Source organism: Myodes glareolus, chromosome 6, assembly GCF_982192425.1.
Source record: "Myodes glareolus chromosome 6, mMyoGla1.1, whole genome shotgun sequence".
In the NCBI taxonomy this organism is placed as follows: domain Eukaryota; kingdom Metazoa; phylum Chordata; class Mammalia; order Rodentia; family Cricetidae; genus Myodes; species Myodes glareolus.
Genome location: NC_142031.1, coordinates 24,185,160 through 24,329,338, shown reverse-complemented (window position 1 = coordinate 24,329,338; position 144,179 = coordinate 24,185,160). Strand labels below are relative to the sequence as shown.

Genomic DNA, 144,179 nt, shown 5'->3' with positions numbered 1-144,179 from the left:
TTTGTATGGCACCAGTAGAAAATTGAGAATAGAGACTGTGGATATAGAGAAAATGGCTCTTTAGTATTTACCAATTGTGCTTTTATAGACATCGGGCAAGTGAAAATGAGGTTTGATCAGTGTTTGCCAGATGCTCCTCAAAGCAGAAGGCAGTGGCGTGAAGCAGCTCAGGATGCGAAGGGCCAGCTGTCTTGGGAAGCTGTGACTGACTAATGATGGGACCCCCAACTTCCTCCTATAAAATGGAAGCCGCATGACACAAATGAATGACTCACAAGTGGCGAGAGGCAAGAGGGGGCTCATTATTAGGAAGTGCTGGACAAACCAAGATGACTTTTAATGCATTACTTAATATTCTAGGTGCGGGAGTAAACACTGAGCGGGTATTCCTCAGACACCAAGAGAGTGCTTGCTTTTCCAATTCCACTGATCACCGCCATTTCTATTCACTAACATATTTCTGGTGGAAACTGCAAGCTGAGGTTTCAGATTGCTTTGGAGGCAAATCTAGGAAGAGAAGAGCAACCTCCTGAAGAAATCTGCCTCAGCTTCCTCCTCTGAGCCATGGTCTAGCTTAAGCATGGTGGGAATAGATCTAGCTCAGGCACAGAGGGAATGTGGTCTAGCTCAGACACAAGGAGGATGTGGTCTATCTCAGGCCCAGTGGGAGTGTTGTCTAGCTCAGGCACAGTGGGAATGTGGTCTAGCTCAGGCACAGTGGGAATGTGGTCTAACTCAGGCACAGTGGGAATGTGGTCTATCTCAGGTCCAGTGGGAGTGTGGTCTAGCTCAGGCACAGTGGGAATGTGGTCTAGCTCAGGCACAGTGGGAATGTGGTCTAGCTCAGGCATAGGGAGGATGTGGTCTATCTCAGGCCCAGTGGGAGTGTGGTCTAGCTCAGGCATAGGGAGGATGTGGTTTATCTCAGGCCCAGTGGGAGTGTGGTCTAGCTCAGGCCAAGTGGGAATGTGGTCTAGCTCAGGCACAGTGAGAATGTGGTCTAGCTCAGACACAGGGAGGATGTGATCTATCTCAGGCCCAGTGGGAGTGTGGTCTAGCTCAGGCACGGTATAAATGTATTATTCCACTCTTATTTCTTGCTTCTCCTATGGCAGAGCAGATGGTAAGGGTGAGAATGTGAACAAGCTTACCATTACTGGAGATCCGTGGGTGAGGATCAGACTTGGGGACACTCAGGTACCTGCCCCTTGCACTTGTCAGTCTAGAGGAAGACTCATACAGCAGAGGACATGTGTCCCCCCACCACCACCACCAGGCTTTCCCTGCTAACTGCTGTCATCCATGTACAAATCTTTTGTGTTTTCCCAGTGATATGACCTAAGGGGTGGAGGCCAAGAAGACTCCAAACCTAATTTGTCTTTGAACGGGTGTCACACACAAGGTGGAAAAACATGGCTTCAGTCCTCAGCTTAGCTCCATCCTCTGTACTGCCTAGGAAGTCAGAGCTATCCATACTTGGTGCTTTGATTTCTTCTGGTGCAAAACCAGCATCGGATCCACGTGTGCGCTGTGAGTGTCATCGTGACAGGCACACAGTCTTCAGAGCAACTGGTGTGTGAAATATGTCAAAGACCCAATTTCCTTGCTCTGAAATGTGACTCCTCCATGGATCTCTTGTCACATATGCAAAGAATTGTGGGTGGTTTATTTAGTTAAGGCTTGGTTTTGTGTGTTGTTGTTGTTTTTGTTTGTTTGTTGTTCTAAGCCCGTCTTGAACTTACCATTGTAGCCCTGGTTGGCCTTGTAATAGTCACATTTAAATTTTAAAAAATTGTAAACTATTAGTTTCTTTTGAGACAATGTTTTACTATGTAGCCAAGGTTGGGCTCGAACTCACAATCCTCCTGTCTCAACCTCTTGAATGTGAGCTTAATTTTAAAAAGCACATCTTTTTTGACTTAAGTTGATACATAGAAATCTGGTTATATTTAATGTACATAATCTAAGTGTTTACATGTTACACATCCACTGAGGCCCACCTCAGTCAAGATGGTGAGCATGTCCAACCCCCAAAGCCTCTGTCATGGGAGAACATTTTCTCTGCTCTTCTCTCCTGGAGGAGCAATGCACCTGAGCTCCCATTTTGGGGTTTCCCTGACAGCAAGTGCACAGGTGACTCCTAGTGGGATAAACTCTCAGAGAGAGACCTGAAGGAGCCAAGGTCTCGAGGTGGAGGCCAAAGATGGGGACATGGAAGTAAGGTAAGAGGTCTTTCTTTCCAGGAATCAGAAGGACGTCCTCAAGGGTACAGAATACAGAGGAGGGCGTGTAACTTTTGATTTTGTTTCTTCAAGAGGGAAAGCTATTATCCAAATAGGAAAACATATTCATTCAGCTGGTCAATAAATACCCACTGAGTAAATGCAGAATTCTGTGTGCTGTAGAGAATGAACAGTAACCAAAGCTTGACCAGGATGTAAGCCCTGGTTTCTGTTGCTCTGGCCACACCAGTGACTTCAGGGTCATCCCACTGCCACTGTGTCAGTGTCCCCATTGCCCTGTGAAGATAATTTTAGTTAGCACCCACAGGAAGCCATGAAATGTGTGAAGTAACTACGTGTTTTATTTATGTAAATCAAAAAAGTCCAATCAACTATCAGCTTAAGGACAAACCTCCCAGCCTTTAGAGTGTAACATAAAGCCATCTGCTGAAGAAGGATGCTGAGCATAGAGTGGGTCAGAGAATCTACTGAGGTCATGAGTCAGGGAATGGTTGCCAAGGACAACAGAGGACCCTCAGTTGCAGGCCACTGGCATCTTGGTGTCACGGTTCTTAGATAATCTGATGTCAAGTGTCTTAGTCCTTGTAGAGACAAATTGTCTGAGGTAGGCACGCAGGAGCTCTTGGATCTCTGCGAAATTCTCACCCAGAAAGATAATATCAGGCGTGGCAGAGCGACACGCACCTGCAGTGCTAGAGAACAAAGATGAGAGGACTTCTGCAAGCTACAGGCCAGCCTGCTCTACACGGCGAGCCACAGGCCAGCCTGCTCTACACGGCGAGCTACAGGCCAGCCTGCTCTACACAGGGAGCTACAAGCCAGCCTGCTCTACACAGGGAGCTACAGGCCAGCCTTCTCTACACGGCGAGCTACAGGCCAGCCTGCTCTACACAGGGGGCTACAGGCCAGCCTGCTCTACACAGGGAGCTACAGGCCAGCCTTCTCTACACGGCGAGCTACAGGCCAGCCTGCTCTACACAGGGAGCTACAGGCCAGCCTGCTCTACACACCAAGTTACAGGCCAGCCTGCTCTACACAGGGGGCTACAGGCCAGCCTGCTCTACACGGCGAGCTACAGGCCAGCCTGTTCTACACAGGGAGCTACAGGCCAGCCTGCTCTACACAGTGAGTTATAGCCAACCAGGGCCACACAAGACCTTGTCAACAAACAAACAGTATGAAAGCGTTTGGAGACATGCTTCTGATACTAACAAACTATTTCATACAGATCTCAGGTTCGTGTGTGTCCAACTCCATGCTGGCTGCTAGTGAATAGCACTAAGGCAGGCCGTCTATTCCCCCCCCCACACACACACACCTTCGCCCCACCAGGCGCATCCTCTCTCACTCACTCAGGGAGGACCACAGGCTCCAGGACCAGTTTAGCAAGGTTCTGTTGACCTTGTTGAACCTTATTACGTAGGGTAGGGTCGGGGTCAGCAAACTTCCTCTCAAAGGCCAGATAGTCCATATCTAATTCCGCCTCTGCAGGGCAAAATTAGCCAGAGACAGCACAGCAATACCCGAGACGGGCTGTGCTCTGGTGAAGCTTTGTTTTCAAAAAGCACGTGACAGTCCCAGTTTGGCCTGTGGGTGTAAAAACCCTGATCTGTGGAGACCTTCCATGAAGACCAGTGGCCAGCCAACTACATGGAGATCCCTGCCCATTACAAACAGAAGCCTTGAAGTCTTTAGTTATGAGCTAGTTCAGAACACTCTCCACGATCCCTTGCAGGGCTTGTTACTGGTTGGACAAAGAGAGGGCTTGTCTGCAGCACCAAAGTTCTTTCCAGTTCTGTCCCCAGGAGGCAGCTCAGTCCGGGCACTACCCAATTAAGCACCTGCTTTATTATGCAACATACCTGGCGAGTCTGATTTCTCATGAATATTTTTTTCCTTTTTAGGTCTGTTTTCTCAACCTGTCAGCTTTAATGGGCTCCGGAAATACCCCCTTCTCTTCAACGTGTCCATCCCGCACCACGAAGAGGTCATCATGGCTGAACTCAGGTTATACACGCTGGTGCAAAGGGATCGTATGATGTATGACGGTGTGGACCGTAAGATCACCATTTTCGAAGTCCTCGAGAGTGTTGAGGGGAACGAGGATGAAAGGAGCATGGTGGTCTTAGTGTCAACCGAGATCTACGGGATCAACAGTGAATGGGAGGCGTTCGACGTCACGGACGCCACCAGGCGTTGGCAAAAGTCAGGCCCGTCGACCCATCAGCTGGAGATCCACATCGAGAGCCGACAAAACCAAGCTGAGGACACGGGAAGGGGACAACTGGAAATCGACGTCAGTGCCCAGAATAAGCACGACCCTTTGCTCGTTGTGTTTTCCGATGACCAAAGCAACGACAGGGAGAAGAAAGACGAGCTGGACACGATGATCTCTCACGAGCAGGATCTGGACCTGGACACGGATGGCTTCTCCAGGGGCCCTGACGAAGAGGCCTTGCTGCAGATGAGGTCGAACATGATCGACGACTCTACCGCTCGCATCAGAAGGAACGCCAAGGGCAACTACTGCAAGAAGACCTCACTCTACATCGATTTCAAGGAGATTGGCTGGGATTCCTGGATCATCGCGCCGCCTGGGTATGAAGCCTATGAGTGCCGCGGCGTCTGTAACTACCCCCTGGCCGAGCACCTCACACCCACAAAACATGCGATTATCCAGGCCTTAGTCCACCTCAAGAATTCCCAGAAAGCGTCCAAAGCCTGTTGTGTGCCCACGAAGCTGGATCCCATCTCCATCCTCTATTTAGATAAAGGTGTCGTCACCTACAAATTTAAATATGAAGGAATGGCTGTGTCTGAATGTGGCTGTAGATAGAAGAGGAGTCTCATGGCTTATTTAATAACTGTAGATGTGTATATTTTGTGTTCTATTTAAATGAAACTATTTAATGAAGGTGTACAGATAATAGAGGTTGCCACCCTAGGGAAGCGGACAGGTCAGTGTGCTGTAGAAAATCTGTATTTTGCTATACCATCCAGTCCCTTCCATTTATCTTCTCCGGACTCTCATTTCCCAGTGACACCATCTCTAACAACAAAATGCAGGCCCGTACCACGTACCCTCTTTGTCAGTTTGGAAAGCACAGCCCCTAAAGGGAAAGAGTGTCAGCGCACAGATATTTGTGCAGGTTTGTGCAGGTGCACACGGACTTAAGAAAATCTTTTTGTCCAACAGAGGCAGATGAGACTCATACCTGTGAGAGACTTCCTCCAGAATGTCTGTATTATAGGATATGGGATTGAGGGTAAGAGAGTTCCTATCAGGAGTTTAGCCGTCTAGAGAAGCATATTTTCCAACTGTTCTGGGAGTGTGGATGCAGTTCCTTTCCATTGCAGCTGCCATGGCTCAGAGCAGCAGACCTGAGGAACAGTCTGCAGGCTCAAGAGGTGGGTGGGGTTGCCAGATACACAGAACAAATGGCCTTGACAGGCGACACCCTTGCAAAGAATGGGCCCCTGGGCTGTGCTCTCCAGAGGGCGGGGCCTAGGCCGGAAGGCTGGGGGTGGGGGGACTTCAGGACTGACTCCCCTTCAGTCAACAGGAGGCAAAGCTACTGCTGCAGAGGTCCACAGAGGTGGGGGAGGGACAAAGGGAAAAGGGCACAGGTGTCCTCAGGCATGATGGTAAAAATCGTCAAAATTCTAATGGGATAACTAAATCATTTTGGACAAAATAAAATGAGCCAAGACTAAAAGAACTCTCAGAAGGGAGCTATTTTGTGGACTTTGAAAACATCTTCATCTCGTGCCTGGCACCCTCTGCTTTCTCTGTCATCTTCTTCCTTTTGTTTAACTTCCCGCCCATCCTGCCTCTTGTTTTCTCGTGTTTCTCTCCCTTCACCACCCACGACAAGGGCTGGGAGGAGGCATCTGAAAATATTTCACTCAGTTAGGGATTTGAGTTCAAGACTTCTGGAAATTTCCCTTGATTGGATTGTAGCTATATCCTTTATGCTATGTTTTTCATGAAGAACCCAAGCCCATGAATTAGTAGACTCAGAAGAAGGTGGCTCAAATCCTGAGCTTCAACTCTGAAATCTTGGAAGGAAGTCTGTAGCATTCCCATTCTTCCCACTCTGCCCTCCTTCTGGTTTGAAATCACTGTTTACCATCCGGAGAGTTGAAAGGACACGGAGACTCTGGCTCTGGTTCTACAGCTCCCTGCTAGGGTCCCAGATTCTGTTCAGGAGGAGCTAGAGCAGGCAGGTGCAGTCACCCCAGCATCAGCAGACAGGCAACACAATGTTGCACAAGAGAATCAGAAATGTGTCTTTCAGTACATCACCCACCTCTACCCTATTGGTTATAGATACTAATTTCGGGCCAGCTATCAGCTTCCTTTCCATAAGCTTCTTAGAGTTATATGTTCAGATTGTTCTCTCAAGGACAGGTATTTTCTGAATTTGAACTTCAACTCCATATATCTAGTCGATCAAAAGGCAAATCTCAGAGAGGTTGTTGCCCTGGAAGAGGAATATTTTGGTCATAAGTGGGAACACAGTGAGGGACATTGTGTTGGCTGAGATGGATGTTCAATTAAGAAGTATACATGTTAGCCTCTTTCTCACATAGTGTGTCTGAGCACACGCATAAGTCTGTATACATGGTAGCTGGCATTGGCTAGCCATGTCAGCATCCTCTGAGGAAATGATACAGCCTTCATACTCTATGGTACACCACACATACTCAAACTCCACGGTACTACCGGTCCTTCTTTCTCAAGGACACTGTAATAGACATATAATAAAATCTCAGCTTGGCAGGAATAGTTTCTTCTAAGTTCTAGTCGTGGCTCCACAACCAGCCCAGGGCAGGCAGAAGCTCAGCTTTGTAATTTCCATAGTTTAGACGTGTCATGTGATGTCAAACGACTCGGAAACTCCGGGAAAAGATGACAGCCACATCTGTGGAAGTGCAGGCTTTCTGGCCACAGAACTCCACTGACATTAACATCTGATATCAGAGGTGTCAGCTCTTGTATCCGCCATGTCCACGGCTGCTCGCCCAGTCAGCTCCTGAAGAGACTTAACTGAGCTGTTGAAGAGAGGTGACAGCTGAGGCTGCCTGTGTATCCCACAGGCTGCCCCGCTGACTGGAGAGCAGACACCAGCTGGGGCTTTGCATGGTGGTCTTCCTGTGGCAAGGCGTGCAGATAGTCACATAGCGGATATTCAAGTGTGGCTGTTTTCATTATTGTCATGATTTTTGCTGCCTTATCAAAAGCGAAATGACAAAAGCCATATATAGAAGCATTCTTCTCCCTTCTGACAGCTGCCTGCAGCCCGTCTCATTCACTGCCTTACTCTGAAGCCACAGAATGGGTGGGTCCTCAGGAAATTAAAACTTAGAGATACATTTCTGTGATGACAGATCTTCCACTATGGCCAGCCCAAACCAGACTTGCTTTATTTTTATTACTTCTGCTTGATGGCAAAAGCTGACAAACCTCACAACTCTTGAGGGAAACGCTAGCAGGGCGCTCGGGCAGCCCGCCCCCAGCATGGGCGTGTCAGAGTTTCTAGGCTTCTTACTATTTATTGATTAATATATTTATTTTTGTAATATAGTGTAGAATATGAAATATTTTATTTTTATGTGTGTGACTCCCTGTTGGACAGAATAGCCTCCTCTGCAGTCCACGGTGTACTCTTTCTGAGGGTGTCGCTCAATTAGAATACACACACGTATGTCTGCCTCTGCTTTTGGCCTCAAGCTGTTATTTTTAGGGATACGGCCATAGCTTTGCGTTTTTGTGTCTTGTGGGAAAACTGTGAGCCCCTCTCTGCATCCGCCAACTTGTAAATAGCAGCGTTTATACTGAAGTACAGGCGTTTCTGAACGTCAACAAATGGTGTACCCATCCCCTAAGTCAACCTGATCACATCATCCTGAGAGAGAAACATGGTCAGCCATAAGCAAATGATTGCTCTCCATTCACTGAAGTGGCATTTGATTGGACCCCCTAAAATGGGGCCTCTTTTTCTGAAAATGTTCATCGTCTTCCTGATCTGGTAACTCAGACACCCAGTTGTACCAAGAAAGTTAAGGGTACTAACATAGTTCCTCGGAGTCCACCTCCAGGCGTGCTACCCTTTTCCAGTGTGAGACTTTAAGTCTGAGAATTTCATGATGAATACTGTAAAAAATAATCGCTAGAATTTTTATCATCTTTTTTTTATAATTTATATTCTTCCAGTGAATGATATATTCATATGAAGGAATTTATATCTCAAATTTTTACCAAGTTAGTAAAGTGTAGCAGTGTTCAGGCAAAATCCTTTGCCATTTATTGGCAGTGCAGTGTGTCTCCCCCTCAGTGAGCCCCACGCCATCCCACTTACCCCTCCACAAGTTCATGTGTGGTGGAAAAGGAACACTGGCTTTCTGTATGTGTTTTCTTGTTTCCAAAGACATCTGATTTTACAAATTTAGTGAAAGGGAGAGCAATCCCTGTACCATACCAACACAAAAAAGAACATTTCCACACACAGAAACGTAGCTATATGGAAATACCACGTGGAGATGATCATTTGTGGTAATCTGTTCATTTCTGTCACACATGCACACTGGTGTTTGTGAGTTACTAACCTAATTGCAGTGGGGGGTTGATGTTAGTTCTTACCCTGCAGGTTCAGAGGCATCCAGGAAATTAGTTGATACCTGGACACGCCAAATCAGCTAAGCACAGCCAAGTTCTTTGGTAAAGCAAGTTCATCATTCATGTCTAGATCTTCTAGAAGTTAGACCGAAAGGAAGATGGAAAATAGATATTTTACACTCTGTTCATTAAACAAGCGTGTACATTAAAGTCATCGTGTTAAATAAAATGGAAAAGTTATTTTGACAATAATCTTTGGCAGTTTATTTTTTTGAAGGTGCGATCTCTCCCTCTTTTCTACTCTCATCTTTTACTATTTCCACATCACAGTGCTTTCAGATGGAATAAAACTTCTTGCTTAATCAGCAGAAAATGATTTAAAGAGACAATAAAAAAGCTGCACTGAGTTTCTGCTTTTATATATTCTTCTCATCCTATCTGATTTTTGTAAACCCCAGAAACACTAGCAACAGGTAAGGAAAATGAATTGGCTCCTCTTTGCTCATAACTGGAAAACATTTCTTTAAATCCTGATTTATTACATTAAAGAACAATCAATTTGGAAAATATTCAGGCTACATTTGGTTGCTTCTTCATTACTGCACGTCACATGACCCCAATTTTAAAGGGGGGTGCTTAAAGCTGCCTAATGGGTCCTATTCTTTAGAAAGGCATCAAAATACACCCCAATTCTCTGCAGATATTAGCTATAAGACAAGGGTATCCTGACTTCTTAGGGACCTCTCCTGTGCTCGGTTTAGCAGATAGTTTGGGTGACTATGTGGGAAAGTCACCGGGAAAGCACAGAGAATCTTTAGAGCCCCAGGAGATGCACAGCAAACATCTAGACATGTGAGCCATGTGGCTCCCTACTATGCACGGGAGCAGGAGAACAGACAGGGCATGCTCTGGGAGGAAGTTCATTCTCACGGCATGCAGGGCTGCAAGGGCAGGGAGACAGTCTGTGGGAGAACTGGAGAAGACAGTTCCTCCCGTAAGACCTTCTGCCTCTCTCGAGTGGGCTCAACACCTTGGCTGGCAGGATTCATCTGGCCCTTGCTTGTCCTTGGATGAGCTCTGACAAGGGGAGACAGAGTTCAGTCCTGGAGAAGAGAGAGCAGAGTCTCCTCAAGGACATCAGCCAGGCCTAGACTAAGGGGTTAGGGAAGCCATTCTCCTGTCACAGCTTTGAGTCCTTAAGCAACCTATCCATTCTTCGGTAAATAATGCCTTTTATAGATGCCGCTCATGACATGGGGCCTGGAGCTTTTCTCCACATGTGACCTGACCTGTGATTGGCTACTTAATTCTGGGTGTCTTTTTCTTTTTCTTTTACTGAGGCAACTGGGATGCACTGAGTTGAACAAAGAGGCAAGTCATTTTAGGAGGAAGTTTATAATGAAGTGTGAGAAAGTTATGTTCAGGGCTGTGTGTGTGTGTGTGGTGTGTGTGTATTTAACATGTTACAATTCTAAGAATGAGCTTGTATGAACTGATCTTGGTGGTGTCGAGAGAATAAGACGTGGGACCCCGGCATGTGACTCTGGTCACATGGACAAGGGCCTACTTTTGCACTGAAGTGGCTCTTTGTAAATGAGGGGTATATTTGGAGGTGAGAGCTTGTTAACTTGGCGGTTATAAATGGATTATGTGATTATCTTGGACTCTCGCTCCTCAGCTGTTGGCTTAAAGAAATTGCTCCTGCCTCTCTTGCCCTTCCTCAGTCCATCCACACAGCCCTCCAGTGTCTCATCCACCCCGAGGAAGCTGGGAAATGCACAGACACACAGTCCGTTTTCACTTTGGGATGAGATTCTTCGAGTCTGACAACAGTTTAGACCACTTAGCTGACGTGAAGGCTTTCTGAGAGGAGGCAGAAACAGGGCTGTCGCATGCATCAAGAAAGACTTGGCAGAGCCGTTTCACATGCAGGATGCTGGCTGGTTTCCTTGCTGGCCAGGGATGGTTTCAACAAGCCTAACCTCTAATTAGAATCCTTACCTAAACGTATAACAATCTGATTAATTATGAGGAAATATCAGAGGAGCCATGTGAAGAACATTATGCAAAAACGCAAAACAGACATTCTGTTTAAAGATAAAAGTTAAATAAAAAAAAAAGAAAGAAAAAGAAAAGGTAAACCAGGACTGAGGCGCTGTGAGGGGTTAGAAGAGATTAAAGTGCTCTGGCGGTACCAAGCGTGCTGCTGGAGTGGAACCCAGAACTTTCTGAAAGGGCAGAAAGGACATTTTCTTGTTGTTAGTTCTCTGCTACTTGGTGATATGCCCGACTTCATCAATTACACCCTCTCAATGGACGCTTATCTTTACAAATCTCCAATGCGATTGCACTTTCTCGAAGTGAGGAGGAGCTGTGCAGCAGGCAGGACTAGGGTCTCTTTGTTTACTGTGATGTGTAATGTATGCACGTGGGATCTCTGCCCTGTGGGCAAACTCGCTGGAAGAGTGGGACAGGGAAGCGTGGAAAACCTGATGTCTAAAGTGAGCCAGAAGACATTTTCCTGATATAGCCAAGTTCAACCCTCTATTCCCCGAAAGGAAGCATGCTTTTTAGGCAAGAGACCATCTGTTCCAAGTGTTTAGAGAACACTCTCCAATCCCTGGGAATTTAAACTTCCTTACACCCAGTTCAGTGTTTGATAAGGAAAGGGCGCTAACAGGATGGGAACGGAGTTACTATATTAAGAAATCCAGGCGGAACAGAAACCAGCCCCCGAAGTTATTTTGTTTATGCTCCATCTGTTTTAATTAACATAATATTTACGAGAGGCTGGTTTCTGCTTTGTTTTTTGCTGCAACCATCATATGTTTTATTATTTCCTTCTTTCTTTTTTGAAGTTTTGCAAAAATGCAATCGCAAAGCGTGTGAGGTTGAGACACGGATTCAAAGCACAGCGGTCTAGCTCCCAGGGCCCCTCTCAGCACAGCGTAAGGTCAGACATCAGTGCTCAGGCTGGTCAGTGAAACGTCAACCTAAGATAAATAATACGATTTTACTATAAACATTTCTCAACTATTGTACAAGGCGTACTTATTCTAAAAGTCGTCAGGGTTTACCTCAAGTTCAGATTTAATTGCACGTTTTTATTTGTGGAATCTGGCAGCCCGTCCGTGATGGCTAAGAAGGTTACAGGGGTGGAAGAGGTTTGCCTGCTCACTTCTGAAGGGGCGCTTCAGAGGACTCGCAGTCAGGGCTCGTGGCTGAAGAAGAGATCCTGCTTGATCCCCACACCGCAAACCACAGGAGTTCCTCACACCTTGTCAGGTTCTCTCAGGTCGTCGGTCCAAACCTCTGCCTCCTTAGTGAAAGCTTTGGAAACTCGTAGGCCCGTGACCTGAGAGGTGATTGTTGACCTCTGAAATAGCAGCCCTGATTCTTGCGTACTGATGTCCAATCTTGCCTGTAAGAGTCCCTCATTGTTGCTACCATTGCAGTGTGACCGGCCACACCCAGGAAGCGCTTTAGATGATGATTGTTACTCCTGCTCTTAGTTCTTGGGCTGATTCAGTTTTGAGGGGACTTCTCGAAGATGTCCTTGGTCCGATGGTGACAGGGATACCGTCAAGGCACCTGGGATAGAGCCTTGTAGGTTTCCATTTTCTCTCCCCACGTTCTCCCCACAAGGCCACCTTGGGGCAGCTGAAAGGTTCCCCAAGTGCATGTTCTGCCTCAAAAGTGCAGTGCCCCCTTTTCAAGGTTCTTTGGGGCAAATGTGAGTCCTTGAGCCAATGCAGACTCATGGGAGCGATGGCAGCTCTGCCCCCTTCTGGCAGGCACACTGGTCACATTGTGAGTTCCTTGCTATGACTGAGCTTAAAGAGAGACCGAAGGTCTCTCCATTTTTCCACCAGTCCAGGTCACAGACTTCATCTAAACCCAGATCTCCTGGTTTGATCTTCAACTTAAATCCTTCAGGTCTCTTCTCTTTTCGAACACAGGGACCTCTCCTTAAAGCAACTCTCATTATATTTACCCTACCCAGCCCCATTATAGCAGTCAACTAAGTGAATTCAGATTCGTTAGATGGGAATTAACAGTTACTAAAGCCAACTTTTATAGAATATTTGTAGGTGTGGAGAATATTTTCTAATAGCATAACAGTTTTCCTAAAGTCAAATCATTGCTGGTTTTTAAATACTTGGAAACTGAAAATACCTTAACAGTACATTCAAGCCAGAGATATAGAGCCCTTCAGGTGCCCCCACCACCTTTTTTTGTATATTTTAAATCCATATTTATCATTCTTCCTTTTGGACTGCATGGTAACACCAATAATAAGCATAACTTATGTGAAGTTACCTTGACAATCAACAGAAGTATTATCCTAACACTAAATTTCCCAGCATCTGAGGACTCAGCATCATGCAAACAGTCAATAGCTAGGTAGGAGAAAGGATAGGTGGGGCTGGCAGGCAGAAAGAACAAATAGAAGGAGAAAAAGAGAAGAGGAGGAGGGCAAAGAGGAGAGGAGGACATTAGGGGTCAGCTACCCAGCTACGCAACCAGCCACGGAGTAAGAAGTAAAGAACCGTATACAGAATAGAGAAACGTAAAAGCCCAGAAGCAAAAGGAAGATGGGCTAATTTAAGTTAAGGAAAACTCACTAGAAACAAGTCAGGCTAAGGCCGGGCATTCATAAGCAAGAATAATAATCTGTGTGATTTTTGAAAGCTGGGTGGTAAGCACCGAAGAACAAAGAGGGAGAAATAAAACCAACTACAAGATACCTTATTTTCTGAGGAGGCATAAAACAAAGAACTCCAGAACTTTCGTGAGCATGCTTCAACAAATACCAGGTATTAACAAATAAATCCAGCCAAATATTGTTCTGTTTTAAGTAGGAGTCACATAGTGTGGTTGAATGCCATTTGCTTGAGGAGATGCAAAGCGAAAAGCAAAGTGCTTTTGAGACAGCCCAGGACGTGGTGTTGAAAATCTGTGTGCAGAGAAAGCAAAGACTGAAGGCTGTGTGTCCCCCGGTTCGTACAGTAACCAAGTCCCATGATCTGTCACCTTTGGTTTGTTGTGGTTCGCCATGACAACTTCTTATCTCTGATAGATGCTTTGGGATCCAGCGCTGACACTTGAGGAAGTGGCGCTACTTGACCAACCTGACGAATGAAGACTGGATATGAAAAGTCAGCCGCGGAGTAACAGAATTCTGTAGGGCAGATACCGTGTGTGCTTTGTAACCAGAGTTTCCAAGGCCATCCAAGTGATACCAAAATAAGGCATTGATGGAAATCTGATTACTCCAAAGTTCCAATATTACCAATTAGAGGCAATTAATCAGCCACCTACAGTGGTATGTAGTTAATCAGTGACCTGCAGCTGACCCAAATGCATCAAAGTTCTCACTTTGAATATGACACAGAATCTTAAAATCAGAGGTTGGAGGGTGGAACTCGAGGCCACTGGCTAACTCCTGCTCCCCAGTGACTCGCTCCGACCAACATGAGGTCCTCGTGCCGAACCGGACATGTCTCTGCTGCTCTGAGACTGCATGCCTGTCTTCCTTCCAGCTTTTGCTCCTTCTTGGACCATCAAAGGATCCAGGAATCTGTGGATTGTCAGAAGAGGCAACCCCAGGAGCCAAGCAGCCAGAAGCAGTGAAGAAGCCTGCTCTCCAGAGGCGGTAGGCCTGTGGAGAGCACAGGTGTGAAACTCAGCCAAACACCAAGATCTAAAGGAGAAACAGAGGATTTAAAAATTGAGACATTTTTAATCCGATTTCAGGAAGTAGAATTCTACAATGAACAGGAGCACACATCTGAGAGTTCAGTTCAAATTTCTAGTCTTCCTTTCCCTCCTGGCCTGGGGTGAGCTCTGGGAGAGCCCGCACCCTCCTGACTTACCACAGCCGTTCACGCTACCTCTTAGCCATCTATCAAACTGCATGGTTTCTTCTTTCCCCAGGTTTTAAACTATGATAAAGCACACCTGACTGAATTTGCTATCCTAATCAATTGTAGGTGTGCGGCCAATGATGCTAAATACAGGCATAGAGGGAAACCATCACCACTGTCCTCAATGTCTTCACTGATCTTGTGAGACAAATTATATACTCATTAGGTGATAGCTCTTCAGTTTCTGTTTTACCCCACCCCTGTAACCCACCATTCTGCTTCCTGACACTGAAGTTTGATTATTCTGCTCTCTCTCTCTCTCTCTCTCTCTCTCTCTCTCTCTGTGTGTGTGTGTGTGTGTGTACATGTGTGTGCTTGCATATGGAGGCCAAAGATAGAGGTTGGGTGTCTCCCCTTGATTGCACCTAATAGCGCCACTCCGTACATGCCTATGGGGCCATTTTCATTCAAACCACTGCAAGCTATAATGGCGTTTGCTTGTTTTTTTCATTTCTGTCAACAGTGCACAAGATTCTCTCTGTAAATATATAAAAATATATTCTTTTATTTTTAAGATCATAATAACCCTAGTAATCTAAAGAAAAATCTCACTGTTTTGATATGTATTTCGTCTAGTTCCTTTCACTTTCTTGCAAACAGTGTAACTTCATTCTTCTCTGAGGCTGAGGGTCTTAGCTAGGGTCACCATTGCTGTGATGAAACACCATGACCAAGACACCCTGGTGAGGAAAGGGATTATTTCAACTCTTACTTCCCAATGACAGCCCATCACTGAGGGAAGTCAAGGCAGGAATTCAAACAGAGCAGGAACCTGGAGGCAGGAGCTGATGCAGATGCCATGGAGGAATGTTGTTTACTGGCTTGTACCTCGTGGCTTGTTCAGCCTGCTTTCTTATGGAACCCAGGCCCACCAGCCCAGGGATGGCACCACCTACCATATCCTGGGCCCATCCCTATCTGACACTAATTAAGAAACTGCCTTCAGTTGGATCTTTTTCTTTCTTTTAAAATTTAACTTCTTTATTGATTCTTTGGGAGTTTCACATCATGCACCCCCATTCTTCTCACCTCCCAGTCCCTCCATATCCTCTCCTCATCCCTTTTGTGCCCCCCACGACAAAACAAAACAAAGCAAGCAGCAAACTTTTCACTGTAACACAGGCAACATCCTGGCTCTGGGCAGAAGGAATGGTCACTCAGGTGGGGATGATTCTGGCAGCTGTGACTGCCAGACACCACCAAGGCCTCGGGTTGTGACCCCAATTCTAGACCTCTATGTGACTTTTGGTGGCGATGCATAACCTGGACTTCAGCACAGACCCCAGCCATGGTGGGACCATGGAACTCAGCAGCAGCTGGGTCTGGATGTCACCACTGCCCAGCAGCAATGTGGCCCTCGACCACATGGTCCTCGGCTGTAGCTCTGGCTCCAAAGTCACCATGACATTGAGTAGCAGCGCGGGCCACTCAGATCTGGATGTATCCTGGTCCTCCGACACCAACCTGAGGTGGTTGATATGATCCTGGGCATCTTCATGGCACTCAGTGGCAATAGGAGCCACATACAACTATCCAGACCCTCAGCACGCTGGGGCCATGGGCCGGGACATGTCCCTTGGCCACAACCTGGGCCTGGATGACACCGTGGCCCTGGGTGGGAGCATAGACCGCCCATATCTTCCAGTTGGATCTCATGGAGGCACTTTCTCAATTGAGGATCCCTCCCTTCAGATAACTCTAGCTTGTATCAGGTGGAAAGACAAGCCAGCACACAAGGAAAACGCGTTTGTTGGCTGATTTACTCAGGTGATCTGTGTGGCTGTGATGTGCCCCTCCCACTGCTGTGGCTGGGATGCGCCCTCCCACTGCTATGCTTCATAACTCTCTTTGACTCTTAGGTGACAATAGGCTGAGTGGATTTTTCCAGACACCCCACCCCATTCTCAGCATTTTATCTGTGCTTCGCCTCTGTGTGCTACCTCTAGTATCCTTGAACTTGTGAGAACCTTGGCTCCCTACCACTCCTACCATTAATGTGAGTGGGGTTTTCTTTAGCCAGGCACACCACTTCAGTGGTTTTTGTTTTGTGGTTTGTTGTTGTTGTTGTTGTTTTGGTTTGGTTTCGTTTGGTTTGGTTTTTTTTTTTTTTTAACTTACTTTGTGTATGGAATTATCTGGGGAAGAATTTCTTTCTCTTTTTAATTTTTTTTATTTTTTAAAATTAAAATACAATTACATCATTTCCCCCATCCCTCCTCCCTCTAACCCTTCTATCTTCCCCTCGCTTTGCTCTGAGGGACAATGTTCAAAGTAGATTCCTGGTCACACAAGGAACATCTCTCTTAATCAAGTACATAAGATGGGGCAGGAAGTCCTTAAACACTTTCTTCTCAGGGTTCTTTTAACCCTTTAAAAATTCAATTACTCATCTTAAAGAGTTCACATTTATGAGGATTATTTCCTTTGATATTTATTATTTCCAGGAGCTAAAAAATTATAAATACACTTCTTAATCCATATTAACAAATTAATTGCATATATATAAGTAAATAACTCAGTTTGGAAACATACAATATGCAAAACAAAGTTGCCAGAAAGACAAGATTGACTTTGCTTCACAATTTTGCAAATCTGGAAAATGTCTGGCTGGGAGGCAGCTCGGCCTTCCTCCCTGCTGCGGCGCCCCACACGCCGCAGTCAGTTATTTTGAATTGCAGTATATGAAGAAAATTTGGCTCCATATAAATTTCCAACTGACAAAGGGAGCTATCTTAGTGGCCTGCTTAGTAATGTGTTCTTCTTCAATGGCAGAATGAAGCTTAGTGAAGGGCAGCTCCTCAAATGCTGGCTGAAAGGCAGTCTTGGCGTCTGTTACGATAAAACCCACCCATCTTCTCGCGCTATTTTACTCAGGTGTAATTTCAAAACAGAAAATATTTGACACTTGCAAAACAGCCTACCTATGGGCAGTCTAAATGTTTCACGCTGTCAGCGTCACATGTCACGTGACGTCTGTGGGAGAATGAACGTGGTAGACGCAAATATCGTCCTAGCGTTGAAACGAAATGAAGTGTGAATCTGTGGACCTTCCTGTACAACAGGAAGACAGTTTGGTGCGCTGCAGGCTGCACACTGATGAGCTAAGCCATTTTGCGGAGATCTGACACCTTTCTGTAGTCTGGTTTTCAACCCTTCAGTGGAAGTTTTATAAAGACTACATAAAAACTTTATAAAGTTTTATGAATCTATGTTTGCCTAGAGGAGCAGGGTTGGCATTTGACAAAGATGTAGCAAGGAACGGTCCCTCAGGTTGTGTGGTTTTCAATTTCCTCAGTCTCCTTCAACATTCATTCATCCACCCACCCCATCTACCGTGGGACAAACCCTGAACCCTTGAGGGAAACTCCGAAGTTTCCCTGTGACCTCGCTGACACACGTTTATATTACTTCTTACTTCTGAAGCCATTGCCATTAAAATGGGGAAAATGACAATTTCTCACACTGTAGAGCATATTTTGAGTTTCTTCTGTTTTCTCTGTGTGGTTATCTGTTTAGGTGTTGCTAATATCCCTAAGTATATTTGATGTGGACAAACATTTGTGACCTCACAGAAAACAGCAAAATTAGAAGAACCAGAAGTGGGGATGGGAAGGAAAATGAGAGAAGGCCTCAGGTTTCCTGGCCACAGTTTTACAAACCTAGGATTCTTGAAACTTTTAGCAATTGACAGCATTTACTCAAAGCCTTATGAGGCTCACCTTGCTGGAGGGGTGAAGAGGAAGAGTCCTCACCAGTCCCTAAGCTTCAGGAAACATACGAATGGCCGCACTGCTTTGCCTCACTCTGGCCTGTCTCCCGTTCTGAGGTATGAGACTGAGTGAAGGGGCCTGGCCGTTCTGCTTGTCAAAAGAATACAAGTGTCGGCCTCACGGGCAATTGTGAGGATTAATGGTGATAATCCTCTATGGAAGCGTGTGCCAGTAGTGAGGGGGCACGGCAGCACCTCACAGCAGTGCCGGCGCTGAAGCCTGTTCCTCTGGAGGCTCTGGCCTCCTCTGATTTAGGCCCACTCTTCCCTGGGACATGTTTTGAATTTTGTTTTATTTCGGGGGGGAGGTGCAGTGGTTGAGGGCAGATGTGAAGGGATGGGGAATGAATGGGATCATTATATATGATTGAAAACCACACAGAACAAATCAATTTTGTTAACAAAAATGCTTTGTTGCAAATATGAACTGATTACTGTTGTTTCCTTCAGAAAGGTGTTACCTGAATCCAAGCTTTTCTTTTGAAAAGTGAAAATGGTTCTGACCGTTGTCAGTGGACAGTTGTCTTCTTTCTCACGGCACCTGGCGTGTTGGTGAGTGTTTGTGTTTTTGTGGATTACAGACACATATGGGGCCCCAAGAAGGAATGCGTATACAGTATCTCAAGCATGGGACTTTGACAGATTTAGTACCCCTTCACACAAATGTCCAAAGCACTAGCACCTTTTATATATGCTATAGGGTTGCTGTTTACCTGGGGAGAGGGTCCTGGGTCTCTCAGTCTGCACCAACCAGCAGCACTTCAATTCACATCTTAAACTAGAAAGATCATTGCTTAACTTTCTGATCATTATAATATTGTATTTGTGTTAATAAAATGACAATGTTACATAAAACACAACTTCCTTAATTCTAAGATATAGTTTTTAGTCTTTTCCCCACAGGAAAGGGCTTAGTTAGAAACTGACTTTATGATATATTTATTTATCTGTATTTGATAAGGTCTCACATAGAGTCGGTTGAACTCAAACTCACTATATATCTGAAGATGACCTTGAACTCCTGAACTCTGACCTCCACCTCCCAGGTGCTGAGATTTTAAGTATTTGACACTGCATCTGTCTCACGCAGTGTCGAGGACGGAACCCAAGGCTTCATGAGTACTATGCAAGTATTGTACTCACCTGAACTAGTGACAGCCCCTGTTTGATTGTTGATTTTAATGCGATGAGATTTATCAGACAATTTTGGGGTGTGGGGTTCAGCAGAGTTCTCAGGGAGCTCCTGGACACTTCCAGTGACATTGGAGACATTTTCCAGCTCCTCAGAGTAGGCACCCTGGAGAGGAGGGGACTGGTCTGAAATGGTCTCCTTTGGCAGTGAAAATCCCAAAGAGAGAGACCTAAGTGAAATTTCTGCCATTTTCATCCTTCCAGGGTCTGCGGGGCCACTTCTTGTTACTCTGTGAGATGTGGACAGCTGTCATTTACTGTATGTTCCTGTCACCACAGTGCTTGTGTCAAACATATAGAACCGAACAACCACATTGTCCTGCTAAACCATGAGTCAAATGGATCTTTCCTTCCCCCTAACCCCATTGTTTATTATCTTAGTCTCAGCTGTGCAAAAGCAGCCATATCTGTGAGAGATGTCCCAAGTAAGCGTTAGACAAAACGTGGGCGTGGGTCTCAGCAGAGCGACGCTACCCCTAAAACCTCTGCTTCCTTCTTATCGGTCCAGAAAGTTTGGTTCATAGCCCCATTCTGTTCCTTTTAGAACCACCCCTAGATGTCCAGAGACACTTAACTCTCAAATCATGGAAGGAGAGAGTGATGGGGAGACAGGAAACACAGCAGCACCTCTGGGTCCTGTGCAGACGTGTGACTTGGCTTCCAGCGAACTCAAATTCAGAGAGAAAATCGGGACTGTTGTGGCTAGTCCTTCAGCACCGCACAGAGGGGGAAGTGACGTCATGGCGAGGCTTCAGTGGTCTCCGTGAGTCTGTGCACACATTCACAGTGGGCTCATTGGTCCGTGTTTCTCACTCCTCTTCCTCAGCTGTCTTGGCACGTGATGTTCTTTCCTTAGGATTCCACTATGACCAGTTTAAGTGGGTTCTGGGTGTTGGCCAGGGGATTTGGGGATATTTTCTTGCCCTGTGTGAATGCAGATTTAAGTATCTGTGCTAGATGTGGCTTCAAAACCCATCTAGTTTCAGCCTCAAGAGGCTGAATGGCTCCCAGAAACCTGGTAGCACTTTCACGGTGCGCTGGCTGGGAACGGCCAAAGCCCCAACTATTGAAGTCAGAGCCCACATGTTCTCTGGGAAGCCAGTTACAAGACTGACTTGGCGCATTCACTTAGACCTTCAGATCTGCCCCAAGGTCGATACTGAGGACCGTTATCAAATACCACTGCATGTCCAGCACAGTGTCTGGTGCAGTAGGAGCCAATAACTTTTGTTCAATGGAGAAATGGATAAATATTAAAGAATAAAATTTGATATTTCTTCAAAAACGTTATCTTACAAGACTCTGCGACTGTTAGGATTACATCAGTGAGAGCGTCTGGGTATAATTGCGCCAGTGCTAGTGAGTGGCCTCAAAGAAGCTGGTGGTCTTAGCTTAAGGCGTCTCGTTGGAAAAATTGTGCCCATTTCCAGTGTCCAGTATACTTTGAAATTGGGTGAGTGAGAGACTTGAATCACCTGGTCCTCTCTCTGAGGCATGATTCTTTCCCTCCCCTATTGTAGGAATTCTAGACCTGAACAGTCTTCCGTTTCCACAGGGACAGAGTCTCTGAACCCCAGACCGGCTCCAATCTTCAGTCACATATTCCTCTGCACCTGCCCAGTGTAACACTGTCCACACTAGACCCAGGCCTGTCTTCCCAAGCACACACCAAGTTTCTTGTGCTGCCTATCAATGGTCCTATTGCAACGCCGAGTCTTTCACACGCTGTTTCCCTCAAACAACTTCATTGCCCAAGGTAACCGGAATGACCGGAGATGCCTCCATAGCTGGTCATACTGATCAACTGGGTCTGTCACTGGAAGCAGCCCCTCTCTTCATACCAAACTCTGGACGGCATTTCCTGCCTGCCTGCCTTCAAGACTCTTGTCGGCCAGGGAGTCTTCCGACCCAGCGGGACTTACTGTGACTCAGGGCCTCTGCCCCTCTCTTTCCTAGAGTTTCCAGATTTCCTTGATGGCAGCGGAAGGAAGGTAAGAGGAAGCCAGGGAAGCAGGCGGTGAAATAGAGATCTGGTCTGAAGCAGTACACACGCCTGAGGTCCGGAAAGAATGCACTCAAGAAATACATTCGGAAACAAAGCTGGCTGGCGTCTTGATAAAGTGGATTTCGTGGGAGCAAAGGTCAGGGTGTGAGGGGTTCCTGGTGGCTCTGAATGGTGAGTCTATTGGCCAGGACTGAGGAACGAACGGTGACACACTGTCAGGTTGTGGATCTGAAATTTCCCCTCCAGGGCAGGGTTGTAAATGTTTGTCCCGTAGCTGGTGGCATTCTTTTGGCAGAATTTCCTTTACTTCCTGCCTCCTTTTCTCTTCCCAACTGCTAAGTGGAGACCCAAGTAGGTGCTCTATACTCCAGTGTCTGTAGAATATGACCTGGGGACTGTCCACCGTCCCTCCAGTGCACCGCCGACCATCTGTCCAGACTATTTCATTAAAGGTATTGCAAATCCTTAGGTTTTCAGCCATGGGGCCCTTGTCCATTTGCAGATTCTCAGGAAGAATAAGATCCCCTTTTCTGCATTGTATGGAGTGTGGCTCACATGTCCCAGAGAGAACACAAAGGGTTACACAGTGGCCAGGCTGCCACAGCAAGGGGTGATGAGACAGAATAAAAATGATTAAGATAAAAATAAAACATAGTATCTAACACTTACTAAGTTCTTAGTAAGTGCCAGGCAGCGCTCCAAGGGTGACACCTTGCCTAATCCTCATGACAGCTTTTATGAAGTGGGTAAAACAGATCCCTTGTTTATTCCTGCTTCCCTGCTAAGAGATCTCAATTTAGTTCATGCCCATGGCATGGCAAAGGAACCGAGGGCAAATACACAAACCTACCGACTCTGAGATGGAGGCCCAAAGAAGGGTTTTGAGACCAATGCCAGAGAATTAGGAAACTGAAGCTAAGAAAGACTGAGGGTGTGGATGGGGGTGTAGCTGAAAGTTGAGGATGTAGCTGAGGGCATAGCTGAAGGTGTAGCTGAGGGAGTAGCTGAGGAAGTAGCTGAGGGAGTAGCTGAGAGTGTAGTTGAGGGAGTAGTTGAGGGTGTAGTTGAGGGAATAGCTGAGCATGTAGCAGAGGGTGTAGCTGAGGGCATAGCTGAGGGAGTAGCTGAGGGAGTAGCTGGGGGAGTAGCTGAAGGAGTAGCTGAGGGTGTAGCTGAGGGAGTATCAGAGGGTGTAGCTGAGGGAGTAGCTGAGGGCGTAGCTGAGGCAGTAGCTGAGGGAGTAGCTGAAGGTGTAGCTGAGGGAGTAGCTGAGGGTGCAGCTAAATTGATGGAGTACTTACTCAGCATGCAGGAATTCCCGAGTTCAGTCCCCAGCGCCATGTTAAACCAGATGTGGAGGTGCACTCCTATATAACAGACTCCAGAGGTGGAGACTAGAGAATCAGGAGATAGATCAAGGTCAGTCTTGGATACGTGAGATCCTGTCTTTAAAAAGTTATTTCTTGGGGCTGCCCCTAAGTATGGAAGCAGAGACTTCTGTCTTATAAAAATGGATGTGTCTCTTCACAGTGTCTCCAATATGGCGCAGACTTTAGGTGGTCAACGCCTGTCCCGGGCACAGTAAGTCAGGGAACAGGCGCTTCTGTTGAACAGACGCCCGTCCAGAGTGACGGCCTGTCCTCTGGGATCCTTGCCCTGACACTGTAACTCTTCTACCCACGGCAGTGTGGAGTGAAATCAAAGCATGGAACCGTGGAGTCAAAGAAAGAAGCGGATGAGAAATGGTGGCACCAGCAAGGAGTGCAAGGTTAGCTTAAGGAATTCCTAATAGGGAGACACATTGGTCCACACTTGTGCTAGATGTAAGGGCATGTGCCTGTTCAAGGCTGTGGAGTGAGCTCAGGACAGTTAGTGTCTACCTCTCCCACCTGGAGGTCAAATCAGTCCTTATTACAGCCTCCTGTGACCTGGTCCCATATGGCTGGACCAGAGGTGTCTCCTGAACTGATCGATGGCTCCGCTTGGTGCACCTCATCCTCTCTGCTCGGAGCCCAGTTCCTCTGAGATGGTCCATCACTTTCTACGTACAGTATTGGCTCTCCAGCATCACCCTTTCCCAGCAGCTCCCACACCAGCACCAGGGGATCCTTTCCATGTCTGTGACGTCATCCTGTACGCGTCTCTGCACAGCTGATCCGGAAGCATCTACACTCCAAAGCTGAGGCCTCAGTAACTCCGTAGCTGGTCGAAAAGACACAAAGAAATTGAAAGAAAAACCATGCTTTTAGAATCCCACCAGCAAATTATCACAATTGCTAAGGGACTGTGAGCCCTTGCTGCGTTCTGTGTGGTTTCCCAGACCTGGACATTAGACTAAGCATTGCTACTCCTGTTTTCTGTCCGTCTTGTTTTGTGTGTGGTGTTTGCTGTGACCGGAAGGAAGGCAAATAATCTCATACCCAAGCTACAAGAACCTACAGCTGGCAGGCTGTTCTGGGATTCTGTGGGTGGAAGGGTCACTGTATTTCTCTCAGAAGTGTAGAATACAGAGCTGGGGAGATGGCTTGGTGGGTACAAGTGCTGGCCATGAGTACACGATGACCTGAATTTGCTCTCCTGATCCCACTGTGGGAGGAATGAACTGACAACTGGAAGCTTACCTTTGACCTCCACATGCGCTCACATTTATGTTCACGCACACAAACACATAATACTAACAAAGTAAAAATTTAAAAACGTCGTGTAAACTAGCACTGTGCCCCTGTGAGTTTGCAGTGGCACACAGTTTGGAACTCTCCAGAACCATTAATTTCCATGTGTCCAGTATTCTCCAAATAGTGTCTATTGTGTCTAATGCAATGACACGGGCAGACACAGTCTGTGTCTCATAGGTCTTAGAGGTGAGCAGATGAGACCAACATTATTAATCAGATAATCTTACTATTAAACATCTGCATCCCTGCTCTTCACACCTATGATGTTTAGGGAAGGAAAGGTGAGTGGTGGCTTCAGGAACCTCGTGCCAAGCCAGCGGGCAGGGCACAGGACTTCCAGAACTCACACTACAGGGGAGTTGTCACTGGCCTTTTTACCTCTGATCCAGAAGGACCAGATATCCTGACTCTGGGCTCCAGGCTGTAGCCGGAGTGTGCGCCATGGGCCCAGGGCTCCCTCTAGTGGCAGCAGTAGTTCTTAACTTACTCAACTCTATGGGGATAACTGTCAATATTGGTCCTGTCTGTGGACTTTTTCGTGGAGCCATGGCTCCCCTGAGGCCTTTATGAAAATCTCTTCATTGTTGATCTCCAAAGACTCAGGTCTAGGACAGAAGTTCAAAGTCATTTGATCCTTTTTTTTTTTTTTTACAACCTTTACATATGCACATGGACCTACCTTCCTTTCCCCTGTTTGGGGTCCCAAGCCACACCAACCCTGTTTGGGTTCCACCACTCTTTGTGAGCAGGCACATGTGAGAAAGGCTAGGAGCCATGAAGTGATGGATATCAATAGAGATTGCACTACTATTTCCTGGCTTCCCAGACCCAAATAATCTCACAGAAACGATATCAATTGCAATACTGTTTGGCCAATTGCTTAGGCGTATTCCTAGCTACCTCTTACATCTTAATTGAACCATTTTTATTATTTTATATTTTACCGCAAGGCTCATGGTATGTTACCTCTTGCTTCTTGGGTGGCTACATGGTGTCTGCCTGACTCTGCCTTCTTTTCTCCTCTATCTATCTATCTATCTATCTATCTATCTATCTATCTATCTATTGGATTTCCTGCCTTGCTCTGTTCTGCCCTGCCATAGGCCAAAACAGTTTCTTTATTAACCAATGGTAATAAAACATTCACAGCATATAGAGGGGAATTCCACATCAAAAGGGATCACAAGGAGTGCTTTCTGCCCTCCTCTCAGGATGGTATTTTCTTTGTTCTGTTTCTCTTTGCCTCATGAAGGGACGGAGGAGACTGCTGAGCCTTTCTTGGGTGTGAGCTACAAGATCCACTCTGGAGCCAAGTGCAAAGGTCCTGTGCCCGCTGAGGCCCATGACAGACCCTTTGAGAACAAAACCACAGTTCAGAGCAGAAACTTTCTAGAAATATAGAATGTGCAAGCGACCACCTCCCCTTAGACCTGTCATGGCAACGACTGTGTCAACAAGGGGGCAGACCTTCAGGGTTTCTGGGTCACACTATCACACAAAACTATAAAATGTTATTAGATAGTATTTAAAATAATTGTATAATAAAATATATAAAAAGTAGGTAATAAAACAGTAAAAAGCCAACTTCTCTGACTACAATCCAGGGTCCTTCTTATGCTATCTATGGGTAGGTTGGAAGGCTTGGGAGTTTCTGACCAGAAAGAATCCAGTGCCGGATTTAGAAGTGTGTGTGTGTGTGTGTGTGTGTGTGTGTGTGTGTGTGTGCCTGTGTGTGTGTGTGCCTGTGTGTGTGTGTGTGGTACTTACATCCTGGGGTAAAACATAGAAAGCAAGCAAACGGAAAGTCCATAACTGCAGGCATTCAGATATGAAGGCATTTGCTGACTTCTGTGGAGATGAGGAACAGTGGGCCAGCTAACCAGACGCGCTATCAAAGGTGCTAGGTGAGCCCTCCAGCAGTTCTCGGCCCTCCTCACGCTGCACTGCCACCCTTTAGCACATGTGTCAAATTTCCTCATGTGGTGACCCCAACCACAACATTATTTTCATTGCTACACCTTAACTGTAATTTTGCTACTGTTATGAATTCTAACAAGGGGGTCACGACCCACAGGTTGAAAAAACCTCTCTAGGATGAATCGTGCTTCCTTAAAATCTACATGAAGAGCCCCCACCTTCCAATAACTCAGAATGTGACTGTATTTGGAACTGGAGACATAAGGTGACTATAATAAAATGAGGTCAAGACATGGAATTAGCCCAGATGCGCCTGGTTCCGTCCTACAGGGTGAGATCAGGACACAGAGAGACACACGGAAGGGTGACACAAACATGTACGGGGACACAGAAGGAAACACCGCCTCTCAGTCACGGAGGCCTCAGGAGAAATCATGTCCTCCCACACCCTATTCACCAGGCTTCTAGGCTCCAGCACTGTAACTAAAGGAATTTCTGTGACTCAAGTCTCCCCGGCTATGGGTCTTTGCTATGGCTCCCAGAAAACAGCCACCCCGTGCTTCAAGCTTTCCTGACAGTCTTAATGATGGTGATAACAGAATTCAAAGCAGTACCAAGTGGAGCAAAACAGGGATTCCAATTCAGACGACCCTCACTGTGGAGTGAATTCTCACTGTGTGCAAATGACAAATACTACTTTTTACCACCCTGGCTGTTTCAGATCAATGGCTTTCAAAGGCTGTTAAAGAACCCAAACATTATCACTGTATCAAGGACCCACATTGTAAACCCCAAGGAACCAGGAGGGATTTCTGCCCTCCTGGGAGATTACCACATGGTGGTAGGCCTCACTTTAAAGGGAATTCTTCATTCCAGGGGCCTTGAATGCAGCCCATCTTGGCTGTTCTGCTCACGGCTGAGCTCACATAGCCCTCTTCCTGCTGAGGCAGAACGAGAAAAGGCCTGACTTCCAACTGTGTCTGTCTTTGAAAAGATAGTAGTTTTGTGTAATGTTTTCCTCTTTTGGCTTTTTGGGGTGGCTCACCATCCAGCCCCTAAATAAATCACACATGAAGGCTTAATTCATATGATTCTTAATCATAAATGCCCAGCCTTAGTTTGGCTTGTTTTTTGCCAGTTTTTCTTAGTTTAAATTCTCCTGACCACCTTTGCCTCTGGGCTTTCCCCTTACTACTGTGTATCTTACTTTCACTCCTGCTCTGTGCTGACTGCCCAGCCGACTGGCTGACCAGACCCTGGCATCCTTCTTTGTTCTCTCCCTTGCTCCTCCTATTTATCCTCTCTGCCTGCCAGCCCCGCCTGTCCTTGCTCTTGCCTCGCTATTGGCCGTTCAGCTCTTTCTTAGACCATCGGTTGTTTTAGACAGGCAAAGCATCACAGCTTCATAGAGTTAAACAAATGCAACATAAACAAAGGCAGTACGATGATCTTTACATCATTAAACAAATGTTCCACAGCATAAACAAAAGTAACACACCTTAAAATAGTATTTCCCAACAAAGCAGGCCTTTTCAGGGCACCTGGGCTCACCCAACTTTTTTCCTCTAGAAGACCATTAGCAAGCTACAACCTTCCTTCAGAGCCTGGGAGAGAAACAGCTTTTAAGAAAAAACAAGGTCTTTTGTCCTTGACAGAAAAATCAACAGTGAAGTACACAAGAAACAGAGGACAAGCCAGGATCGTGGTGACCTACCACCTTGCTCACAGTGAGAACGGGGTGTTGCTGCTTCTGTTCAGTGGCCAATCAGGAGTGTTGAGCAGCCAGACCACATGAATTAGGTTTAGAGCTCCAAGTCAGGGCAGTGGTTGGGCTCTGACTTCCGTAGACTAGACTCTATATCAACTCAGAGACATCTTAAGATAAAGAAATGAAGAACGCATGGCCTAGTTTCCTTCCACCACGCTCTTGGCAGAGTTCTTTACATGCACATGGAGGCCACATGTCAGTGTCCGGCATCTTCCTCCACTGTTTTCCACTGTGTTTTTTGATATCCTCTTACAGAACCCAAAGGACACCAGTTTAGGTGGATTGGCTGGCTAGGAAGCTGCAGGGATCTTCCTGTCTCTGCCTCCCCAGCATGTGTCATCATGCCCAGCTTTTTTAAAAACTGGATTTGGAGGAATCAAACTTGACCCTTAAACTGGCATAACAAGCCCTTCATCTACTGAGCCATCTTTCTAACCTCCAAAAGATAGCATTGGTGTATTCTAAATAAGGGCATTGGCAATACATATCTGAACAAATTAGACAGGTTTTCTTTAGTGCCTAGCTTAGCTGTATTGAAACAGAATATGTGTATGTGTGTTTGTGTACATATATTTAATATGAGAGCTTAGGGAATGAATGTATAAAATGCTCTGCTCTGCATAGAGTCTGGTGGAGCACACAGTGCCTACTGCTTTCTCATGGTAGTCATTGTTAAGATGTTGGGACTATTGCCAAGTAAAAGCCTGGGCAAATTTAGCATGGTGAATCTCACAGGACAAAGAAGACAAACATTAACAGATGGGCAACACAGGACAGAAAGGAAGCAGGGTTGCAGCTTCTGCCCATTTTTAGATGTGCTCGAGGCAAATGGGCTCTTCCACCCTTCAGTGATCTTCCTATGTTGGGTGTTTTTCTCACCATTTTGACAGAAGGAAAGGAAGGTGTATTTTTGGCGCAGAGTTTGAGGGTGTTGTTCACTGTCGTGGGGAAGTTGTGATGGAAGGGATGGAAGGCAACTGGTCACAATGCAGTCACAGTCAAACAGCTGGTCACACTGTAGTCACAGTCAGGCAGCTGGTCACATTGTAGCCACAGTCAGGCAGCTGGTCACATTGTAGTCACAGTCAGGCAGCTGGTCACATTGTAGTCATAGTCAGGCAGCTGGTCATGTTGTAGCCTCAGTCAGGCAGCTGGTCACATTGTAGCCACAGTCAGGCAGCTGGTCACATTGTAGCCACAGTCAGGCAGCTGGTCACATTGTAGTCACAGTCAGGCAGTTGGTCACACTGTAGTCACAGTCAGGCAGTTGGTCGCATTGTAGTCACAGCCAGGCAGCTGGTCACATTGTAGTCACAGTCAGGCAGCTGGTCACATTGTAGTCACAGTCAGGCAGCTGGTCACATTGTAGTCACAGCCAGGCAGCTGGTCACACTGTAGTCACAGTCAGGCAGCTGGTCACACTGTAGTCACAGTCAGACAGCTGGTCACTTTGCAGTTGTCACAGTCAGGAAGCAACGAGAGATGAACCCTCATCCTCAGCTCACTTCTTTGTATTCAGTCCAGGCCTCCAGCTGATGGAATAGTGCCACCCACATTTAGGGTGGCTTTTCTCATCTCACCCCAAGCTAGAAACTCATTCACAGACAATTCCAGACATCTGTCTCCTAGGTAAAACCAGATCTTATCGAGTCGACAGTATTAATTGTCACACTCTGCTCAGAAGGAAATGGTAACATAAACATGTGTTAGTGGTCCCCCAGAAACCCTGCACTCAAGGTGGGTATCCCAAGACTGCTCATAGGGATTCTTGTTCTAATGTGGTTCTTAAGGGGAAATGGTTGCAATCAAGCCACCTCAGGACTCTAAATCCAGCCTCAAATGCTTACCTTCTTTGCTGATGCTTTGACTCAAACTTCAAAGCTGAACAAACTCATTGTCAGAGAGTCTCAGAATTCCCAAATTTGTCCATGACTGAATTATTACTGAATTTTTGTAATGCTTTTTTGGGGTCATATTTTACCATTTGTGAAATGAATGTATAGTAAATCCCCACTTTGTCTCTTAGGCATCCCTTAGTCTTACACATTTTGCTTTCTGTATTAGTCAGTATTCTCTAGAGTAAAAGAAATTACAAATGAATCTCTTTACATATATAGAATGGAAATTTATTAGAATTACTGATACAAAAACCAGCATGTAGGGAAGACCAGAGAACGGATCTGTGTGGACTGGGGACAGGAGTAGGGAGATGTTCATTTAATATCATTAGTCATGACTCACGCACTTAGCAGTTTACAAATGTGTTTAATAGTCCTGGCTACAAATAAAAATTAGAATCAACTGGGAAATTTTAAAATAGCCAGTTCTTTAGGCCTCCCCCAAAAGATTCTGATTCAGTGGATATGGAGCAAGAGCTGAGAACCTGATTTTTATTTGTTTTGTTTTTGTTGTGTCCTTCATTGGACCCAGGGCATCTCACATGCGAGGAAAGTCAACTATTCTTGGTTGTCAACTTGACTACATCTAGAATTAATTAAAACACCGAAAGTAAGGGCACACCTATAAGGGAGTTTTGCTTAATTTGAAGTAGCAAGATCTACTTCTGATCGATGAAGCAGGAAAACACACCTTTAATAGTGATCTTGAGGTGGGAAGACCAACTTCAAATCTGGGCCACATAAGGACATGGAGGAAGGAAGCTTTTGCTCTTTGCCTGCTTGCCCTTACCTGGCTAGCAAGTCCATCCCTTCACTGACATTAGGGTCTACTTCTTTGGGATTCCAGCATATACACTCCAGACCACCTGAGACATCCAGCCTCGTGGACTGAGAAACTGCTGGATGCTTGGACTTTCCGCTGATAGCCAGCCATTGTTGACTTAGTTGGCTGGAAATCCATAAGTCATTCTAACAAATCCCCTTTCTCTATATGTAGAGATTTTCACCCTATTAGTTCTGTTCCACTAGAGAGCCCTGACTAATACAGAAAGTAATGGGAACCCCAGCTCGCTTTTCATAGTTTTCTTTTTAAGATAGGCTTTTAGTAAGTTGCCCATGCTGGACTTGACTCATTTGTGGTTCTAGCAGGTCTTTATCTTCTGATTCTGTTGCTGGAATTACTGGTCTTTACCCACTGTCCCCAGCAGCAGGATGTTTGTCAAAGACCATAAGTGATTCTAGTATGTGGCTGATACTAAGAGCCGCTGTCAGAAACAGCGTTGGTGATGCAAAGGAAGTAAACAAAACAGCTTCATTCATATTCAGTGGTTCTTAGCTATGACCAGGAGCTGGGTCCAGTTTTGTACTCTGTAAGTACTTGGCAGCTGACGTCAGTGGGATTCAGCCCACCACTAAGGTTTAAGTCAAAGGAACTCCTGGAAAGATGCCAAGAATCTCTGAATTTTAGGTTGTAAGTCCCCTGTCTCCTTATTTTTCTTGTTTAGTACTTTGGAAACACTGGTCAGTCAGTTGTAGCTTGTTTTTCGGAGGTGCATTACCCAGCTCCCAAATAAACACACACAGAGACTTAACTCTTACTTATGAAGGCCCGATCTTAGTTTGGCTTGTTTCTAGCTGACCTTTTGAATTTAAATTATCCCATTTTTCTTTAACTGTGTTTTGCTTCTGAGCTTTTTACCTTCTTTATTATATATATCTTTTCTTGCTTATTCCTCTGAAGCTAGCTGTGGGGCTGTGGGATTGGCCCTTCGCATCCTCCTCGCCTCTTTTTCTTGCTTCTCTCTCCTCTCTCAAGCCTAGATTTCTCCTCCCAATTATTCTCTCTGCATAACAGCCCCACCAATTATCCCTCTCCTGCCTAGCTATTGTCAGCTCTGCTCTTTATTAGATCAATCAGGTGTTTTAGCCGGCAAAGTAACACAGCTTTACAGAGTTAAACAAATGCAATGTAAAAGAACGTAACACATACTTGCATCATGAAATAAATATTCCACAGCATAAATACTCACATCTAATAAATGTTTAACACATCTTAAAGTAATGTTCCACAACAGGCAGCTATGTCTCCCACCCTGTTTCCCGCCCACTGAACGCATAGGCTGGATTAGATACACTAAGGAGTTCATCTATGATTCTGAGTTTTCCTGACCCAGAACCCACAGTTACATTCATCTTCCCTGAACACTACAATTTTGGACGCTGCCCTGGGAATCTGAGTCATGAGACTCAGATCTGTCTCTGCTCCGGGTAGATGCCAGCCTGGGATGGGTGGAGCTGGAGCTCCATCCTGGGCTATGCCTTCTCCTTATGCGATGCAGTTAAAGGCTACCCACTTTGCTTGCAGCATCAACACCCAAATGCTCTCTGGCTTCCTGGTGAGCCCACGGCCGGCCCCTCACTGGTATCTGCACAGGATGTTGTGGAAAGCGGACGTTTACCCAGCGTCCCATGAGCCTGTGGAGTCCAGGCAGCACTCGCTGAGGCTCTCAGCTCTTTGCCCTCCTCCCTTGTGAGTCTCCAGCTGCCTCCTGAATCCTGTTCCCCTGAGCAGAGCTTAAGGAAGTTCATCCAACAACCAAGTTGGTTTATTGCTTACATCCCATGTTGCAGACTCTGTACCAGGAATGCCACCACACTTGGTCTCCCCCAGCCTGCCCCAGCCCACCGAAATGTCTACCAGGAGGAGACTGTTACAGACAAAGCCTGGCACAAATTGCCCCGCCCAGTCTGTAAACTTTCAAAGAAAGCACCACATCTGCCTTTTACTTAAGACAAATATACACCTATGCCTACCATGCTCGGTACCATGAAGGAGAGGAAGCCTTGCTGGCCAGAGGGCAGGGCAAGGGTGCTTTAAGCATGCCACACAAGAGGGAGCAAGGGAAAGTGGGGGTTTGTCTGGAGAAGAGTAGGATTTACTATAATCCTGTACTGAGCACAGGCAGGGATGCCTAGACCTGACCCAATAACTGACCTGTGAGTCCTTGCTTCCTCTCTCACTGGCCCCGTTCTTCTGAAGTGGAACTGCTGCTCCATTGTCTCAGCACAAGGAGGAAAGGCATTGCTGGACTAGGAGAGAGTAGGGTCCAAATGCAACATTTCTACCCATCCTGATTGCAGGCTGCCAAACTCAAACTCTTATGCTGCGGGGGTTGAAGCAGACTCCAGGGACCCCTGATTGTATATTCAGAAGAATATCCCCTATGGAGTTGTGACGCTGCTCACTTTCATGCTCCACTCTGTCAGCACACGAAGAAATCACGTGAGGGCGTGTGAGAGGATTTGCCAGCAACTTTGGGCACTCATCGATTCAGGTCAGATGTCCTGCTCCTAGTACCACGCCTGTGACTTTACAGTTGACAAAGGAGTGTGGTGTCTGAGAAGTTAAATGTTGTACTGCTCCTCTTACTGCATTTGTGCGTGCGCACCTGTGTGTGTGTGTGTGTGTGCCTGTGTGTGTGTGTGTGTGTGTGTGTGTGTGTGTGCATGTACACGCACATGTGGAGGTCGGAAGATAATTTTGGGGAATTGGGCCTCTCCTTCCAGCACATATAGGTCCCAGGGATCTCTCGAGCAGGTCAGGTCTATAAGCAGATGCTTTTACCCACTGAGGCCCTCGTACATCCTTAACTGCTCTTAGTAATGCCCTCCCACCCTCTTCTGTAAGCATGTCTCTAAGATGATGCTCTCTGCGCTCCACACACTCCCTCCATCAGTACCATCTTCAGGGCATTGGGGGAGGTACAGTAGAACTCTCCTGTCTGTACATTTTACATTTTGAACAATAAACCGTGGCCAAGGCAGGCAGCACTAGCCATAGTTAAGAAAACAATAGTGACAGGAGTCCCTCTAAAGAGTAAATTCAGTTTCATTTTGGTGAAGTAAAATCATCATCATCATATTCCTGACTATTATCTATACAAGTCCACACTCCTAAGGTCACCCCCCCCCATAGTTGGATCCCTTTGTTTTTAGGCTTTCCAGACATAGTTTGGGCCCCGGAGGGTAACCCAGCATAAGCCCCGCTTACACAACCATGTGCCGTGAGACTCGCCTGATGTGTCCTTTCCTAATTCATTTTTCTTTGTTGTTGTTATTATTATACTTAGTTATTTAATGTGTGTGGGTGTTCTGCTTGCCTGTATGTATATGTACCATGTACATGCCTGGTGCCCTCAGAGGCCAGAAGAGGGGAACAGATCCCTGGAACTGGAGTTACAGACGGTCGTGACTGTGTGGATGCTGGGTCCTCTGGAAGAGCAGCCGGTGCTCTTAGCCACTGAGCCAACTCTCCAGCTCCCTCTTATTAATTCTTATAAAAGTGTCTGGTAGATTGTCAAAATACTTGTTCAATTATTGTTTTCCTTTTTCTTTATTTGAATAAAAATTCCCACCAATTTTGTTTTCATAAATACACCTACGTTGTTTTGATTCTGGTACCAACAGTCCAGCCTCCCCAAAGAGTCCTCACTGGGTTAGCACTCGAGAGCGAACCATCAAGTTCTGCGCATGTCTTAGAAATGACGAGCATCGTCTGACCAGGCAAGTCCAACCACATGGAAAACAAAGTCCTGAGGCCTTGGCCTAGTGCTGGGCTGGGCTCCTGGGATGCCACACACCTTCAATGTCTCCTTTGGACCTAGTCACGCACTGGAAGATTCCAATTCACTCTTCCCACAGTGGAATAACAGTCCCTTGAGTACAGCACATGGTCACAGGTGTCCTGGTGTGTTCCCGCTCACCCCCGTCTTCTGTTTATTGGCTGAGGACTGTAGCACTTTTCCTCAGATACCCTGTCCAGCTTTGGAGGTGATCCTGCTTTCCAGTCATCAGAAGCAGGAGAAAGAGAGTGGCGTTGACCACCCCTGCCACACACCTCGGAGCCTCAAGCCTTGGTCTCCGTCTCAGGCTTCTTCATTGACTTTACAAACTCCTTGACTTCTTCTTCCAAGACCTTGTTCCTCTTCTCGACGTCCTCCCGGGAGCGCTCCACATTTCGAAGGCTGATTTCCAGGGCCGCAAACTTCTTCCTCTCCCTCTCCAGCTCTTCGTTGAGCCTCACCACCTTAGCCCAGACATCGTAGTTTTCCTTCTCTAGGCTGCAAGGAAGAAGACCAGAGTATTAGCTCTAAACCCTTCCTTCCCAGCCCTTCACCCACATTCACAACCTCTTGTTCATTCGTCTCTCTGAGATACGACATGCCAACTGGTGAATGCCACTCCAGGCATTGCTGTGGATGTATGTCCTTCCACCCAACAGAAGACTTCACAGGAAACCTGAATTCTCTAGGCACTTCAGGGCCTTACTTAACCCTGGTGACATCTCTTGTGTTACTGTGTTTCATGTCACTTTATGGATTGTGCCCTGTGTTTAAACAGACAAAACATTTGAAAGAAGGACCATGTGTAATAGAGCTGGGTGCCCACCTTGAAGCTGTGTGTGACTAGTTAGCCAAAGCTATAAATGCTCAATATTCTAGATCTGCAGCATCTCTGCCGCCTCTTCACCATGCTCCAGTGGGCAGCCTGGCCAGAGCCCTTCCTAGCTAAGACCCCCGCTCTGGGATCAAGATTTGGGAAAGCAAAGGGAAATACATTTTGGGGACCGTGGGTTCTGGGGTCCCACAGGAATTCTAAATCCTGCCCTGGGGGTGGGGGATAAACTATAGGCTTCCTGAATTCCCATGGCATGCATTGCTACTGGCTCAAATTCTAACACAGCCCAGGTGCCCTGCCAAGCTATGCAGAACTAAACCTTAAGAACAAGTGAACATGGTTCATTATTTAAGCCTAAGGAGGAAATTTCTGGTCTGTGGGTGAACTTCAGATTGTGTGATTGGAAATTTGCTTCTGAGTTTCCTCCTCTGGGTGCTGCCTCACTCCTCCCAAGCTCATCCCACGAGTGCCATTCCCTGTCTTCCCTAAGCAGGCCTGCCTGTGCTCACCTGCAGACACAAGCGGCCATCGGAGGCCATGCCTCGGGTTCTGTATTCAAGAGCCAACGTGGCTGGTTCTATGTGGACCACTCCCCACAGAGTCTTGTCTGCCCGTTTGTCTTTCTCTTCCTACAGCAATCTTTCTCACTCCTTTAGACCCTCCCGTTACAACATTCAGTCCTCTTTCCCAGCTTCCCATCCCCTTCTGGCCTGAAGAGAACACACGGGAGATGCTGTGCTGGATCTTGACCACTGACTGCAGAGCAGAAACAACAAGGACTTAAGAGCCAGCCTGACCTGGGGTCAAGGTTCAAGCCCGGCCCCACAACAATCAGCTGTATGGCCTTCAAGAATGCTTTGAAACTTCTGGGGCTCCTGATTCTTCTGACAAATGGGGTGCTTCTCATGCAATTCAACCAGGAGGCACTGCCAAGCCGCTAATTCTCCTGCCTCTGCCATGGCTGGGCTAACAGATGCCTCAGAGACTTCTGTATTTGGGAGGAGCAGATATTTCTATGGTCGTCAGTCTTTTTCCTGCTCTTCAGTGGCATTTGGGCTAGGGCCACAATGAGAGCCTTTTCTGGGGCTGATTTGCTACCACATAAGGTATCACAGAAGTCTACAAACGGTTGATTTTAAGTTATCAGACAAAGGACATATGTTTTGTTTGAAAGCCGTCCCTCCATATAGAGCAATGGATAGAGACTCACAATAGTCTTTCTTCCTGGTACCTAAATATTAATAAAGAAGTATCCATAAATATGGAAGTCCACTATTGTCATTATGACAAGTATTTTTGTGGGTCAAGTAGGACTAAAGTTACCTCTCTGAGAAAGAATTTGCTAAGGGAGAAGAATGGGGAAAGAACCACAATGACCAGCATGGTCTAACCCTACGGGAGCAATAGTGGCACACACATTGGTATAACCAGTAGCTAATATCCTTAAAGTCTATTCAATAAGAGGGAAACCATACCGGGTTCCCAGACCCAGCCTACTACTCAGGACTAGCAAAGTTGCGGATCTTGGAGTAGAACCCATAGCCATCACTTAACCAAACTAGCATGATCCCTAACAGCCATCTAACATGCCCTTACACCCACAGGTAGGTGTAGTCTCTGCCACTCATCAAGGAAACTCCTCTTTGTGGATTACAGAATCCACAGCCAATCAAAATGCACTGGTTGTGGATTCTGCTTCCAATGGATCCATCTGTACGAGCCAAAAGAGCCAGAAGATCAGGAAGTCTGCTGAGAGGTTGTGTCTCCAACCACTTTGAAGCTAATTCCATAAAGCCTCACCAACATGACTGCCCAAACAAAGGCAAGCCAAAGTGAATGGGGAAAGGCTCACAGGCTTCAACCCTACACAAAGAACAACAGGCAGCTAAGGAAACCTGGGAGTGGAGAAATAGTCCTCCCCAGGGAAGAGCACAGCAATTGCTTTCCAATACTAGACAGTGAGCCCTGAACACATCCATTAAGACAGAGCATTGTGAAGGTCTCCCTCAACTCAGCTAAGCGTATTTACCCTTAAGGCTACTTGGGCTTCATTCTTAAGTTTCCAAGGATCTGTTCAGCAGGGCAGGACTTTCCCACCTAATCTCTCTCCGTGTGTCCTCTCCTTTGTTAGGTTTGGATGCTATAGGTTGTCCTGTCCCCTGAAATACTTTAAGGTGTAACATTTTAGAAGGTGGAGACAATATACACTTCCTCCTAAACACAGGAGCCAGGTGCGCTCCGCGGCCCTCTGCACAGGACTTACGTTTTGATCTGTTCCTCGTATGCGCGTTTCTGGGTCTCTATTTCCTTTTGTAGGTGCTGGACTGTCCTCTGCAAAGAGTCAAGGTCGTCCTCTCCAGAGTTCTTGCTTCCACACTCCATTTCAGAGTCTGTGCTGACTGGAGCATCTCTCTTGGGGTCACAGGCAGTGGGAGAGAGTGTGCCTGCTGGGCTCCCTGGGGACCCTAGTGGGGCTGGGACATTGTCATAGGTAGAAGTCCGCTGGTCATTGGAAAGGTGGCGCAAATCTTGAGACAAAGTTCTCCTGTGCCCTTCCCCTTTCTTGGCCTCTGAAGATGGAGACCAGAACTCGTTTTTAAAGATTTCCAGTTTGCTGCTAGTGGTTCCTTGGAACGCTGACGTCAGGAAACACTTCCGGTTGGGGAGCGTTTGAGTCCTTTTACGAGATTGCACCTTCCAGTCTCCCGGGTTTTCCTTGGGACCTTTCCCACTGTCCTCATGATTCTGGTCACCTGGCTGTGGTCCTGTGGGGCTGGTAACATCAGGACTACTTGCCTGGAAAAAAATAGTCATGGATATTATATAAGGTTTTTTTATTCCTTTCTGTGTGCCTTGTCCCCAAGATAAGGAAGTCCTGAGAAGTTCATCCTGATTTGCACCTGTGACACCCTTAGTGGGCCACCTCAGTGGTATGACAGTTCAGGGACCCGTTCAAACTCTAGAGAGGGAGTGTGAACTAACATCATTTGCTCAATCAGTGTGAACATCCTAAGCTAGGATCCTTTCATGAACTTAGGCGGTTTTGTCAGTTGTGACTCAAAGCCCAAGACCCCTAGTGAAGTTCAGTAAAGTCCACTGAGTGTGCTTCCACGATCTCCAAGATGAAGAAGAAAGCAAAGCAAACATGCTACCACCCACTAAGTGAGAAGCCAAACAGCAAGCTGGCAATGGCTCTGTCACATGTCACAGACAGTGAAGGGCAACCCCCCTGTGGTACTGGCTGAGAAGGAAAATATCAATGACCAAGAAGAAACGGACAAAGAACTTGAAGAAGAGCAAGTTTGTGCTGGAGAGGTTGCTCAGAGCTTAGAAGCACCTACTCTTGAAGAGGCCCCAGCTTCAGTTCCCAGCACCCACACAGCAGCTCATAACCACCTCTGACTCCAGTCCCCAGGGCTCTGATGCCCCCTTCTGGCCTCTGCAGGCTCCTGCTTGTGTGTAGTGCACAGGTACTCAGCAGGCTCATGTACACACATACAAAATAAATACATATTTAAAGAGCAAAATCCCAAAATAGTTCACAGAGGAGAAAAAGCAAACTGACCCTGACACTTTAAAAAAGATATTTAGCCTCTTTTTAAAATCAGTAGATCTCAGCCAGGTGACCAGTTAAAATGACTAAATTATCAGTTTTTTATGAGATGGAGTCACCCCCAAGCCTGATGGCACAACTCCGTGAAACATGGGTCTTTTCAGGCCTTGCTGTGAAAGCAATGGCACAGATGCCAATAACATTTATGAAAATTACATATTCAAATCTATTTACCTTCTTGCCCACTAATCCCATTTCTGAGAATTCACCCCATAATTGTATCTGCCTGAGCACACATCAAAGTGTGGGCAGGATGGTTTATGGAAGCCCTGTGTGGTGCCAAACTGACCTGTTCATCCCAAACCCGAGGAGGGGAACACAGCGCAGTAAATGAATGGAACACCATATAGTTGCCAAAACTGAGGTCGCGTTGGTAGCTATATAAACAGGTATATAGGGACAACTGAAGGGTGACTGGCCAATGAGCACAGCAGGAAAGGGAAGGCTAGAAAAGGGACATGTGACGGTCAACACTGGCAACGTGCCAGAATCTAGACTCGCCATGGAGATGATCCCCTGAGCATGCCTGCGAGGAAGAGTCAGTTAAAGGAGGTGGGAAGACCCACCCTACCTGGGGGCGGAGCCATCACAGGCCTTTGTGTCCTGGACTGAAGGAAAAGGAGAATGGGAGCTGGGCTCATCTCTCTGCTCCCGGACTGTGGCTACACTGTGACCAGCTACCCCAAGCCCTTGCTGCCATGGCTTCTCTGCCTCCGTGGACTGTAAGCTCCAACTACAAGCTTAAGAAACCTCTGCTTTCCTAAGCGGCTTTTGCCAGGTCTTTTCTCACAGCGATCATGTAAGAGCCAACATGGTGCAGGGCTTCTCAATTGATAACTTATTAGGACTAGGTTTCTTGAACCATGTAGTTGTATGTAAAATCAAATTGAAAAGAAAAGGGAAAAAAAATGAGTCCCACATAAGATGGGAAAGTCGGGGCTGCTGTGGTACTTTCCTGCCAATCCCCTGCTTCGGTACAAGCATGTGGTCTTACAGTGGGAATAGGACTTCAGACATGACATGCTGCTCGAGGGGATGCTAGTGTTGCCCCTTTATCAACCTTTCTTGCCTTAGATCCCCAACCACAATAAACGAGCATGGAAAATAAATAGTGTACAGGACTCTGACAGCCTCCAGGGGCGTAGACTCTGACATCACAGCCTCCAGGGTGTGGACTCTGACATCACAGCCTCCAGGGGGCATGCACTCTGAAATCACAGCCTCCAGGGGCGTGGACTCTGACATCACAGCCTTCAGGGGTGTGGACTCTGACATCACAGTATCCAGGGTGTGAACTCTGACATCACAACCTCCGGGGTGTGCACTCTGAAATCACAGCCTCCAGGGGCATGGACTCTGACATCACAGCCGCCAGGGGCATGGACTCTGACATCACAGCCTCCAGGGTGTGGACTCTGACATCACAGCCTCCAGGGGTGTGCAGTCTGGAACTGACTCATTGCTGAGGGCGTGGACTCTGACATTACAGCCTCCAGGGGCGTGGACTCTGACATCATAGCCTCCAGGGGTGTGCACTCTGGAACCGACTCATTGACTTTCTCAGCACAGTGGTTGTCCTGTCATTTCAGGGCCACTAGCAAAGGAACAGAACCATGGCTTTCAAGGACTGTGGATGATTTGTTAACAAAGTTGCCTGACTTTACATTGTAATTAGTTTTAGAGAGTTAGTAAGTTAATGCAGCCATACAAATTCCATACCCCAAGCCCACCCCCCCCCCCACAAAACAACAGAAAACCAAAAAAGCAAACCAAACAAACAAACCAAAAATAAATAAATAAATAAACAAACAAAATACTCCAATCATAGCAATTTGTTGCTTTTTTTTTTCTCTCATCTTTAACATCATAGGTAACTTTCTTGGTCAACTAAAAATTTAATTTTTTTTAACCTGGCCACTTATTAAAAAAAAACAAGCTGCTATAAAATGTCTATTTTTTAAAAAAAAAAATCTGTCCCTATAAACTCATGAAAACATTTGGCCTTGGTCAACTTTCACCCTCTAATCGTCTGTATTTTGGAGACTCCAGAGTTCGGTAGCTCTGAGAACGTGAGCGCTGAGCCTTCTCTCCAAGCGAGGGTCTGACACTGCCGAGGAGCTTATCAGGGAATGGGGCTGGCTGCACGAACACGTCCCCGGCTCTGAGGAAGGAGTCAGGCTCAGATCATCAGCACAGCCATCCCCTCCCAGCTTCCCCTTGGAATGCTCAGCAGCTCTTACACGTGCAACGCTGCATTCATTTTTTTTTTTCTGTTGAACTTCCCTGGGATTTTGCCTTGGCGACAAGGCCCCAAAACCCAGCCTATAGGCAATCCTCACACATGTCACTAGCCCCAAGCTTTCCCAGTGTATTCTGAGGGGTCTGTGCCGCACATGTCTGTCTATGTCTCTGCCCGCAGCCCAGCGTCACTCGTCACTGCCTCAGAACGACCAGACTAAAGGAAGAATCTGCTGGGGCAGCAGGCATCTTACTGTGCTATTGCAGCTGTCTGTCCTGGAGAGGGGCGGGTCTTCTGTGGCGTCCCATCCCACAGAGCTCCGGGGCACTGGAGCCTTCTTGGCATCATTCTTCTGGACAGGGGGTGACAGCGGTGCGTCCTTGGACTTGGGGAAGAGGACTTCATGGTCTCTGATCATCATGGTCATCACTCTTTGGATCTGGGGAGTCCCTGAAGGGAAGAAGAGATTTGGAGTGCTGGTCCATGGGCCAGGAGCCTGGCAGCACTCGAGGGTTGCCACCCTCCGAGAGGATGTTACCACAGGCCTCATTTGTACTTCAGGGAACCCTTCTTAATTATTTGGAGTAGAATATTTTGGTGAGAGGATGTACTAAAATAAAAATATATAAATGGGATGGGGTGAACAAAGAGCTGTTGAGGACATGACCCACCTATATTGCCCTGAATCAGATTTTATCAGGCAGTAAGTAACAATAATAGTCAAGAAAAAAGGCATCTTTTTCTCCTGCTGTGGTCTTCAATGTGATGTCTGTCATCTTATTGCACCCCAAGCAAATGGGTGTCAGGAACACTTCCTTGCCACACATATGGCAGACATGAGCCCTCCAGGTCAGGGCTTTTGCTTATCAAGCCAAGACGCAATCTTAGAAAGCTTTTCAGCCTAGCTTTACAGCAGCCTTCTTGTGAACCGGTTCATAAAACAAAACCACGTTGGCTCCTCTTGGCTAATGGTATTTTAAAGTCATACAAGAGACTGGGGAAACACTAGTTAACTAGTCTGCAGTTAGACTACTGTGCTCTGGGACCACTGAGCAGGAGACGTAATTCCTGCACTACTCACGAGGCTGCTAATACCAGCCAGGAGAGATGGCACACGGGCAAGCTCTGTGAGCTGCAAGCGAGACACAGACGCTGGGGACAGTGTTCTCGCTTCACCTCCTGGGCACCTCTCCCTTGCAGGATCGGCCTGTGTACCTCTCATGATCACAGCTGGGTCTTCGACCTTCGACCTGATGAGGTTCACTCCAATCACAGTGGCCAGGTTGTCCACACTCATCTTGTTGACGGCACAGTTCAGCTGGATTTCGTGCAGGAATCTGTGGGCAACCAGGAAACCTCATTTCAGATGATGGGAAGCGGCCAGGAGAGAGCAATCCCCGGACCCACGGGCACACTGGTTGAATTCTAGCTCTTTCCCCTGTTTCCGGAATGGAGTGAATGGGCTCTGCCTGCAAGAGTTTAACTAGAATGTGGAACTTCACAGACCAAGGAGGGATGAGGAGCTAGGGGAAGGGTGGGCTGGAGGTGGAGAATCTCTCAGCAGGGATTGTTTGGGACTCAGATGGGTGCCCAACAGCTTCAGTCTTTTGCCTTTACCATTTGCTTCTCAGTACCCACCCCACCCATGTCTCCAGAGAGGAAAGATGTGTCAGTGAGGTCTTAGAGATGGCAGGACAACCCCAGGGCCTCCTGACTCGCATCCTCTGATGGGAGAATGGAGGTCTCTCACTCTCAGCAGGTGCTTGGGGGCTAACAAGGAAGTTCCGCTACACTTCCACCCATCAGAAGCCTGAAGTCCTCAGACTTGCTCGAAAAACAAAAATGACTAAGCACATAAGTAAAGGAATTTTGGGTACTTAAAAAAAAAAAAACATTTCAAAGTAGGTAGAGTGGAATGCCATAAAACTCCAAATTTGAGAAATAAAAAAAAATGGTGTGCTCACATGATGAAAAATGACATATTATGGGATAATTTGTTTCTTGATAAAGGACATGCTTTTCAGTTGGGTTGTAAAGCAGCCCCCTGTAGTTATGCTTATGTAAACGACGATTCATGGGAAGAGAAAGTACTCAAGAGGAGACGTCACTAGATGAGGGTCGCATCTAGCTTTGGTCCTTATTTACAGTTCTTGTATCTTTGTGGTGTCCAGATTAAGTGAGAATCATCTTTATAATTTGGAAATTACATCACAGTATTTTTGAAAAATAAAAGACAACATGGAGGTGTGTATGGGGTGAAGATTCTCAGCACACCAGGCCTGGGCTGGTCCACCTGCAAGGTGTTGCCCCGAGGACTCACACAGTAGGTCCTCAGAAAGGACTGCAGGAAAATACAAACGGTGGTCTAGAGTGAATGCTTCCAGAGTGCTAGTTTTGGGGACAACATGATTCCAGGTTCTCGTGCACGCTCTGGGAATATGCTCATTCTGAAGGATGGAATATGCTCATTCTGTGAGCAGGTTCTTAAGGATCCCCGAGGAGTGTGTGCAAGAACACCCCCTCAGAGCTACGTGAATGAAATTGACCTTCTACAATTCCAGACCAGAATCTGGGATCTTAGAAACGGCTTCCTCTTCTCCCCAGGGCTTCTTCCTGATGTGGCTGGCGGCTGGGGCTCCACACCGGGAGGCTCACCTGCAGATGTAGCTCAGGAGACTGTAGTTGTCACGGGGCAGGATGGAAAGCTGCTTCACCAGCTCCTGCTGAGCCTGGGAAGAGAGTTGGACACTAGTAAGCAAGCCTGCTGCCTGTCTGTCAGCAATGAGCATAGGGGCATCTGTGTAGGGAAAACACGTTGGTTGTCACTCCTGTTCCCACAGGTCTAAGAGTTAAAATCCTTTGAGATCAAAGTTCTGAGGATTCATGAAGTGTGAACTGAAGCCCAGACTGGTCTTGAACTTCCCGTGTAGCCAATGATGACCTTGAGCTTCTGATCCTCCTGCCTACAGGAGAGCTGAGATTACACGTGTGAGCCACCACACTCAGTCTGTGCCATGCTGAGGATCAAGCCAGGGCCCTACATATGCTAGGCACCCACTCTGCCAACTGAGCTACATTCCCAACTGCTGTATTTTTTTCTACCATGCATTTAAAAAGTCTATTTGAAATAATGTAGCCCACCCAGTCCTGACTTTGAGCACCTGTAAGAATGAATTACCTGTGCCAGGATCTTCATAACTATGACTCCCCTTAACTGTGGCTCCCCATAACTGTGGTTCCCCATACATAACCATGGCTTCCCATAACCATGGCTTCCCATAACCATGGATCCCCATAAACTGTAGCTTCCCACACCTGTGGACCCCTATAACCATAGCTCCCCATACCCGTGGCTCCCCATAACTGTGACTCCCCATAACCATGGAGCCCCATAACCGTGGTTCCCTACTAGCAGTCCACCCTGGGGAGTCTGAAAGCTATTTTCTCACTGGCCTGGAAGTCCTGAGACTCAGACTATATCACAAATACTAAAGAATAGAGAACTGCTCAACCCAAAAAAATCTTTGTTACTAGTTAGTTTCACATGCCTTGATCCTCTGAACAATGCCAGGCCAATCAGACAAGGGCATTGTCTAAGTGTGTACTGCCCGACATATGTGCCAATAATCGCCACATGTAGCCATTCAATGTAAATACAATTAAGAATGTGGCTCTTCTGGTATACTACCTGTATTTCATGGACATGATACCACATAAGTTAACCATAAGTTAGCACATGAGACAGTGATAATATTACATCACCACAAAAATCCTCTTGGGTTAAGTAAATATACTGAGCCTCAGAGTCTATGTATGAGGTGGCTATTCTTAGTTATCAACATGACTGGATTTAGGACGACCAATGGAGGCAGGTTTCTGAGGACATGTGCAACAGTGTGTCCAGAGAGCTTTCACGGAGGTGGGAAGGCCCACCCTGACTGTGAGTCTGATGTTGTGGTAAAAGTAAGCCAGCTGAGGACGGGTGCTTATCTCTCCCTGCTTCCTACCTGTGGGTACGGTGTGACAGCTGCCTATGCCCCTGCTGCCACGGCTTCTCTGCCACCATACACCATATCTTGAAACCGAGCCAAATAAACCCTTCCTTCCTTACGTGGCTTTCATCTGGTATTTTGTCACAGCAGGGAGGTAGTAACTCATACAGTGCATAATTTGCCAGATGAAAGAGCGAAGGTTAAATCCCGGTCTTCTTGCTGTTTTGCCAATGGGAATGGTACCATTGGCCCGGCAGTGTTTCTGAAGCACCAGTCTGACAGAGTCTCCTACAAAGGGGCATGGGCCCCATGACTCATTCCCACCTGCTAGAACCCTGTTCAGAAACAGAAGGACAGTCAGCAAGAGAGACACCAACCTTTGCCTCATCCGCATTCATGAGTTGTCCACAGAGCAGGAACCCTTCATACTGGCTCCAGGGAACCACAGGCTCCGGGAGGTCTCGGAGGTAGAGCTTCAATAGAGAGGCCACCGTGTGCACATCTGTGTCCCTGAAAGAAAACCGGCTGCACTTAGAGCACAGAACCCAGAGGCCTCTCACTTATCGGGACGGGCCACTGGGTCAAAGCGTGGACTACAGAGGGACGTGTTACAAAGGACCAGCGTCTGGGAAAGTCCCAGACCCAGACACCAGCGCCCAGAGCAACGCAGCCACTTCCTGCTTCCATACAGCTGCTAACATGAAGGTCACTTTTTCATTAAATGCTCTGTAACTATTTTGATCTTTTTCCACTTTCTTATTTCTTCAGACCACTTAATACATCACGGTTAATGATGTCTATGGAGTCTCTCATGTTTTGCACGTGTAAACTTGTTTATATCCTTGGTCCGTTGTTCCGGTTTATTCCCAGAGTACTCAAAGCAGCATTGGGGTCCAGCCATATGATTCATCAATAGTTAATTCAGTCATAACCAATGAGAAAGCTTATTTTTATCTTGGGCTTCCTTTTCTCATTCCCTTTATGATTTAAGTAGTAACCCTGCAGGAATACCTAGTTCATCAGGTCGCAGCACTTTTTTAAGAGCTTGGAGAAAAGAAAGCCGAAAGCGTCTGTCTCATGGCATGGGAAAGTATATGCTCTCGTAGTTACAGCATCAATAAACCAGGCTTTAGAGGAACCCAGCCCCCCTTGTTCACTGACAAACTGCCGTTGCTTCCTGACAGTGACAAAGCCCCGAAGAGCCCAAGAATGCAGCCTGCGGCCCGGCCTCGGAAGTCTGCTGGCCCCTGAATTGCAGTGGTTGCATTTAGTCTGTTAAAAGAGAAACTAAATCCGAGTCTACCACATTACGATGTGTTACTTAATAAGGGGTGTGTTCTGAGAAATGCGTCATTAGGGAATTTAGTCACTGTATGAAAACCAAGCGGTGATCTTCATAAAGCCAGGTGGTATAGGTTGCTCTACTCCGAAGCTACGTGGGCAGTACTGTTGTGGCCTGTCACTGAGGCATTTGAGACAATGTAAACAAGAATACCGAGTGTGTGTGTGTGTGTGTGTGTGTGTGTGTGTGTGTGTGTGTCTGTGTGTGTGTCTGTGTGTTTATTTTGTTTTGGATTCTGTTCTTAGTTACCAATTTCTGGCTTTGACTTCTGCACCACCCATACCATACCACACCCCATTCCTACCCCCTCAATCTATTCCCCCCACCCCCTGCCTCTGAAGCATGTGAACTTGCTACCTCTGAAGGGGAGAACAAGCTGCATAGGATACAATCTGCGCTCCAAGATAGGAAATGTGGGCCAGGGATGTTCCCCTAACATGGATAGTCAAAGCATCCTACCCTATAGAGTCACTGTCTGAAAACACCCTTGAATAAAAGACACCTAGGGAAAGCACTCTTGGTGAAAACAGAGACAGAAGAGCCCACGAAAGTAGCAGAAGCATCACGGGCTGGCAGTCTAAAGGAGGATGCTCCCAAATGTCCCTGTGTTACACCTGACCCAGGGTCTTTACCACACCCAGGGCCCTGCTGGTCTATGTCCTCTCCTCTACCCCATGCACAATGAAGCTCCATGTCCCAGCCGTCATCTCAAATGAATCCCTTCCAGCCCCTCTCCTTCCGCTCCTGACTTCAGATAGCCACTGCCTTCCCCAACCCAGTTCCCGTCCTCTCCATCCTGTTCACTGACGGTATGGCCCCAACATACGAAACACACCCATAGAATAAACGGAGAGGAGAAGAATTTCAGTGAGAAAAAAATGGTATCAGTGATAAGGATGAGAACCAGACCCTTAGAGAGAAATTTCAGCTTAAAACAGGCAATTTTATCACAAGAAACCAAGACGGCAAAGATAACCAGTTATAAACAGACAGGGAGGACCGTGGATACACATCTGAGTCCAACACTAGGGAGGCAGAGGCAGACAACTCTGTGAATTTGAGGTCAGTCTGGTCTATAGAACGAACCTGGTCTATAGAGCGAGTTGCTGGGTAGCCAGGGATACACAGAGAAACTCTGTCTCGGGGGGAAAAAAGTAAGAAGAAATAGAAAGGTGATATAGCCACAGATACAATAGGGGTAATTCAAAGATTATATTATATCATATCATATTATATTATATTCTTAGAAACATCAAGAAAGTCCAATTAATTTTGACAAAGTTGATGCTGATAGCCTGAGGTTAGCCTGGCCAGCTTCTTATTTCGGTTTGTTGGGTCTCATCCTCAACATTATTTTATAGAGGCCTTATCCAGTTTACCAGACTATGTCAGGCTTCCTTTCTCTGAATTCTGTTTTCTCTACTTATCGCTTTTGGCACTAACACATTCTGTGTATTGGGGGCATAATGTCACCTCCACTGGGGGGCATAATGTCACCTCCACTGGGGGGCAAAATGTCACCTCCACTGTGTCGGTGCTGACTCGGGGGTCACCCTTGCAGTCTAATTCTCCAGGATCATTTCTCTTGAGTTGGCTGTCCCTCCAAACCAAAGGATCAGCCTGAAGTGACTTTTTTTGATGGGTCTGAGCTCTGATCCTCCTTTGGTGGCCTTGCCAGGTTGCCTTTGAGCCCGCATATGTGCCATGAAGCACACCTGTCCATTTTCACAGAGAGCACAGGGATGGGAAGGACATGAGGGTTGTGACCAAAAGGTAGTCAAGCCCAGTAAAAACTGACAAAGAGATTTTTAAAATCATTTTCTGCATGTGTATGTGTGTGTGATGTGTGTATTTATGCATGTTCCCATATGTGTGGGTACACATATATGTGAGTGCATGTTTCTGTGGAAGACAGATGTTGACATGGGTGCCTTCCTTGATGTCTTCCTACCCTATGTGTTGAGGCGGGGTCTTTCCTTGAGCACAAAAGCTTGAAGATTTGGGCAATCTAGGTATCCAGATAGCTCAGGGGATCTCCTGTCCTGGCCTCTGGGGAGCTGGGATTATAGACAGGTCACTAAGTTCCTTCCATTCATTGCAAGGGATCTGAATCCCATGTAATCAGAGGTTTCTTTCTCAACTACCATTTACTGAATAACCATTTAGAGGCTTAATATTACTTGAAGATGCTTGGCCAATAGTTCAGGCTCATTATTAGCTAGCTCTTACATTTAAATTAACCCAAATTTTAAAATCTATTCTCTGTCATGTGGTTCATGGCTTATTACCTTATTTTTTACATGACTTGTTTCCTCAGTGACTGGTTGGCTGGCATCTCCCAGACTCCACCCTTCTCCTGTATCTCTGCTTGGATTTTTCACCCAGCTCTATCCTGCTTTGCCATAGGCTGAAGCAGCTTTATTTATCAACCAATGAGAGCAACACATATTGACAGCATATGGAAAGACTTCCCACAGCACTCCCACTCTCATGTTCTCTTGTGTGGAGAGCTCCTTAGCCACTGAGCCACCTGCCCTGTGGTGGCTTTCATATTTGCTTTTCTCTGTTTTGTGAGAACCACGTACACCTGTGCTAGAATCTCACCAACCATGAGATCCATGCTTCTTTGTTCAGGTGAAAAAAAATAGCAGATCATTTAACAGTACCAACTGTATGACCTGTGGAAGACCCAGTGTCCAGCCACTGGCCCTGTGTTAGAGATGCTAGGAAGGGCCCTCTTGACCTTCCAACTCTTGTAACTCATTGATTGATAAATATTATGGTCAGGGTTTAGAAAAACTGTAACTATAGGAGAGATGTAGCTCACACCGCAGCTATGCCTATGGCAAATGCCTACATGGTCACCTATAGGTTCTGGGACACACTCCTAGCCTTGGTCCTAAATGCATTGGAGATTAGTTAAATGACAAGAACAGAAGAATCCTACATTCTTCTCCAAATAAGGTTTGTCCCCTCAAGGGGCACATGGACCCAGGAGCTGACTCTAAGAGGACTTTTCATCCTCCCTCTCTTTCTCTGATTGTGTATATGTGTGATTGTGTGTGTAATTGTATATATGTGTATATGTGTGTCTATATGTGTCCATGTGTGTATCTATGTGTATGTATGTATATGTGTGTGCAATTGTGTTTATGTGTATATGTGTGTGTATGTGTGTGGTTGTGCATATGTGTATGTATATGTGTGTATGTGGGGGTAGCTTTCCTCCTCCTCCTAAGCTCCCAAATTTCATGGAAATCAAAGACTACAATGCTACCTCCCTGTCACCAACCTGGCAGAATTCAAACAGACATACGAGGCAGTTATTTAGCAAATCCCACTCTACCCTCTATCCTTTGTCATCCTGACTTTACTCTTTGAGCAATAATCCACCTACATCTCTTGACCAACTCAAACATAATTTAAAAATTAAGAAGCAACCCAAATATAGTGACAGTGACTATACTGGAATAGGTTCCTGCTTATGGACTGTAACTGTGCTGTGCTGTTGAACGGGCCCATAACTTGGTATAGTTTCAGGTTTATCGCTGTTTGCCTAAACTACATAGGTAAATTAGCCTATGACATACTAAGGGCAGAAGAGATAGCCATAGGTGGGCCAAACAAAGACTATGCCAGAGTGGGCATGGAGAGAAACTGATGGACCTTAGAGATGCTTCAGAGGGAAAACGGCTGCATTGGTGAACAGAATGGGGCCGAAGAGGAAGAGCAAGGAGATGCCTACATAGGAATGACTCAGGCCTTCAGAACTTCCCCTCTGACCTAAAAAACTCTAGGGGATTTCGACATTTGTGAACTGGGTAGTGTTCAGGCCCATTGTACCAAAGCTTGTTTGCTGGGCTGCTAACTTGGTAAGAGTGGTTGGTCTTAAGCCAGCAGGACAAGTGCATGCAGGCAATCAGGTACTGTAGTCAACAGAGCATACAGTGTGAAGGTGGGGCTGGACCAGCTAAGAATGCAGGGTGGATGTGAGACTGGAGCAGCTAAGCACACAGTATATGATGGGGCTGAACCAGCTGATCATGCAGTGTGGATATAGGGCTGGACCAGCTGAGAATGCAATGCATGATGGGGCTGTACTGGTTGAGCACTCAGTGTGTGGTGCAGCTGGAGCAGCTGAGCGTGGTAGAGAAGGACATCCTTGTTGGGTTCCTGGAGAGTGAGAGGAACTGACTGCAGGAATTTTCACCACATCAGATGTGCCTCATACAGGGCTAGGACCCTTTGAGGAGGGTAAGAACGAACACCAGGCAGCTAAGATGGTGTGTGCTCCAGTCAGATGGCTCAGAGCTGAGTTCAGAATCACACAGTACTGTGGACCTGCAGACTTAGGAGAATTACTAATTCCATCCACATCTAGAATGCTGGAGCAGACTTCTGGTGCCTGCGGTCACAGATGTGCTAATCGTCACAGATGTGTTTATGCAGATAACTCTGCTCTTCATGCTTCTCCTCTGCCTGACGAGGACGCTGGGCGTGTTCCTAGGCTGAGCCTCAGCTTTCCCCCATGCTCTGCATCAGCTCCCCTTCCCTCATTCCCTCAGCATCACCTGAATCTGCCCAGATCATACTGTGTCATATAATCGTCTGCACACTCTCCTAACTGTGATGAGCAGAGCAAGCAAAGCCTTCTTCCTATTGTGTTCTGGGCCTCTGAAGCCTGTGAAGGCTCCCTGGCTCCCCTAGATCCTCTCTGCCTGGTCAGTTGGACAGGGCACAGGCAGACAGGACAGTTCAGGTAAGGAGGGCAGCATACCTGTCAAAAGAAGGTCGCTCCCCTGCATCAAATGCATCTCTCAGCTGCTTCACTAAGTTGTCCTGCCCAGGCAGGCGGAAAATGCCCTCTTCACTCACACCATGCTCCAGGATGAACTCTGCGCACTTCTCCACCAGGATGGGCACCAGCTGAGGGCCAAACTTCTGCTCATAGGCCACAGTCTCCTCCAGGCGCTGGCCGAACACCACTGGGAAGAAGAAATGTGGGGCCCCTGAGTTATTCTGACCTTCTCTGAGTCAATGGTGGTCAGGGACTGTGCATATTTCTTCTCTTTTTAAAATAATATCAATAGTTTTATCATTTCACACATATGTGTGCTTTGCCTGCTTGTATGTCTATGTACCACACGCATGAGTGCCCTTGGAGGCGAGATGAGAACATCGGCTTGCCCTGGGGCCTGAGTTACAAATGTTTGTGAGCTGCCATGTTGGCACTGGGAAACAAATTAAAACTAACTCCTCTGGAAGAGTACTCAGTGTTCTTAACCACTAAAGTACCTCTCTAGTCCCCTTTTTCTTTCAAAATATTATCTATTATTAGTTTAATACTTTTGAAAATTTCATACATGAATTTAGCACTTACATCATTCCCATCCCTTGCTCTACCACCTCCAACTCTTCCCATGTGCCCTATCACTCTCTCAAATTCACCAGCTCTTCTGCTTTGATTATTGTTTTCTATGCAGTTGCACATGCACGAGTACACACACACTCAGACACACACACTCAGACACACACACACACACACACACACACACACACACACACAGCTAAATCCATTTCGTGTTGCTCTGTGTATTTGTTTAGGACTGACCGCTGGGATTGTCTGATCTACCGGGGGGTTGTCCCTGTAGAAGATTGATTCTCCCTCTCTCTGCAGCCATTGATTGGTTAACTCTGCATCGAGAGTCTTGTGAGGTCTCTTCCCTCAGCACTGGCATGTCAACTGGTATTGTCATTGCTCAGGTCATACTTCTTCAGCCATTTTTTTGAGCTCTGTTATGGGTACATACTCCCTGTCCTATACAGCAGACACACACTCCCAGCAGAGGTCCAGAGCTCCAGTTCTTACAGTGTTTCGGCCCCTCTCTCATGGTTGTGTTTTCGATGTATTAATGGGGTTGGGTACTACACAGTCAGTTGTTCTCTGAATTTTGGATCAGATATGATTTTGGAACTTTTGTAATGATCTTCCACTCCAGCAAAAAGAAGCTCTCTGATGGGGGTAAGAATAACATTCATCTGTGGGTATAAAGGTAAGTGCTAAGAATGCAGTTAGGAAGCCAGGCAGTGGTGGCGCACGCCTTTAATTCCAGCGCTTGGGAGGCAGAGGTAGGTGGATATCTGTGAGTTCAAGGCCAGCCTTGGGCTACAAGAGCTACTTCCAGGACAACTAGGGCTGTTGCACAGAGAAACCCTGTCTTGAAAAACTAAAAAAAAAAGAAAAGAAAGAAAAAATAGAATGCTGATAGGAATTACACTGGTTTAAGAAAGTGACTGTAATAGGTTTTCCTCTAGGGTCCAATACTTCACCAGCCATGAGTAGCTGTTAGCTTTATAGTATCAGGCATCAATTCCTTTCTATTGAGCAGGTCTTCAATCCAATTAGACAGCTGTTGGTTGCTCCCAAAACATAAGTGCCATTATTACACCCTCGGGGGATATCTTGTCATCCTGTTCATTGTTGTGGCTTTACAGTTGGGCAGGGCTATTGATCACTTTTCTCCTTTGGCAGGTTGCATAACACCTTTGGCTATGAAGAGAGCTATTCCTCTGGGGAGAGTTTCCAAGTCGGTCTTATGTCTAGCATTGTGTGGTGTCTTTAGCAAGAGGGTTTCACATTCAACTTCTGGGAGGAAACTAAGGACAGCGGCAATAGCCTATTTTTGGGGAGTCTCTTTCACTGCCCTGGCCAACAGCTCAAAAGGAGATTTTTATATCTGTCACTGGAGGTTTTCCTAGACAGTTTATGGCTCTTGGGGGGAGTATTATTGATATAGAGGATTGGTATTATAGAGGACTTACTAATAGATTGATTTAGGAGACATTAGTCACACAAGTAAAATTTAGATATAGGAACACTGCCTCTAAAATACCCCTCCAAATAGGTAGTATGCTAATCAGCCTGTTAGAGATTAGAGAAATATAAGGTGCTAAGATATAAATGTTTATTTACTGAGATTGACCAGTCATTAGGCTCTTTAGGGCTTTGAAAGAGAATGATCCTCATAGGCTCATCGATTTGAATGTTTGGTCACCAGAGAGTGGCACTATCTGAAACATTAGGAGGTGTGGCCTTGTTGGGGGTGGGCTTTGAGGTTTCAAAAGCCCAAGCCAGGCCCAGTGGATCACTTGCTCTCCCTGCTGCCCGCAGATCCAGATGTAGAGCTCTCAGCTACCTCTCCAGCACCATGTCTTCCTGTACACTGCCCCATTCCCCATCACGATGATAATGGACTAAACTTCTGAAACTGTAAGCAAGCCCCAATTAAAGGCTTTCTTTTATAAGAGTTGCCACGTTCATGATGTCTCTTCACAGCAATAGAACAGTGACTAAGACATACTCCATTCCCATAATAAAGACATACCTTTAAGGGGCAGCTCAAGGTGGCAGCTCAGAGGTACAACCATCACTAACTCCTGTCCTGCCATATAATTCCCTGTGCTCTTATCAGGAAAGACACGATCCTGCCATGTGGGCAAGATGACACTGGCTAACAACTATTTGAAAGAGAACAACAGTGGTAGGCTTAAAATACTTCTGGCAATATGTAACATAGTTGCTGTGTAAATCTTCTTTCTGCCTAAGCAGGCAGACTTGCAGTCTCCTGACTCTGTTTGTGATACTTGGAGTGTAACCTGGGGCCGGGACCTGAGAGAGCTGGAAGGATGGTGGTGCATGTAAAATGCATAAGCCTCACTCAGGTGCACGTCTGCTAATGAAATCTCATACCAGGGAGTGGCCTCTTAGCTGGCCATTAGCCCCAGACAGCCAAACACCACTAAAGAGCTCTCCTGCATCTCTAAGTGTGTTTCTCACTGAGGAAGCATCTTGTTTCCATTACATTAGGACAGACAGCCCACGGCAGCCCAGGGCCTCGGCACCAGGCTTGCCTTCTGACTGTGCCCAGCCCCGGCTACTGATCTGGCAAGCTTGCCAGTGCCTCCAAGGCTCGGTGCAGTTGACAGTGAAGTGGTTATGACAGCGCTAGTCACCTCAGAGCTGCTGTCAAGATGAAATGAATGAGCCACAGTAGTAAGCAGAGGACCTGACCAGTTCCCTGGCACACGGTGCTCAGCAGAAGTTTAGTATTATCTTAAATACTTTAAAAAAAAAGAAAAGAAAAGAAAAGAAAAAAGAAAAAATGGGAGGTCAAAATGGAGAGAGACAGAAACAGTCCCAAATGTACAGTCCTGGGAAATTCAAACAATTCGTTCTCAGGTCTTGGTTAATAATATTGTCCTAAAGTCTTTAAAGGTGACGTGGAAAAACCAAGGACTGAATTCTGGTGACCCAGGGCACTGAAGGAAAGAGGCTATCACTCTGTTATCTTTTACTGAGTTAAGTCATTACGGCCTCTTTTAGAATACAGATTGTTTGCTTTACTTTCAAAAGCACAGCTACAGTGAACAGGTTCACCGGAATGTCCACACACGGAGGCATAATATTTGGTTATTGTTGAATTAATTAATTAGTGTTTGGATAGATGAGCACAGATATTTCACGCTGTTCAACTATTTTCATGGGGCAACTTTCTGCATGTTCAGCTCTAGGGTCAAGTGGTTTGTCCCGATGGTATGCAGATTGCTTTGCAAAAATATTTTTCCAAATTACACAGCCTCCAGCAAAGCAAGCGTGGGCCAGCTCCACCTTGGCTCTGTTAGCACCCAGCTCCATAATTTCCTCACCCCTGAGCCTGACAAGATTATATCTAAATGAAAAGAGCCACTGCCCACCTGCTCTCCCCATGAGCTCCAAGGCTTCTTCCCTTTAGGTTCAGAGGGCAATGGCTTCAGTTCTGTCTGAACCTGGGCTCTGTCCTACAAGCTGGCCCTTCGCAAAGTCTCCTGGTTCTCTGGATCCCTGACTCTCTGGCTGTTCTCCTCTCTCCAGACACTAACTAATACAGATTTAACCTACGAAGAACAGTATCGGACTCCCGAATCCTCTACTCCAGTATCTGGCATTTTCAAAATGCTGTTTGAGCACCGCTGCCCTGCTTCTAAGGTCATACACCTCATCCTCGGTTGCCACGGCAGCTCATTTCAGTTGGCCTCAGTGCCTGATGGTTCTCGTGGTATCTCAGATACCTCATGGTATCTAGTTCTGGGGTTGAGGGTATCGTCTATGATCCCAAATCTGCCCAGATGTTCCTTTAATGTATTTGGGTGCTGGCCTGACATCCACTTGCCCTTCTCACGTGACTAACCTGTCTTCAAAGGCGCCTCACTCCAATGCTCCCAAAACAGTGCTCGCCAGTTTCTATGTTCTCGAACATTCTTCTCCCTCCCATGTCTGCTCCCTTCCCTACCTCCTGGGGTTCTATTAGTCTCTCCTGGGACTTTTCCAATAGCATCATCTCTGCTGGGCCTTCTTGCTCTTGGGTAGAGAGACAACATCCTCACTGTGTGTGTTCTTCTTCCTCTCTGCTCACTGGTCTGTGGAAATGGGGCTACTGTGACTTGTGCATAGATGTCCGGGCATGTGACCATAAGCTCCTGTGGTTAGAAACACAGGTGAGGTCTCTTTGCTTCCCCCGGTGAGTCTGGCACAAGGAGGATGGGCAATAGATTTTGCTGAATTACTTGGAGGGTTAAGTATATTTAAACAAGTATTTTTCCAAAACTCATGGTTATTCTGACATTTCTTTGGTTGGAACCCTAGCAGTCATCACACAAATTAATCCAGTTTCCTCCACAACAATCGTCAAGTGCCTGGCATTGGCCAGCTGCAGCCTTGCAGAATGACAAGGAGCACAAAGACGTTGTCATTGCCTCCAATTAGCCAACTTCCCACTATGAAAATGAAAGGGCCACACACACACAAATACCAAGGCCATCAGAATGTTCAGGACCACATAGAACTGGGCTTCTGTTTACTATGAAAGGGGCTGGATAGATATTTCCACCACGCCAGAAGATCATGACTGAAATGATCTGACCTAAAACACAAGCTGCCATGGCACACTGGGAAATTCTCTCTGAGAGTGGAGCATGGACTGCGGGCACAGGTGGCCACCCGATCCAGATGTGGACAAATAGTCCAAATATTCTGAAAGCCAAGAGAAGTCTGATTTCTCTCTTCCCCTAAGCACATCAGCCTTCCCGTGTGCCCAGTCTGCACCCCCTTGCCACACTCAACCATTTGCATGCAGCTCTGGCCATGGGTTCCATTCCTCAATATGACTGTCCCCTTCCAACAGGCCTACCCTGTCAGGTCTGACTTTGTCAGGCCACTGAGAACTATGAGATATGCAGATAGCGTTATATCCTAGTACTGTGCTATTCTGGTCTCATGAGACGTTGGTTCTGAAGCTTCACTGCTCTGGGCTTCCCCACCTGTACACTCACTATCCCACCCTCCTCCCTGCTTCAGCAGGTCAGGTGACTCCTTCGGGAGGAAAGAGATGGCCAAGGATGGCTCCCCCAGACCCTGTCTCTCCACCCTCCTCCTCAATAGGGTCGTCCCTCTGGGTTCCCTCCTTCACAGCCCATTGGATTTATCCAGTTCCCAACCTCCCAACCCGTCTCTCCCATCTCTGCATCAAAACTTCCCATCTCTTTGCATCAAAACTTCTCAGTGCTTTCTGACACCCTCCCAGTGGCCAAGTCCTCCTTTGGTGTTGGGACGATTCTTTACCCGCTGGTCTTTTCCAAACACTGATAATGTTGTGCTGCCTGTCCTTCAATTCCTCTCCACATGCCTACAAAACTTTCACTCTCATCCTGATGGCTCCCCTATGCCTCCTTTATACGTCTCCACACATTTGGGTACCACCTCCAAACCAGTAACCATCATAGCTCTAGCCCACGCCCACTCCCTCCTCTATTGCCCTCAGAACACACAGAACAGCGACTCTGCCCGTGTCTTCTTCAATCCCTCATTCCTCCTGCTTCCTCTTCAGTCCCTGCTTCCCACACGGCATTCCTCACAGCCCACAGCATTCAGTCACCCAGGTGCCATGAGAACACAATGGCTGACGACAGATGTCTAACACAAATGGACCAATTAGCAAGACTGAGAGCATCATGTTGGCGTTATCCCTAAACACTCTGGGTCACCCGGAACACGTTAACTCACTCCAGCCTCACTGCCACTGTCTATGGCATTACAATTTGGAGGGAGGGACAAAACTGAGCTCCTTGCCAATTTCTTCTGCAGAATGGACAAAGTCACAAAACGTCTGCAGGCTCTTTGACGTTTGAGATGGTGTGAAAATAAAAAGCAGGCTTGCACTTAGAAACTCCCAAGCTGATGGCTTTCTTCTCACACCCCCTAGACACCCAGTCTTTCTGAGTTTGGAAGACTTGGGGAGGGGGTGGAGCCATCTCTGAATCCACAGATCCCCCATTCCCGCCTCTCCTCTATCGCCTCTTATGTAGCGTTGCCGTGATTTATTTAAGCAGCATTCTTCCGCGAGCTGTGAGCGCCGCAGAGAGAGACAGCCCGTCTGGTTCACCTATTTTTATCTCCTGGCACAGAAGCTGCCTTAGACTTCAGGAACATTCCACCTGCTGTCTCCCGTGCTCCCCACTCATCCCTCTGCTCAGCATTTCTCCAAACTCCCTCTTGTCGAGGAGACCAGTGGCCTTTATGTTTTTCAATTGTAGGGTTAGATTTCTAGGGCTCATGTCGGCTGTTCAGTCAGCAGCTGGGGCACAGTAGGTCATGACCCCCTCTTGCTACACTTCCTAGTGGCTCCTGGAACTACCCTCTCTGGGTTCCTCATTCACATCATCGTCTGCTCTTACCTTCCTCCAAAGCGTCTTCCTTTCTCCCTGACCTCCGAGCGTTAGCTTGTCCCCCAGAACTCTCTTCCTGCCCTTGCTCACTTCCTCATAAACTCATGACTTTAAATTCCTCCAGGAAGAAGTATCCGAACTTCATATCTGTGGCTCAGAACTTGGCCAAAGCAATTCTCTCTATGGAGAACTTGCCATACTCCCTAGAGACAAGAGGGCCCCTGTGTCCCTTACTCCATGAAAGAAAGCACCCTAGGTTTATCTTGGTCAGGTTTGATCATTCGTCATCACAGATCACATTGTGTGGAATTCAAAGCAGACCCTGGTATTCAACTCTCCACCCCACCCCAGTCTCTCTCTCTCTCTCTCTCTCTCTCTCTCTCTCTCTCACACACACACACACACACACACACACACACACACGCACATGCACGCACACACAGAAACGCACTGACTGTATTGTCTCGTTCTCTTGGTCCTTGTCTTTATTCCCTTTTTTTTGTGGGGAACAGGGTTTTCTGTATAACAGCCCTGGTTGTCATGGAGCTTGCTTTGTAGACCAGGGTGGATTTGAACTCACAAAGAACCACCTGCCTCTGCCTTCCAAGTGCTGAGATTAAAGGCATGTGCCACCACCACCTGGTTCTTATCCTTACCTTTGCTTCTAGGTATACATAGAAAAATCTGGACACAGGGACTGAAAGAGAGGCAGCCCAAGGACAAAAACTGGAGAGGCCAGTGAAGGAGAGGCCAGTGAGGCAGGTGTTGCTCTGGCCTACCAATGTTGTAGTAGATGCCTTCAGGGCATCTGGACTTCATAGTTCTGCTCTCGGCAGCAATGTAAGGCCCAATAAAATCATTCACCAGAACTCATTGTCACTCTGAGTCAATCACTTAGCAGAAGTGCTTTCATCTTAACAGTTATAAAATTCAACCTATTAATTACAGTCATTGTATGATATGCAATATAATTTTTGCAGCAGTTGACTGGTTTTTTTAAAAAAAAACTTTATTATTAAAAACTTACAAATAAAAGTATCACATACCAAAATAAACTGGGTTCAGATTAGGAATCTCTCTAAGACCTCACTTCAGACAATTGATGAATGCCAATTCTAACTGTATATCAGCTCATTAAGATGTACAGACTATGGTCTGGCTAATTTTTGAATGTGACAATTGATTGATTTACTTGGGCTAATCTGAAGCCAGAAACTGAAAAGTTAGACTCAGGTTTGAAATTTGGCTAAGACCATACTTTTTTTTCTGGGGCCCTCTGTGTAGCAGTTCAATCTGTCTTTATTAAAGTCAATGGGAAGTCTGGCTCCTGTCTTATAAAAAAGGCAAGAAAACAAAACAGGGACTGGGGAGAAGGCACAGTGGGTAAAGCATTTGCTATTCAGACACCAGTACCCGGTCTTGATCACAGCCTTAGTCCCCGTGAGGTGCAGACTGCCAAACCCCAGGTCTCACTGGTCATCAACCTAACCTATGAGTCCCAGGCGTGTTTGTGAGAGACCACATCTCCAAACACAGGTGGATGACTCCTGAGGAATGACACCCAAGGCTGACCTCTAAATTCCATGTGCACACACTCAATGCACACACGTGCACATACACATGAACGTGCACACACACAAAGTTTTTTTTATTTTAAGGAATGGGAAAATAGCTCAGAGCATTTGCCTATCATGCAAGAACTCTTGGGTTTTATACCAGAGTAGCCCCCACAGAGTCACTGTAATGATCTTTAAGACATCAACCATGTTCAGGAAGGATCCAAGGCTAGAGGCCTCCGGGGGCTTCTCCCACCATGCTACAGTGCCAACTATACCACCCTACCTCATACTTCCCGCATTTTCCCCAGTTCTCAGACCTGAGGCTTTGAACAGAAGACGCTTTGTCCTGATAGCCCCCTGACAGTAACATCTTGTTCTCATAGATGAGACAGCTGCCCCTTCTGTTCCCTGTCCATCCATCTTCCACCCTCTGCTCCAGAGATTCCTCCCCAGAGTGGCTACAAAACCCCAGGACACTGAGCGGTTTAGGGAAGTGAAAATGGATAGATCAGCAGTGAGCTCCCCCTCTGTCTTGTCCCTCCTCTACCACCACTCGGCTTCTTTGAGTCCCTTGCAGAGCCAGACCCCAGCACCGCCTCTCTGTCAGCTCCAGGTTCCCCAGGGCTCAGTTTCAGACGCATACCCTGTCCTGACAGGAGAGCAGAGAGAAGCTGAGAAAAGTCCCCTATCGTGGAAGAATGATCAAATAGGAAAGAAATACCTTTCTTTCGGAGCTTGGGGGCTCTCTTCCTGAAGTCCCAGCAAAAGAGGAGCGCCAGGGTGGGAAAGCCACAGCCCAGTTCCCAGCGCGGCATCCTGGGGACGTGAGGCATGGCTGCCGAGCGCTCTGCCTCCGAGGAGTCAGTCTGGCCTCTCTGCCTGCACTGCTAGAGCTAACTGTCTTCTCTGACTTCCAGCTCAGCACATGCTTGCAAAGGCTGTTCAGGTTCTGACTCCTGGGCGGAACCCTAGGGATGTGTCGGCACCTGCCCGGCCCTTTCCCAACACTTCTCCCTACTCCCTACTCACCTTTACACACAAGAGGCTCCCTTGGCTTTCAGAGAGTAAACATAAAGCTGCCAGAATACAATAAAAATAAGTGCCTCCTTTTACTTAGCAGCTAATTGTCAGCCGCCATTCAGGGGACAGCTCAGAAGCGGGTTAAAAGAAAGAAAGAAAATCCCACACGCAAGCGTTTACCAGCATTGCACCATATATCAAGCTGTCTGGCAGCAACACAGAATGCCACTTAGCCTTTATGAAGCCAGCCCACCCTCTCCTGGAAAGCTTTCAGAGACATGCATGGCTTAGTCAGGGTCTTCTGAGACAATGATCTCAGAGGTAGGCTGTTGGGTGAAGCGAGTCAGCTACCCCCCCACACACACACACACACTTTACGAAGACAGAATGGATGGCTGTAACTGACCCTGTGCACCTAGAGACCACCACAGAGGTCCAGGCAGAGAGAGAACTGCCAGGAAGGGCCTGGGGCCGTCTCACACTGCCAACCAAGTGTTCATCCCTCTGTCATCCCCAGCCAGGAGTTGGGACTCATCTTTGACACCACCTTCTCTCTCCACACGGAATTCACACCCAGGTCTTGGCAATGCCACCTCTAGAACGCTGTGCAAACCTGTCTGATTCTCCCAGCTCCACTGCCCTCGTCCTATACAAGCTGCCTCTCATCCACTCTTGCCTGGATGACAGCTCCAGCTCCAGGTCTACCACCTTTTCTCTGGGCCTCCAGCCCAGGCAATGATGCACACAGCAACTAGAATAAAGTTTTAAATGTAATCTGACTTTACCACCTTCTTTCTTGAACCTTTCTCCAGAATGGCTGTCTGTTGGTCCTGGTGACCAAGGCATTCCCCAGCTGTCTCTACTGCTACCACCTACCCTCACCCCCATCTCAAAACCCCAGCACACACTCCCCTTTCTGTCTCAAGACATTTGCAGCTTCTGTCCCCTTTGATATAGACACCATTCCTTTGCCCGATTCTCTGCCTTGTTCACCTCCCCTGCCTATTTGGAGTTCAGTGAGTCATTCCTGGTTCAGAAAAGCCTTCCTCAATCTCCTTCACAAAACTTTACTTTGTTTCTGGCATTTTCCTTCCATGATGCATTTTTATTTTATAAGGCAGTTTCTCACTCTAGCCTGGCCTGACCTAGAACTCATTCTGTAGCCCAGGCTGGCTTCGAACTCTCAGTGATCCTCCTGCCTCAGGCCCTAAGTGCTGGAGTTATAGGTATGAGCAACCACACCAAGCCTTCATAGCGTTTTTTAAAATTATTGTTTTATATTATCCCTTGGTTTTTAAATTTTAATTTTAGTGTCTTTTAGTAGACTGAGTTCCTTGAGTCGTTTCCTCCTCTCCCTCCAGGGGGAGAACCAGAGGTCTTTCTCCCTAGTGTCGGCGAGTCATCAGTAGAGAGTTTCAGAGTAAATGAACGGATGCACACCTTTCTTATATTTAGGAGCTGGAGGAAGGGGAGATAGGGAGTTAGTAGAAATAATTAAAAATTCTCAGGCTTAGCTAGAAAGAAAGACGAGGTCACACAGAATAATGGATGGTACATCCCACAAGCTGCATTGTGCTGGGGATTGTGAAAACATGTCCTGAAGGGTATAAGGAAATAAAAGACCAGAGGAAGAAAAAATCCTTGAGGTTTATAATAAGTCAATATTTACATTGCATAAGCCATGTGTTGGCAAATCCACCATGAAACCTAAACAAAGGAGCTGAACCCTGTCCTCTACCTGCAGCTTCAGTGAGAAGGGTGAAACCTAACACAGAACTCCTGGACCAGGAGCCGCTGAGCAAGCACCCAGAGGGCAAGGGAAACAGTCAACAGAGATGCCATCTGCAGCCTGGATGCCTGTCCCCGGGGACAGAAGCCAAGTTTCACCATGATGACTTGAGAGTGTGGTCTCGATGCTGAGAGGAGAGGAGTCTGGAAAACACACACACACACACACACACACACACACACACACACCAGAACTGAGGCCTGGGATGAGCTATTAGAAGCTGATTGCCTCTGTTCTCTTTTCCTGCAAGACTTTGAGATCACATCCCCAGCTTCCAGGGCACTGTGGCTCTGGCCCGTCTATCCAGCTGGTCCTCTGTAAACAGCGAGTCTGCTGAGAACACCCAAGCAGCTGCTCCCCGAGGAGATGTGAGGAACCTGCAGAGCCTGCCAGAAAGGAGGGACATCTGAGAAGCTGGGAGACCTTGAGGCCACCTCTTCAGCAGCAGGAGCAAGAGAAGGTGTCTGTTCTGCCCAGAGTGGCTTCTCTCATTTGAGGCTGGCACTCAGGTGGGCTACAGGTGTCAGAGAGCCCCCCCCCATGGGAGGCAAGGCTCTTCAAGTCCAGCTACCATTCTGGCCAGTTCCCACACTTTAATCGGCTTTTCTAAGGATGTCATTGAATCAAAAAGAACTTCAGCAGGACGTGCTGTTACCTTCTTCCATGGGAAGAAGTCCTTTCTTGGTGGACATCAGCCAATGGCAAGAATAGCCTGGGACAGTGACCCAGAGGGACTCTGATGTGGAGAGGTTCCTCCTTAACCAGTCCATTTAACACAAGCCAGGGACTGTTTCCATCCCGGGAGACACAGAAAAAATCAAATCCTGCCATACAGATTGAAGTTTTTATCCCAGTGAGGAGGACTATGAAACAAACACTTACCAAGTAAGGAAGGGTTTACATGCCAGAGAGAAAAACAGAGAACAGAGGATTAGGGAGGGCTGGACTAGGTAATGAAAGCTACTAAATGTTCAACAGAATGACCCAATGGGGAATTACTGAGGTGATCTTTAAGCAAAAACCTGAAGAAAACCAACCAACCAGACAAAAGGTACACAAGTAACCAAGTCAAGCAGAGGATTCAAAACAGAGAAGAGAAGGCGCAGAGCCCCTAAGGCAGGCGCGCGCATATGGTGTTTGAGGCTGGTGATGCTGGAGAGGAACGGACATGGGGGCAGGAACTAGAAAACAAGGACAAAGAGATAACAAAGGAACGTTGTGCATTGTGAATCCATAGGAAGCCTTTACTTTGAGAAGGGAAGAGTAGGAAAGGATTGAGCAGAGGGGTTTGACTTGACTTGACATGACATTAGCATGTCTGTCAGAGGGCAGATGAGCAAGGTTAGTGGTGGGCTTGAGCAGGAAGGGTTCTGTTTCTGAGCAGGTGGAGGAATGGAGGTAGTGAGAAGTGGCCGAGAATACATGGGAAATGCACAGCTGCCCTAGGGCTGGAAGGAGATGGCAATGTGTCTTGGTGATGTCACAGTTTTGGGAGTATGTCCAGCAATCCAACTGCAGCTCATTGATGGCACCGTATGCCCTGCCACTGTCCCTCTCCAGATAGTCTCCTGGGCGTGGCCACCTACCCTTTCATGTCTGAAGTTCCCTCATTTAACGTGGGAAGAACCTACGAGGGATGTCATGGCTGTAGTGAAGCTCCGTTGTCTGCAATCCATGTTGGGTCCGTGGGAATGACTTTTCTAAGAAGTGCCGTATGACACTTGTCTTTACAAATCCAACTTTTACCTCACCTGTAACCGACTTAATAATGTGCTTTGAGATCATTTAGAACTATGCACTCATTTGGCTTCCACACTGCGTCCCAGCTGCTTAGACTAGCGACTCCTAAGAGAAGCAACCTCATTCATCTTACGATACTTTGGATTCCAGAGTGAGGTACCATGCTACCTATTTCTCCTTCGAGGCTCAGCTGTGCACCTGCCTCAGAACAAGGAGTGTGCCTGTAAGATGTGGTTACTAAACTAAAGACCATCTGCTGGAAGCAGGAAGGCCTTGAAAGCAACACCCCCAACAAACATGATGCAAACGGCTCGCAGATACCGACCGATGCTATCTGGCTCTGGCTTCGTGAGCTGTTCTGAGTCAGTCGGGCCCTAAAAACAATTTTCTCAATTTCCCCTCTTCGAGACTCCTAGAAAAGATTGATCAAGACAGAAGTTCTTCATTCCTTTTTGAGACCACCTTTGCTGTTCAATAAGTAGATAGGGCAGCCTTTGGAGGGATCAGAACTCTTCAGCCTCAGGTAAATGATGCCAAGGGTCGGTTTCCTTTACTTTACTCTGCGACACTGCCACATTGATCCAGTGAGTAGTCATCACACCACAGCTAACACGGTTCCCCAAATAAGCCCATAGTGCATCCTCCACTCCCAGCACTAAACTCAGCTTCCCTCTCAGGGTGGTGGCTGACAGTTTGATGAGAGGAATCCTTTGAGTATGGGGACAGGGCACAGCAGGCAGCAGGGCCGGTCTCCTCCAGGCTGCTGGGGGCACAGGTCCCAGTGAGAACACAGAGCAGATGCCAAGGTAGATAACACCCATGACCCCTGCCGATGACCAAAACCCTTCACTAGGAAAAGGGCGTGTCAGCAGGCCCTTGGCCTTGCAGTCCAGGACTTAATGAAGGTCATGGTGAAGACATTCCAGAGGGCACAGCACAGGATCAAGCTTTCATATGTTAAAAATTAATAAAAAAAAAATCAAAGCTTCTTCTTGGCACAGTTCCCATCATGGACTTGGGAAACAGCCAGGGGAGCTACAGAGCTTTCTGTGCATTGGTGCCGACGTTAATGACAGCCTTGGCAGACATTCTTATTCTGAAGGCTTCTTCTCCAAGCCCTTCCTGGTGGGCCACAGGACCCATGTCCCCAGGCGGAATCCTGACCTCGGCTGAGCCAGGTAGAGTTTCTTTCTCTGGAGTTAACAATGGGGCTGCAGAGGTTGAGTTAGTGCTGGCAGCAGAGGTACAGAGAAGTTGACTGGCATAAGAATAAATGTGGGATAAGTGTGGGCACGAGGGACCACTGGCTAGACCGGAACAAGGCAGGCATGCAAAGAGAAGTCAATAGGTGAAGGCATCGCCCAGAGAAACTAATAGAATTTTCTTTTTCAGTTCCTGAACCTGTGGGGTCCATGGCAGTCCCTGTTTTCAGTGCATCTACCCAGCAACCCTTTCTGCTACTTAACATCATTGGATGTGATTTCTATTCTGCATCAAAACAACCTTTGGAATGACTCAATAAGATTCTTTGGTAGGGACTAGAGAGATGGTTCAGTAGATAAGAGGAGACCTCTCTTTGCAGAGGATGCGAATGTAGATCCAGCATCCAAAGGCAGCCCACTGCCTGTAGCTATGACTCCAGGAGATCTCACACAGCTTTCTGACCTCCACAAGAACTACATGCATGTACATGCCTGCGCACACATACATGCACATACATTCATGAGTTTGCATATACACACACACGTACTCATGCATGCATACACAAATAATAAAAATAAACCTTCAAAAAGATTTTATAGTAACATGAAATAACTAAGTGACAAAACATATAAAATTTCATACATTCTACATTTATAGTTCAGAAAAAAATATATGTACACACAACCCTGGTTGGAACAAAGAAGCATTAAAAGTACTCAAATGGCTGGGGTTTTTTTCAATTTTACATAACATATTTTGGTATTCTTATAATTTCTGAAAGAAATTGTTGGGAAATAAAATCAATATTTAACCATGAATGCTTCCATAAATGAGTTCTAAAATAAAAGACAGCATCAATAATTAATTACATATTTATAGTTTTCCTGGAGTCAACACAAGTAGCTCACTTCCCTAAAATGTTGGAAAATGGTATTTTGTGAACTTACAAATTTGAGTTATTTTACATTTTTATAAAATGAAGAAAACATGCTAAATTCACATCTGTTGATCTTATACATATTTGGCATCAGGTTTTTGTTGTTTGTCTTTTATAGTCCAATCATTGCCCAAGGGTGAAAATATCACTAGGATGCCCAGAGACCTCAAACAGTTTGTATACCCTAGAGAGAGCTAAATGCGAAATTTACCACACATTTGTAAGATCCCTGTCTTCTGGGGGACAGCTGTCCTTCTGTACTGACCAGCCTTGGTTGTCCCTCTTGTCCTTAGACTTCTTGGATCCATAACAGATAGACCCATGGCACAGAAAGACCCAAGGCTACCAGTAACTCAGCTCAGCTAGCCAATCTCTTCATCTCAGAGACAGGACTTTAGCCAAAGTGGAGAATCCCTTACTTCAGGGTGTCACATTCCTTGGCTGGACAAGGCAAAGGGCTTACTGTGATTCTATTTGGTCTGCAGTTGGCTCTTTGAGGTAAGCTAGGAGGATGGCGAGATACCCAGAAGCCTCTTTTCCCATACTCAGCAGAGGACCTGACCATGCCAGTGGCTTCAGAGGTCTCTGAGCCTCTCCCCTGAACACTGCACAATGAGAGATGGTGCCTGGAGCCTGCTTCCTCCTCCTCCCAGACCTGCTCAGAAATGGTTGTGCTGTGCCCATCCTTACCTCCAGAGGGCGTGCCGGCGACTCTCCTGAGGAACTTCACCCACTCCTCCATCTCTACCTGAGAGCTGGCCATGAGGACATAGGAGTCTTGTCCCACACGATTCTGGTCACATGAGGCTGACGGAAAGAGTAGCACATGGGAAGGTTGTAGAGCAGGAGGAGCCAGAGCCACGGGGATGGGGGAAAAGCTGAACCTGGTCTCTTAGTTCAGTGAAGCACTGAGAGTCAAAACAGTGCTGTCCAGCCTCGCTCAGTGACCCTGGGTCTTGGTCCACTCCTGTGGCTCTAGCCAATAGCATATTCCTATTGACGAGTCACTGAAGACAGGACTCACAATTGCCCTGGCTTTGGCAGAGGGCCACTTCCACAGAGGTCAGAAGCCATCTGCTACTGACAGGAAGAGCAACTACAGCATTCAGTTCAGCATTCAAGGAGACGTCTTGTTTTCATGCCCCCAACCAGTGCTTCTCAAAGCAGCCTGAGCTCAGCTGTGGTGATCTGGGAGGGAACAAAAGCTCCAGGCGAGAGGGACAATGGGTGCCAGAGAGCCATTCTCATAGAGCAGGTGTCTCTCCCATCACAGGCTGCTGGGACCACACAGAGTCTCGCAGAGGATGAGTTTCCAGCACTCACTTAAGGGGCACAGGGAGACTGTCGGGGCCTCGTTTACATTCTTGCTTTAGTAAACAGAGTAAAGTTTAAATGGGTCAAGGGGCAGAAAGATGGTGGAAAAGACAGGACAAGTGTTGCAGGAGGGGACAAAAATGAGGAAAAGTGGCAAAAGAAGAAATGAGGGAAAGAAAGGAACTTAAAGTCTTCCTACGCCTCCTTGCAGGCAGAAAACTGCAGATACAGAATTTTCTTTAGCTGATAAAGGCATTAGAAGGGACAAAAATAATAGCAATCCCTTCGATCACCAGATGCTGTTGAAGCCCCCTCTTCCTACAATGCCAGGTCATCTGAGAGAGAGCCTATTCCAATTGTCCCAGGGACACAGCCCCGGATTTTCCTGCAGAAACCAGCTTCCCAGTCCCTTTAGTTCTGGTCTCTTGGACTTAGCACCACCAACCCTTCTTTCTCAGTTTGGGGTGAGCCAATTCAAAACGCATCTTATCAGTCTCTTCTCCATGAAAGCCTTTCTCGTGGGTGTCTCCAGGGGTAGACCTGGAAGCAAAACATGCTCAGGGAAGAACTAAGATGACCTGAGTAAGTGCAGGCTCCCTCTGAGATGGAGTAGGGCATTGCGGTGTTACCAGCTTACAGTCATTAGGACCTAAGCCCGGAGATACCAGGTATCTGACCAGTCAAACCCTGGGCACGACTGCTGCCTTCCTCCTCCCTACAAATGTCCTGCTGGGCAGAACCTAACTGGTGTCCTTCTCTGCCAAGAACACACTTCAGTCTGCTACACCATCAAAACACATCTTGATTTACTGGCGGCAGGAGCCCCTTTGGTTCTTCCGTGAGAAGCCCCATCAGAAAACTTTCTTTAGCCACCACCCCTGACTTGCCTTGTTGCACGAGTCTCCTCACTAATATCCATCCCCGCTCCGTTCTCATCCTTACGACTTACATTTTACTCTCAAATCACATGAATTTTGAATATGAGCCGTAGCATGTCACCACACTTAGAATGGCCCAGTGGCTTTGCATCCTTCTGGCATAGATGTCCAATTTCTTATAATTGCCGAGAAAGGCCTATCGAATCCCCATTCCTGAAATCATGTCACCATGACCACACTGATCCATGTGGAATTCTCTGTCACATAGAGGCTTGGTCATCCCTGTCCTCAGAAAGACTTCCCCCTTCCTAAGTTTACCCCAGTTCCACGTTCTCAGTGACACACCCTCGGCCTGCTCCATGATTGGTGACGAAGCAACCGCCTCCATCCCCTCAGACAGAACGTGTTCTCTCTTTGCTTTAGCTGCTGTCCTTTCCGTAAGATTACATAATTCGCCTGTGCTATGGGCGTGATGCTGGACTGTACGCTGCGTGTGGCTGTTTCCGTTCTTTGAGCTCCAGCCCTATAGCAGCCCCAGCTCTCAGCGGATGCCCAGCACCTTTGCTGTTGGATGAGAGATGGCATCTCCTAAAATGCTACGTACGGAGGCTGAGAGGGGTGTGTTACCCAACAGGAGAACCCCCACGCCTGTTCTCAAGCTGACGGTCGGGCAGAAGGGTAGAGATGCTCTCCCTCTTCTGTGAGTTAAATACGCACTACGGTGAGCCTTAGACCTGAGGTCTGCCCAGACAGGGCCCTGATCAGAAATCCTGTTTCCTATGGCACCATGACCTTCTGCAAGAGGAGGACAAAGAGATGACCTAAAAATGTTCCATAGTTAGTCCAGGCTGCGTGGAGCCTTGGAAACGACTGCAGGAACATGGGTTCTAGGTCTGGGATTTCTATATGCCCACCGTGTGTGTAAATAGGAAGACACTGTGGCAGGAAGAGACAGAGACGGACGGTGAGATGGACATCTCGAATGCTGAACCGAATGCCGTAGCTGCTCTTCCTGTCAGTAGCAAATGGCTTCTGACCTCTGTGGAACTGACATGACTGAATGATGGCCCGTCACCTTGACTTCTAGGTGTGAGGTGGAAATGCAGGCTACCTACCTGGAATGACTTCGAAGACAAATTTCCCGGCTTCCTCGGGGTTTGTGGCGATTTCTTTGACTGTGCTGCCAGGCAGATACATGCAGCCCTGAAAGAGCAAAGGTTATGCTTGTGATGTAATCGGCAACTTCTTACCTAGGAAGCAGCTAATTTGGGGAAACAAACGAGATGCTAACAGTGAGTGAGGAGGGCAAGCAGAGGAGCAGGAAAGCTGCCTCCAGTCGCAAGGACATCCATCCCTCTGACTCAGGTCTTGGCCAAGGTGAGTGGCAGTTGCTGGATCCCTGGGGAAAGCAGGGCAAGGGCCTGACTGGAGACACCTTGTCAGAGAGCCAAGTCACTTCTACCCTGCATGCACACAATGCTTCAGCACCGCATTGGGCTTTCCCACAGGACTGTTCACTAGATCCTCACAGCACCCGAGTGGCAAGGACCTCCACATCCACCTTTCCGATGAGATTTAGATTGGGAGCTAAATGACATGGCTGACTTCTCTAGACTTAGTTACTCCTGTTTTATATAAAAGTCGCGGAGGTTGAAGGTCAGATGTCAGGTCCTAAGCTGCCGTTATTCCAGTCTAAACAAAAACCAGCCACGGTGAAAGCATAAAGGACCAGAGGATTAAGACATTTCCAAAATAACATCAGAAACCTGGAAAAAGAAAGTTACCTGGGGTCTAGGAAGAAGGATGTCTGAGAGATAAAAAGAAAGAATAAGAAGGTAGAGGAGAGGGAGGGAGGAGGGAGGCAGGAGGGAGAGGAGGGAGAGAGGAGGGAGAGGAGGAGATGGCAAGAAGGAGCAGATAAAAAGGAGGAAAAGCTCCCTGTCTATCAGGTGGAGCTCTGCCATCCCTCTGCAACTTTTAATGCTGTCACCTGCAGGGCTCACTGTCTGGAGGTCACCTGGCTCCTCACACCATCCTTACGTCACATGACTGCTCTATTAGTCTGGGTTAGTGCGGCTCCAGAGGAAGAAAGCCTGTCATTTCTGTACAGGAAGGAATGCCCCCAGGAAGGGAAGTCACTTTCAGAGGTGCCTCTCTAAACTGTGACCTGGTACCCCGAATCACTTCATCACAAATTGTAAAGATAAAGTACTGGCGTTACTTCATGTTTGTATACTCTGTTGAGCAGCTGTGAGGTGCCAGGCCCTGCTCACTGCTCCAAACAGATTAGTGGAGCAGAGCCTCATGAGAAATCCAGAAAGGACTGTTCTCCCGATGGACGAGAAGAGGAAACGAGGCTGCAAGACGTTAATTAGCTGACCGAACACCACAAGTCACACTAAACAAGAAAATGTGAGAAACAGTAAGAATCCAGAATTCCTGATCAGGATTTCCTACCCAGACTTAGCTCAAAGAAGCGGCAGAGTTCGAGCCACACACCCTGAGCACCAACACTCCTGGTAGATCTCCCTGCCCAAAACTGTGCAGGGAGACCCTGGGACACTGTAACCAACAAGATGGTGATGAGAGGAAGATGCCCTGGGGGTAAAGGTGGGACAGGGAAGAAGAAAAGGGCTCAAGCACCTGCCGCTGCTGTCACTCACTTTACAGCTGGCCTGGGTGGGTTCCGAGTAGAGACGGGGCAGAACCAGAGTGCATGGCTCCCAAAAGCAGATCGAGGTGCATTCCAAACCACTAAAGCTTACACTATGTGAGTGCATGGTAAATGATTTCATATCCAAAAGAATAAGGTGAGGCTGGAGAGATGGCTCAGCGGTTAAGAGTTCTCTCCTAAAGGAGCCGATTTTGGTTCCCAGCACAGTGAGTGTTCCCATAGCTTCAGCTCCAGGACACAGTTCCCAGCACATATCCCCCTGCCTCCCACATAATTACAAAGTAAGAAAAGAAAAAGATAGTGTTACCCCAAGCTTGCCACTTCTTGTTCTTTCCCACGCCTTTCTATTATGTCTGGGGTGGGATTTATCCATGCAGTAGAAATTTTGTGGAGCACTATGTGCGCTATTGCAAATCTTCTCAGCTCTACCTTCCGTGACTTCATGTGGTACTTAGATTTTTATTTCAACTTTATTTTATGTATATGAGTGTTTTTGCTGAATGCTATCCGTGTGCCATGTGTATGCCTGGTGCCTGTGGAAGCATAAGAAGGTTTGGAGTTACAGACAATTGGAGCTGCCACATATGTCCTGGGAATCAAACTTGGGTCCTCTGGAAGAGCAGCCAATGCTCTTTGCTGCTAGGCCATCTCTCCAGCCCTCATGTGGTACTTTGAAGCAAACATGAAATGAATATTTACACCACAGAAATATTGGCAAATCCTACACAAAGTTTGCCATCAGGGAGCCTGTTGTTAAACACGTCACAGCACTGACAGGCCTGTTGGGCTGAATTCCTTCACTTTGAAATTTGGGACAAAGGTTTTCTGTGATGTCAGGGCACCATACACTTCCACCAACTGTGTGCAGTGTTCCTGTTCCCTGGCTTCATCCACTACCACTTAGAATGCTTCTCTTACTTTGGCAAGAGGACATGGTGGATCACTAATGTGTATTGTATGACACTGATCGTTACTGAGGTCAAAGTTCTAGTAGACGTTTATTGGACATTGTGTTTCTTTTGTAAATTTGGCCATTTTTTCTACTGATTTATTTGAATTTTTCTTGCAGTTTTGGACGAGTACTTTAAATTGTAAGGACATTTGTTTACTAAATATGCACATAGAGATTCCCATTTATTAGTGAAGCTTTATTTTTTTGCACTGACTTTCAGTTATGAAATAAACCATCCTTGTTTCTTAAAATGCAGCTCCCCTAAGCCCACGCAGTCAGCTGCTGTGTCTTCTGCATCTTTGCTAATGGGTGTTTCCCTTTTAAGTCTTTCCCCACATTCAGGAATGAGGAAATAGAGCATTACTTGTTTTCAAAAACCTAGCCTGTAGCTATAACTTGCAGTTCATTTCTAGACAGCTCCAGGAATCCCCAAAGCAGCAACAAATGACCACATAGTGAGTAGAACTAAATAGACGTGATCTGCATTTGAATGAGATGGTGGAGATGCAGGAAGACAGCAGGACAGTCTCCAGCTGTGGTTTGGGATAATAACGTGACCATCAGCTCAATTTCCAATAGTAAGACATTCAGCTTCTTTTTTAAAAAATTTCAGAGCATTTGTCTGGCAATGGTGGCGCACACCTTTAATCCCAGCATGCGAGAGGCAGAGGCAGGTGAATTTCTGTGGGTTCGGGGCCAGCCTGGGCTATGGTGAGTTCCAGGACAGCCAGGGCTTCATAGAGAAACCCTGTCATGAAAAAACAACAGCAAAAAAGTACCTTAAATTTCAGAATGCTTATACAGTCTATTATTTGCCATGATTATTGGTGACATTGTAGAACAATATTCAATACTAAGAAACAATATTTGTGACATTTTGCCACTTTCATGAAATGAAATCCTTATTTCACACTTAAAGGAAAACTTTTTAAGTGTCTATGGCCAGGGAATGCTGGACTTAGGCAGTTACTTCTTGATGGGAATTGTGATCATTTTTATCTGTGTTTTTCTAATGATCTAAATTTCCTACCATGTACAAGTGCAGCTTTTCCAGACAAATATGTAGTACAACACACAGCAAAATATGTCCTTTGTAAGGAATAATCATTCTAGCCCTACAATCTTCATTTTTAGATCTGAAATGAATGTGTTGTTTTATCGATCTTTTTTTTTAGCCACTTGGTAGGGGTTGTGCGGTTTCTTCACTTGCCCTCTTGGTCCAATTACTATATTCACAGATTTCATAATAAACTGTCCTTGCAGACTTAGGACATAATCGCCTACTCATCCCCGGTCAATTTAATCATGAGAGTCGTGAGTTTCTCAAACGGGGAAGAAGCCAGGACTATCACGTGACTATTTTACCCTTGTCACTAGCTTGCTTTTACAAGACAGGTTTTCATATGTACTTTATATGATTAGAGCATGTGATAAACACAGGCCAGACAGTATTGTCTCATTTAAACAAGGAGAATACAGAAAAGGTAGAGATAATTGCTGGGCCACGAGAAGAGTGCAGTGCTCCGTAGGAGACAACTTCCTCTTTCCACACTTCACGGAGACCTCTACCTAGCGGCCCTCTCGGTAGGCTGGGGTGGCAAACGCGGCATTGCCTCCCAGAGGATTCTCATGTCAGTCTGACACGCCAGCCACTGTGATCTTGTCCTGCGTTTGCTAGGCTCGATGGGTCTGTGTTGTTCGTAAAGAACAGGAAGTCCACTCACCACACACAGATCTCCGCAAACGCTGGCGAGGCAGAGCCCCAGGGACTTTCATTTTGGCTCCACCCATCTGCTCGTCGGTTCATCTGCTCAGCCACCTCCAATATCCATATATGCCTCCTCTTCACCTTCCTAAGTTTTAGAGTCTATGTTCTCTAAGAAGTTCTAGTAAAACCCTTCCACGCTGCTTCCGTTATCACAGATAGGAACTCTAGGTGGATATGCAGCAGTCTTAGGTGCTAGAGACCTCAGTTTATATTCAGGATCCCATAGCCATGGCTAATGGTAGCCTGTCACCCTCTCATTCCCCACTATGGGCATCAGAATGAGGGGGCAGGGAGAAGGGACGGGCCTGAGACTAAGGATCAAAGCTGTCTTGAGGACTCATCCTGACCCTTAGGTGTGACTCTGTGCCTCTGTTCTCATCTATCCTGAATCTGATCACTGCTGCCCCCCAGCCCCCAGCTCCCTCTGACGTTCCTAGTCCTGTCACCACTAACTGTATTTACCAGGGCTCACTACTCAGACTTCATATTGTTTAGGACACAGAACCATCTGTTTACAGCAAGCTAAGGACGGCCTCCCGTCCGGTCAGAAACCCCGCAGTGGCTCTCCATGACACGCAGTGCAAACGCCCAACCTGCCTCCCAAACCTCCACCCCTGCCCTCACTTCTCTGAGCTCTTCCCCTCCGGGTCTCTGTACTGGTTCTGTTCCTGCCACCCGGAACCCTCCATGCTCCCTACCCAGGTCACACATGCTCCTCTAGTCTGAGTGTGGCCATTCCCTCTGCCCAGGAGGCTCTGGTCCCAGAGGCCCACTTAGCAGCCCCCACTCCTAAGCATCCCCACCACCTGCACGAAGTCAGGGTGCACTCCTGCGCCCATCTAAGATTGCGACGTGTCTCCCAACAACTCACCGTTCCTCTAGCAGCCGCTTGCTTCCCTTATCTACTGTGACTGTTCTGCTCCGTTCAGCAGCTGCTTCCCCGGCTCTATTCATTGACTTAGTTCACGTCTCCAATGAACCAGTGTGAGACTATTTATGTGCGAATGCATTCGGCATTCAATACAATCGTTGTCCCATATATACTTATTGAACAACAACAACAACGAGCCCCCACACCAGTTCTTCTGAGCTACCATGGTGGGTTGCTATGGTGTGAGATTGGACTTGGGGTGCCCTAGGAACCCTATTGCGCTAATGGGAACATCTTGGGCATCTTCACACTCAGGACACATAGAGAAAATCAGCGACAAGGCAAGCGCACCACCCAGGTGGTGGTGTCTGGATGATTCTGTGTCTCCTCGAGGAGGCCTAGAGGAATGAAAGCAGCCAGTGGGCCCCTGCCCAGCTCCTCGGGGCCCGAGGCAAGGACACACACCCAGCAGGTACCTGCGGCTTGGAGTCCTCTTCGTCCTTGTAGTAGTAGAGTTGCTGAGCTCTCAGCACAAAGTAGCGCTGCTGCCAGTTTTTCACGATGGACCTCTGCTTCTTCAGCCAGCCCATCTTAATTGGCCTTTCCAGGGGGTTGGGGGTGGCAGGTGGGTGAAAAGCTGCCATCTGCTCCCCAGTCATCACGCTCCTTGACCGAGCTATAGAGAGGAACAGACAGGCAGGCTGACTGAGGGACATGAAGCAGGGAGTGTCAAGAGCAGGGGGCCCGGGGGACCTGAGAGAAAACCCTGATGTCCCCCACACCCCAGAAGGGAGCCAGGGCCCTGTTCCTGAAAGGAACCCAACGGACCAGAGCCTGCAGTCCGGCTGCCTCTGGCCCGGCGAGCCGCAAAGCGGAGATTGGCTGGGGCCTCTGAAGAGGAAGTGGCCACAGCATCTGACAGAGGTGCTTCCTTTTCCTGCGTGGGAGTATCTGACAGAGAACAAAATAGTGCCCTGCTCTGTGTCCAGAGTAAGGCCCACACAGCTGCACAGACCACCGGAAGCTGACTGCTTTCCCTCCATGGCCCCTTTGAGGAGTCAGCCCGGAGCTCGGACCCCACTGCCCCACACTGTCTCCAACAGGCCATATCCCCGTGCCAGACCCAGAGGGCTTGGCACCTCCTGAAGCTTCTGACGCAGCGTCATCATGTGTTCTCCAGTCACCTACCCACTGTGTTTACGTCCCTTTGCAGCAGGGTCAAGGGCTTTGGTTGGTACCTCTGTCGTATGTTTCTGGTCAGATGTCACCATTAGCAGAAGCAGAAGTGGATCTCAAAGCCAGACCCCTCCACCCACTGCATGCTATCATCGGCTTTTGGCTTCCTACAGAGTTCTGCCTGTCATTTGATCGGGTCCCAGCCTGTGCCTCCATGGTGACTCCCACCCAGAACAACTGTCTCCGTCCTTCCTTCCTGTACCCCCAAAGTGACCCATTCACCCCGCTGGCTTCCAGCCAACCTTTTCCTCTAACACCTGCCTTTGTGCTTCTCTAGCCAACGCAGCGGGGACTGCACAGGCAGAGCCATGGCCTTGGGTGAGTTCTGGACTCGCTGCTGACAGCAGTGTCTGCTCTACAGCTGAAGCACATCTCTAGCTCACTGTTCCTTTCGTTAGCTTTGGTTGGTCCCTGAGACGTCAATGATATGGTGAAATTATTGAGTCTATTCTCATCCCTTTTCCTTTCCTGATAGTTCTCTAGCTGTCCTTTCTCGCCTTGCTTTTGACTGGCACTTCTCCAAGCCCCAGTCAGTTTCCATACTAGCTGACCTGGGTTGTTGATAGTCTCCTGACAATACAGAATTGTTAGGATTAGACAGACAACACATAGAAACCATTTAGTGCACTGTTAGTTAAACATATGCCGCTCTGATTTCTGTCACTGGTGACTGCTTCTAACTCGAAGGATGGAGCTCGTCTCTAGATCAGCCTTTCTCTCACTTCAAGCTTCAGACCCCCTGATTTCACTCACTCCCATCTTTAGTGCAAATCTCTAACTGCAAACTTCTCCCTGTTGCATTTGGTTCCTGCTTGCCTGTCTCCCTCTGGGCCATGGCTCTCAGCCTTTATTCACGTTCGTAGCATCCTTCTCAGCACCAGAACTACACAGAATGGCAGTCTTTGATCCACCGACTCCAACTGTACCAGAACTATCACCTGTATCATGCAGCTACATTGCTGTATGTGCAGGCATCTGCCTACCTGGGCCCTTCAACCCTACAGTCACTCTAGAAGACACTTGGGTCACACTTTCAGCCCTTAGCTCCCACTAGGGAACTGGAGGGGTTGCAACACGTGTTTGATTGAGCCTTCCATTGGACAGCCGTCAGCACGGGAGAGCATACAGTCAGTGGCTGTGGAAGATAGCGTTTCAGTTTGATGTCCATTTGGTTTATAGAGATTGCTTTGGATCCGTGTGTCTTGATACCCTAACAACAACAACAACAACAACGGACTTTGCTTCCAGTCTTTCTTCCCAGCTGTCAACTCACTCCCGGGGGCTGATCACTTCCTCCAGCAACCACCAGGGCAGTGAGAGGATGAACAGCTCTGGCTGTGGAGCAACAAGGCGGAGCGAACCTGAGTGAAGGACTGAAAACTTCGTACAATCTTGTATCTCTCTTTGTAGGAGTGGATCTTGAGAAGACTCATCTGTACCAGGAAGAGGGCACACATGGATAAGGGTGAAAGTGTCGCTCACACACAGACCTGTTGAAGAGGGTGGGAGAGGGAGGCCATGGCATTCTCTTCTGCTGTAATATGGCCTCAGTGTGAACCCATTCGTTCCAGTGCAGTTCCTACGGTCGCCCATTTACAGCAACAGCAGATATGGACGAGGACCCCATCCATTCTAGTGCAGCTCCTATGGTCGCCCATTAATTCCAGTGCGGCTCCTATGGTCGCCCATCTACAGCAACAGCAGACATGGACGAGGACCCCTTCTTGCAGCAGAGTAATGTGAGGCTCCATAGGAACAAATGGGATCAACAGGAAAGGGGAGAAATCGGGCAAAGGAAACATGGTGTCTACGAGGACTTAGGTCTCTTTAGCCACTCCCAGACCCCCACAGACCTGGTTAGGATCACTTCTAGAGGCAAGAAAAGTGGAGGATCTCAGAAGCATCCAGAAAGGGGACAGGGATCTGAAAAAACCAGAAAGATGCTGCGGATTGGAGGGAATTGGATTAGCATAAAACCCAGTGACTAGGGTATTCTTTTATACTTAGTTCTGGGGGGATTTCATGATTCTTTGAGGTGAAAAACAATAACCAAGCCAAAAAAATGATCATGCCTAAAAACATCTGTGCCCTGAAGAATGGACTGAGAAAGGCAAGAGGATGTGTGAATGCTTGGCATTCTTAAATACAGCCCAAAGAGAACAAGATAGCCTTCAGACAGCACAATACGGAGCCCTGGCCGGGTCCGACCCCTCTCACCATACACCCAGCCAGTGTCTCTTGGGTGTTTACTGTCCTCCTACCAGCCCTGATACGATTGTATGTCCAGGGTTTCCCTTCTAAGTTAGAGCATGTGGAGAGAGAGATCTGTGCACATTCTACACAGCTGGAAGTTGATCCCGGTACCGGGGGACAGTGACAGCTGGGGGCACAGTGAGCCAACAACTGAACAGAGGAGCTTCCTGCCCAGTCTTGGGTCCCAGTTGTGGCCATCAGGCGGGCCTCTTGTAGATGATGCAAGTATGAGAGAAGTGGCCTGGTGGGTCTTGGCTCTGACTACCGTTCTTTGTTACGTCTTTGAACAGCCCCTTTGTAGAAGATCTGCCACTGTCGGTGGCTAATTCCTCATAACGAACATGGTCGCTGGTACGCTCCGCTGTGAGCTGGTCTTCACACCTGTGGGTAGTGTTCCCCTACGGGAGGAGGTATGAACTAGGTAGACAGGGCTACAGAAAGCTACCGGGGTCAAGAGAGGCAGAGCGAAGCCACAGCCGCACAGGGTTTGTAGAATTCCCTGCAGGAGCACAGTGATGGTTTTAGTGAGTCCAGAAACCCACCCTCATTCTGGCAGAAGGAAGAAGACCAAGCCCCCAGTAAGCACTGCGCTAGACAACACAGCACTCACTGTAAGTTGCTGTAGGCAGATGAATGCATTAGGATAAATAGAATTAAGTAAAACTATGTTCCCATCCGTCATATTTCAGCTACTCAGCTGCCGATGGACTAGTGGGCCCAGAGTAGTGGACTTAAGTATAGAGTTAGGCTTCAACCTTCTTCTGAGAGGGAAAAGGGAGGCATTTCATGTTACTGAACAAGGGGGACCACAAAAAAAAAAAGAAAAAAAAAAGTAAGCACATTTTGCAATGAGATTGTCCATGCCGAATTTTAGTCTACAGGGAGAGGAGAGAAACAGAAGAAGCGCTGTGCGCCCAGGGTTTTATTTCTACAGCAGAAGTTAGCTTAGTTTTGCCCCAAGTTGGAACAAGAGAAAATTAAAGAAGGAAGTATGAGCAGAGCGGTTGCCTCGGAAACACTGTCACTTCCTCTTCCTCTCCCATCTGCTGACCCACTGACCCGAAAATAACCACAAACTTTCCTAGGGCCCACCTTTGAAGTATCTCTACCATGTGCTCCCCAGCTGCCCTGGTCTGCTTTAGGGGGCTGGGGTGTGGTGGGGGGAGGCTCACCAGGCTTTGAAGCTGGGAGGGCCTGTTGCTGTTCTCTCTCCAGGAGCTGTGCATCACTGGGGACCCCTGTCTGGACAAACAGCTCCCACGGAGTCCCTCCAGACTGCTCTTGTAAACTCATCACCCGGCTGCTTATAGGCACCAGGGAATTTCTCAAGTTCACCACACTGCGAGTCAAACCCAACCCCCCACCCCACTCAGCCGCCTTCACACCGTCTGCCGTTCCCACCTTGTACTCACAAGCACAGCTCTGCCTGCCTGCCTTCTCTGGCCTCTACCACGGGCATCCTGTGACTGTCTCTGTGAGGCTGTGGCTCCTGCAGTCAGCGCTGATGGGATTGCTAATGCCATGGCCCTTCTGAGGTTTCCCCTCGACTTGGGTTTGTTTCCTGACTACAAATCTCCCAGAACGTCAACACCTCTCCTAGATCAGGTGTAAACACCCTGCTCCTGGACTTGGGGTTTTAGTGGCTTTCTACTCATTTTCTCCTCTCCCTACACATCCAACCCACAGGACAGTGTACTCCTTGCATGGGTTTCCTCTTTAAAAGTTCTTGTCCACCCTTTGAGAGTCACAGCAGGCCATAGCTCCACCACCCAGCAGCTAAACTCGGCAATGTTCCAGCGCTGCCCCCTCTTCACCAGGGCACGTCCAGCATCCGACACCTCGCCTGTAGTTTTCCTACCGTCTTCCTCTCTGCTTGCAATGTAAGAGGACGAGGACACTGCTTCTCTGCTTGCCCTTGTTCATCCTGTGTTCTGGCTCCCAGTGAAGAGCAGGCAGGAGGCAGAGGGGTAGAGTTGCTTCTGTAACGGGGGCCAAGGCTGAGTCTTAGCCTACTCTACAGCGTGTTCCTTCTTCCGTGAGTTTGTGAGTGTCAGGGGCAGTTTGTGAGTGATTAACCCACAAGAGTTAACAATGATAATGGACCTACCTCAGTCAGCACCTAGTTTAAAACACGAGAATTGACCAGCACTCGGGAGGTAGAGGCAAGCAGATCTCTGTGACTTTGAGGCCAACCTGGTCTACAGATGGGACAGCCAGGGCTACACAGAGAAAGCAAAACAAACAAACAAACAAACAACAACAGAAACCCACAAGAACTGAAAAGCAGCTAGTGCAGTGAGCATTATTATTGTAAGTATGTAGTTGATTTAATGTCAAACAAGATGGCAATGATGGATTGGGAAGGGTGAAGGATAAAAAGGGGAGGGAGGTGGAAGTGGAAGCTTAGCAGGACACCACACAGTATCCCAGGTGAAGCAGAGGAGCCTGGGTTAGGAAGGGGCTAGCGGGAAAAGACACACTGTGAAATGTCACTGAGAAGGGATGGGCAGGCTGAGTGCAGAACGAGGAGGAGCCAGAAGTCTGTGAGCTGGGGGTTGCATAGCTTGGGAAAGCTACCCTTCCCACTGCTCACACAGCCTACATTGCCGAACCCTTGACAGTATCAGATCCTAGACCATGTACCTCTCTGCCTCAAGAAACACTCAGAGCCCCAGGACCCATTTTCAGGAGCAAGGGGGTTGTGATTAGAGAACAAGTATGCTTCGCTTCCAGTCACACCAGACTTATGGGTCCTAACATTTAAGGGTCTGAATCAAGAGAAGCTAGAAGGAAAAATTTAACTAACATGAAAACCTCACTTCAGAGAAATGAAGTGGTGGATCTTCAGAAGTCACTGGGGCTGCACACAGCAGCAATTGGCACAGAGGAGAGCAGCCATTGGCCATGGATACAATCCTCCGTACAAGAGGAGGATGTGCTGGTTCCCTCAGGGCTCGTGAGAGTTCCGCCCAGTGAGTGCACCACACAATGAGAATACCATGTAGTAAGAGTGCCACGCAGCAAGAGCGCCACACAGTGAGAGCGCCATGCAGGGAGAGTGCCACGCAGCAAGAGCATCATGCAGCAAGAGCGCCACACCATGAGAGCTCCACGCGGTGAGAGTGCCTCGCATTCAGAGCACTATGCAGCGAGAGCACCACGCAGCGAGAGCGCCACGCACGGAGAGGGCCACGCAGTGAGAGCTTCATGCAGCGAGAGTGCCATATAGCCTATAAGAGGTCTGGCCAGCACACGGTCCTTGGTGAGTATTTAGTAAGTGTATGAAGTAAGCATTTAAGAATATACTGAGATTTATCATCAAGGGACTTTATAGTTGTAACAAATGATGGCAAATTTTATTATTTGTGGGACTTCTAGGTATGTTCACTGTCCCAGTGCAGGCAGTGCTTGTACAAGGAATGGCACCTACTCCAGCAATAATAAACCACGAGTTCCTTAACACATATCACGTACTTACAAGCACCTGCCTTGGTGCAGACTCCATAAGTTTCCATTACTTCCATGCCCACGCCAGCTCTACGATGGGTAGTACCTGGCTGCGCACCTCCGTTTTAAATGCAAGGGTCTGACACTCAGAGAGCTGAAGTGATTATCTCCAGTTCCTGGAAATCTGATTTTAAAGCCAACTATCCATGCTCAGGCCTCAAGACCCAGGAAGGAGCGGCATCCTGTGGTGAAGAGAGCTGCCCACATCACAAATCAAAGTGGTTAGAGAGGAAAAAAGCCTGCCAAGGACAGAGACGACCACGCTCCATCTGGGCAGCAGCAAAGCCATAAGGACTGACCACAGGCAGCTCCTGGTCTTCAAGAATCTCTGCTGCTTAACAGAACATTGAAAGTCGAGCAATTTCCCAGAGCGGATCATTTGCCTTCCAGTCCTGAAGTCTGCACGTGGCACCAGCCTTTGAGCTACAGTGCCCCGTGATGAGAGGTCTAGAGGGAGGAGCAGGCCAGTAAGAGCGGCCTGGAGTCACTCTGTGATGGTCTATTCTCCAGACAAAGGCACCGCTCCATCCATGAGGAAAGTCTCTGTGACGTAATCACCTCTTGTAAGGCTCTATCTCCAAGCACTGCTGCACTGCAGACTAAAGTCCCACTATCTGAACTTTGGGGGCGGGGTGGGGGGGGCAGACTCAAGCCATAGAATACCACCTGGCCCCCACCCACATTGCCTCAAGCATTGCATGTAACAACCTCATGCTTCTGCTTCCGTCCAGCGTGTCATCTGTGACACTCATCAGGCCCTTGAAGAAACGCTGACAGAAATGGCACTGAAACCTCAAACCTACCACCAGGTTTTGTTGACACCAACAGGAAGATGGACATATTAGGTAATTCTGCTGCATCTCACCAGCTCACTGCCCAAGATCATTGGAAGAACCATGTGCTAATTGAATCCTAGTGAGGGCCTGGAGTGGAAAGAGGGGGCTGAGACAGCCCAGCTTCGTCGCCACAGGCTGAGAGGGAGCTGTTGAGGAACCCTCTGAGCAGCAAAGCCATTGCAACCTCCTGCTGCCAACAACCCAGGAAGCAACCTCAATTCCATTTCACTCTGGCATGAAGAATTTCACCACTTACACAAACAACAAGCGGCGAGCCTGAACGAGCCTGAAGGCAGCAGAGGGACTTTTTCTGTCTGCTCTGAGAGCAGGTTGACGGGACACCTAGAATTGTTCCCTGAGTGCTTGTCTTTGCTGCCCACGACTGGAGTGCGTTTCGCTTTCTACCTCTGATAGGAACATCTTTCATGTCAGCTGGGTGACCACAAAGACTGCGGAGAGCAGAGCCCACCTTGGAACGGATTATAAGATAGTAGTGACTTGTGACAGAAATGGCGCGAATGTTATCTCAGTAGTAACAAGAGGAGTACTGACAGAAAGGAAGGATGTAGAAGGGTGTGTGTGTGTGTGTGTGTGTGTGTGTGTGTGTGTGTGTGTGTGTTGTAAGAGAGAAGGGAGGTGGGGATTTGGTGGGCCTGGATTGTTGCTGATTTTATTCATTCAGCAGCTCTAGAAACCCAGGCTAGGAACCAGCCTCAGGCCCTAAAGTTTTCCTGCCTTCAGGAAAATTCTAGTCTAGGGTACCTCTCAGGACACCCTTGTGGGCTTTTGTGTTTCTGAGGACTGTAGAGTGTCGTTGCCTCTCCTGGGTCTGCGTGTGTCTCCAGCAGTTGCTACAGCTCCCTGGCTCTCGCTCTCTTACTCCCTCTGCCCATCTCTGCATAACAGGAAACCAAGTGTAATAACAAGAAACTTCACAATGTCGTTTGCACTTCCTACTGAGCGCAGCCTCTTCCTCAGTGCAGACACAAGGGGAGATTCGGCAATGGGTGGCAAACGATCACTTGAAGACCAGGCAGCCGGGGCTCTGGCTGTCTAGAAGTTACCTGCTTCCCTGGATGTGACTGTTAGGAAGAATGCTCCACATCTGTGGGATAATTAGAGTCATGAGCTACCCAGTGGCAAGAGTTAATTAAGAGAACTATGCCCTTTCCCCAACATCAAAACTAGTCACTTTAGGGAAGGTTTGCTTCATTATCCCCTGACATCCATACAGAGTGTGTTAGGGTGCTTGAAGTCTGCAGTTTTTACAACGAGGGTCCTACCTTCCACAGGCAGAGTCCCTGCAGGGAAACAGAACTCCAGACCCATCAAGACCTGAGTCTTGAGGCCACAGGCCTTTATCCTTCCTCAGACATTGCTCTAGTTGGCTCCTGGGGCCACCACTGAATTTTGGGAAGAATAATTTCTGCTTCGAGACTTACCTAGCATATGAACAACCCTTGGGTGTGTAACCAGGGACACCGCCCGACAAAAGGATCCAATATCTCGTTAGAAATCCAATTTATGTATGATCAGAATTCTGTTGACATGAGATATTGATTAGTGTGGGTAAGCATGGTCAAGACAATGTGGTTAGGGAATAAAATAGCCATGGTTTTAAAGATGTTTACTTTAGCATGAAGCAAAAAGTTACATTGTATGTGGAATCTGCTTCAAAATATCTCAGCAAAGAGGAAATAAAGGGATAGATTCAAAGGCGACAAACTCAATAAACATTGAAATTCAGAAGTGGGATGTAACAGAATGCACATGGGGGAAGCAGGCTCAGTCTCTCAAGATCCCATGAGGCCCCACTCCACCCTCCAGCCAACAGTCACTGCTGTGCATTTCATCCTGGCTATTTTTTCAAGTCAGCGTTTCCAGACCTGATGGTTACTACTCAGCCTCGAATCAGTGAGACTACCCAGATGTCACACTAAACACCTTTCCCTCATATGGATCTTCTTTCTCCCCACCTCTGTCGTTTAGTCGGGTAATGATGGGAGCACTGAGCTGCTGGAGCTGCTGGTAATGATGGGAACACTGAGCTGCTGGAGCTGCTGGTGCTGCTGGTAATGGGTGGGAGCACTGAGCTTCTGGTAATGATGGGAGCATTGAGCTGCTCGAGTTGCTGGCAGTGATAGGAGCACTGAGCTGCTGGTAATGATGGGAGCACTGAGCTGCTGGAGCTGCTGGTAATGAAGAGCACCTTCTGCACAGTCACTCTGCTCAAGCCCAGAGGGCTGGGGGGGATCAAGAAGGGACAGCCTTGGCATCACTGCTGCCACCTTCACCCTGGCACTTAGATCTCTGACCTCCAGGGACAGCTCTGTCCTTCACAAACCGCCATTGAGATGGAAATGGCCAAGTCAATCTTAGCAACAATAAAAAGAAAATCTGAAAAGAGTGAAACAAAATCGAAAGTTGTAGGTGAGGCTAAAGACAGAAAGAGGGAGGAAGGGAGGAAGGGCAGGAGAGAGGAAGAGAGGAGAGAAAGAGGGCAAGAGGAGAGAGAGAGAGAGAGAGAGAGAGAGAGAGAGAGAGAGAGATGCTACTGCATACAAAATACAGTGGAAACAGTGAAGAACAAAACTAATCTCTATGTGGTAAATAAGAATGATTTCCAATGTAGTTTATAAAGTTAAATATTTTAATAAAATCTACAAAGTCAGACAGCTTTGCCCACTTTGTCACGTAACTATGCCAGATGTCTAAGACTGTTCTGTGAATGCAGTTATGTAGGTAACGGCTTATATCATCCATAGTTAAGACAAATTTTTAAAAGGTTCAATGTTTCAAAAAAACTTAAATTCAATACCTTCAACATCAACCTTATTGAAAGTCAAAATCAAGAATGGAAGACTCCCTTCTCGGACATTAAAGAACATGTCCTGGTGTGGTTGTACACTCCTACAACCTCAGCATTTTTGATTGTGCATTTTTCCTTCCTTCTATTATGTGGCTTGTCATATTGATTGATGTTTTAAGGTTGAGTCACCCTGGAGTTCCAGCAATAAATGCCATGATGGCGATGCATGGCCTGTGATGTTGTGGGGTCCAGCATGATTGTATTTTGTTGGCAATATTTACAACAATACTATAAAGGATAACGGTTTGTGGTTTTCTTTTTTGTTTAGCATTTTTGGCTAGCTTTGATTTCAGGCTGATGCTAGCTTGCAAAAATCAGCTGGGAAGTCTTCTCTTTTTTTTTTGGAAAAGATTAGTGTCGGTCATTTTTAGAGTTTTGATGGTGGGGCTGGAAAATGTCTCAGCATTTAAAAACACTGGCTGCTCTTCAGAGGACCCAGATTTGATTCCTTGCATCAACCTGGTGGCTCACAACCATGAATAACTCAAGTTCCAGGGGATTTGATGCCCTCTTCTGGCTTCCAAGGTCACCAGGTGAACAGACATGCATGCAGGCAAAATAAATACATTTCCTTTTTCACATAAAATAAAAATAAATTTTAAAACATAAAGATTTGGTGGAGTTCACTTGTGAAGTAGTGGGTCTTTTTTTTTGTTAGAACTGTGACTACTGATTCAATCTTGACTATAGTTGAAGGTTTGTTCCAATTCCTTAGTTCTTCCTGGTTGAGTATTGAAAGTGTGGCCTATCTGGAACTTTCTTCCAACAATTCTGGTTACCAAGTTGCTGGTATACAACTGTCCAAAGTACTCACATATTATTTGTGTGTCTGTGGACCAGATGGCAGTTTCTCCAACTCCATTTTTTATTTCAGTAACTTGTGTCTCTTCTGTAGCCCCTTCTACAGGTCCAGTGCATTTTGGTTGCTGTGAGTGTAGTTTTGCTCAGTATTAGCAGGGAAAGTATCCTAACACTTTTGCTTTTAATCTACTTTGGTTTTGTGTACACAGTGAACCTCTTAGAAACAGCATATTGTTGGATCATGTTTTCTTCTCCACTCAGAAAAATCTCTATTTTTCATTAACATTCAAAGTTATCATTGATGATGATGAATTTAATTCTGTACATTTGCCATTCATTTTTCACATTCCTTATGGCATTTGGTTCCTCATTATTTTATTTAATTGAACTTTGAATAGCAAAAGTTTTATATTTATCATTTTCTCTTGCATATGTTATTTAGCTATTTTATGTTGATTACGAATGGAATTGCATTTAATGGTCCAAACTTATTCCATTCTAATTTGAATTTGTACCAATTTAACCTTAATAAAATGCAAATACTGTTTTTTAATGCCTGTGCCCCTAGGCCTTCAGTTCTTAATGTCATCAAATTGCATTTTTATATCTTATAATTCCAAGAAAATTACCAACTTTTTAATCTTAGAAGTTTTAATCTCTTAAATTATTAAGAAAATCATATAGTTTATAAAGCAAAATTACAATGATGTTAGCATCTAGAGTAATCTTTAAAAATGTTAAATCATACAGAAAGAACATAGCACTTACATCAGTGTTGTAACTCGCTTTAGTAACTGTCGGTCACACATACACATTTTCTGAGGTCTATATATCTTCGCTGTCTTTGAGTTACAGGTTAATAACCTTCCATTTTGACCTGAAGGACTTCTTTCAGACCCTCTTGCAGCATGAGACTAACAAATGCTCTTAGCTTTTGTTTCTCTAGGAATATCTTACCTTCTCTCCCACTTTTTAAATCTATCTTTTATTTACTTATCTAGAGTATGTGACACACACACATGTGTGTGCATGCAAACTTCATAGAGCACATGTGGGGATCAGAGAATGATTTGCAGGGTGTCTTAGTTAGGGTCTCCACTGCTGTGATGAGACAACATGACCACAGCAACTCTTACAAGGAAAACATTTGATTGAGGGGTCTTGTTTACAGTTTCAGAGGTTCAGTCCGTTATGATCAGGATGGGAAGCCTGGCAACACGCAGGCAGATGTGCTGGGGGAGCTGGGAGTCTTATGTCCTGCAGGCAACAGGAAGTTGATTGTATGTCACACTCGCCTCCACAGTGACACGCTTTCTCCAACAAGGCCACACCTCCTAATACTGCCAGTCCTTTCGTGGCCATTTGCTTTCAAACCAGCACGAGGGGTCAGGTCTTTCCTTCTACTATGTGGGTCCCAGGGCTTGAACTCAGGTCATCTGGTTTGGTGGAAGGTACCCTTTTCTGAGTTGAATTAGCATTACTGAAGGGTAATTCTGCTGGATATAAGATTCTTGGTCAAAGTGTGAGAAGGTTTTGGTTGTTATTTCTTCAGAATCTTCTCTTCCCCTTTCTCTCTCCCCCTGGGACTTTCACGATGAGTGTGTCTCTCTGTTGACTCATGTCGTACAGACCCCTGGGTTCCGAACACTTTTCTTGAATCTGGCTCATGCTTCTCAAGCTTGACAACATCCACCTGCCTGCCTTTGAGTTTGCAGATTCTGTATTCTTCCTCCTCACATCTGGTTCTGAACCTCTCTAGTAAGATTTTTATTTCATTTATAATAACTTTTAGCTTCAACATTTCTTTTAATTTTCTTTTACACTTTCTATTTCTTTATCACAGACAGTTTCTGCTGATCTATTTTTTCAACTTTGAATGGGCCATGCTTTCTTGTTTCTTTTTATATTTTGTGATTTTTTTTTCCTGCAAAAAGAAGAAAGGAAGGGAGGGAAGAAGGGAGGGAGAGAAGAAAGGAAGGAAGGAAAGAAGGAAGGAAGGAAGGAAGGAAGGAAGAAAGAAAGGAAGGAAGGAAGGAAGGAAGGAAGGCAGACCCAGTATTTGAACTTAATAATGTGACTCTGGAAACCAGATTGTCCCCTATCCGGAGTTTTCTGCCTCTGTGTTTGTAGTTAGAGCATAGATCCCTATCATTTGGTGACTCGATCTTTTTCTCCACCCCGGCTGCAGCGAGCTGCTCTGGGGATGCATTCGTAGTTGCCTGGCACAGGGCTGGTAGTGGGGGACCTGTGAGTACGCATGTGCAGAGACCTGGATTTACCAAAACTAAGCACAATTTGCCACCCAAATATTGTCCTGGAAAACTGAAGCCTCCGTGAGACTCAGAGTCCCCAAATAGCTGCACTAGGTGGATTCTGCATGGTTGACGCCCAGATAGGAATATAGATGTCTGTATTGTGTTCCGGCTGTCCCAAATCCTCTACGGGTTATGTTTTAGGGAATAATTCCATTCAACTAGATCCAGCCAAAAAATAGAAATTTGTCAAAAAGATAAAATAACTTATGTATAATTTATAATAAACTGAGTTGGGATACAATTAGAAAAACACCAAATGTTTAATTTTGCTTATTATTATTGGATGTCTGATGCATGTATTTGTGCACATGCATATGTGTGAGCATGTGCGCACATGTGTGCACATGTCACAGTGTATGTGTGTATAACTAGAGGTCCAAGGACAACTATTATCTACGTCCACTGTGGAGCCTGGATGGGGAGCCAACGGAAGCCATCAGGTTTATGTAGCCAGTACTTCTACCAAGGAACCTTCTCGATGGCACGAGCAAATAGATACGTGAGCTAAAAACAAGATGAGGGGAGAGCCATTGTTTCCTGTGCTTCTGGATCAATCGTTCTCCTTCTCCTTAGCTCAGCCATCATCTTCTCTGCTTCCCTTCCTTAGCATTTCCTTCTCACATCAGCTGCGACAGGGGCTGACTTAAAATCAGATCCAAGGGAAGCAGGAGGAAGTTGCACTTAGAATCAGGAAAAGCCTCCAAGAATATCTGCACCCTTAGTACAGGGGAAGATGTCCTACAACACAAATATAAACAAACAGCCCAGTGCCTTAAAGGGGAAATGTCAGCTGATGGGTGTCTGACTTTTGTTATTTTGGGGGTAGAAGCATTTGGGGGCATGAACTTCTAGAGGATGCAGAGTGGTATTCTAGAGTGTTCTGCCATAAAGCTTGCACTACCTACCCAATCTTCCAGCACTTTTGTCTGGGTGATAAAAGATACTTTGGAAAAAGTTGCTTTTATAATCTTTGGGAGGCCTGGGAGAGGAGGACGGGAGAGTTCAGACACAGGAAACCCATATTTGTTATGTCTGATTGTGGCGTGGCCTCGTGGGCAGTGCTAGGGAGGAAGACATAAAAGATGTTTACAAGTCACTGCAGGAAGGAGGCAAAGGAAAGACGCGGAGTCCCGAGTATTTATGGAAGGTGTCTGCTACTCCCAGAGTATCCTGAGTTGAGATCATCAAGACCGTACTCGACACTAAAACCAACATAGGAAAAGGTTGGCACCAGATTCCAGCAGGAGCAGTGCTTCTCACTCTTTGACACGCACTAAGAGATTGAAAAGTCGGTGACAGAGTGGGAGGAAGTGCCTCCCTCACACATCTGACTGAAGACTTGAATTTAGAACATACTTTTGCAGATTCTTGCCTGTAGGTAACACTCCGCTAACTTCCCAGTCTGATACCTTCCTACAGCGTATTTAAGAAAATATTCTCCAAAAAAGAAAAAAAGGAGAGGGCAGAAGAAGAGAAGGGGTGTGGGAAGAGGAGAGGAGAGAAAGGAGAGAGGAGGGGGGAACTCTTCAAAGACATCCCTGAGAAAACATGCCAGTCTTAAAAATGGCCAAACTATTTGGAGTGACACTTTGTCAGATGAAAAGATGCTATCCATCATTAGTACTAGAAAAACGTACCAGTGGGATGCCAACACAAACACATTAGAAGGCATAGGGCAAAGCTGAAAGGCAGCCTGGCAAGCCGGGAGCTGCAGGCACTGCTCTCCGCAGAGGCTGGTCAGACAGGAAGTGGCACCGCCACTTTGACAGACAACTGACCAGTGTTTTACAGAGTTAAGTTCAGGTTCATCAGCAGTCACGCTCCTCAGTGTGTACCTAAGAGAAATGAGGCTTCGTGGTCACAGGAAGTCTCTAGGCAGATATTCACAGCAGTCTATGTATTAATCTCGATCAGTCAGAAACAACCCCAGTGTCTTCTTCCAGACGTGAGGAGGTGGAGGGTGATTTTTCTGCCATCATTTTTAAGGGCCAAATATGTGGCCGCAGGAGCAGTACATGCCCTCCTCCTCAACAGTGAGGGCTATACTACCACAGTGTCTTAACTAAGGAAGAGGCTGTGGCCACCTACACAGGCTAGTAAGTACATCAACAGAGTCCCTGCCACTTCGCTTCTGAAAAGGGAAGGGCTGTCTTTCCACTTAGAAACCAACAGCGTTTGTGAGGTTACAGACCTCATTGGGAATAGGCGAGTTCACGTGTATTTCTTTATACAACCTTTAGGGGGCGTGGATTCACTGAAATCAGCTCATGAGCACAAAGGGGGAACTCTTGATGGTAGGCTTGATATCAACATTATCTAGGGATCATTTAAGCTACTCTGACATCATTTGGAACAGAAAGGGAGCTCGCAGGTCTTGTGTGAGAAAAGGAAGGAGAAAATTGCTGGACACTAGGGGGCAGGGCTTGACTTCTTAGGCCATAAGGAACGCTAGTATGGTGCTTAGCTGTGTTTATTCATGTTTAGTACCCCCTGACTTTCCATTTTGTCCTTAGCACCACGTTCCAGCTTCACACACTGGAGTCCTGGTCCCTCCCACCCCACTCATCTCCATTCAAAATCTTTGTCCATGAAGCTTGTGTTGGAAGCGAGAAAACCAGACAAACTCAGAAAAAAGTCAACAGCCTTATCACCTGGTATGAGCACACCCTCTGGTTTCTGCCGGCAACTGAGGACAAACATGTCTTAATCCCTACGGTCCGAGTTAAGCTGCCCCCCACCAACAAGTACAAGTGAGAAACAATGAAGGCATGATTTGCAGTCCCCAGTGAGGTTCTTAGAGGCCCTACAGTCCAGAGAGGAAAAACGGGTGCAGCCTCCTCTTTTCCCTGGACCTGTTGACACGTGGCTCACACCCTTCCACACACAGAGAGAACCCATCCCCTTTGATTTTAACAGAACTCTGTTACTGTTCTCTCAAGGACAGCTTCATATTACTCAAACTTTACTCTAGAATACAAACAGCCCTTTATTGAAATATACGTTGTTAGAAAGGAGAAGGTTTCGAAAGTCAAAATCACTGCTGCAATGGAGCAATGTAATTATAAGCATTCAGGCCCTGCTCCAGGTCCCCCTCCACTCAACACAAATGCTGCATGGTGCTGAGTCTGCCTATGCCACACCAACAGCAGCAAACCTCAAACTTGGCTGCATGTTTGATCATTTGAGCTGATGAAAGTCTGAGCTTCTAGGTCTGGTGAGATGGCCCAGTAGGTAAAATCACTTGCTGTGCAAACCCGACCACAGGACTTCAGTCTCTAGATCTCACACTAGTGAGAGAGCCTCGACTCCTAAAAGGTCTCCTCTGGCTGGCACACTCATGGTGGCACAATCCATTCACACACACACACACACACACACACACACACACACACACACACGTAACTTACTTAAAAGTCTAAAATCTCCAAGTTTCCAGCTCCTACCCCAGGTCACTTCAGTTGGCATCTCTGGTGTGGAAATGTACGAGAGGTTCCCAGGGCAGCCAAATTTGCTAATCAGGGGAGAGGTAGAGAGCACTCATCCCTAGAGCCTAAAGTCACTGCTGTTTGATTTGCTGGAGCCTGGGTGATTGCACTAAACCATGAAAGTGTTAATACATAACAGGCTCTCATGGGAAAAAGAAAAAAGCAAAGCATGTACACACTATAGCTAGAGGTGGTCAGGAGGTTGGCAGTGCACACTGCCAAGCTGGCACCATGGGCAGGGGATCTTAGCTATTAATGAGACAAGAAGGAGACCCCCCACAGGGGAGTTACCTGGGACGACCAGAAATGCAAGGTGTTACAGTTTCAATCTGATTTGTCCTGACAGGCTGATGTTTAGATGCCCAGTCCCAAGCTATGGTGCAATTTTGAAGGCTGTAGAGCCGTTAGCAGGTAGGGCTTGATGGGCACAAAGAAGTCCCCAGAGGCAGGCCTTTGAAAGCTATGCTCACTGCTGGCTCCAGTCCTTCATGCCATTATACCTCTCCCCAACACACCAATAACAACCTGAAGTTCCTCAAAACCATGAACCAGAGTAAACTTGTCTCACCTTAAGCTGGATCTGTTTGTCACCCCAATGAGAAAAGTAACCAATACAGAAGGCCACCATTAATGGCCTTTCTATACAAAAAATCCACAGAAATGCTAGCTGGAGTGGTATAGATTTCTTTCTTACTAAGCAAATGGTCTGAATAGCATGATATATCGCTGAGATTGTAGGCACTGACCGGCTATTGAGATGCTCGGAGGACCAGTCACTGGGGAAGTAGTCGTTGATAGTGCGGGGAGGCTGATCTGGGTAGAGAAAAGAATTATGTGCAGAATTTCTGCTAACACGGCATGGAGTAGTGTAGGAATCAGAGTTTAGTGCAAGAAAGAACTGATTTATGAAGACTTGGATGATCATAAAATGTTTAGAGGAACTGAAGGGGTGCGTTCTTTTCACCTAGAATACCTCCACAAGCCAGGACCCTTGATTCTTCCGTTGTCAGAGGAGGTCTAAAACCACCTCCTGGGAAACTGCCTCACCATTGAGATGACTCTGTACCACGGCTCTGGTGGCATGGACACAAGGCTGGACTGGAAGCTTAGCTTCTAGGAAATTCTGGAGATCTTGCTTGACCAGCAGTGGATACAGCCATGGTGGAACCACAGGAAGACATCTTCCCTTAACTGATTTTGTCTAGCTAGTTTAATCAATACAAGTAATCTGGTTCCAGAATCCTAGCTGCAAGAGAGTCCCTGATTAGTTTCCCAACCTCTCCACAGGGAGGTGGGATGAAGTTCTAATGAAGTGTCTAGAGAAGCAAGCATGTTACATCCATCATAGACAGGCAATGAAGGTATTTTCTGGGTATGTAGCTGGTAAGCCTTTTCAAGCTGAAATTTCCAGGGTTTTAAGTGGAATTCTCAAAAACAGAAAAACCACTCTGAGTGTGAATTAATTTTTATCCAATGAGATAAAAGCTACATTGTTGATCTTACCCCTAGCTCTCTGTTTAAAAATTTCTTAAGTTCCTGAGTTGGCTGCTCTCTAGAAAGTAAAGAGGAAAACCAATTCCCAGTTAGAGATGAGCAGGGGAGGGAAGGCAGGTGAAAAGGACACCCACAGACCTGGCCTCCGGAGTCTCAAGGGAAGGAATTCCTTGCCCACACTTTGTTCTGATGATGGAGCAAGAAGCATTCCTTCCATCCCAGGCAGCCATAGAGATGCTAGGCCCCAGAATACCTATCTGCTCAGTCACCCACCACCCAGTGTCCAAATAATTTTCCAAGACCAAAAGTCTACCTCTTCGTTTAGGGATGCCAGAACACGCTCTACATCAAGCCACTGCTCTGACACTGATAAGAACAGAAACTAAAGATAACTGAAATAAATAAATATGCTTTGGTCTCATTTTAATTTAGTGATAAAGAAAAGTCAGAAAAAAACCACTGATCCCACAGCATTTTTTGGTAGTAGCTGCCATGTAAAGGTGTATCCTGACTCCTAAGGAATTTGAAAGTAAAAAAAAAAAAAATAGACAAAGCCTTGACTATAGGGAGCTTACAGTGCAGTTGTGCAAATAAATGAGATAATTTCAGGCTTGGAGTCACATCATCAGGAAGACACTGAGACAGAGGGATGTTGAGATGCTGGAGCTCAGCAGACACTTTCTCTGAAAAGATGTGTTTTCACTAAAGCTGAATGAGTAGTGGGGAGGCCATGGTAAATCTCAGAAAGGGTCTTTCAAGGAGAACAAAGGCCCAGCCTTGAGAATACCCCAAGCAGAGCACTTGCAGAACTGGAAGTCAGTGTGCCTGAGCACAGACAACAGCACCAGAGCTCTTGTTGCTGGGTTGGTAGGGGCAGGCCTAGCCTAGAGATAGAGACCATGATTTTTAATTTAATTCTAAATGCATTGATAGTTTGAAGGAACAAATGACATGATTTGATTCTTTTTAAGAACTGCTGAGTTGGGCCTGGTGTGGAGAATATAGCATGGAACAAGAGTGGGAGGAGGGAGACTGGTGAGAGTGGGAGGAGGGAGACTGGTGAGAGTGGGAGGAGGGAGACTAGTGAGAGTGGGAGGAGGGAAACTAGTGAGAGTGGGAGGAGGGAGACTAGTGAGAGTGGGAGGAGCTGCGAGTCCAGGCATGAGTCTGGGACCTCTAAGGGAGTAGGCCTGAGCCAGAATCTCTGCCAGAGCAGGTCCAAGGAAGCAACCTCAGCAGAAAGAGCCCCAGGCAAGCAATCTCCATGGGAGCAGGCTTGAACAACCCCTAGCAATGCAGAGCAAACCCCAGGAACACCAAGTGACCTCCAGGAACACAAAGTGACCAACGTGGTGACTGGAACCTAGCCCTGACTGCACCACAAGGAACAAACATCTGAGCCTTGGATCCACTGGCACCTGGAAGATTAATCACCAGAGTCACAGGCAGCCCCAACTATACCAATCAGAGGAAAAGATGGGTAGACAAGGTGAGAACACATGCAACACCACAAAGAACAGCACGACAAAAGTGAAAATTGGTGACCCTACAACAGCAAGGCCTGAACAACCACATATAGATGAAGCAAAAGAAAATAATGTAAAAAACAACTTTAGGAGAATGTTTGAAGCCCTTAAAGAGGAAGTAAAAAATTGCCTCAAAGAAATGAAGAAAAGACAAGCAAAGAAATGGAAGACATCAATAAATCCCTTAAAGAAAACCAAGAAAAAGCAATCAAACATAAGAAACTATTCAAGACTTGAAAAGTGAAATAGAGACAATAAAGAAAACACAAGCTGAGGGAATTACAAAAACAGAAATCATGAGAAAACAACCAGGAATCACAAATGCAAGCATAAGCAGAATACAAGAGATGGAAGAGAGAATCTTAAGCACTGAAGATACAACAGAGGAAATAGACTCATTGGTCAAAGAAAACATTAAATCTAACAAAAGCTTAACACAAAATATCCAGGAAAAATGGGACACCATGAAAAGACTAAACCAAGAATAGATACAGAAGGAAAAGAAGTTCAACTTAAAGAGCACAGAAAATATATTTAACAAAATCATAGAAGAAAAATTTCTGAACCTAAAGAAAGATATGCCTATGAAGATACAAGAAGCTTACAGAACACCAAATAGACTAGATCAAAAAAGGCACAGGCTAATAGATTGGATATGAAAACAGAATCCATCCTTCTGCTGCATACAAGAAACACACCTCAACCTCAAAGACAGACATTGCCTCAGAGTAAAGAGTTGGGAAAAAAATTTTCAATTAAATGGACCTGAGAAATAAGTGAAAGACTTGCATGGCAAGAACTTTAAATCTTTAAAGAAAGAAATTGAAGAAGACACCAGAAAGTGGAAAGATCTACCATGCTCTTGGGTAGGCAGAATCAACATAGGAAAAATGGCAATCTTACCAAAAGTAATCTACAGATTCAATGCAATGCCCATCAAAATCCCAGCAAAATTCTTCACAGACCTCAAAAGAACAGAACTCTACTTCATGCGGAAAGCAAATAACCCAGGACAGCCAAAACAATCCTGTACAATAAAGGAATCTCTGGAGGCATCACAATCCCTGACTTTAAACTCTACTGCAGAGCCACAGTACTGAAAACAGGCTGGTATTGGCATAAAAACCGACAAGAGGGCCAATGAAACCGAACTGAAGACCCGGATATTAATTCACACACCTATGAACACCTGATTTTTGACAAGAAATCAAAAAATAAAAAAAAATGGAAAAAAGAAAGCATATTTAACAAATAATGCTGGCATAACTGGGTATCAATATGTAGAAGAATGAAAATAGATCCATGTCTATCACCATGCACAAAACTCAAGTCCAAATGGATCAAAGACTTCAACATAAAGTCAGCCACACTGAACCTCATAGAAGAGAAAGTGGGAAGTACGCTTGAATGCATTGGCACAGGAGACCACTTCCTAAATATAACCCAGCAACACAGACACTGAGAGAAACAATTAATAAATGGGACCTCCTGAAACTGAAAAGCTTCTGTAAAGCAAAGAACATGATCAACAAGACAAAATGGCAGCCTACAGAATGGGAAAAGATCTTCACCAACCCCACATTAGACAGAGGACTGATTTCCAAAATATACAAAGAACTCAAGAAATTGGTCATCAAAAAAGTAAATAATCCAATAAAAAAATGGAATACAGACCTAAACAGAGAACTCTCAACAGAGAATTCTAAAATGGCTGAAAGACACTTAAGGAAATGCTCAACATCCTTAGCCATCAGAAAAATGCAAATCAAAACAACTCTGAGATTTCATCTTACACCTGGAAGAATAGCCAATATCAAAAACACTGATGACAACTTATGCTGGAGAGATTGTGGGGTAAAGGGAACACTTCTGCATTGCTGGTGGGAATGCAAGCTGGTACAGTCCCTTTGGATATCAGTATGGAGATCCCTCAGAAAATTAGGAAACAACCTTTCTCAAGACCCAGCAATACCACATTTGGGCATATACCCAAAGGATGCTCAATCATGCCACAAGGACATGTGCTCAACTATGTTCATAACAGCATTGTTTGTCATAGTCAGAACCTAGAAGCAACCTAAATGCCCTTCACCCAAAGAATGGATAAGGAAAATGTGGTACATTTACACAATGGAGTACTACACAGCAGAAAAAAAAATAATGATGTCTTGAAATTTGCAGGCAAATGGATGGAGCTAGAAAATATCATATTGAGTGAGGTAACCCAGACCCAGAAAGACAATTATCATTTGAACTCACTCATAAGCGACTTTTAAACATAAAGCAAAGAAAACCAGCCTACAAATCACAATCCCAGAGAACCTAGACAACAATGAGGACCCTAAGAGAGACATACATGGTTCTATTTTACATAGGAAGTAAAAAAGACAAGAATTCCTGAGTAAATTGGGAGCATGGGGACATGAGAGAGGGTTGAAGGGCAGGGGAGAGGCGGGGGAGGGAGCAGAGAAAAATGTAGAGCTCAATAAAGTCAATAAAAAAAAGTTAAGAAGAGAGATTGGTGAGAGTGGGAGGAAGGAAACGGATGACAGTGGGAGGAGGGAGACTGGTGGAAGTGGGAGGAGGGAGACGGATGAGACTGGGAGGAGGGAGACGGATGAGAGTTGGAGGAGGGAAACTGGTGAGGGTGGGAGGAGGGAGACTGATGAGAGTAGGAGGAGGGAAACGGATGATAGTGGGAGGAGGGAGACGAGTGAAAGTGGGAGGAGGGAGACTGGAGGTAAAAGTAGGGACAAATGAAATCTCTTTGTGTTAGGAAAGGGGGCAATTCTCACTTCGCTGCCACATTTTTCATTTTGAGATACAAAAGTCTGAGAAAGAGTATGAGGAATTGTTAAGGTCCTCAGAAGGAAGAAGCATGATAAATATCTAAGAGGAAAACTGGACGATTTCTCTGGCTCTCGGTTTCAGAGTGTTAGCCATCATGGGGGATGACATGGGACAGCAGGAGAACCCATGGTGGCCAGGGAGCAGAGAGAGAAGGTAGCTATCACAGAGTTCTCTCGTTCTCCTTTTAAATTCCTTCTGTGTTCCTAGAGCAAACTAGATTCTAGAGGATTCTAGAAACTCCCTCATGGACACACCCTCGGCTGTGTCTTACTCATCTCATCCCAGGGGCCCTTATTCAAATCAGGTTGGCAATCACGATTAACTACCTTCAGCAGCAAGAGTTTGGGGCAAAGAAAAGTAACCTTGGTTGATAGATTCCATGGTCTGAGTGATGAATGTCCCCTTCCAAATTCATATTGAAACTCAACTCCCAAAGTAGCTATGCCTTAGCAAGCTGTTGAGCAAGGAGAGCACTGCCCTTGAGGACAGAGTTAAGGACAGCATCGATGTGAGCTGTGTCCTGAGGACGCTGTGTTGGAGGCTTGGTCTCTAGCTGGTGGTGCTATTGAGTAGTTCTGGGTCTTAAGGATGCTGACCATACAGAGGATTCATCCACTGACTCTGGAAAGCCGCGTGGGCTCTGGGAAGCTGGATCTGGGTGGAGGATATAGGGTGCCCCTCTGGAGGACACATCTTGTCCCTAGTCTCTGCCCCATCCCCCTCCTGCTTCCTGCCCACCATGACATGACCATTTTTGCTCAGCTATCAGTCTTCCCTGATGTTTGATCTCACTTCACACCAAATAGATAAGACTAGACACCAGTGGACAGAGATCACTGGCAGTGAAATAAGTTTTTGTTTTCCCTTCAAGTACCTTCTTGGACATTTTAACTCTTCAACAAACAGCTGACTGATCCAGGACCCTTACAAAATGTTTTAAGGAAGTGGGTTTGCCCTCTTCTGTTCCTCCACCCTCTGAAGTCAGAGTGTATGACCTCTCTTTACTCACCTCCCATCATGTCAGTGGTACCCACCTCCCATCATGCCAGTGATACCCACCTCCCATCATGTCAGTGGTACCCACCTCCCGTCATGCCAGTGATACCCACTTCCCATCATGCCAGCGGTTGTGCTATCTATATGCAATAGCTTTTCACCACCAACAACCTTGGCATCGGGATTCCTGGCACCCAGTGCTATGAGACACAAATCTCAACTCTTTAGCATCACCAGTCACAGATATTTTGCAGTCATAGCACAGATAATCAATCAGGGTCTCAGTGATTCTGTAATTGCCCACTTAAGGTGATGGGCATAAGCCTGAAGTAGAACCGGATGTTCAGAGTGGCAGGGGGTGATGTCAGAGAATGGGTAGATGAGGTAAACTAAGTATACAGGATGTGGGGGTCCCTGAGGTGAGGTCAGAGATGGCACAGTGTACAGTGAGTGGCCTGTCCTTGTTACAGGAGACTTTGCCTAATAGCCTACGAAGGAGCAGAGTGACACCCCGCAGACACTGATGTAGAATGTCCAGAGTCAGGGGTGGCAAAGGGCTGAGCTTGTAATCCGATCCGTGTGTGTGTGTGTGTGTGTGTGTGTGTGTGTGCGCGTGCGCGCGCGCAATTTCAAACACTCTGTTCTCAAACCCCATCTCTGTGCTAGGAATGGCTTCCCAAATCAAGATCTTTTTCCTTTCATTCAAGAAATCCTTTAATCTGGACAACTACTTTTTCCCTGAGAAGACAGGTGGTTACGTTTTTCATTCAGTACTGCTAGGCATTTCGGGTCATAGAAGAATGAAGCGTGGGGGAGCTGTATGCTATTCAGAGAACTGGCTAAATCCAAGGCTTTCTGGGGAAGTACATGGAAAACAGATGAAGTCTCTCTGAAGCAATAGAACCACAGAACATTGTCTGTGGGCGTCCTCTGCTGGCTGTAAATGGGAATGCAGTCTGGGAGTGGAAGGTTTCTTAGACACACCCAGGCTTGAATGATAGACGTCAACATAAGGGCCTTAGAGAACAAACTCTATGTTGTCTCTTTACATCTTGCCATGACAATCACACTTCTATGGTATGTCTGATTCTTTCTGGTGGGGTGGGCCTCTTTCCTCGGATAAAAGGCACTGTGGGAGCATTTTAAACAAAATGAATTCTTTGAGAAACATCCACGGAGTCTGCCCCGCCCCTCCCTCCCGTTTGCTCTAACACCTCTTTCACTCCCCAGATTCGTACTTTCTTTTTTAAACCCACTGAGTCCACTTAGCACTTTCAGAGTGTGCGCGGGTGTCAGACTGTCTACTGGCACGTGGGGACACAGGTAAACTCCTTCTCTCTGCAGCCGTCAGTTGTCAGTAGCTCCTCAGGCAGCAGCCCAGGCTGGAACTGTGGCTGACCCGACCTTGTGTGTGCAGTCACACCCGCCATAAGTTCCCATGTGCGCAGGAAACCACTCTTTCATGGCAGCCAATTCTAGAAACCGTCAGAATCTTATCTCTTTATCTCCAAGGGTCCTGAGCTGAGTGTGATGTCCAGCACATAACAGACACCCAATAATAGGCATCAACCAGGATAAAGAAAAATGACCAAAATGGAACAACTTTCCGGGGAACTGATCCCACCTGAGCATTTGATTAGGCTTCCCAGGAGAAGGGTGGTAACCCTGGCAACGGGGACGGAGAGGCAGAGTTGGACGGATACCCAAACCCAGAATGACAAACTTAGGAGCTGGTTTTAGGATACTTAAGGGCTGGGATTGCGTGTGATTCCGGGAAGAGCCTGGCAACACCACGACAGATGTGGCTGGCAGCGTGTGAGCAGAAGGGGAGGCTGCCTAAAGGCTGGAGACACGGTCTCAGACGGGCTGGGCAAAGACTCTGTGGGAAGAAAGATTCCCAACTTAAAAATACTTTCCCCGGTTCCATTTTTAGCCTCAATACTGTGTGTGGCCTTGTAGAAAATTCACCTTGACAGGCCCCATGCCCACCCCGAGTCCAAGGGAAACTGAGATAGCTGATAGAAGGGAGAACTTGGAACGCTCAGAGTGAGCTCAGTGCCGGGCGGGGTGGGGGTGGGGGGGAGAGACAACCGTGAAATGTGGGTTTCAGAGGAGCACAGGACACTCAGGCGGAGGCACCTGGTCTCATCTAGAAACAAGATCTGGCTAGCCAGGCTTGGGAGTGGCTGAGGAGTGTGGGGCTCGTCAATCCAGCCAATCCCACGGACACAATCTACTCAGTTTCTGTAGACTGTGATGGGCTAAGGTTAATGAAGACTTTCTTTAGTAAGGTGGGCAGGGCGGGGGTGGGGGAGACATGCTTTCCACACAGGAGACACCCAGAGAGAGGCAAGGACACCCTCTGGAGAGCTCCTGTCAGGGAGGAGTGAACAGATTGGTGTGAGTGGATAAACAAACAGGCGAATGATTGAAGTCACTGGCCTGAAAGTACCCAAGATGCCGCTGCTCTGTGAACCTCTGAAGAGAGAAGGAGCGTGCTTAGAGCTGTGTTCTCTCTCAAAGCTGAAAGGATGGTCCTCATCGCGGATGAGCTCTTCAGGCCCCTCTGAGACAGAGCACAATGTTCAGATCGCAAAGTTGCTGCTAAAAAATATGAGCTCTGCCCACAGGACACACGAGCAGGGGAACCGATACATTGCATGTTCTTATATGCTGTCTTCAGAGAAAGGGGCTGCGGGATCTTCATGTTCTCATGGACAATCATCCTCATAGAACACCCAAATTCTCCCTGAGGCCCAGCAAGGGAGTATGCTACTCCGTGGGTAGAAGTTGGCGTGACTCAGTTTCCCGGAAGCCAAGATGAAAGAACAGAGTAGGTCCCGATGGGTGCCTTATCAGAAGGAAACTCTGAAAGCTTTCTCACGTGGGGTGATATCTCAGAGCTGCTGGCCCCTGGCAGTCCTTACTACCAAACCGGAAAACCTGCACCAAGTTTTGCAGTAAAACTAAATCCCGGGAGCATAGCTCAGAGTACACCCAGTGGGCTTTCTTCCGCCAGGAGCCCAAGCACAGCTGCTGGTCTGATCCAAGCTTAAAGCTGAGGTTGTCTATAAACAAAGGACACGATGTCTGCTGAGCACATCATGTATGCGACGTGCAGGAAAAGACTGCATTCCTTTCCCATAACGCATAGGTGTTATGAATCTTATTGCAGAATTTAAGCCATGTGTCCTTGGTCTGCCATCAAGCATCATCCAAGGCAATGTTCTTTCCTCACCTCATGCTGTCCTCCTTCTTGTCTATCAATCATCAGTAGACAGTCCAACCCTACGACAATCTTATGCCCATGCCAACTCTTCCAGGTAGAGTAGTCCACAGAGTAAAGAACAAAGTCTTTGATAAAAGCGATCAGTTAGCTGGCAGGACTGAGTTATATCACGGAAGCTCAGAAGCATCCACAGATATCATCTCAAAAGAGTCAACTTTTCTGGTATTGTTTGAAAGGACCATTATATATTCTTTCCAGAGATAAATCGGCTTCCAGAGGACTGGGGGATGAAGCCCAGAGCAGAGAGAGGGTGAGCGAGTGAAGAAGTCAGCTGAAGTCTGAAGTGTGATACGCTTGGGAAGTGCAAGAGGAAGGGGTGGGTACCGGGGTTAGATCACAAGCCCTTCCAGTTTGGTTTCTTTCTTGTAGAGGAACGATATAAAATATGCACGAGACACCACACAGAAAAATTCATAGGCCGGAAGGGAAGTCTGAAACTCACTGAAGAAAATAATCCCCTATACTCAGAGCTTCTTAATCTATGGGCTATAGTCTTGTGGAGGTTCAAGTAACTGATGTGGGGGCTGTGGAAAATATGGGAACAGTAAAAACCTTCTGGATATGCAAAGGTCAAAAAGTTAACTCAAATCCAAACAATGAATGTGAGGTGCTTGCGACAGCATTCACCTACGCTATACCACAGGATGCACTGCAGTCTTGGTTCTGAACACAGAGCATGCACACTTTGCACCAGGCCTGCATCACACAGAACCAGCATGCACTGCTGGTACATTTGACTCAGACTCAAGATTATCATGGAATTATGGCAGGGATTTTACAACACGTACAAAAAAATTGTATAGTAGCAAAATGCTTCAATTAAAAAACCACTTTCCTACTGTCCTTCCTCAGCATGTAAGCATCGGATTCATATATGTTTTGTATTGGATTGTGTTGGAATGCTTGATTTTGAGAATTGTTTGAGTTCCTTACTTGGGTTTCATTTAAAAGAAATTATTTCATTAATTTTGGTTTATAATTGGGGCAGAATTTCTAGTAATTTCTGAAATGGCCCTAAACATGCTTTTGCCATCTCATTTTTATTTTTATAAAGATTTGTTTTTTTATTTTGTGTGTATGAGTGTTTGCCTACATGTATGCATGTGCACCACATGCATGGGTGGTGGCTGCAGAGGCCAGAAGAGGCACCCAGTCTCCTGGAACTGGAGTTACAGATGGTTGTGAATTGCTCTGTGGGTGCTGGGAAGAGAACCTGGGTCCTCTGCAAGAGCAGACAGTTCGGTTAACCACTTAGCCATCTTCCCAGCCCCAAGTCATTTTATATTATATATTTATGCAAAGTAGTGTTCTTAACATTGAGTTATAAAACCAAAATATGAAAACAGCTTTGAAAGCCCTTGAAGAGCCTCTATGTTCTGCAGTACCAAATATTCAGCCAAGGCTGAATTCCCTGTGCAAGAAATGAACAAATACATCTTTCTCACTAGTGTGGAAATGTGCTCTCATTTTCAATAAGTGCTAAAATTATATGCATACCACAGATTTATTTGGAAATTTGTTTAAGAATCAATACCAATAAATACTGATTTATATACCAATTTAAAATACCTATGTACCTGAAATCGCACGAAAATTTCCTGGGCTAAGAAAGTTCATAATCAGAGAAAGTTTAAGAAATGGTCAGTATCTTACAAAGAGGAAGATGGTGACAGAAGATTTCTGGCTCAGTGATGTCCCCTGTGACCCATGCAGCTATTCTCAGCACAATCCTGCAACTGTTTCCCTGTCTGCCTCTACTTATCCGTGGGGTCCTAAGACATAGGCTAGCTGCCTAGATCTGGCTGCTAATCCTGTGAGAGTCTTTTCTTCAAAGAGCAAAGTGGTGATGAGGAGAGGGGGGCAGGTGAAGTCTCTTTTCTCTTTGTGACTTTCTTATGTCAGTTCTTCCTGGACTTCTTCAAGACTTTGCTACAGTCCTCTGGGATGGAACCCTCCTAAATGGTCTGACCCTTACTGTGGTGTCCATGATGTCTCAGTTTCCCCTGGGGGTCATTTGGTCTTTGTTGCTATGGCCACAGCTGGGGCCTTATGCGCCCTCTCATGTCATATCCATGTTACCTAGGTAGCCCCAAATGGTGCTAATTTATGCAAAGTTCTCTCTTTCAGGCCATCCTATGTGTAAAAGGACGGTTGTGGGATGTCTGATGTGGGATGCCCGTCTGCATGCTATGAATATGTCTTATTAGCATTGGTTAATTAAAGAAACTGCTTTTGCCTACGGCAGGATAGAATATAGCTAGGTGGGAAATCCAAGCAGAGATAGAGAAAGAAGGCAGAGTTGAGAGAGTTGCAAGCAGCTGCTGGAGAAGTGAGATGTGAGATAACAAGCCACGAGTCTCACGGTAAAATACAGAACAATAGAAATGAGTTAAGTCGTAAGAGCTACTTAATAATAAGTCTGAGCTAGTAGGCCAAACAGTTTGTAATTAATTAAAGTTTCTGTGTGATTACTGGTGACTGAGCAGCCAGGAAATGAAAATGCAGCCTCAAGTTACTGTTATCACCAACTTATCCTTCCCATCAGATCCTTGGATCCTCCGCACTGCTGCTGCATAGAATCCCCATGGCTTTCTCCCACGGGACTCTGATGATGCTTTGTGAACAGCGCTGTGTGAGACAGACATGCTATGGCAGAACCCCTGTGAGCTACTGAAGGCTGTTATACCCAGGCCAGAGCCATCTCAACCCAGACCCATTTAAGAGACTTGAATTCTGAGACTCACCTACCTTGCCACTCAGCTCCTAATCTAGCAGGAAGTGTAGACTGTCCAGTGTCTGCAGGTGGCACTCAGTGTGTGAGTGGGTAGGAAACAGGTGTTTCTTCCCTGTACCTCTAAAGTCGGTCCTCTCCCAGCTACCACTGCAGGAGACCCAGAGGGGACATTCGGCCTTCATTCCCCAACTGACTGAATGGCTCTGTCCCCCACTTAACATTAACAACTTAGAAGTAAGTTGACAAGAGCCTAGGGACAATGGACAATGATGTAACCTGCAGAAAGACGGGTGTGGTGCCTGGAATGAGCACCTCCCCCCCTTGGTGACAGTGAAGCAAGTTGTGTTTCTAGCCAGGACTCTGCTGCCTATGTGGTAATCTTCAGCACAGGGAGCACAGTGGTGCGAGCCACAGAAAACAGACTACAGTGACTGAGACGCAGGCTGGTCTGGATCAGCATCTCTTACGTTTGACAAGTAAGTGGAAATAGATCTCTAAAACTGAACCCACAAACATGTCTCATATAGCCTTTGTACTATACAGCCTTTGTACATACAGCCTTTGTACTGTGAGGCATCATATGCCTTACTGGGGAGCATCTCTGTGTTCAGGTGAACTCGGTGAACTCCAGCAGGCTGACCCGGCAGCTGTAGAATGATGGAGCTTGCTCAAGAAATACTTGTTCCCTGGACATCTGTGAGATGTGTGGGGGAGCAAGGGCGGGTCCTAGCCTAGGGGAGCCTCTACAGCTAACATAGAGCTTTGGAGCCCGTTGCTAAAGGATCATGTGTTGTGTGAAGACCTTGGCCAACTTGTTTGGTTAAGCACTTGGAAAGGGGCATTTTTAATGACACAGTAACACTTGCTCCTCATACATGACACTTAATTCAAGCATTTAGTCTAAGTCTCAGGGTAATAACGCATTTGTGTGTGAGTGTGTCTCACTGATGAAGTCTTTCCCCAGAGTGAACCACTGTTCACAAATCTTGCATGTTGTTGATGGTTTACCATGTATCTGGGAGTGGTGGCGGTATTGTTGTTCATTTGACACAGAACCACACGTGTGTGGATTGCTGAGCTAAGACCTTCAGCACCTCACACATCTGTTTTCCATCCTTTCTTTCCCAAAAGAATATTCCAAGCAACAACCCTGAATTTTGCATCAGGCAGTTCTGTTTTCCTTTATAGTTTTGCTATAAGCATATGTAATTTGTAAACTGGATATGCGTGCATTTTGCTCTCTTCTGGGAACTCCAAAATAAGTCGCTGCTGGTCGGTTTCACTTGTGCATAACCGCAATTATTTGCTCTTGTGCCGTGTTCCATCTCATAAAAATGCTACCGAGCATTAAACCTCTCCCTTGCTGATGAACACATAGATTTCTCCTGCACATTTAATCTGCTGACATGCACAGGGCTTCTCTAGGATGTGGTCTCAGGAGAGAAAGATGACATGGGGCGAGCTGTGGATCATCAGCTCAGGCGAGCTACGTCAAGAGCTTCTCCGCAATGGCTTGATTCCTCTCTCACCATGCCATGGACAGCACTTGGAATTAAGTGATTTTCTTGTTTATTTGATTTAGTAAATGAGAATGAATTGCCACGGTGCTTCTTATTTGCACCCTCTGAAGAGTAAGATTATATATTTTCATTAGGTTATTGGTCAAGTATTACTATTTGTATTGTTTACCTACTGTCCAGTAGTTCGTAGATGTCTTTATCTGCTCACTTTTGTGTTATCTGTATATCCATCTGTGCTTGGTGTTTGCAATCCCAGCCCTGAAGAAGCAGAGACAGGCACATCTGTGGGGCTCGCTAACTTTCAGCCAAGCCGGCTAGAACTCCAGGCCGGCGAGAGGAATGATGGCTGAGATTGTTCTCTCACCTCCGTGTGCACATACGCACATGGCACACACAGCGAGGCAGAAGGGGGGCAGTACAAACGTGTAAATGTTAGAAAAACAGATGTGAACATGAACACAGTGGCAGGCTGTCATAGTCCAAATGGCTAGACTAAAGTGGTGGATGATGTCACATCTCAAGAAGAAAGATGTGCTCCTGGTCCCACCTCAAGTCCGGAGTGCCGTCTTTACCCTCTAGTTCTAACTCCTGTTCCCCATTAGGACTGATGGATCAGATGTAAGGTGGCCTTGTTCATGTTCTATCATCTCTGCACCAGGAGCACCCAAGCCATGGTGGGGATCTCATGGCAGTTCTGTTACTTACTGTAAGGGTACCCTCCATTTTCTGAGAAAACCATAGCTGCTGAGTCCTCCCCAGTCTGAGATGTTGGTGTTCCCTCTGCCCTGGTTCAGCACTCAAGATTAGAGGAACCGGAAGGAAAAGCGGCTCCCTGCTGGGCTCCACAGTGGTTTGGTCTTTTAATTTCCCATCAAGAGCCGTCCCTGGAACTCTTAACCTTTCTCTCATCCCCTTCAAGTCACATCTTAACAAAAACCCCCTAAAAACTGAACTGTCTGATGTATGGGCTCCAATGCCCATTACCTTGGAACCGTAACCCTTTGGTACAGTGGTCCAGGGAAAATATTACAGCCACCTCTCCCCAGGAGACATTTTTGGTTGCTACGGTGCATGGTGGTAGAGGCCAGGGATGCTGCCAACTGTCTTACAATGTGCAGGAAAGCCCTGGTAATAAGAATTACCCAGGCACAAATATCAACAGTGGCCAGGCAGAGAAGCCCCGATCCTCCTCCACCATACTATCCAGGACAGAAAACTACAGTCCCTGACTTCCCTGTGAGACTCCCAATAACAGTCCTTCCTATGGAGGTGGCTTCTCGGACATACAGATACATGGATTTCTACTGCTGTATCTGGTCATTGGAGAAGGGACTGAAGATCTCACAACTGAATCAAGCTCTTTCTCCTCAGAGGGGGCTACTTATGATACAGATGCCAGCTTGTATGACACTCTGCCACATGTAAATGACACGGATAATGACACTCTTCTAAATATTAGGTACTTAAGTTATTAAGTAACACTAAATAATATGGTCTTCTGATAATCAGATTTCACTCAGTCAACAAACCCTGTTTGCCCAGCTGGTGCAAGCACTAGGTTCAGTGCTGCCTGCACAGAGTCCCTAACCTGTGCCCCGTGCTACGTGCACAGTGACCCTAACCTGTGCCCTGTGCTGCCTGCACAGTGACCCTAACCTGTGCCCTGCACAGTGACCCTAACCTGTGCCCCGTGCTGCCTGCACAGTGACCCTAACCTGTGCCCCGTGCTGCCTGCACAGTGACCCTAACCTGTGCCCTGTACAGTGACCCTAACCTGTGCCCTGCACAGTGACCCTAACCTGTGCCCTGCACAGTGACCCTAACCTGTGCCCTGTACTGCCTGCACAGTGACCCTAACCTGTACCCCATGCTGCGTGCACAGTGACCCTAACCTATGTCCCATGCTGCGTGCACAGTGACCCTAACCTGTGCCCTGCACGGTGACCCTAACCTGTGCCCTGTACTGCCTGCACAGTGACCCTAACCTGAGCACTTAGCCCTGGAAGCTGAAGCTCACCAGGTGGATGCTTACAAGAGTGCAGGACCCCAGGGTCCCCTCCTGAGCCCGTCAATTCTAGAAATCTAAAATCCCTCTCCACTTAACCCCAGGCTTGAGAATTTCATGTGCTGATTTTCTGTATCTCTGAAAATAATCTAACGTTTATTCTCTCTTGTTTCCCATTTGCAGCTGAAACATGAATAGGGAGGGAGCAGGATGTCTTTACATAGGAGAGCAGGACATTTCCACAGGGACCCAGTCATGGACTTTACCTTCAAATTGGATGTGAATAGCTTAGGGTGAACATCAGACACGGATGTTTGTGTAGACAGGACAGAGACCACTTGCCTGCCCCTCATCTCTGGACTGAGCTCAGCATACAGTCCCAGCTTTGTTTGGTAACGTGGTCTCCCGCTCACCAAGATCAATGACTCCTCGGCTTACTTTCAGTTTAATCTCAAAGCCCTTTTTCTGACCTGCTTCCCATTTGTGAGCTTCCAGTGGACCATTTAACACACCGACTACCATGAACCATCGGCCTAAACTTTACTCCAAGCCAAATCCTTCCAAGCTGCTGCAAGCACCTTAACACCAGTGTCTAAAATTGAGAAGTTCTCTCACTGTGTAGATGGTGTGTGTGTGTGTGTGTGTGTCAGTGTAACCTAGTCAATCACTTTCAGCCCAATTGTTTCATCTGACTGTGACCAATTTAAAAATAAAATGTAATAGTAAACGAAACATGAGGTATGCAAGCCATGCCGACGATCCCAGCACTGAGGCAAAGCAGATGGGTCTCTATGAATATGAGTTTCTATAGCAAGTTTCAGGCCAGCTAGAACTACATAACAAGACCCTGTCTTAAAACACAAACAACCAAAAAGACACCTATGTAATAACCAACAATAGATCTGAGCCAATGTGTCATTGCCGTTGTTAGAGGAAAATGATAGGAGAGCCAGAACATCTCAGAATGTTCCAAGTCTGTCTTTCTCAACTCTCCTGAGCTCACATTCTGTTCCTCTAGAAGACTGCTCTCGTTTTTCAAAAGTCTCCATGCTCTTGCCTCATTCTCCGAGTGTCCTCCTTCCTGTAGGTAGCCCCTCGCTGACCCCTGGGCTCACAACTGTGACACTCACTTACACTCACTCACGGATGAATCACTAAATACTGCCATCTCTGTGCTCTTACTGAAGCCGTTCAGTTGATAGATGACTTCCCAAGTCGGAGACATCAATGCAATCTCAATTTTGTATACAAGGCACAGCCTAAGACCACCAAAGTTCCCTTGATCCGTGTACCCCACCTCTGGGCAGGAGAGCACTCTGAAACTTCAGACAACACATCTACCTGGATGCAAATTTCCACCCAGCTCAGTGTTGTTGCTCCTACTGACTTGAGCTCCCACAGCCCGGTATGCAAATAGTGGGCGCTCAAGCATAAGACCCCCCCCCCCCCCCCCCCCCCCGCAGGAAAAGACCTGGACCCTGACCTCACCTATTTTCGCAGCCTCCGCTTTCAAGTTGAAATCCCAGTTCCTTGGCAACTTCAGGGACATCTTGCTTCCGATTTGGGTGAGTGGCTGGTCAAGTGGCCAGTGTGTCACAGTCTGTGCCCTTCTGGCTTTTCTGATCTTCCCTTCGGTTCGGCTGCCTTCTCTGCCTAGTGATTGCTTCGCGGGCACTCTTACGTGCCAGGCTGATCTGCCCACGTGTCTCTTCCTTTCTCTCAGACGGAAGGTCCATCCATCTGTCACTTGGGGATGGCACCCAAGCTCCCCTAATCCCACTCACAGTCCCCCAAGGCTGGCATCTTGCTTTGCGTTCAATTTCACCAGAAATATCCCAGTTGACGCGTTGCCCTGTGGGAAGCAGGGCGCTGCACGGAAGAATCTCAGGCCTTACTGAAGCGAAGTTGTGATAAACAACAGCCTCTGCTTTTTTTTTTTTTTTAACTGTCTGCTTCCTTGCAATTTTGAGGAAGTGGGTGGCTTCAGCGTTGTGGCGTTATGAGCACACTTTCCTCAGAAGACATTTAGAAATTCTTGTAAAGCTAGAGCGTGTTTGTGACATAAGGCTGTGTGTGGTTTTAATTTAAAAAGAGAGAGACTCCCAGGGCTCTCGGCACGTGCCCCGACTCCTGTGCTCTTGCCTCAAACAATCAGCGCCTAAGAGTGCTCAGGCAGCCAGGCAGAAAGCTTTAAAATTCTTCAAAGTCTCTGCTGTGTGAGGACAACATAGCTCTCGCCTGCTTGGGATAAAGGTTCCTAGTGACCCCACCTGAAGCATGGAAGACTAGGACGCACTCCGCTGATAAAGTTGATTCCAGCTGGGCAGAGCCACGCAGAGGGCTAATGCTTTCACCTTGTGTACATGGTGTGGTATTCACAACCAGAACAACTGTTAATGACCCAAGTTCCCTTCCCCTTTGGAAGAATCTTCCTGGGCCTTCATGTCTTCTTCAGAAAAACGGGCTCCTCAGCGACCGTGGGTGTACCGACTTGTTACAGAGGCCCCTGCTATAGATTTTTAGCACATAGTAGTTACCCCATGATCACTAATTCAGCCTTCACTCTGCCTAGTTCAGCTTGAGGTAGGCTTTCACATCTTTAAGGGGGCCAGCTTGACCTAGCAGTTAAAGCTTCTAGAAACGGATTGCTGGTGTTCACATCCTGGCTTTACCATTTTCTTGCTCTTCATCTTTGGGTCTGTTCCTTGACTATTTCCTGTTTCAAGGCCCTCATCTGCAAATGTAACAATCAACAAAGGTTCTTCACAGACTTCAGTGAAGGTCCCTGCAGACCCCAGGCCTCTCCGCGTAATCACCGCATACAGGCCACACACCCAGGCCCACTTGCTCCGTTCCCTCTGTGTGGCTTTTTCTCCCCTCTCATGCTGTCTACTGATGACCCAGCTTCCTGCTCCCTGCTGCACGAGTCCCCTCCCAGCTCCCCCAGCTCAGCTACATCTCGTCTTTCTTCTTTCTCTTGGGTCTTTCCCATCAACATTAACGTTTCTCACATCTTCACAAAAAACTCTCTTGGTGCCACTTCCTCCTTCGGCTGTAGCCTGATTTTGAGAATTTTTTTATTTTAATAAGGACTGTTGAACTTCCTGTTATAGCCCTTCTTTTTCTTTCCTGGATTCCTCATTTGAAGCCCTTGTCCCCAGGACTACACAGAATGACTTCTCAAGAACACCAGTGGTTTTTCTGTCGCTAAGCCAGCAGGGCAGGTCTCCAGGCTCGCCTCACTGGCCTGCCAGTAGTGTCGGACGTAAGTGGGCACTGCCCTGTCACACACTCTGAACCTTCTATCTGTCCTTCAGGCTCCACAGTTGGCCTGGTTTTCCACCCCCTTTTTTTCTGCTCTCTTTCTGGTTCCTCTCTAATTCCTTCTCGTTTCTCCAACCTGTAAGCCATGATTCCACCAGGAGACTCTTTTTCAACCCTTATCACCTTGACAAGCTTGGCTGCCCTAGGACTTTAGTTACCCCACGTATATAACATCCCCTACGTGTGTTTCCAGAATCGACCACTTTTGAATTCCAAATTATGTACATATATGCTTAGATCTCCAACAGGCAGCCCAGACTAATCCAAAGTCAATATCCAAGGACCAAACCTGGTGACCCAGAGCATGTCCTTCTCACGGGGAACTAAGGGAGTATAAGAGCCAATGATGTATTTCAGGCCTCCGGGCTCATCTCGGCTGCTTACATTCCACTGGCCCACGTGGGTCACATGAACGAGCCCAGAGTCACTGAGACAGGAAGTGCGCATAGCCCTAAGAGAAGAGGAACTGCCCCACTTACCTGATTGCCACCCAGTACCACAGGAGTGCGGGGCTCCCTCACTTTGGCTCTGGCTCTTGAGGACTTTGGAGCCTCAGGTCTACACTACCTGCTGCCCGACCCAACACACTGTTGCTTATCCAGCCCCCCCCGAGCACCGTTCAGGCAGCAGCTCCATAGGGAGCCTCACAGGCAAAGGTTCAGTCCTGGAACCTTTGACTTAGGAATTCTAAAGGAGGCATTTAGAGACACATGAGGAACTTCCTGGACCCTTTGCGGTGAGTTCCTGTAAGTCTTGGAAAAACATATGACCCATGGGGAAGTCGCTGTGCACACTCAGAAAGTCAATCAGCAAAAGCAGCCACCGTGGAAAAGCTGCTCCTGGCAGCCCTGAGGCCGACACTGGTGTGAGCCCCTGAGTGGGGGTAGAAACCTGGAGTTGCTTCGGCCGCACCTTCTCTGACCTTTAGAAGATGAAGAACCAGATGTCTCGGCAAAGTTTGAGTTAGCATCGGCAATAGTGAAAGCAAACAGCCATGTATTTGTTTATTAACCCTAAGGATTTACTGGGGACTTAGACTTTTTTGCTGGAGGAAAGTCCATGAGCAAGCAACTTGGTTTCTGTCTCTCTCCTTCATCTCTCTTCTGCCACCTCCCAGGCGCAACTAATGGGAAGGAGAAGGCCAATTAAGTGGACAGCTAAATATAGCGCGAGAAGGGATATGATGGGGAAGTACAGGGGGCTGTGAAAGTTCACATGGGAGGGGTATAAGTGGGACTTACAGAGAGGGGGAGGCTTCCTGGAGCAGCCTCTTCCACACCCTGACTTGACATAGGCCTCAGGGAGATGAGGAGGTTTTGAAAAGGACCAGCTGTGGTGTTTCAGCCTGTAATCTGAGCACTAGGCTGAGCTAGGCAGACTGCCCTGAGTTTAAGATCCCTTCACAAACAAAAAAAAAAAAAAAAGGAGAAGGAGAAGGAGAAGGAGGAGGGAGGGAGAGAACGGAGAGGGAGAGAGAAAGGAAATGAAGTGGGGGAAGAAAGGGATGGGGAGAGGGAAAATGAGGATTATAAAAAGCGCTCTAGAACAGCAAATACGATGTACAGAAAGAACCCCTCAGCTTGCTCTGGGAGTGCTGAGAAGTGGGAAAGAGGCGGGGCTACAATAAAGACAGGCCTGGCCTCTTAGAAGGCTTCGGTGACGTTTGTTATTTATATAGATATATATATGCTTTATAAATAATACCATTCAAAATTTCCACCTCCTCCCATTTCCCTCCCACTCACCCTCCCCCCACCCCCTCAAGTCCTAAGAGAGGGCAGGGTACCCTGCCCTGTGGGAAGTCCAAGGTCCTTCCTCCCCCCTCCATCCAGGCCTAGGAAGGTGTGCATCCAAACAGACTAGGTTCCCAAAAAGCCAGTACATGCAATATAATCAAATCCTAGTGCTATTATCATTGGCTTCTCAGTCAGCCCCCATTGTTAGCCACATTCAGAGTGTCCGGTCTGATCACAGGCTCTTTCAGTTCCAGTCCAGCTGGATTTGGTGAGCTCCCCTTAGATCGGTCACACCGTCTCAGTGGGTGGACGAACCTCTCGTGGTCTTGACTTCCTTGATCATCTTCTCCTTGGACCTTGGGAGCTCAGTCCAATGCTCCAATATGGGTTTCTGTCTCTATCTCCATCCATCGCCGGACAAAGATTATGCAGTAGAAACAGGTCCCAGTGCCATTATCGATGACTTCTCAGAGATGTCCAATCATACTACAAAAGCATTTGTTCAACTATGTTCATACCAGCATTATTTGTAATAGCCAGAACCTGGAAACAACCTAGATGCCCCTCAATAAAAGAATGGATAAATAAAGTGTGGGATATATACACATTAGAAAACTACTCAGCGGGGGGGGGGGGGGACAGTGACATCTTGAATTTTGCATGCAAATGAATGGAAATAGAAAACACTATCCTGAGTGAGATAACCCAGACCAAAAAGATAAATATGGTATGTACTCACTCATTAGTGGACTTTAGCCATAAACAAAGGACATTAAGCCTATAGTTCACAAGCCTAGAGAAGCCATATAACAGGTGAACCTAAAGAAAAACATATATAGATCCTCCTGGAAATGGGAAGCAAACAAGATCGCCAGGCAAAAGTTGAGAGCATGGGGGTGGGAGTAGGGGTGAGGGTAGGACTGGGGGAGGGGGAGAGGGAGAGGGGGAGAGAGATGGGAGAATGGACAGACTGGCGAGAGCTTGGGGGAGTGGAAGGGTGGAGATGGAGGAAGGGCAGACATAGGAGCAAGGAAGAAGATATCTACATTAAGGGAGCCATTTTAGGGTTAGCAAGAGACTTGGCTCTAGAGGGGATCCCAGGTGTCCACGGGGATGTCCCCAGCTAGGTCCTTGGGCAGCAGAGGAGAGGGTGTCTGAACTGGCCTTGCCCCACTATCACACTGATGATTATCTCGAATATCACTATAGAATCTTCGCTGGCGACGGATGGAGATAGAGACAAAGACCCTCATCAGATCAACGGACTGAGCTCCCAAGGTCCAGTTGAAGAGCAGAAGGAGGGAGAAGATGAGCAAGGAAGTCAGGACCACAATGGGTTGGTCCACCCACTGAGACAGTGTGCCTGATCTAATGGAAGCTCACCAAATCCAGCTGGACCGGACTGAATGAGTATGTGATCAAACCGGACTCTTCGGTGAAGTTTTGACTTCTTCCAGGTAAATAGGGATAGCCAAGGGGTCTTCTTCAGTTTGGCAGAGTAAGGAGGCTGAACCCAACATGCCAAGTGGGAAGAAGAGTGAGGGAGAGAGGTCGCACAAGGAAAAGAGAAGACACAGGAGACCTGAGAATGCTGAAGGTTCTTCTTACACAGAGGTAGAGATGCCCTGCCCCTGACTCTGGTGACTAGGGCGGGGTGGCTGCAGTTCCTGCCACAGAGGGGGTGTGTGCACACAAAAAATGAGACCTGCTGTGGGTGGGGGACCCGGTGCAGTTCCAGGCACAGAAGTGGGGCTCTCATAGAGTGTGGTGGAGACAGGAGTGACCAGGTCTGCCTGAGGACCAGGGTAGTTTCCCTGGAAACGAGACCACAGAAGTGCTCAGGAAACCATTCAAATGTGTCCCCGACCATGAGCAATCAGGGAAGCATCAAGGACGGTGAAAGAAGTCGGGTGGCCACCTCAGGCACTGGCTAGCCTGGAACTCACCGTCTCACTGTGTAGGTCAGGCTGGCCTCCAACTCACTGTGGCAGAAAGTGGCAGAGATCCACTTTCTGCCTCCCAAGGGACAGGATTAGAGAAATATATGTCACCGTGCCGAACAACGTGACAAAACTTTCAAACACACCTTGCCTTTCACTGTGATTTTTGAATCTGTGATTATGGCAGACCATGAGTTACATATATTTTAAAGAAGTATAAACAAAACCAGCTGTTTCCATCTCATGTGCACAGCGACACCTCTTGATATAATACAGTACCCCTACGGAGTGCAGACAGTGCTGATCCGGTCATACAGTGTGTTTTGGTTCTCTGTAGGCATGATTACAATAAGGTCTAATTTATGAACGGGGCATGCCGAGAGTGAGCAGCAACCCCTAGCTATAAGATAGGACAATTACATCAAAAGCATCACCAAACCTATGTTCAGGAGCACTGTTAATGATTGACAGCTGCTTGAACCCAGAAGGAACTGCCCCAGCTGAAGGAGACAGCTGTGAGTCATTAACATAGCCAAACCCTCCGAGTCCTTGGAGGCGGGGCTGAGGGTCCCTGTAGACCTGCCGCAATGCTGTTTTCTTCAAGATACACGCGAGAAGGGGGAAAGCTCTGTGCCCACGTCACACTTCAAAGGGAACCAGTGTAGCCTGGTGTCGAAAGTAGTAGGGTCAAATACATGCCAATGTATCGCCCAGCTTGGGTGTTTTTCACTCCTAGCTCCTGAGCGACGCAACGATAGAGCCAATGCTATGTACGGGGGAGGGGGGGCCTCACCGCTGCGGCCGCCTTGAATTACGGACTGCATAGCATTAGTCTTCTGAACTGTGCTGGAGACACCAAAAACAACGGCTTTTCCATTTGGATTTTAACAAACTAGTTTTAAGAAAGCTGGGATTCTGAGGTCGGAAGTTCTAGGGTTTTATCCCCTTTTCCTTGGCTATATGGAAAAAACAAACAAACAAAAACCGGGAAATAAGAACAAAAGCCCACCATGTTTCAGAGGAAGATTTCTGCCCTCTGAACAGCATGTGGCCATCAGGACTAGCCTCCTCAGCCCTACCCCAGAGCCTTGTTCCTCTGCCTGTGTTCTGTCTCATCACTGACGTCCACCATCTCCCCAGCTATGAAGTGGTCAATTTGGGGGCCAATAAAACTCTAGTTTATCTAACTGATCCATAGCCAAGAAAAATTATATGTGCAGGTGTGAAGGGGCAACACTAGCATTTCTGCCTCCGACATGACAGTCTTCTAGAAGAAGGTTGCTCTGTGGACCCCAGGGTTAGGGAGTCCATTTCAGTGCCTATTTCAGTGAGTAATTTATCACAAGATTAAAAACAGATCGTGACGTTTTGAAATGATGAAAATGCCCCTGCCACACAGTCCTCCTGAACCAATTGTTGCATTATATTGGGCCGAGCCACACAAAACTGCCAATATTCAACAGCTTTTGACTTGCAAATATTTTTCCTCAAAATTTGCAGTGGTTCAATGGGATTGGGCTGTCTGTGATTCATTCATACAACAAAGATGAAGTGACTCTTTCCCCTGTGGTGCCTCAGGATGCGCCAGCCAGATGCTGAGAGCGCAGCCAACAGCAAGAGGGGCAGAGCCTCCCGCTTCTGGGAAACTTGTTGTAGTGAGAGGAGACAGACAATAGATCAGATAACTGAGCATGATGTATTAGCCAGTGGGGAGGGTTGCAGGGAAAAAGACATGCTGTATGAGAAAGGAGATTTGTCAGGTCAGTGGGAGAGGGAGCCAGATGGCCTTTCTAAGCAGCTGGATGGTGAGGTCTTCATTGGTGTGATAGCCTCTGAGCAAAGACCTGAACAAAGTGAGAATGAGACGGGTACACACACACAGACAAACCTTCCAGCAAAGCCAAGGGCAAGCAAAGGAGTGGGCATTCGGAAGAGGTGGGCACGGAAGAGCTAGTGTATTCCAGGGGCAATAGGGAAGCCAGAGAAATGGGAAGACCTTCCACCCTGGTGGGTCTACCACCTCCTTCTGTGAGCTCGGTTGGGCAATATCTTAGGGTTCCTGTTGCTACGAAGAGACATTATGACCATGGCAACTCTCATAAAGGAAAACATTTCATTGGGGCTGTTTTACAGTTCAGAGGTGTAGTCCATTATCATCATAGTGGGAAGCATGGCAGCACACAGGTAGCCATGGTGCTGGAGAGGTAGCTAAGAGTTCTACATCTGGATCAGCAGGCAACAGGAAGAGGGAATGACATTTGGCCTGACTTGAGCATCTGAAATCTCAAAGCCAAGCCCAGTGACACACTTTCTCCAACAAAGAAACACCTACTCCAACAAGGCCACACCTCCGAATAATGTCATGTCCTATGGGCCTATGGGGCCCTTTCATCCAAACCATGACAGGCAATATCCATTCCACATTGGCACACATTAGTCCAACAAACAGTACCAGTCCTTAAACAGGCTGGGGCCAGAGAGCAGAGAGCCAGCATGGAGCTGTGGACTCCAGCCTCTCCTATACGAAATCGATCCTGCGTTCCACAGATGGGCAAGGGATTAGAAAGGTATTTGGAATCACAAAAGCCTAAGGAAGCTTTGGATGCATCAGCTATCATAGCAAACCCAACCACAGGCTACAGAGACCGGTAGAATCCCTGCTGAGACCAAGGCAATATGATGACTGGAAGTCCCACGAGAAACCCGATTGACAGAGATGTACTGCTTGCTAGTGAAGTGGTTGGTGATCAATTCCATAGGGGATCTTCTACTTACTCTTCATTCCTTCTGGGACATCAACAGTGCATGTAGACAAGCATTGAAATTGCCCCCCTCAAGAAGCAAAACACAACTACCACAGCCTTTCACTAGAGAAGAGAGAGAAGAAGTCCCTCTGGGGAAGCCCAGGCTTGAAAAGTAAGGAGTCTCTTCTGCTAGCCTGGGCCCTGCACTGAGTTATGCTTGCCCTTGTGTATGCTTGCACAGAGCTTTGCAGAGTTGTGCTTGAGCACCTCTGAGCCCATGGGTGATCTGGAAATGTCGGGAGTTCAGAAACATGAGCTAAGATGAGAAATGAGAGACCCGGAGTCTGAGATCAGACTTCTAGGGCTCAGGTCCTTTTCCCAAGCTCAGCTTAGGTACTGCATGACAGAGGGATGCTGACGAACCTTTCAAAGCTTTACTCTTTCCTTGTGCAACTGTGAGTTGGTCGCTCTTAAAACTGTGATTCTCAACCTGTGGGTCACAAGCCCCTTGGGGATCAACCAACCTTTTCACAGGGATCACCTAAGACCACCCCAAAACACAGATATTTACATTACAGTTTGTAACAGTAGCAAAATTGCAGTTATGAAGGAGCAATGAAAGCAATTTTATGGTTGGGGGGGTCACCACGACACGAGAAACTATATTAAATGGTCGTGGCATTAGGGAGGTTGATGACCACTGGCTTAGAGCTCCATAGGCCAAGTGAGAGATTCCGCGAAAAGTACTAACTAGAGTAGTGGTGTATCAGCAGGTCTAAGTGTAGGCAAGAAAATAATGCTCACTGGTAAAATTATGAATCACAAAGATCCTTTCGAGCTCCATTGTATGTGACTTCCTCTCTAGCAAACTACAGTATGCCATCTCCACCCCAACGGGAGGAATACAGTCTGCCCTTCTTTTTTCCCACCAAAACCACCCTGAACCAGATGCAGAAGGCCATGTTTAAGAAAGAGGAAGGGCGCTGGCTGTTCACAAAGCACTCAGTACTGAGATGCTCAGGAGGTGGCTACTTCTAGACCACAAACCACAGGTGTGGTTTCTGGCTCCCCTCCTTGCCTGCCCAGTAGCCTAGCCCATGACAGACAATCACACAGCCAACTTGATTTAGTTGGGCATATTGGGTGAGAGGACGTGGGAAGTCAGGAGGGCAACAGTCAAACCCTGCCAGAGAAGGGAACAAGACCTGAGCTTCCAAAGTGCAAGTTTTACACTCAGGCCCCACAGTGAGGAAATCCAGTGCAATGTTTGGAGAGCTGCAGTTCTGTTGCAAGTCATCACGTGGGTTCTGGGAACAGCACCCTAGCCCTCTGCAGGACAGCAGGTGCTCTCCAACCCCCAAAACTATGTTGCTAGGACAAATCTGGACTGTTCAGCATCAACTTGACAGTCCTGCGGTCATGAGACTCACAGCCGAGCTCAGCCAGAACAGGAAGTGACAGCAGTTGATTCCAGAGTTGATATAAACTCTGAGGTTCAAGTTAAGTAACCACACACAGGACAGACCTGCTGGGGGAGGAGGGCAAAAAGGAGCAGGGAATTTCACATGCTGGGAGGGACAATGCCTTGGCGTTAGAGACACTCAACTGCCTTCCCCTCTTCCAGACACTGGTCCTCCTGCGGGGGACAGAGGAGCAATGTGTTTATAGGGCGGGTCAGAAATCTGTATTTGGTTGGAAAATTTTAGGGACCCCAAAAATAATCAGTATGATCTCTGAAATATACAATATGCAATAAGATAAGAAAGGAAAGAAATTAATTTGTGATTATTAGTTCTGATAGTAAAAAGAGCAAATGGTTTTTGGTGATTTTGATAAAAGAATCCCACTGCAGTTTATCCGTTGTGCAACAGACTTTGTTTATGAAATCCAAAGTAGCCATAAAATTGAAACATGTGTTCATCTTCATTTGAAGCAATTACTTCCCCTGTGGACTCTGAGTTCCGTTCGATAAAATTGCTCCCAAGAAGTTCTGGGAGCGGGTCTGGAGAGCTGTGCTCCAGGAGCGGGTCGCAATGAGGCTGCTAATTCATTGGATCTGAAGAGGCTGCAAGGATAAGTTGTTTGAGAAAGTGCTTGCCACACAGGCATGAGCACCTGAGTCCAATCCCCAGAACCATGTTCAGGAGAAGCAGTGTTCACTTACAGACCCAGTGCTGGGGAGGCAGAGACAGGTAGAGCTCCACGGTTCTGTGGCCAGCCTACCCTGCCTGGAGAGCTGCGGGCTAGTGAAAGACATGGTCTCAAAAACCAAAATGAACAGCTTCTACAGAACAACTTCATGGCTGTCCTCTCAGTTTTTATGCAGTCCAGGTTCCCAGTCCAGGAAAGACTATCATCCACAAAGGTGGGGTTTCTCATCTTAACTAACCTAATCAAGATAATCTTCCACAGGGGATTTTAGGTGTTTACGAGGAACCAGGAAAAGACTCACCACACACACACACACACACACACACACACACACATTGAGGATGATGAAGATTTCACAGTGTGGTGGAGGCCTTGCAGAAATGAGTAAGCCTAGGACCCTGTGATGGCAATCCCCCGGATTGTCTGGGCCTTGACTGTAACTGTAAGGGTCCTCATAAGGGAAACAGGATATCTGACTGTGGAAGTGGGGGACGTGAGACAGAACAGAGGTCCAGGGGATGCCAAAAAGGAGCAACAGGGCAAGGAGTGTGGTGGACTCCAGCAGCTGACAACACCAAGGGAGCACATCTCCCCTCATGCTCTCCGGAGGGAATCAGCCCCAGAGATGTTCCACTATAGCCCAGTGAGGGCAATTTTGAACACCTAGCTTCCACACCTACCGGAGAATAAAGCTGTGGTCTGAGACACTCAGTTTCTGTGGTTTTTGTTATAGCGGCAGGAAGAAGCTCATACAACATTATAAAACTGACTTGCTTCAAGGGTCCTACGGCAATTTCCAACACAACTCTTTTCAATTGTTTTTAGAACAATGCTATCCTCTATTTATGATATATTTTCTTTGGGCTAAATTCAAAAGCTGGTGGGTCTATTGAGAAGGAAGACAGAGTGGGTGAGAAGTGATGTTCTAAGGTGAGCTATGGGGGTTTGGATGAGAAATATCCTCCAAAGGCTTGCTGAGTTCCCAACTCTTGGCAATGTTTGCTGTGGATATGGAATTTTTAGGACACGCTGTTTTGCTGGAGGAAGTATGTCACGGGGCGGAGGTTGAGAATGTATAGTTTTACCCCACCCACCTTCTTCTAGCGTGTTCTCTCTGTTTCCTGTGTACAGACAGAATGTAACTAGTTCCCACCCCTGCCTGTTTTATGCCTCTCCTGCCACTGTGGACACTAACCCTCAGGAACCATGAGCCAAAAATAAACCTTCCTTAAGTCGTTTTTGGTCATGGCAATCTATCACAGCATCAGAAACTGATACCCAGACCCTGCACCAATGCCTCTCCATGCTTCTGAACCATAAGACTTCTTGTTTAAAAATGAAGATCCTGTTTCAGGAAGGCTGAGTACTGCCCATGATTCACTATGTCCCAAATGGCATGGTGCTACTGGTGCCCAGACCACATGTAAGTAACCTTCTAGAGGAACCCCTCAACTGCCCTGAAGAGATTCCATCTATCAGATCCTCCCTGTAAGTCCCCAGCTCTCCTTGTAAAACTTTTAGACAGCTGTCAAGTCATACTCACAGCTGGTGGCTTGCTATTCACTTCTATCTCCATCAGATGGACCACAGGGATTGCCTAAGCGATCTTAGTCATCTGATCCCCAGCTAATGCTTCCCTGGGTTAAATAAATTACTCAGCATTCTAATTACATGATTAAGTAGATCTCCTAAGCCAGGAACATGAGCACAAAGAAGAAAATGGGGCTCTTGCAATGAAGTCTAAAGTAATGGCTTTAGAAAGAGAGAAGAAACGCAGATCACTAGAAAATAGATTAGTCCCCACACAGGTCAGGAAAACCTCCATGTAGGAAAGAACTTAAAGACCTGTCTCAGTTTTCACTCACACTTTAGAGAAAACCAAGGTGTTTTTGCCAGTGCCTGCTGGAGGCAGTTTGTACGTGGAAAATGATAAGAATGTGTATCTGATTTTCAAGCTAAACTGTGAAAGACTGAGTGACTGCCACCAGCCTGGGGCAGTGATGGGAACCGTGTACACACAAAATCTCTCAGGTTGTGCTTAATCTCTGGTCTTCTGCAGGGAAAGAGGCTGAAGCACAAAAAGAAAGCAGTGAATTGGCTCAGTTTCAGAACTAATAAAACCCTCCATGTGTTGGCTCTGGATCAGATCATGAAGCTCAGTCCTTTGTAGCGGCGGCCTTGGCTACACATAGCATGGGAATTTCAATTAACACACATCCAAATACAATAGAAACACTGAGGGAAATACACAAAGAAATGCTGCTGAACACGCCAAATGCCATAGACTGTGGAGTGGGCAGGATGTGTATATGTTGTTATCTATGATCAAAAAGGAAAGTAGGCGGGGCCCAACTCTTACCCAGTTGAAGGAAGTTAGGGTCCAAGGTTCTATAAAATAGAATGGATGCACCTATTTGCCATGGCCCTAGAGACTATGTAAGTGCCACCTAAAGATACCATCACATGATGAGGGTCTGCCTGATGCTCCACTCACAAGTCCTGCATACATGTTCTTCCTCAATCCGTGCCAGACAACTACAAATTTAAGACAAAATTGTAAAAGTAAAGAGATCCACATTCCGCACCTTGTGAGGGGTCCCCTGAGAGAGAAGTTTGTTCACTCCAGTTCCAGAGGAGGGTGAAAGACACTCATTACAGACAGCAGAGTCTGGGGGGCCATCACTTATCCATGTGACACACTGCACTGCCCTTGTCTACCCTGAAGTTTCTTAATGGTATGCAAGAGCTAAGAATAATTATTGTTAATAATTATCAGTTCACAGCACACGTATCCTCAGTGAAGGCTCTTTTCTTTGTCCATGATGGCGTCGTTCCTTACTCTGAAATGAGTTATCAAGGGCAGTAAATGCCACCTCTAAATAAAAACAAACAACAAACTAGGCCAACCTGACTAGCAAACCATGCTCGATTATCTAATTTTCCTAGTGCCCTTCTAAATGAGGATAAAGAAAGGCGAGAGGGGGAGCTGGAGAGATGGCTCAGCGGTTAAGAGCATTGCCTGCTCTTCCAAAGGTCCTGAGTTCAATTCCCAGCAACCACATGGTGGCTCACAACCATCTGTAATGAGGTCTGGTGCCCTCTTCTGGCCTGCAGGCATACACGCAGAAAGAATATTGTAAACATAATAAATAAATAAATATTTAAAAAAAGAAAGAAAGAAAGGCGAGAGGGAACCAAGGGCTTTAAAGCCCTTTTTTTAAGGGATTTAAAGGACGAGAATGTGAATTTGGGGGAAACTAAACGGAGGGATGAAGGCCAGCGGAAAGAGAATGATCAAAATATGACTCAGAAAAGGCTTCAATGTAGAGAAGAGTCACAAATGTCCCTGACCTCGAGATGGGAGGTATGAATGACTGAACCTGAAGGCGTTCTTTCTCCTTGCTGCCTCTCCCCACTCATTCATGTGAGTATATGAATATATTTACTGTTAAATTGATCTAAACAGGGGTAAGTATGTCTATACCACACCACTCTACACACCCGTCTGCAACGAAAAATCCTGTGGCCTTCTTCAGCTGCTAAGAGTCTATATAGAGATACATCACACAGGCTTTAGGGAGCCCAGTCCTGTTCTGCAGAATCCCTGGGCTGTAAAAATAGTAAGTTTATGCTCCAACATAGAGCTAGGGAGCAGTGTTGGCAGCCACTTATCCATATACCCAGAGGCAATGGAGCTCCAGAAGATAATTTTATCACAGGCTTTATTCCGAACCTGACTCAACTATCTTACCCATACAGCGATAACACAAGAAATCCCCAAGTGCTTTCACTACAGCATCACCAACTTTAGAGGCCCCCAGATGCCATTTCAGTTGGACTAGTTCAATATGCTAGCTCCCCCAGGAAGACAATAGTGCTGTCCTCACCCAGACAGGAAACCAGATGGACTGAGGCAGAGCAGTCCTGCATCAAACCTCCCATCACCCCTTCCAAAAACAAGAATTCTTTGCCCAGAAGCTCCCACAACAATGCTTCCCCAGAACCCCGGTGACCAAAATAAGGTCACCTGCCCCCCAGAAATCAAGTGTTGGCAAGAGAAATGAGCTGCCTGCAGGCTGAAGGAGACTGTCTTTCAGCAGTCCTTCTCAATGGCCTCAGAAGCACCCCAACCACGACTCTTCTCTCACCTAGCGTGCCCAAGGCACTTGGTGCAACCCCCAGAACCCAAAACCAAAACATGACACCATTGGCTTCACCCCAGAAGTTCTGCTAAGTCTGGGACAGGCCTGGACTGCCAGTCCTCCAGAGCGTTTGCCTGGTGCTGATGGCACTGGTTTGAGAAATGTGTGTGTGGAGGGGCCAGCGGTGACAGGGCCTGCTCTCTTCCCTGGATTTCAAAACACGGACTTCCTGCGGCGGGCTTTAGGTTGTGCTCTGTGGTGTACACTTCCGGCTCTCGTGCTCAGAGCTTAGTCATCGCTCTTGGTCGGGGGAGCTGTGGAACCCTAAGAACAGCTGAAGTATACCTTTAGCTCCCTTGTCAAAAATTAGGTGTTCATAGGTTTGAGGGTTAGTATCTGGGTCTTCTATTCGATTCCATAGGTCGACTTCTCTGTTCTTATGCCAATACCAAGCTGTTTTCAATACTGTAGCTCTGTAATAGAGTTTGAAGTCAGGGATAGTAATGCCTCCAGAAGTTCCTTTATTGTATAAGATTGTTTTGGCTATCCTGGGTTTTTTGTTTTTCCATATAAACTTGATTATTGCTCTCTCAAGGTCTGTGAAGAAGTTTGATGGGATTTTGATGGGGATTGCATTGAATCTATAGATTGCTTTTGGTAGAATTGCCATTTTTACTATGTTGATTCTCCCAATCCAAGAGCAGGGGAGGTCTTTCCATTTTCTGCTATCCTCCTCAATTTCTCTTTTCAAAGGCTTAAAGTTCTTGTCAAATAGGTCTTTCATATCCTTGGTTAGAGTAACCCCAAGATCCCTCATCTGGCGTTGGATGACGATACAGATGGAGGCCCGCGTTGGAGCACGGAACTGAGCCCCCCAAGATCCAAATGGAAGGAAGAAAATGACGAAGGACTGCGAGGGATACTATCACCCACTGATACAAGGGGTCGGATCTAATGAGAGTTTACCAAGGCCAGATGGACCGTGACTGAACGAGCATGTGATCCAACCAGATTCTCTGAATGTGGCCGGATTTTCTGAATGTGGCTGGCCTGCAGTCTTACTGAGAAGCCATTGACAATGACACTGGGACTGGTTTCCTCTGCATATACTGGATTTTTGGGATCCAGTCTGTTTGGATGCTCACCTTCCTGGACCTGGAGGGAGCGGGGAGGAACTTGGACTTCCCACAGGGCAGGAGACCCTGACTGCCCTTGGGGACAAAGAGGGAGGAGAAGAGGGAGGGGGGGAGTGGGAGGGCGTTGGGAGGAGGGGCGTAAATGGAAACTCTTTATAATTTAATAAAATTACTTTAAAAAAAAAAAAAAAGAACAGCTGAAGTACTCAGATATGGCTGTCTGTGGGAAAGGAAGGAAAGCTGAGAAACACTGCCACCTACCGTTCTGTGCCCATCCGAGCAGATGAGATTATTTTCGTCTGTCTGGCTAGAAATGCTTTAGTAGAGCATGTTTTCCTATTAGGGAACTTTCTCTACTTTCTTCTTTTTTTGTGTGTTTTTCTTTACATCAAGACCAATGATATGAGTGGAGCTTTTTATAATATAGTTAAATTCCTCACAATAAAATTGAGAAAATATTGACTTAAGACTTGCACCAAAATCTATCTTAGGAAGATACACGTCCTCACTAGAAAAATATTTTAAGAAGGTGTAAGAGAAAAGTTGACCTCTGTTCCTCCCTAAGTCACCACAACCACCATGAAGGCTAGTGCCAGGCCTTGAGGAGGAGCTGAATAACCTGCAAAAAGAGAATGGCATTGGACCCCCTTGTAACACCAAGAACAGGCAAGCAAAGGGGAGAGACATGAGCGCCTTCAAGGGGGACAAGGAAGGCCGCAGCCTGTGCAAGTCAATTTGCTGTGGTTGAAACTAAGAAACTAAGTGATCCAGACAGCCTAGAGGAAGCAGGAGAGCAAGGAGGCAGAGGAAACCCTGCCTTCACTGGGCCGGTCCTAGGCTGTGGGCCACAGCAGAAGTCTGGGTGTTTATGCATCAAGTACCAGTTACTAGAGAGTGAAAGGCATTTCCACCCTGGCTCACTCCTACTTACCTAACATGTCGGTGGCAGGGAAGACATGCTACAAACATGTCATCTGGTGAGGTCACCCATCCACTGAGGAGGAGTCTGACCTGAACAGCCCTGCTGCAGAGTCACCTGTCTGGAGGCCTGCAGGGTGGGGCATCGTCTGTGTCCAAAGCCCCCTGGCCTAGAAGTCACTGATGGCTGACAGTTCACTGTGTACTCAGAGGGGCCAGCTCCGAGAGCTCCTGGGCTGGATCTCACCCAGAGACCTAGCCAGCAGAGCTCACTGTGTCCTAGGGAAGAGCCCTCAACGAGTAAATACAAACTCCATAGTGATTTTCAGGCAGGTTTGCTCCATAGTCATTATTCCCGTGCCGTCTGAGGAACAGAGACTGAGTCATACACTACTTATACCCATTAGGCTCCGGGTATCATCCTCTTACTACCCAGAAATGAATCTGTAGACCCTCCATTAGTACAAAACTGTCATTATTAGTCCATTCGCTCAGGAATTGAATGCATTCTGTCCAATTTCTTTTTTTCTAACATTTTCCAAAAATAATTCAAGCCCATGCCTTTTCTTTTAGAGTATTTCTTTTCTCTTTACAGATGTAACACTTGGTTACATTAATATTTTCCATCTTCTCTGTGACTAATCCTCCTTTTTCATTTCTCAATTACTGGTTTGACCATTTGTGCCCAAACATAAAATCAGGCTCACACAATGCATTCTGGGTAATTAGCTGCCTCCTTTATGGATGATGGCCGGGCTTGTCACAGGATTTACACTGACGCATCTCTCAGAACTCATAATGCTATTACCTTAAAGAAAGTCATTTTTAAACTTACTACAGGGAGGGCATGATGAAAAATGCATTGGCCATTTAGCCTCATAATCCAAAGTTCAATTGAATTCTATTCTTTTTGTCTCCAAAGAGGATCATGAGGCAGGGCAGAAGTCCCATCAGCTGGGGGATGCTGCATTTGTCTTCCTGACCCTCTGGGAAGAGGCCCTGGCAAAGCCAGACAGAAGTGCCATAAGAGGACTGACCAAATGACAGGACTTCTGAGCTTGACTTAAATCTGTTCCCAATTATAACCCTGCAGAGAAAAGTTTTTGTTTTGTGTTTGTATCCGTAACTGCTGAGACTATTTGGCAGCAGGAAAACCTCTTGCTTCTTAGCTCCCCCTGCTGGACTTCCAGCCACCTGAGCTGTCTCCGCGGGATTCCAGGTTTGGGCCTCACAACGATCAGGTCCACAGCAAACAGGAAAGTCGGTATTCCGGTATTCCGTATTCCCTTCTCGGGGACCCTAGAGCTCCAAGTTAGGAAATGGAGGCGATGTTTTCCTATCAGTGAGTGCAAACCGAGGGCGGGGTCTCATCCAACACAAGGGAGCCACAGAAGAGTGAAGGAGAATGGTCCCTTCCTAGATGAGGGATGGCAAACTGGATTACTGGAGGCTATGGAATCAATCGTCCGCTGCCCTTCAGTTCTGCTCTTCCGCCGTCGTGTGGGCATCTAAGCGAAGGGAGAGTTCTTTAGCAGCCACTGTGTTTGTTCAGTTCCTACCTCCTTGTACTAACTGAGTCCTTCCAGGATTCCTTCCCTCAGGCAACACTCACCACAGCAGGCTGCTCTCAGACAGTCCCTCCAGTTCACCAGAAACACCCAAGTGCGTCTCCCACCCACCCCCATACACACCCCACCCCCATTCCCGCAGGACACCCATCGCCAGTAGGAAGACCCCTCTCTCCTCACTCACATCCATCGGGAGTTGTCACTAGCCGGCTAGATGCATCTGAAATCTTCTCAGACCGGCTGCACCTCCCTGGCTCTACCCATACTGATAACAGTTTACATCAGCTCCATACGATGCTTTACCCCAAAGTGTCTTAGAAAATGCCGAGCAGCACCAGATGCTTCGAGTGCAATTGAAATTACCACATTTAAATCCATTTTATATGAGCTGAGATGCTGGAGGCATACATATACAGTGTCAAGAACAGGTGAGGCCAAAGGATTTATCCAGAACTGAGATGCTGGAGGCATACATATCCAGTATCATGAACAGGTCAGCCAAAGGATTTATCCAGAACTGAGATGTTGGAGGAATACATATACAGTGTCAAGAACAGGTCAGGCCAAAGGATTTATCCAGGAAATTAGTTTTGGAAGCAATTGAGGGAAACATAAAAAGAAAATTTGAAAATTTTACAAGAAAAAATACATTTTTAAGGGATGAACATCATTAAAAATAAGAAAATGAAAATGAGAATTAACTTTAGTGTGTCCATGCTGTCAGTCACAAGTTCTCAAAGTCTCAAGCTCTCATATCTAATTTTTAAACATTTTTTTTAATTTTACGTGTCTGGAAGCCAGAAGATGGCATTGGATGTCTAGGAACTGGAGTTTCAGACAGTTGGGATCCATCCACCATGTGGGTGCTGGCAATTTAATCTGGATCCTTTGCGGGAAACAGTCAGTGCTTTTAACTGCAGAGCCAATTCTCCCGCCCCTTTAAGTCTTTTTTTTTTTTTTTTGATTGATTTTTATTGAGCTCTACATTTTTCTCTGCTCCCCTCCCTGCCTCTCTCCTCCCCCCTTCAAACTTTCCCCAAGGTCCCCATGCTCCCAATTTACTCAGGAGATCTTGTCTTTTTCTACTTTCTATGTAGATTAGATCTATGTAAGTCTCTCTTAGTGCCCTCATTGTTGTCTAAGTTCTCTGGGATTGTGGTTTGTAGGCTGGCTTTCTTTGCTTTATGTTTAAAAACCACCTATGAGTGAATACATGTGATAATTGTCTTTCTGGGTCTGGGTTACCTCACTCAAAATAATGTTTTCTAGCTCCATTCATTTTCCAGCAAAATTCAAGATGTCATTAATTTTTTTTCTGCTGTATAGTACTCCATTGTGTAAATGTACCACATTTTCCTTATCCATTCTTCAATCGAGGGGCATTTAGGTTGTTTCCAGGTTCTGGTTATGACAAACAAACCTGCTGTGAACACAGTTGAGCACATGTCCTTGTGGCACGATTGAGCATCCTTCGGATATATACCCAAAAGTGGTATTACTGAGTCTTGAGGAAGGTTGTTTCCTAATTTTCTGAGAAATCTCCACACTAATATCCAAAAGGGATTGTATCAGTTTGCACTCCCACCAACAATGCAGAAGTGCTTACCCTACAACCTCTCCAGTATAAGTTGTCATCAGTGTTTTTGATCTTGGCCATTCTTACAGGCGTAAGATGGAATCTCAGAGTTATTTTGATTTGCATTTCTTTGATGACTAAAGATGTTGAACATTTCCTTAAGTGTCTTTCAGCCATTTTAGATTCCTCTGTTGAGAGTTCTCTGTTTAGGTCTGTACTCCATTTTTTTTATTGGATTATGTGTTCTTCTGGTGACAAATTTCTTGAGTTCTTTGTATATTTTGGAGATCAGACCTCTGTCAGGTGTGGGATTGGTGAAGATCTTTTCCTATTCTGTAGGCTGTCATTTTATCTTGTTGACCATGTCCTTTGCTTTACAGAAACTTTTCAGTTTCAGGAGGTTCCATTTATTAATTGTTTCTCTCAGTGTCTGTGTGGATGGGGTTATATTTAGGAAGTGGTTCCCTGTGCCAATGCATTCAAGTGTATTTCCCACTTTCTCTTCTATAAGGTTCAGTGTGGCTGTCTTTATGTTGAGGTCTTTGATCCATTTGGACTTGAGTTTTGTGCATGGTGATAGATATGGGTCTATTTTCATTCTTCTACATGTTGATTTAAGTCTTTTTTTAAAAAAAAAAGATGTAGGAGTGTGAATACTACTTCAAGCCACTGGGATTTGGGAATGGAATTTGATCGCCTCAGTTTACTAGGGTTGTTGTTCTTGTTATTGAATGTGTGGCTTCAGAGAAATGCAGAGAGGTTGTTACATCCTTGCCCTTTGGTTGTTCCAGAGCTTCCCACACCCCACGTGGTGAGAACCCTGTGATATACATCCTTCTCCCTGATCCCTCCTCACCTCTCCTTCTCTCTCCCTGCACTCCACCTGTTCCCGTGTTTCCCTGATAAGTCTTTCAGGCTCCATCAGTTCCTTATCCCTCGGGGTACACCTGTGTCCTCAAGTCACCTCGAGTTATGTCCTTTACTTGGCTTCTAAAACTCTATCCCCAACTGTGTACTGAGAATCTTCTAATGGAAACCCAACACTAGCTGTCTGGTGACACAGGCCTCTAAACCCCTCAGTTTCACACCCTTGAAATCCGAGTCTCCGCTTCACAATTTCTGTGAGTCTCTACATTCTCTTGGGGTGTACACTGTGTCCTGTATAGATGTGGGTTCAGGCTCGGCACTGCTTTCTGAGTTTCATAAGATCTGCTGAAGGTGTGGAGGTTCATTCCACAGCACCTTTGCCACCTCATGTGCTTCCTCACACGCTCTCTTGCCTGAGTAGGCGTTTAACAGGCTGTTGGAACTCAGCCAAGAGAGTTTGGTTCCCAGTACCCACACAACGGCTCACAACCACCTGTAACTCCAGTTCCAGGGGATCCAGCATCTTCTTATGACCTCCATGGACACAGACATATGTACAGCCAAAACACCCATACATATCAAAATAAACATGAATAAATCCTTAAAAAGAAAGCAGATAATCACGAGTCCACAGCAGTATGCCTGTGGGCTGGGGGAAGCACCACATCTCTCCAGAGGCAAGGCTTCTACCCCTTAGGGAACACCTTTACCCCATGGCCCACACACTCTAGATAACACTTCCTGATTCACTAGAAGCAGTTCAAGGTAATACAAGTTTTATCTTCTAAGGATCTACTTTCTTAGCCCTTCATGAAATTTCCAAAACATCCTCTCGGTAACTTCCAGGTAGCTGAAGTTTTTTTCTAGAAGCTCCCACCCTCACCTCCCAATGTAATACTGCAGCCTCTTTGACCTGTCTGTAGCCATTCTGTGACCGACACACACACATACACAAATGTAGATGTGACTACTGCATTGCATGTAATACTTGATCTCAGAGTTAATATCAGTATTTAAGATAGAAATGACAGAACCCCCATTTGCCAGCAGCTACCCATCAAGAGAAATCATGACTGCTTAGAAAATTGCAGCCAATGAAATTGATGTAGTATGTGAACTTATTGTTATTCATTAAAATCTGATGTTGTAGAAAGAAACAGGGGTGTGTGTGTGTGTGTGTGTGTGTGTGTGTGTGTGTGTGAGACGTGCTCACAATGAGTATACTATATTTTGCTTCCTCCAGCCAGTGCCACAGTTCTGAGAGCCAATCCACAGGCCCTGCCTTCTTGTTAAGCACGTGTTACATTCCTTCACATGAATGGCAGGCAGCCCTCTCCTGACTCTCAGTACTAAGGACTGGTCCCAGCCTGGAAATAGAGACTCAGGAGCAATTACAAAGCCCCCAGGCTTTGTTCTCATTCAGTGGGGATGTATTCCTCATGCTGAAAGCTCATCACAGTCATCCAGTGTAAGCGAAAGTCTGCTTCATCAGTGCGAGTGGGAGGATCCTTCCGTGAAAGACTTCCAAAGGAGCCACACAGAGAGAAACAGGTGAACCGTGGGTGTGACCTTGTTTCCTGTCTGCAGTTGTTCATTGCCCAAACCACTTTATTTGCCTGACTCACCAGTCAGTAAAACGATAACACCATGGCAATCAGGAACAGCCCAGAGACCATTAAATGCAATATTCAAAATCAGTTGCCACAGACCCGAGCTCTCATAGGGTTGACGGAGAGTGTAGACTGTTGGGTCCAACTTGACATATGCGTCCACTATTTGTCCATTCATGGGGGAAGAGTAAGGACTGAGAAAGAGATAGACAAGAGACGACAGATAGAGTCGGGAGGGCATCTAGGAAATACTGAGATTTGCCCATGTCTGTTTCTCATAGCCTTTATATACCCCAATCCAAAAAGCAGGAGGAAAGCAAAAGACTTCTTTACCAAGATACAAAGAATAAACAAAGCAATTACCTTCTTAATACCCAAAACATCAAGTAGCCACACACTAGGTCAAAACATCCTGTTAGTAGCCACAGCGTAGGTCAAACCTCCGGTCATATGACCTTGAAGGAGCTAGAATATGTCTGAACTCTCTGGCCTTTAGTCAAGGTGGACCAGAGCCACCTCCCTGGCCTCCCACAGCAGACCCCTTGACTAAGAAGGTTACAGCTACAAGCCGCCTCTGGCAGCTCCTTACAGCTTCTCTGCCATCCTGGCTGAACTGAATTTTCTCTGGGCTCTTAGTCTACAGTCCCCTCCCCACATCCCTGACCCAAACCAGCACAAGAGTCATGGTTGGCGCAGGCGAGAAGAAGGCACAGGGTTTGGTTCCTGAGGGTTGCTGGGTCTGTGATCAACCAGCTCTCTCTGAAACTGACACTCTGCCCCTAGGACTCTGACAATAAGACACACCATGATTTCCCCTCTTGTAGTAACAGAAAGGTCAATGAGCTGCAAGACCAGTGTCTTCTTTCAAATCTTAGCTAGTTGTGTGACCCTGGCCTCAATGGCGAGACTCCTTAATGTGCTCCTCAACTGAAAAGCAAGCAGGCTGGATGTCGTGGTCTCCAAGATGCCTTTCTGGGCAGTGTGAGTTATGTGGAATAAGATAATTCTCATAATCTCAAGTTCCCAAAATTTGAACCCAGCAATGACCCAGCATGCAAAGCAAATAGCTTGTTGGCTAGAAATGATTTCCTGTGAATATCCCTGATAAGCTCTTTGTGTTCATGGCAGGCATATTTCCTCACAAGAATTCTCTCCCCTTAGTTAGAAAGTGATGCTATTTCGACTGCAGCTACAATATCGGTTTGACTATAAACCCTCCCATAAAACACAAATTCTAGTTTCTGGTTTCCATTCTGCCATGTAGCTAATCAGTAAATGGACTTGTTATATTTCTTCTGACTCGCTCAGTTAATAAGTAAAAAAATAACAACTCAAAATTGTCTCGGCAGGCCAGCACAATGGTTCAGCGGGGGAAAGAGGGACTTACCACCAAGCCTGATAATCTAAGTTAAATCCCCAGGGCCCACATGGTAGAAAAAGAGGACCCCACCAAGTTATAGTCTGGCCTCTGCACACACACCATGGCAAAAGTCCGCATGTATATATACATGTACGCATGTGATCATGTACACACAGGCAAATATTTAAAAATTTGATTTCCTTTGGATATATGAACAATGTAATATTTTCTAACCAAGTCATTTTTTTGCCATTTATGTGGGTGTCTCCTTAAAGTAACCAAGCCTCCTCTGCCTCACTGTCGTGCAGCTTAGCACCGACTGGGCTCCAGACACACAGGAAGGGTTGATGGCCTGAGATGAGAGCAAAGGGCACAGAGCGCATGACGGAAGACAGTAGAGATGTTCTCGGTCTTATTCTTACGCGGCTGCCACAGATCTGGCTGTGCGTGAATGCTTTCTCTAGCGAGCACACAACAGCTGAGTCCATGCAGTGGGATGGGGTCAGAACACCCAGGACAGTTGTCCTGGTTCGCTTTTCTGTTACTATGGAGAAACAGTCTGATCCAAAGCAATGGGGGAGGAGGGGGGTGTTTGGCTTACACTTCAGGCTGTTCATCATTGAGGGAAGTCAGGGAAGGAGCTCAAGGCAGGAACTGAAGCAGAGGCCGTGAAGGATCACTGCATACTGGCTCATGCACTGTCTCTTTCGAAAATAGCTTTCTTTCCTCTTTATTCCCTCCCTCCCTTCTTTCTTTCTTTCTTTCTTTCTTTCTTTCTTTCTTTCTTTCTTTCTTTCTTTCTTTCTTTCTGGTTTTTGAAGTCAGTGTTTCTCTGTATAACAGCCCTGGCTGCTATGAAACTCTCTCTGTAGACCAGACGGGCCTCACACTCACAGAGACCACCTCCCTCCAGAGTGCTGGGATTAAAAGCGTGCAGCACCAAGTCTGGCACAGCTCGCACTGTGGGATGTACGCTGCTTCACTGGTCTCGCTCCTACCTCAGGACCACGACGGCTGTTGACAGCACTCTGCACTGAGCCCATTGCTGGTTTGAGGGGCGCTGCAGAGAACCTTTAGTATGCTGAGCTATACCCCTCAAGTCCAGTTTCTTCAGGGGCTGGCACAAGTTTGGTCAGTTTCTTCAGATGACTTTTCTGCTTCTGTTGAACAGATCCTGTAACTTTCCTCCTTGGTCTGATTTATTGCTGTATTACAGCTATTGATTCTGCACTTATTGAAACAGTCATTCATCCTGGAATGAAGCCAAACTGTTCATGGGGTTCGATTTTTTTAAAATGTGCTGTTAAATTTAGTATGCAAGATTTTTGTAGAGAATTTTTGCATCTACGATTATTGAGAAACCCGGTCTGTATTTTCAGGCCATTCAAGTCCTCATCTGGCTTGGGAATCCTGGCTTTGGAGAATGGGTTCAGGAGCATTTCTTTCTTTTCATTTTATGGACGGATTTCCGGAGCATTGGTGTCTTGATCTAGTGAACAGCAGCAGCCAAACCCTCTCTTCCTGCAGCATTCTTGGAAGAATTGTTACTATTCCACTGATCTCTTTAAGTTTAGGATATACTTTCATGAGGCATTGGTGGCACATGCCTTTCTTTAATCCCAGCTCTCAGGAGGCAGAGGCAGGCGGATCTCTGTGAATTTGAGGCCAGCCTGGTCTACGAGAGCTAGTTACAGGATAGGCTCCAAAGCTACAGAGAAACCCTGTCTCCAAAAAAAAAGAAAGAAAGAAAGAAAGAAAGAAAGAAAGAAAGAAAGAAAGAAAGAAAGAAAGAGAAAAAGTAAATGTAAAAAAAGAAATACTTTCTTGGTTCAATTTTTAAAGATCATCTGTGTCTAAATTTTTAACTAGTTTTAGACTTTCCAATTTATTGAAGTATAAGTTCTCCAAATATCCTAACAATCCATGGATCTAAGTGGTGTCTGCTATCTTAATCAACTTTTCTATCTCTAGTTCTGTAGCATCTTTTCTTCCCTTTCCTGATCTTTTCTAACTTGGTTCTGGGCATGTCAATCTTGTTCATCTCCCCCCACAGAAAGAATTTATTAGTTCACCAGTCCTCTGTACTTTGTCTGTATTGTCCTATAGACTTCTTCATTAAATTTAGTTTTGATCTTTATTGTTCTATTCTTATCTTCCACTTGTTTGGGGTTCGTCTTATTCTGCTTCTCTAAGATCTTGAGATGCACTATTGAATTATTTATCTGTACTATATTTTTTTCTAAACAGAGTTTCTCTGTGTACCCCTGACTGTCCTGGAACCCACTTTGTAGATCAGACTGGACCCGAACTCAGATGTCCATCTGCCTCTGCCTCCTGAGTACTGGGATTAAAGGTGTGCGCCACCACCGCCCTGGCTGTACTCTGTTTTCATTTGTGATGTATCCACGTCTTTGTCATTTTTCTTGGATTGTTTATCTTTTTGTTGTTAGGTTTTCATTTTTAATTATCATTAAAATATTTGGATTTGAATCCCTGTCAGAGAAACATATTACAAATGTTTTCTCCTGGTTTGTGGCTTTGCTGTTTGTTTTCTCAGTATCTCAAATGAGCAGAAAACTTTAATTTCAGGGAGTTCTAATATGACAAAATTACATTTTCTGTTATGCTTTTAATGTTTCCTGTCTGATGAGTTTGATTCTTGTACCCCAGGTTCTGAAGACACTCCCTGATATTTTCATTGTAGTTCTTACCTATATTTTAAATCTTTGATTCATTTGCAATAATTTTGTTGAATCTATAGAGAGAAAATTTGGCATCTATTTCTTCAGCAACATTTGCTGAAGAACCAACACACAAAAAGCTCTTTTCACACCTTAAATTGTCTTTTCAAGAATGAATTGCCTGCATAGGCTTGTGTGGGTATCGGTCTAGACTCCTCGCTTCCCTGATTGTGTTGCCTGTCTTATGCCAACACCATCGTGTACCCCTTAGGTTGGTGGTGCGCTGTTTGAAGTGGAGTGGTGAGGCTTTTAACTTCGCTTTAACCCTTTTTTTCTTTCTAATTCTCCCACTATGTAGAGCTTTATCAATATATATGAATCTTAGAACACGCCTGTAGGGAATGGGGAGACAGCTCTGTGGTTAAGAGTGTGTGCTGATCTTGCAGAGAACTTGGGCTCGCTTCCTAGCACCCACATCAGACAGCACACAACTGCCTCTAACTCCAGCTCCCAGGAATCCTGGGCCCTTCTCTGGACTCCACGGGCACCTGCACTCAGGTACACATACCCACACATAGGTAAAAATCACATCAAAAGTAAATCTTGAGACTGAACATGAATTTTCAATAGAAAAGCGTTATTGGGACCTTTAAGTGGCACTTAGCTGAAGTCACGAAAGTGGGAAGAGGAAATATTCACAAAGCCAAGTCTTCTAAGTCATGCACATCAACAAGTTGACTGAATGGACCTATTTGAACTGTTCTTAGTTAATTAGATTTCATTCCCCCTTTAACAATTACAGAATTTTGCACCTGTAAGTGTAGCCAGGTCCGCAATGTTTCTTCCTAAGTGCCCAATGAAAACCAATGCTGTTGTAGGCGGTAGTGCTGAGACATTTACTCTCCAGTTGCTTGCTGCTGTCATGTTCTTAAGCGCTGGGCTTTCTGTTCACATGGACTGATCTGCAAACTCGCCAACTGAATTGCTGCCTGTAGCAGGTTGCTTACAGGTTACCCGAGGCTTCTGCATGCAAAACTCACTCCATCATGTAAATGATAGGGTTCCCCCTCCCAATCTTGATGCCTTTTGTAAAATTGTCCTGATTCGGTGAAGCTGGTGGGGTGTGTACCAGTGTTGAGTAGAACAAGTCAGAGCAGGTGACCAGGTCATGACCCTGGTCTGAGGAAAAAGGGTGTCCATGTAGATGTCCTTCTGCAGGTCGAGGTTAAGCCTGCTTGGTTTCCAACTTGCAAACTTTGTATGATTGTTCATCCCAGGGTCTCCAGTGCTTAAAGCACTGTCTGCTGCAGAGAAGATGTGGAGTAGATATATTTGGAAAGACCGTGTGACTTGATATCTTTAAACCCTAGAAATTCTGCATGAAAGGCAATAATTTTTTCTTAAAAAAAATAAAACAATAATAATTGTTTGTGTAACCTTAAGCAAATTTCTAGGTTCAAACCACCTTTTTCTAGAAAATAGGGCCTTTAGATGAAGCAATCGTTAAGGTCTCTTTCTGGTCATGTAATACGTGTGGGCCTGAAAGTTTCCATAGAAACGTGGAGGAATCCTGGAAGCCCTGACATGTTAGGAGTGGATGAAGTCTGAGTGAGTAGGTACTGTTTGACACATGCAATGCCAGCCAAAGACCAAGGCCTCAAAGCTGTGAGAAACTGGCAAAGTTTCTCCCTCCGGTCAGGCTCAGAGGGACGGCAAAGCCTCTGCATGGTCCAAGAGCAAATGCCGATGATGTGTGCGAAACCTAGCGACCTCAGCTTCCTCCTCCCGGTGCTCACAGTCTGAGCCTGCTCACCTAAGGATCCTCCTGCCAAGGCTAGCCAACTCCTCCCGCTGTACGGTACTCTGAGGTTCTGGGCTGATGGTGCAGTTTCGTCAGAGCACGTGACACCTGACCCCAGCTTTTACGTACGTGTATCTGTCATTTCTTCATTTCTTCGTCACCCCAGCCGGCTCAAGTTCCAGCCACATGGATAGCAGCAGAAATGTTTTTTAACTGAAGTGTTAACTGTAGACGAGTATCCACATAGCCCAGTAAGCAGGGTGCACTCTGGTCTCAAGCTGTCTCTGCAGCAGCTGTTGAAGCAGAGTTCAGACCCACTGGAGAGCCGATTTCTTGCAGTTAACCACATACCAAGATGGCCCACGGCTTTTCTTGAGTGGAGATATTCGTCATGTTACTCAAGTATCACGAGAAATCGTCTCTATGTGTGAAAACTAGCTTAATAAATGAAGCGCCCCGGTCAGGGATTAGAGCTATGAGACACTTGGTTATTCTGCAGGTACAGCCAGCAGCTTCACGGATAAGGATTGGAGGAGGGGGAAGAGCCATGCTCGCATGAGTTTCTGGAACTCTGGGGCCCATCTGGAGGCAAGAGTGAGGTCATGAAGAAAATATGTCCAGTGTTACTACATCAGGGCTCCCATGCTAAGGTTTTGAGAAGACATTTGGCCACGAATCAGAGAAACTTATCTCCCCTGTATGTTGGCTCCAACCATCGGTGTGGCTCTCGTGGGCTCCAGGTCTCCAGTATGTGACAAAGAGCTGTCCCCAGTTAGACATAACACGCTGGTACATGTGGCTCAGATCCTTTCCAAACCCATGAGAATAACTCCTTAACAAAGGAGTCAAGAGAGGAAAATTGGCAATAAAAGTTTGCAAGTTGGAAACCAAACAGGCTTAACTGTCCAAAAAAGCTACATCTCAACACTCAGTGTAGACAGATGAGAAGCTGTTTGCACCATAGAATCCTCAAAGCTCCGAGCATCTCTTAAGTCCTGGATCCTTTGGATGTAACACTAGAGATGAGGCTGAGCACTGGGAGACGGCAAGAGCCTGTTAAAACATTATTGATTCCAGATCTCCCATCTCTAGTGAGCTGGACGCCTGTTCTGGCGTTGGGAGAAAACTAGAAGGCTGGTTTGGGGAAAGACTAAGCTGAAGGCCTCTCTATCTGGGACAGAAAACATATTTGATAGAGGGGGGAAATCACTATAAAAGAGAGGGTGCTGGGGAATATTATTTTAAGATGTGTTACTTTTGCCCATGCTGCATTTGTTTAACTCTGTGAAGTTGTCATTCTATGTTTGTCTAAAACACTTGATAGTCCTAATAAAGAGCTGACTGGCCAATAGTGAGGCAGGAGCAAGGATGGGTGGGGTTAACAGGCAGAGAGTATAAATAGAAAGGGAAACGAGAAAGAAGGAGCAAGAGAGAGCAGGGAGTGGAGGACATCAGGGGCCAAACCACCCAGGCAGCCACGGAGTAAGAAGGAAAGTAAGACATACAGAAGTAAGAAAGGTAAAGCCCAGAGATGAAAGGTAGACAGGATAATATAAGTTAAGAAAAGCTGGCTAGCAACAAGCCAAGCTAAAGCCTGGCGTTCATAAGTAATAATAAGCCTCCATGTATGTGATGTATTTGGGAGCTGGGTGGTGGGTGCCCAAAAGAGTCTAAAAAGCCAGAAGAGTAGAATGCACAACAGGGATTACATGAAAGCTCTTGTGATGTGGGATCCCCTCTGTATGCTGTGAATACCATTGATTAATAAAGAAACTGGCTTGGCCTGTGATAGAGCAAAAGAATAGAGCTGGGTGGGGAAAACTAAACTGAATGCTAGGAGAAGGAAGGCAGAGTTTAGAGACCCCATGGAGCCACCGCCTGAGACAGACATGCCGGAACCTTGTTGGTAGGCCATGAGCCTCATGGTAAAACATAAAATAATAGAAATGGGTTAAATTAAGATGTAAAAGCTAGTTAATAAGAAGTTAGAGCTAATAGGCCAAGCAGTGATTTAATTAATACTATTTCTGTGTGGTTATTTCTAGTCTGGGCATCTGGGAACAAACAAGTGGCCTCCCACTACACTCTTGAGCTAAAGGCTGAAAACACAGAGGGGGAAGGAGGACACCTTCTCTGGACATCTGACTAGCACTGGTAATAGCACTGAAGGAAGATGTCACTTCAAAGAATGCAGCCCAGCTAAGGACCCTAGAGCCACCCCCAAAGCAGTTGCCTCTGAGATAACCTCAGGATGCCCTTTCTTAAGCACGAGCATTGATTAAGAAGTCCTGGCATCTGAGAAAAGCATGTACTGTCATAGACAGACCAAGGAACACAGAGAAGATGAGCAAAACTGCATTCCCGGTGCACATCTGGCGCCAGGCACTGTGCTAAGGGCAATGCGTGTGTTTGCACAACTAGTCCTCACAAATGCCACTTAGGTTAAAACTACTGAGGTAGCCAGGCAGCCATCTCCGCATTGGCTTGTTTGAGACAAGATCTCACTCACTCTGTAGTACAGGTTGGCTTCTAATTCACAATCCTTCTGCCTTAGCCTTCAGAGTGCTGGACTAACAGGACTGGGCCACCATGTCTGCAGAAATTAATGTTGTCATCATCCCCATTGTGAAGGAGGAAGCAATTGTCACACAGCCACTAAGGAATTTGCCTAAAGTCATTTGGCCTAAACAAAGCAAAGAAGCTATTATTCTAACTGGGCACACTGGCTTGTAACCATTGAGCCTGTCTTCATTTGGGTTACTATTGCTGTGGTGAATACCATGACAGCAGCCAAATTGGGGAGGAAAGGGTTTGTTTAGCTTCTGCCCCCTCCTCAGTCTATCAGGGAAAGAAGTTAAGACAGGAACTCAAACAGGGCGGGAAACTGGAGGTGGTAACTGATGCAGAGACCATGAAGAGGTGCTGCTTCTGGCTTCCTTCTTGTGGCTTGTTCAGCCTGCTTTCTCATAGAACCCAATATGGCACCAGCCATAATGGGCAGGGCTGATCCCATCAGTCATTAGTTAAGGAAATGCTCTACGGCTTGACTGCAGCCGAATCTGGTCAATCTCCAGAGTATGGTTCTCACTCCTCAGATGACTCTAGCTTGTATCAAGTTGACATAAAATCATTCAGAGCACAGCCTAAAATATAGTGGCCAATAAATTAAATAAAGCATATCAGATAGCAACAAAATGCCATTAAGAAAAAAAAAGAAAACCTCAAAAGCTAAAAGATGACGCTATATCTAAAGAAACAAGAAAATTGCTATTAAATGAAACACTTAATGAAACACCAGGATCTTAGCAACCAAAGCCCGGGACCAGCAGTAAAAAGCTCAAAAGAGTGGAAGCTTTCCAGAAACGGAGTCTGAGCTTCATAGCTCACCCCAAGGTTGACACCTGTGTTGATGCACTTGGCCTGCTCTCACACGCAAACTCATAGTTCTCAGTGCGGTGGACTGAACATGTAATGTCAAATACTAATTCAGAGCCACAGCAGCCCTCAAAGTTTGAAGGACAAATCATTCCCTTTCCTGGGGCCTGTGGGACCCTGGCTAGTCAGTAATGAAGCTCTCGACCCCTCTCTTCCTTGCTCCGACCACATAACTCCTTGTTCTTCTTTACTTCAGCTCCCTGGTTCTCTATGACTTTGCTCTTGCAAGCTCCAACGGGAAAGACTGCCAGGGCCTTTGCAGGGCTGGTTTCTTCATCTTCACCTCCATGAAGCCAAGATGACTAGGAACCCAAACCACCCCCAATTCCTCTTGGGCCTCTTCCCTCCAATTGCCACATGCTAGTCCTTCGGCCAACACTTTATAACATTCACCACTGTGAGGATTTCTGTGTATGCTCTTCCTTGGGTTGTCTGGTTGATGTAGAATTTGTGGAGCTACACAAGGACAATAGCTTTGCCTTGTTGGTTGCTGAATTCCCAGCATGCCCTAATGTGCAGCAAACACCAAACAGACATTTGTTAACTAATGATTAACGCTGGGTGGTTAACAATAATGATACAAAGAGCAATGTCCATTTTGTTAGGATTTCTACATGATTTAATTTACAAAATAATAAAGTTGCAGTTTGTGCAAAGTGAAGGAAATTGGCTGCATGCTGTTTGCTCTGCCCACGACCCCTGGAGTGAGTGACAGACATTAGATCTGGGCTGAGCAGTGTGTGCTAGCAGCTCTCTGAGCCCCAGAGATCCCTCCCTCCTGGCACATCCCCAAGCACAGGCAGGAGTAACACAGCCCTGATCTTAGTTGAATGAGTAAACAAGGCCAATGCTTGAAGGCTTGAAGTCTGCTTGAACATGATCCTCCCACCAGGACAACAGGGAGGGAGAGCCCTGCTTGCCAACAAATGAGCCACATCCACCCCTGCGAAGGGAGTCATGACCAGGGGCTTAGGGAAACACTTTGGAGGAAGAGCAGTCCCAGAGTTGATCCGCCTCTCCAAATCCTAAGGACCACAGTTGGGGGCAGGGGTTTTTTAAACCTTGAAAGAGGGTTTTCTGAGAAAAGCAATTAGCCTGTGGCTCCTATGGAGTATCTCCACTTGATGAGGGATATAGCGAGAACAAGGAGAAATCCAGTGGGGATCCAAATAATTCATCTGAGCACAAATACTCATCTCACTCCTCAAAAATGCATGGCCCCAGGGAAGGGCCCTTGTTCCTCAGCACAACAAAGCAAGACCAGTCACTGGAGTCTGACTGTTAGCCCAAAGCAGAGAGGAGCTAACAGTGAGCAGCAAAACCTATCAGCCAAGTCTGGAAGCAGAGCTGAGGCTTCGGAAACTTGGCCTTTCAGAGTGATCCCAAAGCAACAGGCCTGAGGGAGTTCAATGTCCTTAGCATGGGAGGTTGGAAGTCCAGAGCCACCACCCTGCAGAGGGCTGGAGAGAGAGCTGGATGCTCTCGAAGGCTGTGCAGGGGAAACCGTTTGTCTGACATCTTGAGCACCCGGTGCCTTGTTTCTGATGCCTTCCCTCCAACCTCTGATTGCAGAATCACACCACAGCCACCTGAAATCACACATAATGCACCTTCGAGTCACAAGGATGCTTCTGATGCTGTTCGGGGCTCACAGGTGACCCCATGATCACTGAAACAACCATACTGATAACACGAGGCAGTATTCAGAACTAAATATCTCAGGGTCAGTGTTTCACCCATCACAAGGTAAAGAGTAGCGTGTGTGTGTGTGTGTGTGTGTGCGTGCGTGTATGTGCATGCGCACACATGTGTAAATACTCTCATAGAGAAGACAGTAATAGCTGACTGCTGGTTCTTCAGACCAAATGAGCTTGCATTTCTTAGGGCAATCCTTGCTTCTTAGTCAGGCTGTGTGTTTGCACCCACCCTATATACAGACTGAGAAATACTAGACAACAGATGCTAATTTTTAGTAGATATTCATGTATACATTTGCCCAAGCATTAACTGAAGTTCACATCATCAAGGTCATGCGCTAGGGTCAGCTAGGTTCATGCTCCATGAAGCCTTGGTCTTCCTAGGCACAGATCCCTGAGGGTCGTATGTGCTCCACTGTAAAGGACAGACACTACTCGGATTGGAGAAACTTCAGTGAAGCGCTGTGGATAAGGAGGAGATGAGGGACCCTGCCAAGCACACCGGATGTGAGCTGGTCCTAGAAGATGTTCTAGAAAAAACCCTGTGGAGCACCACACCTCACAGGATACACTAACAGCTGATTTAGCCTGAGGGATGGGGTTGGGGGTCAGAGACAATGAGTCAAGACCAAGGACACATTTATGAAGCCCATACCT

At 46.6% G+C, this 144,179-nt stretch overlaps 2 protein-coding genes and 1 long non-coding RNA gene across 5 annotated transcripts in view; 2 read left to right on the top strand and 1 right to left on the bottom strand.

Moving 5' to 3' along the window:
* The window catches only part of Bmp10 (bone morphogenetic protein 10), a 7,050-nt gene extending 1,088 nt beyond the window's left edge, over positions 1-5,962 (top strand). Inside the window, exon 2 of the mRNA XM_048416628.3 lies at positions 4,148-5,962. Within this exon, the coding sequence (XP_048272585.1) occupies positions 4,148-5,079 (932 nt within the window). The 3' untranslated portion in view covers positions 5,080-5,962. The remainder of the gene's footprint in view (positions 1-4,147) is intronic.
* A 28,424-nt stretch (positions 5,963-34,386) lies between these two features.
* Positions 34,387-110,755, bottom strand: Arhgap25 (Rho GTPase activating protein 25). 3 transcript variants are annotated; one of them, XM_048416413.3, is made up of 11 exons: positions 110,325-110,755; positions 75,597-75,796; positions 69,971-70,058; positions 67,354-67,470; positions 51,433-51,640; positions 45,691-45,823; positions 43,977-44,050; positions 42,537-42,658; positions 41,575-41,771; positions 37,733-38,265; positions 34,387-35,132 (listed from the first exon to the last, which is right to left on the bottom strand). In XM_048416413.3, exons 1-11 carry the CDS (start codon positions 110,383-110,385, stop codon positions 34,919-34,921), a joined length of 1,947 nt encoding a protein of 648 aa, XP_048272370.3. In that variant the 5' UTR covers positions 110,386-110,755; the 3' UTR covers positions 34,387-34,918. The 3 variants fall into 3 exon arrangements, with proteins under 3 accessions (XP_048272370.3, XP_048272369.3, XP_085546741.2); XM_048416412.3 differs by lacking the exon at positions 110,325-110,755 and adding an exon at positions 75,949-76,099; XM_085690615.2 differs by lacking the exons at positions 67,354-67,470; positions 69,971-70,058; positions 75,597-75,796; positions 110,325-110,755 and adding an exon at positions 60,696-60,808.
* On the top strand, positions 110,293-117,027 carry LOC125388501 (uncharacterized). The gene is made up of 3 exons (XR_007228254.3): positions 110,293-110,401; positions 115,106-115,510; positions 116,573-117,027. It is a non-coding gene; the product is annotated as an uncharacterized LOC125388501 (long non-coding RNA).
* The last annotated feature ends 27,152 nt before the right edge of the window (positions 117,028-144,179 follow it).

What these genes read in the sequence shown, in the direction of transcription:
- Arhgap25 (XM_048416413.3), bottom strand. Translation starts at nt 110,385, where the DNA reads ATGTCCCTGAAGTTGCCAAGGAACTGGGATTTCAACTTGAAAGCGGAG. An exon ending in GAGCGACCTTCTTTTGACAG is followed by an intron (nt 45,824 to 51,432) that starts GTATGCTGCCCT and finishes GTTTTCTTTCAG; the next exon opens with GGACACAGATGTGCACACGG. An exon ending in CCCAGCTGTGATCATGAGAG is followed by an intron (nt 41,772 to 42,536) that starts GTACACAGGCCG and finishes TCTTCCCTTCAG; the next exon opens with GGACTCCCCAGATCCAAAGA.